The sequence below is a fragment of the Homarus americanus genome, unplaced genomic scaffold, assembly GCF_018991925.1.
Source record: "Homarus americanus isolate GMGI-L3 unplaced genomic scaffold, GMGI_Hamer_2.0 scaffold52512, whole genome shotgun sequence".
NCBI lineage: Eukaryota > Metazoa > Arthropoda > Malacostraca > Decapoda > Nephropidae > Homarus > Homarus americanus.
The window spans coordinates 16878622-17022800 of record NW_024735442.1 but is presented as its reverse complement, the minus strand read 5'-3'; the positions used below and the strand labels follow the sequence as shown (position 1 = coordinate 17022800).

The 144179-nt window shown below is 41.6% G+C and overlaps 1 protein-coding gene across 4 annotated transcripts; it reads left to right on the top strand.

The window, feature by feature from the left end:
* Positions 1-29108: 29108 nt before the first annotated feature.
* On the top strand, positions 29109-140555 carry LOC121871085 (adenylate cyclase type 1-like). 4 transcript variants are annotated; one of them, XM_042373215.1, is made up of 23 exons: positions 29109-29727; positions 59688-59837; positions 69162-69280; positions 74442-74553; positions 74834-74961; positions 83500-83658; positions 84637-84781; positions 91203-91364; positions 92984-93034; positions 101923-102111; positions 102367-102542; positions 105438-105540; positions 105760-106034; positions 106668-106788; positions 109568-109687; positions 110140-110286; positions 110503-110722; positions 111337-111461; positions 112551-112737; positions 127957-130213; positions 137189-137513; positions 138601-138769; positions 138920-140555. In XM_042373215.1, the coding sequence occupies exons 1-23, from the start codon at positions 29152-29154 to the stop codon at positions 139252-139254; spliced, it is 6351 nt and encodes a 2116-aa protein (XP_042229149.1). In that variant the 5' UTR covers positions 29109-29151; the 3' UTR covers positions 139255-140555. The 4 variants fall into 4 exon arrangements, with proteins under 4 accessions (XP_042229149.1, XP_042229151.1, XP_042229148.1 ...); XM_042373217.1 differs by having other exon boundaries at positions 91179-91364; positions 127957-129676; XM_042373214.1 differs by having other exon boundaries at positions 91179-91364.
* Positions 140556-144179: the final 3624 nt, after the last annotated feature.

Below are 144179 nucleotides of genomic sequence, written 5' to 3'. Positions count from 1 at the left end.
CACCTGTACACACACACACACACCTGTGGCCGACTCTCTATACTGATGGTACACTAGTGAAGGTGGCGAGAGGTGGGAAAGGAGTCAAGGTGATGTAGAGCTCAAGTGAGAGATGAATAGAAGGCTGTCAGTGAACACCTCAATTACGTGTGTGTGTGTGTGTGTGTGTGTGTGTGTGTGTGTGTGTGTGTGTGTGTGTGTGTGTGTGTGTGTGTGTGTGTGTGTAACAGGAGAACTTTTTTCTATACTGGTGTAAGCTCCTCCCATCATCATCATTTCTCTCCTCTCTCTCTCTCTCTCTCTCTCTCTCTCTCTCTCTCTCTCTCTCTCTCTCTCTCTCTCTCTCCGTTATCTCCAATCCTTGCTTCTTCTCCTCTGTTTTGTTCTCGGTCACTTATGCCCCCCCTGGAGGCCGGCCGGGTTTTGTCATCCACCGCGGGTTACACAGGCTGGATGTTGTGACGTCATCCACCGCGGGTTACACAGGCTGGGTGTTGTGACGTCATCCACCGCGGGTTACACAGGCTGGGTGTTGTGACGTCATCCACCGCGGGTTACACAGGCTGGGTGTTGTTGTTACCTGTGTCATCGCCACCCCGCCAGCCCTCAGGTGTAGAAAGTCGCCCCGACAACAGAGAACTAATGGGTATATTTAAGTTATCTCTTCCTTGTGATCACTTGACGTGTGTGTGTGTGTGTGTGTGTGTGTGGGCGCACGTGAGCTACCTTGACAAGAGTCGATCAAATGGTCTTGAGACTTGAGTGTGACTGACAAATCCCACTTGAGGCGCCTCGTGTGCTGGGGTAGAGACGTTGTGATGTGACAGGTCCTGCGGGAGTGTTTCAGGTCCTGGGGAGAGGCGCCGTGATGTGACAGGTCCTGCAGGAGTGTTTCAGGTCCTGGGGTGCCGGCGCCGTGATGTGACAGGTCCTGCAGGAGTGTTTCAGGTCCTGGGGTGCCGGCGCCGTGATGTGACAGGTCCTGCAGGAGTGTTTCAGGTTCCTGGGGTGCCGGCGCCGTGATGTGACAGGTCCTGCAGGAGTGTTTCAGGTCCTGGGGTGCCGGTGCCGTGATGTACCAGGTGCTGTGACAGGTCCTGCAGGAGTGTTTCAGGTCCTGGGTTGCCAGCGCCTGTGATGGACAGGTCTCTGCAGTGACAGGTCCTGCAGGAGTGTTTCAGGCCCTGGGGTAGAGGCGCCGTGATTTAACAGGTCCCAGTGGGTTTTTCAGGTCCTGGGGGGTAGAGGCGCTGTGATGTGACAGGTCCTGCAGGAGTGTTTCAGGTCCCTGTGGAAGTTAAGAGTGTCGTGGGTGTGAGGGCGCCGTATGGAGACAGAGTGGTGGTGGGTGGGTGGTGGTGGCAGGTGTGGGGCAGAGGGTGGGGTGGCAGGGTGGGGTGGTGCTGGGGTGGTGTCAGAGGTGGTGGTGGCAGGGTGGTGGTGGCAGGTGGTGTGTGGTGGTGGCAGGGTGGTGGTGGCAGGTGGTGGTGGTGCAGGGTGGTGGTGGGTGGTGGGGTGGGTGGTGGTGGTGGCGTGGTGGCAGCAGTCCGGTGGCATCGTGGTGGTGGTAACACATAACAGTTCTATAAAGTAATCTAGATACTGAAGCAGAGGTGTCATGGTGGTGTGAGGCGTAGAGAGTTAAGGCTAGATGCTGGTGCTGCTGACGTAGTGCTGTGAGTCCTGAGTAGTGCTGCTACATGAGTGGGTGGGTGCTATGCCCACTTCAGCACCACAGCGTAAGAAAGACAGATAACTTGACCCTATTTTCACCCTGGTCCATTACTCCCTCTAGTGGACAATTGTCATCCTATCGTGTTCTCTTAACTTTATTTCCCTACGTCTTTATCATCGTCATCTTCTCCTTACTAATTCATCTTTATTCGACATTTCTCTTCTTCTTTCTTACGTTATCAGTGATTTGTAAAAGGAGTTTGTGTTTTGAAGAAGACTTGGTATATAGGGAGCCTTTGTGTAAATATCTGAAATTGTTTTGATGTATCGGTTTCCATAGTAACTCGTTTTAAGGTCAAATTAACGCTTCTATATATTTTCATATGTAAATACTTTCTTTTTTTAGAGAGCTTCTGCATTTAGCTTTCTCTTGATGTTTATTATTATTATTATTATTATTATTATTATTATTATTATTATTATTATTATTATTATTATTATTATTATTATTATTATTATTATCTTGTCTTCTTTGTTAACTAACTCATTACTTTCTCTTCGTCTCCTTTCTTTTCCTTCTCGTTATACCTAAATATACGTAACGAAGGTATTGGAAGCAAACACTATAATAGTTTCTCTTCTCAATAAACAAGAGGCGAGAGAAAACAAACAAACAAACAAATAACTCAAACATACACTACAAAACTTTCTCTACTCAATAAAGATAAACAAGAAATCGAAAGAAAGCAAACAACCAAGAAAGAAAGCAAGCAAGCAAGCAAGCAAACCTATATATAATGTTTCCACCATATTAGTACACCTGACCACCTCTTCAACCAAACCCTGAAATAATTCGAGACTCGCTGCAGATGGCCTCCTTGGCTTGCTCTCTCTCTCTCTCCGGGTCGACAGGAGGCCCCGGCACGCAAGAATGGGGAGCTGTTACAGTGTCTTGAAGCTGGGAGACGGGGTGGTGGAGGAGGGATGGGGGTAGGGGGTGGGAAGGGGAGGAGTTGGCAGGAGGGATGGGGAGGAAAGAGGTTGACGGGAGGGATGTGAAGGGGTTGGCAGGTGTAGGGGAAGGGTTGTCAAGGGTTAGTGGTGGTGGAGGACAGGTGTTTCAGAGGCCAGGTGTGTTGGTGAGGGAGTGGTTGTGGTGGAGGACAAGTGTTTCAGAGGCCAGGTGTGTTGGTGAAGGAGTGGTGGTGGTGGACAGGTGTTTCAGAGGCCAGGTGTAGAGAAAGCTACCCGACCCCTGACAAGCCCTAGGGGAAACACACACACACACACACACACACACACACACACACACACACACACACACACAGTATCTCGTGTGTATGTATGTATGTGTCTGTGTGTTATTCTCCATCTTGCCTCTCATGTTTATGTAAATATTGACCTGATTTGGGTAATTTTGTTGTAAATGAAGTTTAATATTATTTCACCTAGTAATTAATACACCTTAATGCTGCCAAGAGGGTTAGGTTAGGTTAGCGTTAGAGGGGGTTAATCTTAAGGTGAGATAAGCTGGGAGGGCTAAGCTTGTTATTGATAAGAAATGGCATCACGTTAGCGAAGAATAAATACCATTGTTTGTTTACTTAATTTGTTATTTATCTTTTTCCAGGTAAGCTGATGAGGACTCTGTGTCGGTCTGGCCAGGTGGGTCACGAGTGTTGTCTTAGGTGAGTGTTACAGTAGAGTGTCACAGTTATACGTGAGTCAGGTGAGTCACAGGTGAGCCAGGTGGGTGAGAAGTGAGTTAGGTGGATGAGAGGTGAGGTAGGTGGATGAGAGGCGAGCCAGGTGGGTAAGAGGTGAATCAGGTGGGCGTCAGGTGGGTGAGTCAGGTGAGTCGAGAGGGTGAGTCGACGGGGTGAGTCAGGCAGTACACCACCACACCTTTATGGCTGGCTGGACGTTGCCATGTCACCTTCACTTAACTGTTGAATGGAGGAGCAGCTGCCTGAACCTGAGGTATTGATGTGGTAGGGAGATACAAGACCCTCGCTCCTGTAGACACGACCCCTCACCTGGCTCCTGTACACACCACGACCCCTCATCTGGCTCCTGTACACACCACGACCCCTCACCTGGCTACTGTAAACACCACGACCCCTCACCTGGCTCCTGTACACACCACGACCCTCATCTGGCTCCTGCAACACACCACGATCCCTCACCTGGCTCCTGTACACACCACGACCCCTCATCTGGCTCTTGTACACACCACGACCCCTCACCTGTCTTCTGTACACACCACGACCCCTCCTGGCTCCTGTAAACACCCGACCCTCACCTGGCTCCTGTACACACGACCCCTCATCCTGGCTCCTGTACACACCACGATCCTCACTGGCTCCTGTACACACCACGATCCCTCACCTGGCTCCTGGCACACACCGACCCCTCATCTGGCTTCTGTACACACCACGACCCCTCATCTGGCTCCTGTACACACCACGACCCCTCACCTGGCTTCTGTACACACCACGACCCCTCATCTGGCTCCTGTACACACCACGACCCCTCACCTGGCTTCTGTACACACCACGACCCCTCACCTGGCTCCTGTAGACACCACGACCCCTCACCCCAGAACACACCCCGTCACCTCACCTCACTCATGTCGTGACGCTGACACGCGCTACATAATTACAGGCAGGTGCTCAGTAACGTCAAGTGAATATAGAAGCGGCCTTTTATTAGCGTCATAAAGGTTAAAGCGTTTTAATTTTCATATTTTTTTTTAGATATTTGTTGTTGTGTCAAGGATGTGAGGTGACCGTGGGGGCCTTTTATCGTGACCTACTCTTGATTCGCCTTTATGACCCTGGTGCCTTGACCTAGTTAGTAATTCTGGTCTCGTTTTACACGTTACTGTCACGTCTTGGTGGGGAACAGCGTGAGGATGGTCGGCGGCTCACTGGCGAGGGTGGTGAGAGGTCCAGGCTATAGTGTACATATTAGGTTAACGTCATTGGATTGTTGTGCTGTCCTTCCCTCTCCTTTCCTCTCATCTTTTTCCTCCTCTACTCCTTTATTAACTTCTTTTTCACTCCCCCTTCACTCTCCTTATTCCTTCCACCACTCTTCTTACTCCCTTCCTCCCTCTCCCCCCTTCTTCCTACCCCTTCTCACCATCAGTAACATCCTCCTCCTCCTCCTCCTCATCATCATCACCTTCCTCATCCTATTCCTCCTCCTCATCCACCGTTTATTACCTCTTCTTCGCTACACCATATAACCTTTCAGCCTCCTCTCGCCTCTGTTTACCTTCCGCTGGGATTCCTCTGATCTTTCGGGTCCTCTCCTGAGACCTCCTCCTCGCGTTGTCGCCTCCGTCAGGTACACCGAGAGTGATAAATCCCCTCCCCTCCCTTCCCCTCCCCTCCCCTCCCCTCCCTCCCTCCCCTCCCTCCCCTCCCCTCCCCTCCCTCCCTCCCCTCCTTCCCCTCGTCTCGTCTCGTGGGACCTTCCATCATTTCTCTTAGTTCTTGAGGGACCCCCAGCTCCTTCCTCCTCCTCTTCCGTTAACTACACCTTCCTTCCCTTATTGATGGTTGTGGTGTTAGTGGTGGTAATAGTGGTTGTTGCGATGGTTGTGGTAGTATAGTAGTGATAGCAGGTGTAGTGATGGTAGTAGGTGTAGTGATGGTAGTACTGGTAGTAGGTGTAGTGATGGTAGTAGTGGTAGTAGGTGTAGTAGTGGTGGTATGCGAGGTGAGGGTAGTACCAGCCCGGTAGACCAGGTGCTCTCTCCCTCCTTGTGTATTTGTCTTTAGGTGAACTGGAGGGGTTAAAGGGACACCCTACTCCTAAATCACCTTCAGGCAGTCTCTCTCTCTCTCTCTTCTCTTACATTTTCTTCCTTCCCTTCTTTTCTCCCCTTTTCCTTTCCCTCTAACCCCTCTCCTCCCCTTCCCCTCACCCCCTCACAGCTTACGGCGAGGAGGGGGAGTATTTGGGTCGTGTTATAAAAACTTGTATAAACATGTTTTGGTTGGAGGGGGTCTTAATATATTGTGAGGGTGGCGTCAGCTACACCCTCCCCACCCACACACCCTCTCTTAACCTCCACCTGCTCTTATCTTTTAACCTCCACCCACATACCCTCTCTTAACCTCAACCCATACACCCTCTCTACCTCCACCCACACCTTCTTTTCTCCACCCACATCCTCTCTTACCTCCACCCACACACTCTTACTCCACATTCCGACCTCCTCCTCCTCCTCCTCCTCCCTCGCGATATCTTATGTGGGTAGAACGATATCTTGTGTGGATAGAACGATATCTTGTGTGGGTATACTGATATCTTGTGTGGGTAAAGCGATATCTTGTGTGGATAGAACGATATCTTGTGTGGGTAGAACGATATCTTATGCGGATAAAACGATAACTTAAAGGACGATATACCTTTACGTTAACGTGTAAGCGTCAATAGCCACACCTACTGGAGTTGTATGACCGGTCAGTGTAGCCAGAGTTGGGCCGCTACATGACCTCTGTGTGTGTGTGTGTGTGTGTGTGTGTGTGTGTGTGTGAGGGATTATTACATCATATTCTCCATTCAAGAGTTTGCTTGACTGGGCAGGAGTTGCTGGCTGGCTTGGCTGGCTGTGGTGGTGGTGGTGTGAGGTCTTTGTGTGTATCAGGTTTGAGGAGTAAAGATCTATTACTCAAGTGCTTTTGTTGTTAATTAAATCTTTTGAGGATGGCGGGGATTAGAGTATCGTCCTCGAAGGGTTAAAACGTCGTCCTCGAAAGGTTGAAACGTCGTCCTCGAAGGGTTGAAACGTTGTCCTCGAAAGGTTGAAACGTTGTCCTCGAAGGGTTGAAACGTCGTCCTCGAAGGGTTGAAACGTTGTCCTCGAAGGGTTGAAACGTCGTCCTCGAAGGGTTGAAACGTCGTCCTCGAAGGATTAAAGCCATCTTCCTTTGAGGGTTACTGTACGAAATATGGATGACCCTCACCTCGTCGCTCGTAAAGTAACAACAATAATAACAACGGTAATAACAACGACAACAACAATAATAACAACGATACCACCATAAGTTTGGGGTCCAGGCAGCCAAGACGACTGCCTCCATCTGTGGTAAAATCTGGTCTGTCGGCTTTAGGGAGGAAGTCGGGTACCTGAGAGAGAGAGAGAGAGAGAGAGAGAGAGAGAGAGAGAGAGAGAGACGATGGTTCTTCTTGTATATGAGAAACAGACAGACAGACAGACACACTCACTCACCTCTGTATTCATAACTATCAACTAAAGTACTAACACTCCTACAGCAAATAAAGAGACGAGGAGAAAACAGCCTCCGGGTCTTTCTGCTCAGTTTAAACCTTTATGTTGTATTAATGGAGGCGGTTCATTAGGCAACCTGGAGGTGTGTTGCGCGAAGGTGAACCATTTGTGATCTTGTTGAGTGTTTGGGTCTGAGAAGGATCACGAAGCAGTAAAACACGTGAAGGAACTTGTTGCTGAACCGGAGTGTCTGAGGGAGAGAGCGGGAGTGCGGTGGTGGTGGAGTGGTGGTGGGGTGGTGGTGTGGAGTGGCGGTGGTGGTGTGGAGTGGCGGTGGTGGCGGAGGCGTGGTGGTGGAGGCGTAGTGGTGGTGGTGGAGTGGTTGTGTTGGTGGAGGAGGACCAACAGCTGTGGCCACCAACACACTGGCCGCCTCACCAAGTCAGGGAACGTATGAGGTGTAGGGTAGGGGTATGAGGGGGGCGTCAGGTGCCGTGTGTCAGTGAGCGCACCTGAAAGCTCACTAATTACATCGCCAGTTATTAACCGTGTCCTGGGAAACTCGCCTTCAGCCCCCGCCTCTCTGAAGTTTGTTTACTGAGTGAGTGAGTGACTGAGTGAGGGAGGGAGGGAGTGAGTGAGTGAGTGAGTGAGGTAGGTGGGTAAAGGCGAGACAGATGTTGCGTGTTATGATTGATGTCTCTGCCGGGTCACTCAGCACACACACGTAAATTAATGGACGCGCTTGTGATTAAATTATTATTAATATTTTTTATGTATATGCTTAGAGCCTGTAGAGGTATATATTAACCAATTATATTACACGTTTTGATCACGTGAAGAATGTGTGTGTGTAAATGACGTGTGTGTGTGTGTGTGTGTGTGTGTGTGTGTGTTTGTGTGTGTGCTGTGCGTGCGCGCGCTGTTGAGGTCATAACGGGGTTGTTTTACATGTTGAAGTGAGGTGGTGTGCTGTGTTCCTCAGTGGTGGTAGATTATGGGAGAGGAGGGAGAGGGGAGAGGAAGGGGGGGAACGAACCAAGAGGGGAGGGGAGATAGGGAGCTAGTCATGTAGGGAGTGAGGAGGAGAGGGAGGGTACGAGCCAAGAAGGGAGAAGGAAGGGAAGGAAGGAGGGAACTAAGGAAGGAGAGAGGGAATGAGAAAAATACAAACTAGACCCCAAGGGACCGCCAGTCATCCCGTCCCCATACATTTACTGAGCCAGCAGCAGCCTTGAGACACACTGGCCCGGTGCTACAGTGAGAGAAGGGGACCTCAAGACGTAGTGTGTGTGTGTGTGTATTGGCAACCCTGAGCCTGGCCGCACTGTTTGTAAACTTTGTGGTCAACAGACTCTCACACCCTCTTTAACCACATCCTCATTTGCCCTATGACCTCCCCCTACAGGGGTGGCACCTCTTCCCTCCCTGACCAGATATCCCTCCTCCTAGTGACAGGCCTGGCACTTGACATTATTAGGGACCTGCCACACTTTGCCATAAACAGATAAATTGTACCGGGAATTTTCTCCCCACACACTCATCATTGTCACTTTATGTAACTTGCTGACAAAACCCATGACCCTTCAGGCCTTTTACGCTTCTGCGCTTCACCTTGCACAGGATGTAAGGGGGTGCCCAATAAACTAGCCCCCTCCGGGGCAATCTGTAATCTGTGTGTGTGTGTGTGTGTGTGTGTGTGTGTGTGTGTGTGTGTGTGTGTGTGTGTGTGTGTGTGTGTGTGTGTGTGTGTGTGTACATCCGCTCACCGTGACATGTTGTTGTGTTGGACAGTTATGCCATCTCTTCTGCACTAATGGCTTCATGACGCGTCTCGGTAAACATTGTAAACCTGGCTGGTGATCAGGTGAAGATTAGATACCCATCTCCTAGCTTATTTCACCTGATAATTAAACACCCTCGCGGTACTTCAGGTAGGTAGGTTAGGTTAGAATTAGGGTGAATAGGTTAGGTTAGCATTAAATTAGGTTAAATGAGCGTAAGTTCGATTTGGTTTGCGGAAGGTTAGTGTTAAATCACATTACCTTTAAATTAGTTAGTTTAGGCTCATTACACAGGTATGGCGACACAGGTGGTGGTGACAGATGATAGTGATGATGAGGGCTTTGAAGGTCCAGTGGTGGTGGAGGGGGGGGGGGGCGTTTCGGTCACACAAACCAAAGCTAACCTAACCTGTGTACTGTTTATTAATGAGATACTACAGGTGAGAAAAAGACAGGTGTCAAGAATGTGTTTATCACAGCATTATACTCTTCTCACATCCCTCTAACACACACACTCCCATCATGGCGTGAAGACCTGTAATGTGACGGAGGTATCGTAAGCCAACACTGTTATTATCGTAATGATGTTAGGTCGTATTTGCAAGTCAACGAGGTGGGGGGGGGCAACAAGCTCTCCTCCTGTACAGTGTTTGACAATGTTTCTGTTTATGGTTTATGGTCGTGATGGCGAGTTTGTTGTGTGTGACCTTTGACCTGTGTTTGTGACATTTTGACCTGTGTTTGTGACCTTTAATCTGTGAGTGACCTTTGATCTGTGTTTGTGATCTTTAATCTGTGAGTGACCTTTAACCTCTCTGAAATCGAAACAGTTCCTCCCTCCCCTCCCCTCCATCCCTCCCCTCCCCCCCTCCCTCCCAAGTCCCCCGATACGTCTCATCTACCACAGGTTGAATTCCTTTCTTGTGATTATTTTCTTTAAAGGTCAAGAGGGTCTCAACCTTGACCTCTGACCGATCTTCTTTGCTCACTTAGGTTAGATTAGGTTAGGTTAGGTTAGTGATGCTGATGTTTTGTTTTATGCTCGTAGTGGCGTTATAGTCTCATGGTGTTGCCAATTATCCCACGGTATCATCAATTTAACCACGGTGTCATATATTTTCCCACGGTGTCATATATTTTCCCACGGTGTCATATATTTTCCCACGGTGTCATATATTTTCCCACGGTGTCATCAATTTTCTCACGGTGTCGTCAATTTCCCCTTGGTGTTCAATTTTTTAATGGCCTCTTCAACAAGTATAAAGAACAGCTGTACAAGATAGAGAACAGCTGTACAGGAGAGAACAGCTGTACAGGGAAGAGTACAGCAGTACGGGAGAGAACAGCTGTACAAGGGAGAGAACAGCTGTACAAGGGAGAGAACAGCTGTACAAGGGAGAGAACAGCTGTACGGGAGCATGGAGGGCAGTGAGGTGTGGCTTTAAAGGGGATGGACGGACGGAACACGAGCTACTGGCATGAACACCAGGATAGTGAACACCGAGAGATTGAATACCAGGATAGTGAACACCGAGAGACTGAACACCAGGATAGTGAGCGCCGAGACTGAACACGAGAATAGTGAACACCGAGACTGAACACCAGGATAGTGAACACCGAGAGACTGAACACCAGGATAGTGAACACCGAGAGACTGAACACCAGGATAGTGAGCGCCGAGACTGAACACGAGAATAGTGAACACCGAGACTGAACACCAGGATAGTGAACGCCGAGACTGAACACGAGAATAGTGAACACCAGAACAGTGAAAACCAGGATAGTGAACATTGAGAAACTGAACACCGAGATATTGAACACGAGGATAGTGAACGCCGAGACTGAACTCGAGGATAGTGAACACCGAGAAACTGAATGCCAGGATATTGAACAAGAGGGTAGTGAACCTAACCTGCCAGTGATGTTTCTGAATTTTTCTGGGAAGAGATTTACAGGGTGAGGGGAGGGGACACAGTGACTAGGGGGTGAGGGGTGTATGCTGGGAGGGGGTGTAGGAGGGGGGAAGGATGACCAGGGGAGGGGGGGGGGATAATGTTTTGTAGATGGCTAGAGCCAATCTTCCTGTAATGCTCGACCTCTGAATCAACCCTCCAGCTGTCCTCTGCCTCCTCCTCCTCCTCCCACCCTCCTCCCACCTTCCTCCTCCTCCTCCTCCTCCTCCTCCTCCTCCCTCCACCCTCCCCCCATCCTCCTCCACCTCCTCCTCCACCTCCTCCATCTCCTCCTCCTCCACCTCCACCTCCTCTCCTCCTCCTCCTCCTCCTCCTCCACCTCCTCCTCTCCACCTCCTCCTCTCCATCTCCTCCTCCTCCACCTCCTCCCATCTCTCCTCCTCCTCACCTCCTCCTCCCACCTCCTCCTCCACCTCCACCTCCTCCTCCTCCCACCTCCTCCTCCACCTCCTCTCCACCTCCCTCCCCCCATCTCCTCCTCCTTCCACCTCTTCCACCCTCCTCACACTCCAGATAACCATTAGATAATTATAGTCAACACACCACACAATTGGGCAGCCATTGATAACCTCTCTGCTTCAGTGTTGGAAGGACGACCTTTTGTGGGGGATGTACACGAGGGATGTACACAAGGATACGTACACGAGGATATGTACACGAGGGAGACATGTACATGAGGGGATGCATGATGAGGATTACAATGAGGATACACACGAGGAGATTACACACACGAGGGATATGTACACGAGGGGATAAGCATGAGGATACACACACTAGGGGATACATATCGAGGGGATAATATGTACACGAGGATACAATGAGGGATATGCACACGGCTCATGAGGACAGATCACCCACAAGTGTCTTCTCAGTGGATATGAATACAAAACTCCGGATTGTTTTCCTCGAGCCGAATTCCCGTAGGAGAGAGAGAGGAGAGAGAGAGAGCCCATGTTTATCGCTAAGAAAGATACAAGGCTTACCCAGATACATGGAGTCCGTTATTATGAGCCACGCGACGTCATCCTCTGTTGGGTTACCAGTGGCCGGTGTGTGGGTGGCCCGCTTATTGAACCATCAAGACATTATTTTAATATAGTTACTTGACTCCTGCGCCGTATATAGCCCCTCCAATGGTATCTCTGATGTGATATATTAACTCGTATGATTTTTATATGGTTAGGCTTTGGTTTGGTTAGGTTAGCAACAACAGCCATCAACAACAACCTCCACCAACAACCACAGCAACAACAACAACCTCCACCACCAACAACAGCAACAACAACAGCCACACCACCAACAACAACCGCACCACCAATTACCACCACCACCACCACCAACAACAACTGCCCACCAATTAACAACCGCCACCATCAACAACAACAACAAATTGACCTTTTTTGGTGGCTGTATATCCTTTTTGTTGTTGGGGTCAGACTCCTTGTTATCACCTGCTGGTCTCTCTCTTGGACGTGAAGGTGAAAGTATTTATGGTATAATTAGAAGAAGAGAAGAGAAAAAATAGCATAAACAAACCAACACTTTTATTTATGTATCTGAAGAAATTTGGTTTAAAAATAATATTGACGGGAATAACAAAACATTATTTATACACCCGAGTCATATAAGTCACCTGAGAAAACATAGACGGATAAACAAGTATTAAGATTAGTAAACATTGTGATGATCTGTGAGTGTATAGTCACGAACGAGTTCGTGTACCGCCGTTTTAAGCTCGAACTGCTGAAGAACCTACGAACAGATGGTAGAGGTGTTATCTTGCCTGTGATGGCGTGTGTGTGGCATAGTGTTTGGGTTTACTTACATTTATGTTGTGGTATATGTTTGGCTATTCTTATGATGTGTTGTATAGTGTTTGCTTAATTCAGATGGCGTTGTATAGTGTTGTTTGGCCATCTAGATGGTGTTGTGATAGTGTTTGGTATTTACAGATGGCGTTGTGGTATAGTGTTTGGGTTACCTTAGATGGCGTTGGGATGTTGTTGTTTGCTTACCTATAGATTGTGTTGTGTGTTGTTTGGGGTTTATTCTAGGATGGCGTTGTGCTGTGTTGTTTGGCTTACCATAGATGGCGTTGTGTGTTGTTGGGTTTAACTTGCTAGATGGCGTTGTGGTGTGTTGTTTGGGTATTTTATAGATGGCGTTGTGATGTGTTGTTTGGGTTACCTTATAGATGGCGTTGTGGTGTGTTGTTTGGGTTTACTTCAGATGGCGGTGGTGTGTTGTTTGGGCTTACCTACATTTATGGCTGTGATGCTGTTTGGTCACTCATAGATTATGTTGTGTGTTGCTTACCACAGATGGCGCTGTGGTGTGTTGTTTGGGTTTACTAGATTTGTGGTGGTTGTTTGGTTATTTAGATGGCGCTGTGTGTTGTTTGGGCTTTACTACAGATGGCGTTGTGGTATGTGTTTGCTTTTACCCTGATGGCGTTGTGGTGTTGTTTTGGGTTTACTCCAGATGGCGCTGTGTGTTGTTGTTGGCTTGGCCCAGATGGCGTTGTGGTATAGTTTGGGTTTCACCCCAGATTAGCGCTGTGGTGTGTTGTTTGGGTTTACCCTCAGATGGCGTTGTAGTGTTTGGGCTTATCTAGATTTATGTTGTGGTGTGTTGTTTGGGGCTTACTCACATATGGCGTTGTGTTGTGTATTGTCTGGGCTTACTTACAGATATGCTGTGTGTGTTGTCTGGGTTTCACTACAGATGGCGCTGTGGTGTGTTGTTTGGGCTTAATTATAGAGGGCGTGGATGTTGTTTGGGCTTATCTGTTGTGATTGGGTGCTGTGATGTTGTTTGCTTACTCATAGATGGCGTTGTAGTTAGTGTCTGGGCTTAATTCATAGATGTTGTGGCATAGTGTTTGGGTACCCAGATGGTGTTGTTGTGTTGTGGGCTCACTCATAGATGGCGTTGTGGTATAGTGTTTGGGTTTCTTACTCCCTAGATGGCGTTGTGGTGTGTTGTTGTTTGGTTTACTCTAGATGGAGTTGTGGGTGTTTTGGGTTTGGTATAATTAAGTTTTGGAAGGAAGTAGATAGAAGAATAGGAGGAGGAAAAGTAAGGATAATGAAAGAGAAGTAAAGATATGGAAGAGAGTGTCAGAGATAAAATGGTGTAAGATTGGTGGAAAGATGAAGTGAGGAGGAAAGGAGAGTAGAGGAAGGGAGGTGGAAAGAGGGTGTATGGGAGAGAGATGGTGGAATAGGGAGGGGAGATAGGGGTGGGTGGGGAGGGCGTCCACTTGATCATTATATTAACTTGGGGGGGACGCCTCCTAATATTGCGTTGTGGCTTCCCTATGTGTCCAGTGTGGATCTGCCTTATCGTCTTTATGTACCTGTATCACTGTGCTCTGTGTATGCCTGCGCATACAGTTGAGGGTAGGATCGTTTTCCTGGTTAGTCATAGGATGCATGCACATGTTTATACAGATTGGTGTGGGTGTGTTGGGGGTTAGTTTACTAGAGTGTCGTGATGGTGGGGTGGTGTTGGTGGTGGGGCATGTGAGACGGTGTGGTGTGTGGTGTGCAGGTGGTGTGTGTGGTGAGAATGCAGGTAGAGAATGGTGGTAGGGTAGAGATGGGTGATGGTGTTGGTGGAGGTTTCTGCAGGCAGTTCACACACCACCTGTGGGAAGAGCGGATGTTTCGAATGAATGAGGGTGGGTGACATGGGCCGTTACAGCTCAGTCCATCCAGTTATATATGGTACATTTTACCACTGGATGTTTTTACCACATAGTTATGGCGAGTTACAACACTCACTGAGTTACGTCAGCACTAACCAAGAGTAATCAAAATTCATAGATCTATTTTTACTCGTAGCTGAGGATAAAACAATGTAACATCAAGTCTGTGTGCATTTTTGAGGCTATTTTATCACTCGCTGTGTTGGAGATTGATAGTGGCGTGTAGTAGGAAGGCGTGTAGGTGTAGGTGCGCAGGCAGGTAGGTGCGCAGGTAGGTAGGTGCGCAGGTGGGTAGATAAGGTAGGGACGCTCTGCATATTCCACCTAGGTGAGGAGAGATTGCTGGTAGCATTCACGTACTCTGTTGGACCTCACAACACACACACACACGCCAGCAACACACTGCAGGGAGAATGTATGAACGAGTGTGTAATTTTCCTTCACGTTTTCTTGTGGGTGAACCTCAAGTGTTTGTTAAGTGGTCAGTGGGTGAGTACATAAGTGGTACATGTTGGTGTTTATACATAGTAACTTCAGGTATTATAGTGTTCATATATAAATTAACTATGAACTTGTATTAATGTTTTTTAAATAAACTTTTGTGGTTTTTAATTTGATCTTCTCTTAAATGACTGTTAGTGTTTAGAGGTTTAATTTTTAGCGAATTTTTCAGAACCCATAATTTTTTTCCCGCCAAAACTGAAGTATGTATTGACATTGCTGTAGTTGTGATTATGAGAGAGAGAGAGGAGAGGTAGGAGGACAAAGGAAGGAATGAATAATATAGGAATGAATGAGAGTGTAGAGAGGGTGTATTTAGGGGTGAGTGGAGGACAAGGGATGAATAAGCAGTACCAGTGTGTGTGTGTGTGTGTGTGTGTGTGTTACTAACGTAGCCTTCTGCTTCTCTCTCTCTCTCTCGGTAATCCTGGTGTAGGCCGCAGGGTTTTTGTCCTCTCCTTCCGGGGCCCCGGACGTCCTGCTCCGCCTCGCCCCGGTGTTAGGTCAGGTTAGGTTAGCATGCCATCACGTTAGGTTAAGTTAGCTTTACGTTAGTTTAGATATCCTGAAATATTAACCGTAAACCTAAACATTAAAGACTCGGGTGTTGCAGAAAGGTCAAAGGTCAGTCATAGATCCTGTGTGACCAGACGAGGAGGAGATAATGGTAATAATTATTCCACTCTTTACTCTCCCTATCTCCCTCCTTCCTATCCTCCCTCCCCCCTATCCGTCCTTCCCGCCCTCTCCCTTCTTTCTCTTCTTTTTGTCTCTCTCCCTCCTTCGTGTCTATTTCTATCCCCCACTCGTCCCTCCCTCCCTCCTCCTCCCACCCACCCACCCACCCACCGGCTCCAGTTATTTCACATTGTATCCCTGACGCTGAGAAACTTCCCATCCTCTGGTATTATCTCTCCATGTCTCTTATCATTCTCTCTAATCTCTCTTTTTGTCTCTTATCTCTCTCCCGTCTCCTACTACATCACCCCTCACAATATCTTTACATTGGAACAACTATCTGTCTGTCTGTCTGTCTGTCTGTGTCTGTCTGTCTGTCTTTCTCTCCACACAGTAGCCTGGCACATTCATTATTTTTATTTTCTCCCTCTCTTTCTCCTTCTCTATCCTTCCCTTTCTTGTCTCTCTCTTTCTCTCCTTCTCTGTATCTCTGCTTCTCTTTCTCTCCCGCTCTCTTTCTCCCTCGTCTGCCCCCACACAGTAGCCTGGCGATGGGACAACTTCCTCTCAAGGGATCATGTTACCATTTTTTTTTCTTTCCTCCTACAAGTTGTCTGACTGGCTGGCACTGCAGGGAGGGGTGGTGACCGTGACCCGAGCCTCCCGTGTCTGTGCCATGCCACGGGTATCCTGTGTCGTGGCGTCGTGTCAGTGTTGTTCGTGTTTTCATGTCAGTGGTGTCGTGTACTTGGCGTCGTGTCCATGTTGTTTCCGTGTCGTCGTGTCCGTGTTGTGTCCGTGGCGTCGTGTTCGTGTCGTTACGTACGGCCAGCCACAGAGGGATTTGTTGAGGAAGTATTTATGTCGTGTCATTGGGCTTGGTAATGGTCTTTGTGAAAGCTGTCTAATGTACTGTGTGGGGGATGGGGGGGTAGGGAGGGAGGCGGGGAGAGGCAGTAAGGGAGGGAGGGAGTAAGCTGGACAGGTCTGGTGGGTAGCGACAACGAAGTAAACAAAGTCCTCGTCCGGCTCCTCTCTACACCCTCATCCGGTCTCTCCCTCCTACACTGTCTCTCTATCTCTCCCTCCTACTGTCTCTTTCTGTCTCTCTCCTTACCGTCTCTCCTTATATGTCTCTCCTACCCTGGAACACAACACAGTCATGTTGTTCAGAATATCGAGTAAACTAAACTAACCTAACCTAACCTAACCTAACCTAACCTAACCTTCACATTCATTCCTTTATTAATTTCTATCTTTAAACACTTCTCTCTCCTCCCTTGTTATATTATCATTTATTTTCTCAACGTCTTTCTCTGTCCTTCTGTTCCCATAATAGATTTCTTTTGTCTTCATTGTTTACATCCGTTTGTTTATTTCTCCTTCGACTGACTCACCAGAAAAAAGATGTCTACTTATCTCTCTCTTCAAGGATTTTACTCTGTGATTATTTTATCTCGCGAGTATATTATTCCTGGTCTCTCGTGTACTCCCCCAGCAGGCAGGTCCTCGTCGCAGCAGCTCACCACAAACACTCTCCTACAGACAGTAATCACTTGCCCCGGTGCCAACATAAGCCTTATAAATTGCTCGCATCGTTGCTTTGTTAGTTAAGAGATGGTCGGGGGTGATGTGGAGGGGGCAGCGAGCCACACCAAGCGATGCTGCTGGTGCCACTCTAACCTAACTCCCCAGGTAACATTAGAAGGGTTAATCATCAGGTAAAATGGGGGTGTTAAATCTTCAGGTGATCCGTTGTTTTTACAGGTGTACGATGAAGGTATAATCTGTGCTTATAGTGTTGTTAAGAATTAAGTAAACTTGTGTATTATTCTCTTGTTTGTTTGTTTGTTTGTTTGTTTTCCAGGTGTGTGAGAGCAACAGTGGCGGTGTCCAGGTGCTGTGTTCTGTTGTGTCCAGGTGCTGTGTTCTGTTGTGTCCAGGTGCTGTGTTCTGTTGTGTCCAGGTGCTGTGTTCTGTTGTGTCCAGGTGCTGTGTTCTGTTGTGTCCAGGTGCTGTGTTCTGTTGTACTTGACGACCATACAACTATTTACTCTCTCCCTCCAACATTTTTTTTTCTTCTTTTCTTCTCTCTTTCGCAATTATCTTTCTCCCCTCCCTCGATCAATTCTCCTTTACCTAACTCTTTTGTATTTCTCTCTCTCTCTCACCCTCTCCTCCCACTTGAGAAACTCTCTCTTGTCTCCGCCCGCCTCTCTACCATCTCTCCCCCTCTTTCATCTCACTCCCATTCCTCGCTTCTTCCTCCGCTTGTTATCGTGTGTCATCATCCCACAACACACACACACACACACACACACACACACACACACACACACACACACACACACACACACACACACACACAGTAGCCTCTTAGCTGTGGTAGTGACTGTATACAAGCGTCTTTATAGGCTGTAGAGAGGAACATCTGCTGGTGGCGAGGTTATGTTCCTCCTGCAGTACTCCCATCACCCGGGAGTGGCCGTCGTGCAGGTGGTCGCTTATAATGCTAATGTTGTGTTGGTCCAGAGGAGATGGTTCGATGTACCTTGACGATGAGCACTTTCCCTGGCAGTACTTTGGTGGCTGACACTCCCAGCAGTGTTTTGTGACAGTAATATGGCAACACTGGTGACGAGGACCCACGTCTTGAGAGCTAATAATATCAGGGTTTCATTTTCCGAGGATGACATCTTAACTATCTTCAAGACAAGGTTTAAGAATCGAGTTTTCGTTTATATTAAGGCTGGGATGATCCACGACCCGCCATGTCGTTACAGCTCCGCCTCCTGGTGCCTGGAGGTTACACTGTGAGGGTAAGGAACAGCGTCAGTAAGTCGTCCCCAACACAGCATCACCGTCGGGCTCGGGGGAGGTGATTCACGTCTTCGTCGCCACACAACGATGTAAGATATGAGACACCGCGGGTAGGTCGTCCTCACAGCCCTTGCTCATTGATTGGAGGGTCTTGGGGCGGCCGCAGATCTCTCCGCCCCCCTCGCCTCCTGGGCTATACCCGCATGTCCGTGTGTCTGTCCTGACGGTGGTCGTAGAGAATCAACCGGTGCGGTAAATCCTGGCGTTATCAGACAGGAGGAGCGGCACTGTGGCATCTGCCTGGACCCGCCGCCGTTCTGGTATACAATAGTTGCACATCACAAACTGTTCCCTTACTGGACGAGCTGTCGGTCGGAATTTTTAAGTAAATTGGGCCAAAAAGTGTCAAAAAATAAGGGTTAATCCTTTCATCGCGTGTCAAGCACTTGCCATTTTATTCTGGGTATCACCAGGCCATTTTATTCAGATTAGGATAACCTCCCGCTGTGAAAGGGAGGTTTAAAATGCTTCATAGCTGGATGGCGGAGTTCTTGATAATACTCTACAATCATAAACACATCTACTTTGGGTAAATTTCTTTCATCTGCCTTGATGAACCCTGGAAGTAGTTGTCCAACCTTCTCCGCAGATCGGCTTTGTAAATAAATATTATTAGATAATTAACTGTGCTCTACTGTGCAACACAGTAATGCCATGTTGAATATATAAATATTACTAAGCACATTAACTAATTCAATGGATATTAGCTGGCCCTACGACAAATTTCATAGGGTAAACATTACAAACAATATTGGTATTATTTTGAATTTGGTCATCTGGGGAACCTTAAGATTCTAACTTTGGGATTAAGTCCTTTAAACAATAAGACACATTATCTCTACGGGATTTCTGACGCAAAACATTTTTGATCGCATAAGAAAATACTGATCAAAGCTTAGGTTACGATGACTTATGAGTTATAAGGTGAGCTTAACATACACCGGTAGGGGGGGGGGGGTAGTAACTCAAAGCCAGTGATTTCCGATAATTGACTCGTATCTCCATCTAGTACTGATATACTCTGTAAATGCACTAGAAAAAAAAAGAGAAAGTCTACCAGGTAAGAGAACATGACAGCTGAGCTGGTGTGAACAGGGGAGTTTTTTATGTCCATAAGCTGCTCTTCACAGCTCATTTCTTCCCTTATGAAATGTCCATGACTTAGACCATAAAAAACACCTTTAAAACTTGCCTGAACGTGGCATTTGGGGTCAGACGAGGCCATCCTTGCACTACCTCCGACTGCAGGGAAACTGGTGACGTCATTGCAAATGGCGGCCCTGTTTCTAGAGAAATAAACTTATCTCGACTATTATAGCAGGACTTGAAACTTTTATTACAAATTATATATACCATATCACTCTAAGAACGTGGCAGAGTGTATTTCTTGTGTTTACTCAGAACCATCAACTCGTCCATTGTTGGCTCCTTCGTTCATGATGTGTGTGTGTGTGTGTGTGTGTGTGTGTGTGTGTGTGTGTGTGTGTGTGTGTGTGTGTGTGTGTGTGTGTGCTGTTTGCCTGCCTTTCTGTCTCTGTCTATGTTTTTCCCACAAGTTACTGAGATCTTGTGCAGGAGGGAGGAATCAGGGGAAGAGTGGACGCAGAGAGAGAGAGAGAGAGAGAGAGAGAGAGAGAGGAGGTGAAGTGTACGAGGGACTGGAATGAGAAAAGGAGGGGGAGGGAAAGGAAATACGGAGAGGAGAGGTTTTGGAAGGATTAAAAGGAAGGAGGAAGGGATTGTACAGGTAGGAGTCTTGAGGAGGGATTAGAGGGAGGGAGGGGAGGCAGGAGGCACCAGAGAGTAAGAGGAGGTAAGTTAAGAGGGAGAGGGGGGGAGGGGATGAGTTAAGAGGGAGGGAGAGGGGGGGAGGGGATCAGTTAAGAGGGAGGGGGGATAATTTTAGAGGGAGGGAGGGACGAAGGGGGATAAGGTAAGAGGGAAAGGAGGTAGGTAAGTTAAGGGGAGGGAGTGGGTATAAGAGGGGGAGGTAAATTAAAAGGGAGAGAAGAAGGCAGTGAGGTGAGGGGAAGGAATATCGCTTCCGGCTTTACTCGCTACTAAAAAACTCAGCTTAAGGAGTTTGTGTGAAGTAACGACTGTTTAAACCGCCAGTAAAAGTTATTGGCGTGTGTGTGTAGAGAGAGAGACGCTAGGTTAGTAGTGATTTTGGACGTTAGAGGGAGAGTGGTGGTGGTGGAGGTAGCCGGGTGCACCACAATATCCGGCTCACTAACGAGGACAACCCAAAACACATTACATCATATCACTGGCTTAATATCCAGCCCTGAGCCAGACACAGCCGGATGGTGGGACGAGGCTGGGACACACACACACGCTTCAATATCCACCGTACAGTGTCTTATGTTGGCCAGAGTAGACATATACAGTAGCCTGATGGAGGTGACACGGGAGCAGAGGGCGCTGTGGTGTAGTGAAGTTGTCAGACACGACCGAACAAGTGACGTGGCCGTGTGTACAAGAAGACGCCGCCCGCGCCTGGTGGCTAACTGGTGGTGGTGGCGCCGAGGATCACACACACACACACACACACGAGTCCTACCTTGTACACTCACGGTCCTGTTGTTGTGTTAAATGTTTACTTCCTCCTGACGTGGCCTTCCTGTCTCACTTAGTTCTCCCTTACCTCCTTCCTCTTCCTCTCCCTCTTCCTCTGTCTCACAACTCGTTCTCAGTTGCCTCCTCATTTCACCTTCCCTATTCCTTCTACCTCCCCCCCCCCTGCCTTCCCTCCCTGTCCTTCCCTCCACCCCTGCCCCCTCATCTCTCCCTCCTCCACACCTGCACCCCCTCACCTCCCAGAACTAATTAAGATACCTAATAAATATATACGCGAGATTAGACAGTGACCAGGTGACAGGACTCCTGACCCCGAGACCCAGATCACCTTTCAGTAGAACACGAGTGGTGCCTGGCTCCCGTCACCACCCGTGTTTTGTGAGTGGTGACAGACTCCGTGCCTCAGCCTGGTGTGTGTGTGTGTGTGTCTGATAGATAGATAGATAGATAGATAGATAGATAGGTAGGTGTGAACGCTAGTGGCAGGGGTAACTCTAAGCAGGTATTCAACGTTAATCTGTACGAATTGTTACCTGGCTATAATTTCACCAGGTTAAATATGTAACCTAACCTAACCTAATCCAAGACGAGCCAGAGCGTTTACACCATCGATAAAGCGTCATTGTTTTGTAAGGGAGTTTGTGGTGTTTATTTCTGAAGGTGTGATGGCATCTTCGGGGCGACGCGGCAGTGCTACTGTTGTGTTGTCCGACGTAATCTTTTATCCGGATTGTTGACATTCTTGAGGGAGTCTCTCTCTCTCTCTCTCTCTCTCTCTCTCTCTCTCTCTCTCTCTCTCTCTCTCTCTCTCTCTCTCTCTCTCTCTCTCTCTCTCTCTCTCTCTCTCTCTCTCTCTCTCTCTTCGTTTGTTGTGGTGGTGGTTATTGGTGTGGTTGTTTCCTTCAGTCTCCCATAGTAAAGAGAGCATTTGGAATGTTGTGTGTTATCGTTTTCTATGGATCACGAACATTAGTCCCTAGTTTATTTTACTTTTAAGATTAACTTAACCTAACCTAATTCTACCTGAGGGGTTAGATTAGGTTAGGTCAGGTTATGTTAAATTAGGGTATATTAAGTTAGATCAGGTGAGGTTAGGTTTAAGTCATTTATAATCATTAGGTGAAATAAGCTGGAGCGTTAATCCTCAGGTGAATTGTATAAGTATTTTTAACCCCTCGAGTACTATGACAACCTCCTGAGTACAAGGTAGTAGTCATCTGGGCAAGATATCTTAACCTTCTGAGTACGAAGTTGTAGGTTGAGGACAAGCTTGTTATAGAGGTTGTGGGTGAGCTTATCACTGAGGCTGGAGGGTAACCTTATACGAGGGTGACCATGTAGGCCACCACCCCCCAGGACCTGTTTGAGGAATACGACTCTCCCTCGACCTCCTGATTAAATTGTCAACACTATTACGTCTGGGGTGGTGGTGGTGATGGTGCAAGAATGGTGTTGATGTTTAGTAGGGGTGATTGTTAATGGTGGTGGTGTGGTAGAGGCGCGACAAGTGAGGGAGCGAGGGTAAGGGAGGCAGTCGTGAGGTGGAGCACCAAGTGAGGAGGGGGGAAGGGAGGGGGTGAGGCAGTATTGAGGTGGAGGGGCAGCAAGTGGGAGGGGGAGGGAGGGGGGTGAGGGAAAGTTAGGGTGAGACAGTAGTATGGTAAGGGAGCAACAAGTGAGGAAGGGAAGGAGGGTAAGGGAGGGTGAGGGCGAGACAGTAGTATGGTAAGGGAGCAACAAGTGAGGAAGGGGAAGGAGGAGTGGGGAGGCCGGACAGCAAAGACTTCAGGAGGTCTCCCGGCACCTTCCTCCTCGATCTTCTTCTTCTTCTTCTTTCGCCACGGCAGGGTAAGGGGGAGAGCGAGGCGACAGGGGAGGTGATAAAGAAGGAGAGGAGAGATGGATTTATGACTAAGGGACGAAAGAACGAGGAATAAGAAGTATAAAAGAGATATATGGAGTGATAGAAGGAGATGAAAGTTAGTGAACGAGAAGAGAGCAAGATAAAAGGAGATGAATGAGGAAATAAGGCGAAAGGAAATGAATGGAAAGAATATTGGATAAATAGGTATAATAAGTGAAGGCAGAAGATAAGTGACGGAAAAGAGTGATTATTAAAACTCTGAAGAGCCACAAAAGCTTAGTTGTGACTCTTTTTATACTGGCAGGTAAATGGACACGATCCGAGCCAATCAAATTCTGCTGCGTGAATGAGCTACCTGAGAGAGAGAGAGAAATACCAAAGTACACACACACACACACACCATCAACAATAAGACTCACATTTAACTGGTTTACAAGACTTTGTGATCAGCGTAATGGCGTCAGTATACCTCTGAGACTCGACCCGTCAACAAAGATGTGATCAAATTCTCACTCGACGAAACCTTTACGAGAGACTGACCTTCAATACCATAGATACACTTCACCTTCACCGTGACGCCCGCAGATGGTGGACCTGAGGGTAGACTAGTGAGTGGCTCTCCGTGATGGTGTTGTGACGTGGAGGCCGACCAGTACCGAGGTGCCCCCCGGGTCAGCATATCTGCCGCCCTCCTGCACACAACACAGAACTCAGCAAGATTTTCTCAATAGCTCCATTAAACGACGGAAATTGAATTGTGCATTAGAGTAAATCTGCTCGCTTTCCCCCTCCTTCTTATTGACAATGGAAGTGGTTATTGGAATTCAATCCCAGGCAGCAGCGGTTGCGGCCCCAGGGAGGCAATGGAGTGGCCCGAGGTCCCATGGGAGTGGCTATGGTGGCCTTGGGGGAGGCTATGGTGGCCTCCTCGGGGCTTCTGGGGGAGACTACAGAGGCCACCACCACTCTTCGGCCGCAAGCGTCTGCCGTTAGCGTCTGCCGTTAGTGTCTGCCGTTAGCGTCTGCCGTTAGCGTCTGCTCCGCCTGTTTACTGTTATGACGGAGCCTGTACACAACATGGTCTTCTCACAATAAACTTTACTCAACAAGACTCTTCATATAAACCACACGATATAAACCCAAGTCCTAGTACATTAAACCAGCCAAATTAAAACCTGGTGTTCTCTATTGTTTTTAGTAAAGGTTCTGCATATACTAACAGGGTTCAGAGTTTTCAAAGGTTCTTACTATGAATTATTCCTCGTAAATAAAGGTCGAAAAATTTATTTTAAATGGTGGACGTAACCCACAACAAAATGGCGTCAGAATGTACCGAGACTCTGCCTTCCTTAGATACGTTCATTTAGAGGCGTCACACTGATGACACAAACGTCACATAAGCGTTACAAACTCCACACAAGCGTTACAAACTCCACACAAACGTCACACAAGCGTTACAAACTCCACACAAGCGTCACAAACTCCATACAAGCGTCACAAACTGCACAAGCGTCACACAAGCGTCACAAACTGCACACCAGCAAGTACTCCTCCACCTGTAGTTAAGACTCGGGCAGGTAAGATCTTTTGTCGGTGTAAAAGTTTCTGGGTAAAATATTATTCAGAGTTATATGTGAATTAAGCGTATTTGTCTTGTGAACATTAATCTCAAGAGTAAATATTTCATTTTTTTTGTCAAGAGTTACGAGTTAATTTTGGGGGATTGCTTTAGTTAACAATATGAACGTCTGACTGATTAAACTGGCTGGCTGGCCGGCCGAATGACTGACTGACTAAAGTTACTGACTGACTGATTAAACTGACTGACTAAAATTACTGACTGACTAATTGATTGACTAAAATTGACTCAGCTACGACACTAACTTACTGACTGAGAGAGTAGATATGTAGAGGTGTGTGTGTGTGTGTGTGTGTGTGTGTGTGTGTGTGTGTGTGTGTGTGTGTGTGTGTGTGTGTGTGTGTCCTAACAGCTGCGGACGGGACAAGGAAGACCCTCAGGGTTATTAAGGCAGGAACAAGATTAGGAGAGAATAGGATTGTGTGTTCAGGTAAATGGTTGAAAGACACAGTTGGGTTGTGGTGAGGGAGTCGAGTGAAGTGGTATCGAAACTCCCTCACCCGCTCCCTCTCTCCCTCCTCCAGGTGTGACAATTACCACCTGCATGAGTATACCTGTACGTGTGTTGGCACTAAGGGAGGTGGAGGAGGTGTAAGTTACTGATTGTTCTTGTTCTGCTCAAGGTGAAGTGTTGGGAGCTGTATTCTTTTCCCTCAGTTTCCCCCTCCTCCCTCTCCTTCTGTCACGACTCTCCTTCACCTCCTTATCCTCCTCCTTTCTCTCCTCCCCCCTTCTTCCCTCATCCTCTTATTATTCTTACACCTTCTACCCCTCCTCCTCCTCCTCCCCTCCGTCAGTAGACTGCGAGCCAACCTTCTTGTTTCCGGCGTAAATGTGGAAGTTGTCGGGGTGTTTGACTTGGGTGTGTGGCCACTGAAACGTCTTTAAACAATGAGGGAAAGACGAGACTGTTTTGTGACCTTTTGTTGAGTGCGACGACCCATGGCGACACGATCTATACCTGTTCACTGTTTAGGAAATTACAGCGACGCGGATTACCTGTAGATTAGTCCCCCTCGCCTCACCTGAGCTTATTTCACCTGAAGATTAACCACCCTTGAGCTACCTGGGGTGATGGGTTAAGTAACTGGGAACATTTTCAGACTAATGTACATAGAGAATAAATGAAAAATATATGATGAATAAAGAAAACATGAGAGGCCATTATTACCTGTACTCTCCCAGGTGTGAGTCTAACCCTAGTGAATAATGAAGAGAGATGTGAATAATTAGTGGTGTAATAAGTGTGTTTTGGTGTGTTTGATTTAATTAAAAAAAATAAAGGTGTTAGCGGTGTTATTCCTGGAGTGAGTTTTACAGTAGTTGGTGGGAGGTGGAAGGGCAAGTGTGTGGTGGAGGAGGCGGTGATGATGGAGGAGTGGTGATGATGGAGGAGTGGTGGTGGAAGATGTGGTGGTGATGGAGGAGGAGTGGTGGAAGAGGTGGTGGTGATGGAGGAGTGGTGGTGGAAGAGGTGGTGGTGATGGAGGAGGAGTGGTGGAAGAGGTGGTGGTGATGGAGGAGGAGTGGTGGAAGAGGTGGTGGTGATGGAGGAGGAGTGGTGGAGGTACTCAGGGACACAGGGATCAAGAGTGTTTATGTGGGTGACAGGTGGACGCGGCTCATTAACCTGTCCTTCCGCTACCTGCACCCCCCCCTTCTGCTGACGTCACCGACTCATGATAACAACAAACCTTATACACACTAACACGAAGAGAGAGAGAGATGTATTATTATTATACTTGGATTAATAGATAAATATGTTTAAAGGGAATAGTTTATCTTCCGCTCCTTCTCTTTCCTTCATTTTCTCTGCTACCTACTTATTCTTCCTCCTTTTCTTTCTCTTCCTCCTCTTTCGCTTCTTCCTCCCCCTTCTCCTCTTCTTCTCCTGCCGGCGGCCCTAACATCTAATGAACGGGGGAATTGAACCCATCTATGGCGGCTCGAGGGCCACTTAACTGAGGGGTTGGGGAAGAGGTGAGATGATGGGGAGGAGGGGGGAGGGAGGAGGAGAGGTGATGGGGAAGAGGTGAGATGATGGGGAGGAGGGGGGAGGGAGGAGGAGAGGTGATGGGGAAGAGGTGAGATGATGGGGAGGAGGGGAGAGGGAGGAAGAGCGATTAGGTTGATGGAGCACAGGGAAGGAGAGAGAGAAGGGGATGGGGTGATGAGAGGAGAAGAGGCAGGATGAAGACGAAGAAGAGGAGAGATGAGGGAAGGAGGGAGGGTGGGGGAGAGGGAGGAAGGGAGGAGGGGGTGAGGGGGAGAGGGAAGGAGGGAGGGGTGAGGGAGAGGGAAGGAGGGAGGGGGTGAGGGAGAGGAAGGAGGGGGAGGGGTGGGGAGAGGAGGGAGGGAGGGGTGAGGGGGGGGGAGGCAGGGAGGGAGGGGTGAGGGGGAGAGGGGCAAGGAGGGGGAGGGGTGGGGAGGCAAGGAGGAGGGAAGGAGGGAGGGTGAGGGAGAGGAAGGAGGGAGGGGTGAGGGAGAGGAAGGAGGGAGGGGTGAGGAAGAGGCAGGAGGGAGGGAGAGGGACGCTGCGAGCTCGAGATAAGGACCTGTTCACGCCACAGAATGCTAGGCAAGGAAGCAGGAAAGACCGACAGGAAGCGATAATTGAGAAGAAAGAAAAAGAAGAAGAATTATTAAGGGTAAGGTAAGTTGGAGACCTTATGTGGGAGATAACATCACCTGAGGAGAATAAATTACAGGTATTTTAAGATCACATCCACCTGGAAAATATTATTCTCCCTGCATGAGTAACCTGCCTTACAGACACCGTGCAGGGGTGACTATGGCGCCTCACCAAGCGATAACTAGGGAAGAATAAGTCGGGAGGAAAATAGTCTTATGTAAAGTAAGACAAGGGAAAAAAGTCTTAAATAAAGAAAATAAGTCGGAGGAAAATTAGTCTTATATAAGGAAAATAAGTCAAGGAAATTAGTCATAAATAAGTCGGGGGGAGGGAAATAGTCTTAAATAAGGAAACGTAAGTCAGGGGAAAATAGTCACCTGGAAAATTAGGCGACTTAAGGTGGGCCATTTACCTCATGAAACGCCTCGCCAAGGTGTAATGACCCAATTTACCCGTGAGGAGCTGACAGTCGCTGCTTCCTGGGGGTGTCAACTAGCCAGTGATCAGCATGACGTGTGAGGTGAGGTGCTGACAGCTTCTGGTGGTGGTGTGTGTGTGTGTGTGTGTGTGTGTGTGTGTGTGTGTGTGTGTGTGTGTGTGTGTGTGTGCACTTTCTTTTCCGCCAATACCGGATATTCATGTTTATAACTTGTGTGTATTAGTAGTGTGGTCAAAATACGCCTTCCCTCATACACATTATTCCTGTATACAACGAGTGTATTTCCTGCGTGTTTTTACCGGTAAACGTGACACATGATGACAGGTATTTTGGCCGGTATAAACGGGTAGAAGCACCGGGTGTGTTTTAACCGGCAGCCAGCACGGCAGAGCCTGAGGGAGTCTGCCGGAAGTGCATTACGGTGTGGGGGATAGTGTAATGTGTTATGGAGTTCATGATGGTGTGGTGGTGCATGGTGTGGTGGGGGGGAGGTGCATGGTGTAGTGGTGCATGGTGTGGTGGGGGGGGAGGTGCATGGTGTAGTGGTGCATGGTGTGGTGGGGGAGTGCATGGTGTGGTGGGGAGGTGCATGGTGTGTGGTGGGGGGGTGCATGGTGTGTGGGGAGGTGCATGGTGTAGTGGTGCATGGTGTGGTGGGGGGTCATGGTGTGGTGGGGGAGGTGCATGGTGTGGTGGGGGGTGCATGGTGTGAAGTGGTGCATGGTGTGGTGGTGTGCATGGTGTGGTGGGGGGAGGTGCATGGTGTGGTGGTGCATGGTGTGGGGTGCATGGTGTGGTGGGGGGTGCATGGTGTGGTGGGGGAGGTGCATGGTGTGAGTGGTGCATGTGGTGGGGGAGGTGCATGGTGTGTGTGGGGTGCATGGTGTGGTGGGGAAGGTGCATGGTGTAGTGGTGCATGGTGTGGTGGGGGGAGGTGCATGTTGTGGTGGAGGGGGAAGGTACAAGGTGTGGAACCAGGTAAATCCTCCCACCTGAGTATTACCTGGCTTCTAGCACACACCTTTGAAGGCTTGAGTTCCAACATGCACTTTACTCTCCCTCCACCTCAGTACCTACCGCCTGAGGTGCGCTATGTAGGTGCCTCACGTACGGGCTGGTGTAAAGGCGCTGTCCTCTAGTTATTTATAATGGCGTGTGTGATGTTCTTTTGGTTCAGGAGAAAAATATTAATGTTTCGGATGTTTTTACCAGTTGAGTGAAACATGACGTGTGTGTGTGATGGTGAGATGTTTACTTGTAGGATAAATGTTTGTGTTTTATAAACTTGTTTTATTGATATTGTTATTGTTAGTGCCTCTGTTGTTGCTGCCAACCTTGTGTGTTCATCTTCCTCTTTATTATTGTCGTGTGTTTCGTCCCATTAGTATTGTGCCTTAGGCTGTAGGAGAACATGACCATCATCCAGGATGTACTGTAGGTGTATATCTTGTGAAATGACATTTGTCTCTCTGTTTCAGGTGATGTGTGGGCGCGTGGTGGGCGGGCGGGGCGCTGGTCGGTGGGCGTGGGCGTGGTGAGGTGCGGCCGGCAGGATGGACCACAGCGTGAAGGCCATGACCCCACACCGGAAGGTGGCCTTTTCACGGCTCTGCCACAAACACCGCTTTGAAAATGACGAGCTGGAGGAGCTCTACCGCCGCTACACGCTCAAGCTGCAGCAGGCCAGCGTGGCGGCCGCCTCCGCCCTCCTGCTCCTGCTGTCGCTGCTGCTGGCCGCCCTACATGTAACTTACGCCCAGGTGGCGGCGCCGGCGCCCATCACCCTGCTGGTGCTGTCAGTGGTGCTGGCCGTGCTCCTGGTGGTGCTACACTCGCGGCTCATGCGACACTCATATCTTATGCCCGCCTGTTACCTGATACTGGCCCTCGGGGCCATTCTGGTTGCCCTGGCCCTACCCCTACCCTCCAGTTGGAGCTGGGTCGGCTGGCAGACGCTGCCTACTGCTGGACAAGGTGTCTGGCATGCCACCTTCGTCGCCTTCCTCGTTTACGCGTTGACTCCCGTGTCGACTCCACTGGCACTGACCTACGGCGTGGCACTGCCGGCGGGCCAGGCGGCCCTCGCCGCCACACTGGCCACGCCCTTCAAGCAACTCCACTGGCAGCAGGTACGTCCTCCACTATCTTAACTTTTAACTTTTGTTTCTTAGAATAATTGTATTAGACACTGATGATGAAGCTGTGTACTGTAGATCCTCCTCACCCTCACCACCACCTCAGGTTGCCTCACCCTCACCACCACCTCAGGTTGCCTCACTCTCACCACCACCTCCTCAGGTTGCCTCACCCTCACCACCTCCTCCTCAGGTTGCCTCACCCCTCCACCACCACCTCCTCCAGGTTGCCTCACCCTCACCACCACCTCCCTCAGGTTGCCCCTCACCCTCACCACCACCTCCTCCAGGCACCTCACCCCCTCACCACCACCTCCTCAGGTTGCCTCACCTCTACACCTCCTCCCTCAGGTTGCCTCACCTCACCACCACCTCCTCCAGGTTACCTCCCCTCACCACCTCCTCCTCAGGTTGCCTCACCCCTCACCACCACCTCCTCAGGTTACCTCCACCCCTCCCCACCACCTCCCTCCAGGTTGCCTCACCCTCCCACCACCACCTCCTCAGGTGCCTCACTCTCACCACCTCCCTCCTCAGGTTGCCTCACCCACCCACCCACCTCCCAGGTTACCTCCCCTCCCACCCTCCTCTCAGGTTACTCACCTCCACCACCTCCTCCTCAGGTTGCCTCACCCTTACCACCACACCTCCTCAGGTTGCCTCACCCTCCCACCACCTCCTCCTCAGGTGCCTCACCCTCACCACCACCTCCTCAGGTTGCCTCACCCTCACCACCTCCTCCTCCAAGTTGCCCTCCCTCCCCTCCCCCGCCACCTCCTGCCCCTCCCACCCTCCCACCTCCCTCCCTCAGGTTGCCTCACCTCACCACCACCTCCTCAGGTTGCCTCACTCTCACCACCTCCTCCTCAGGTTGCCTCACCCTCACCGCCACCTCCTCAGGTAGCCAGAACATAAAAGTGAGAGCCGGAGGCAGAAGTTACCTTGCAACGAGAGGTCATATAATGTTTTGTGATAGGAAACGATCATAAGTTGGGTACAAACAACGTTTACTATAAAAATCTACCTTGGGAGTTGTTCCTTGTGTACGGGTTCCTCTCTGAGCTGAATAAAATAGTCTGGCGTTAACCAATTTAAATAATAACAGTGGTAGTCCCTGTAGTGAAGGTGTTAAGACCTCCCCCGGGGCTCAGAGGACACTGTCCCGCGGTCACGGGTCATAGTAGAGACAAGTAACAATTTATCTAAAGTCAACACATATAATCATATGAAAAAAAAAAATTATGGAAATCCTTTAAAAAATCCCAGCATCTGTATGTAGAGTGAGAGACAAGAGCTACTGTACGTGTTACAATGCAGCTTAGGGTTAACACTGTACTTGATAACACATAGTACATAGCGAGTGTATACATAGGCGGTACAGAGTAAAGGCTTAACACCGCCTTAAGTCCGTGTTTGTGGAGGCTGGCAGCGTCCACACCATCATCTCTGAGACCCGATTATATGAGAGAGTTTTTGGGAGTCGACCAACCAGGAACAATTATTAGCATTAGGTGGAAATTGGGCAGCCTTCCGGGACGACCTTAGGATTCCGGCCGGCGCGCTGACTATGTTAATTAAACTGGCGGGTCCCTGTGTTACCTGCTGGCCCGCCTCTTGTGTTGGGACGGGAAGGGAGGACTTTTACGCTTCCTCCCCCATTTACCTGTTTCATCTTCCCTCTTCCCCCTTTCTTCCCTCTACCTGTTTCATTCTCCCTCCCCTCCCTCCTTCCCTTTCCTCTTTCCTTTTCCCTATACCTGCTTTCTTCTTCCCTCTCCTCCCTCCTATCTGCTTTCTCCTTTCCTCTTTTCCCTTTTCCTCCTCCCTCTTTCCCCTTCCCTTTCCTCTCTCCTCCCTATATCTGCGTTCTCCTTTCCTCTCCTTCCTCTACCCAAACTTAACTTACCATAACCTAACCTAACCTAACAGCTATAGACAGGGCTGATGATACACGGGAGGTAACAGCTGCCGCCACACCACCACAGCGCTCTTGAGTTTGTATCCACCTGACAGCGACATCTTCCCGTGTTCCTCTCGAGTGAATTAATCTAGAGGGAATAATCTCTTAAGGTCAGACCATGAACATCACATAACCGTTTTTACGTCTCTTGGTATAATACAGACCCGAGTTTTGTATTTGATTTTGTATTTTTTTCCATTGTATTTTTTGTAGTTTATTTATTTACAAAGGGTATATAGTAGGCAAGGGCTTGGAGGATTTAGCTTTTTTTGATGATGATGTTCTGTAATGCTTCTTGTTTTTTGTTTTTGTTTTGAGGGCCTTATTTCATATTCCGCCGACCCTACTGGCGGATGTTGGTCTAGGGAGGTTGTCTATTGCCTGGCCGTATAGATTGGGGGTGGTAATGGACCTTTTGAGATTTGGTAACTTTTTGGGAACCATGTATGGTTGTTGTCGTTGTCTGGTGGGAGTCTTTGAAGGAGTTCTTGCTCTGATCGTTCTATCTTTTGTCAGACTCTGCTGGCCGGGGTGTGCAGCTGCTGGTTGATGGGTTTTATTCTCAGGTCTCTATGTATCTCGGCTGTGGTTCTGGTGAAGGGGTATCTCACCTGTGACGAATCTTAGGGCTTCACGACCTTCACACACACCCTGGTGACCTCCCGACCTCCACACACACCCTAGTAGCCTCCACGACCTTCACACACACACCCTGGTGACCTCCACGACCTCCACACACACCTAGTGACCTCCACGACCTTCACACACACACCCTGGTGACCTCCACGACCTCCACACACACTCTAGTGACCTCCCGACCTTCACACACCCTAGTGACCTCCGACCTCCACACACACACACCCTGGTGACCTCCCGACACACACACTAGTGACCTCCACGACCTCCACACACACTCTAGTGACCTCCACGACCTTCACACACACACCCTGGTGACCTCCACGACCTCCACACACACTCTAGTGACCTCCACGACCTTCACACACACCCTAGTGACCTCCACAACTTCCACACATACTCTGGTGACCTCCACAGACCGGCAGATCATGGGTGACCTATTGAACCACGATTCTCATTGTCATTCAGAGGTGGCACCCTGACGCCTTTAACCCTCCTTCAGTATTGACGAAAACACCTAAAGTGCCTGGGGGTGCCACCAGTGCCAGCCTGCCCCTGTTGGTGGTAGGGGTGGTGGTGGTGATAGTAATGGTGATAGGGATATTATTAGTTATGATAGGGTTGGTGGTGATAGCTGTAGGTGGTAATGGTGGTGGTGATAGCTGTAGTGATGGTGGTAATGGTGGTGGTGATAGCTGTAGTGATGGTGGTGGGGATAGTTGTAATGATGGTGGTAATGGTGGTGGTGATAGCTGTAGTGATGGTGGTGGGGATAGTTGTAATGATGGTGGTAATGGTGGTGGTGATAGCTGTAGTGATGGTGGTGGGGATAGTTGTAGTGGTGATAATGCTGCACCACTCTCCTCCTCCTCCTCCTCCTCCTCCTCCTCCTCCTCCTCCTCCTCCTCCTCCTCCTCCTCCTCCTCCTCCTCCTCCTCCTCCTCCTCCTCCTCCTCCTCTTCCTCCTCCTCCTGGTACTGGGGTTTAGTGGCACTCAGGGTACGGCACTAAGTATTATGATGAGGGCCCTTGCTGGACACAGTGAGGGAGTGTGTGTGGGGTGGTGATGGTGATGATGATGATGATGATGATGATGATGATGATGATGATGATGATGATGATGAGGACTCTTACTCTTAATAATTATAAGAAGAATACAGGTAATAGTAGTAATTAACATGGGAGAGGCGGGCAGGTGGTCACAGGTGCCAACAGTCGAACGTAAACAACAATAGTGATGATTTAGCGCCACCAGGTAGATCCACCTCATTAATCAACACCTTTGTGACGCCATTACCCTCCCCCCGCCATAAAGATTGTACCAAGTGTGTATATATATCACTCCCTTGATCATTGTCTGTTTGTTTATGAAGGCACTGGCTTATGGTGACGAGGAGGGGAGGCGGGGAGGTGAGGGAGGCGGGGAGGTGAGGGAGGCGGGGAGGTGAGGGAGGCGGGGAGGGTGAGGGAGGCGGGGAGATGAGGGAGGAAGGATAGTATGGGAGGGATGGGGGCTGGAAGGATAGTGTGGTGAGGAGGGTGGGTGGTGAGGGAGGGTGGATGGTGAGGGAGGCGGGGAGGTGAGGGAGGCAGTCTCCGATAAGTATAATCCCCATTAAAGTTGCAGTTTGCCTCGGTTTTAGTAGGCGGAGCTCAGCGGGAGGCCACCACTACCACAACACCACCACCGCCACACCTTTACTACCACCACCACCACCTCCTCCACCACCACCACCACCACCACCTCTTCCACCACAATACCACCTACACCACACCACATCACCACCTCCACCACATGACCACCTCCACCACAACACCACCTCCACCACAACACCACCTCCATCACCTGTGTACTGTGGGAGGTGAGTGTGTGTACCACGTTCAGGTGTTTAATCATTAGGTGAAATAAACTGGGGGACTAATAATCAGGTCATCCAATATTAATTTTGTAATACTACATAAACGTTATGCCAGTGTACAGTACAGTGTGTGGCGCGTAGTGTACAGTGTTACAATGTGTGACGCTTAGTGTACAGTGTTACAATGTGTGACGCTTAGTGTACAGTGTTACAATGTGCTAATATATACAAACACGTAAATTAGTTTATTCTTTCTTGTATAAAAAGTTTTGTTTTATAAGTTGGAGATTTTCAAACTCTACTGCCGGTCGTCCGTCATTACGTCTGGCGTTTGTTTGTTGTTCCGGAACTTTTGACCCAAAGTTATAAAGAAAATGGAAAAATTCTTAAACCTTTGACTCTATTTCATACTTTATATATATACGGTAACTACTTTGGGGAAAATGATGATCAGGTATTCCAGACGAGGGAAATGTATTTATAAACTGACTGTGTTTACTTTTGACGCACGAGGGTGAGCTTGATACAGGTTATGACTCACTCAGTACATGTGTATCGCAGCCCAGTGTCTGTATGTGCACCACGCAGTAGAGACGTTGTGTGTGTGTGTGTGTGTGTGTGTGTGTGTGTGTGTGTGTGTGTGTGTGTGTGTGTGTGTGTGTTGGAGGGTCGGTCGTGAAGGCAGGACACCCAGCATCATGTCCCCACAAGATAAACATTTTCTACCGCTGTGTTATGATTTACTAGACGAGAGTGAAGGAGCTCTGGAGTACAACAAGTTGACAAAAAAAACCTGTTGTGTGAGGTACTCCAGTGAGGGAAAACTTGGCTGAGAAGAATGGTGAAATAGGGTGAGGAGAGGAGAGGGTCTGGCGGGGGTGGCGTGTGACAGCGAGGACCTCAGGCTGTGTGGAGGGGGGGCGCTCAGGACGACGCCGTAGAGAAGTTTGCTAGGAACTTTTTAGGCCCTAAGGAGGAGGAGGAGGAGGAGGAGGGGGAGGAGGAGGAGGGCCACAGTTACTGGTATGGCTCTCGCTCGGCTCTGGTCAAGGACGTGTCAACAATTTCTTCAACCATAGCTAGTTGGTATAGCTGTTGGCTTCGGTGAATCCTTTTACGTAACATTAATTAGTAAACATTAAAGACAACTATCAAATCATAATAATTCTCGAATGTTTTTGATAATTACAAGTTTTAATATATTAGTTATTTTATATTTTTTTATTAATTTTTTTAATTAATATTTTTGTTTAGTTAATTGGTGTGGTCGAACTGTAGCCGTGTTAATGAAGGCGAGTTGAGTGTTTGGGGGAGTGTCGGAGCGGGCTGGAGGGTGCTTTCATTAGTGAGGGCAGGAGATGGTAGGGGCAGGGTAGAGGAGGGCCGGGGAGGGTAGAGCAGGGAGGGAGGGAGGGTAGAGCAGGGGAGAGGAGGGCCGGGGAGGGTAGAGCAGGGGAGAGGAGGGCGGGGAGGGTAGAGCAGGGGAGAGGAGGGCCGGGGAGGGTAGAGCAGGGAAGAGGAGGGGCAAGGTAGAGGAGCGCCGGTGAGGGTAGGGCAGGGTAGAGGAGGGCCGGGGAGGGCAGGGCAGGGTAGAGGAGGGCCGGGGAAGGCAGCCGCTGCTTGATTACATATACTGACGGCGGTGTAGTGGACGAGGAGCTGTTAGTGGAGGAAATACTGGAATTAATGATGTTCACTCTACCAAGTCGTGTTCTTATAACGACCTTGTGAGGCGAGGTGACTGACTGAGTGTACGTGACGGACACATTACTCTAAATTCCCTCAGAGAGTCGGGGGGTGGAGGTCCTGCTGTGGTCTGTCGAATGTTGGTGTTGGCGGTGTTGTTACGTTCCGAGAAGTTGTACAGTGAAGGAAACTTTGGCAGAGAAACAGAGGAAAAAAAGTTTTGGGTGTAGGGGTGTAGAGGGCGATGGGGTGTAGAGGGGGGGTGTGGGGTGTGGTGTGGCGGTGTGTGGGGGGGGTGTAGGGGGTGGGTAGAGGGGGGTGTGGGGTGTAGAGGGCGGGTGTGGGGTGTAGAGGGTGGGTGTGGGGTGTAGAGGGCGGGTGGGGTGTAGAGGTGTGGGTGGGGGTGGATGGGTGGAGTTGCATCATGTACAGTAGCCCTCCACGCTGAGGATGGAGAGGGCGTGGATCAGGGGGAGGAGCTAGTGGAGGAGGCGGCGCTGGCATGTGAGAAGATGTAGGATTATATCTGAAGGAAAAATGCCTCCTGATGATGTTCTCACGCGAGGGTCCACTCAGGGGTGAGGGGCGGGCGCGGGACCTGGGAAGTGGTTGGCCAGAGGGAGGAGAGAGGTGGGGGAGGGTTGATGCTGAGGGTCGTTTAGGGAGGAGGTTGGGGAGGGGGAAGCAGGGGAAGGGAAGGGGTTGAGGATGCTGTGAGGGTCGGAGAGGGAGAGGAAGGAGGTTGATGCTTGAGGGAGGAAGGGGGAGTAGCAGAGACTCAGAGTGGAGGTGGATGGCTCGGGGCGGCCTCTCAGACATTCACTCCCCCAAACACCCCCCCCCTCCCCCTTCCTTAAAAGTGAGAGGAAGAATGTATGAGTCTGTAGTTACCAGCCGGGAGCGGTGAAGGGGAGGGAAGGGGAGTGGTAAAGGGCGCGGGGAGGGGAACGGTGAAGGGCCCGATGGAGGGGAGGAAAGGGGAGTGGTGAAGGGCCCGAGGGAGGGGAACGGTGAAGGGCCCGATGGAGGGGAGGAAAGGGGAGCGGGGAAAGATCCGAAGGAGGAGGAGGAAGGCCTAGATATAAATTACCGAGGGGAAGTATTCGCTGGCTGCTGGAAAATGTTGGGTTAATATCGGAGAAGTTTTGGGCGAGAGGCGGCGAGCGTTCGTCTGATACTGTGGTGGTTTATGGGGTACTGGGGAGGTGCTGGGAGGTGAGGTACTGGTGAGGTGCTGGGAGGTGAGGTGCTGGTGAGGTGAGGTACTGGTGAGGTGAGGTACTGGTGAGGTGAGGTGCTGGTGAGGTGAGGTGCTGCTGAGGTGAGGTGCTGCTGAGGTGAGGTGCTGGTTACTCGCTTAAAGACCTTGATCGTTGAAGTGCAGTAATAACATTATAACATCAACAGCAGGGGAAATCATGAATAGTGTGTTAAGCGACGTTAACACTTACTTCATGGCTTCATGGCTGACAACATCTTGTAGGTCACGTGGAGAATAGATCAGAGGTCATCCATGAAGTGAAGTAGGAGGAGAGAAGCGCCGGGTCACGTTTTTAACTATGGGATATAAATTTGTTTCACCTGGCTGTGTGACAACTATCGTGACGGACACCAGGCAGTCAACAGCATCTTACTCAGTGCATCTCAGAGCTTCACTACTGACCCATGTCCTAACCTAACCTAAGCCTGGTGGGGAGACTACACCTGCACGTCCATACTTACATACCACAACTGCGTCCCCTGATAATGTAGACTGAGTGAGAGACATTAGGTTGACGGGTATAAAAGATGGAGGAGATTGTGTAGGAGGAGAGGAGGAAGACGACACGGTAACAAGAAAAATCGATTTATTTTCCTTTCATTTTTCTTTTTATGAGAGCGTTGAATAAAGATAAGAAGAGGGAGGCGACGATGAGAGGGTTAAGGGAGTGAAGGGGAGGAGGAGGGTGGCTGAGGGTCTTACAGGGAGAGGAGAGGTAGCTGAGGGTCTCGTGGGGGGAGGGTGGTGGATCACAGTGAGGGGCGGGGAGAAGTTGAATGTGTCGGTGGGGTTGCAGGATGAACAGTGTGGAGGGAGAAAAGGACAGAAGAGGTGGTGGGGAGGGGATGTGGTGGGGGGTTGAAGGAAGGGAGAGTATCGAGGACATAGAGCACTTTCAGAATCTGTTGATCAATAGTGAAGCGGAGACAGTCACTAATACTTGGAGCTGTAATGGGACTCTGGGCGACCTACACTCATATACCTGACACAGAGAGACGCGAGATTTTCTACAGGAGGTAATGGAGGCACTTGGTGGTGTGGTGATGGTAAAGATGATAGTAGTGATGGTGGAAAGTGTAGTGATAGTGATGGTGAGTGTAATTGGTGGTGGTGGTGGTGGTGGTGGTGGTGGTAATTGTGGTGGTCGTATGGTGGTGATGGTGGTGGTGGTGTGAAGTTGTGGTGGTCGTGGTGGTGATGATGGTGGTGGTGGTGATGATGGTGGTGGTGGTGGTGATGATGGTGGTGGTGGTAGTTGTGGTGGTCGTGGTGGTGATGATGGTGGTGGTAACAAACACATCGTCCACTAAATCGTTTTTAATCATCATCACGGCCAAAAAAAAGGTCAAATAAATGATGATGGCACTAACAGCCTCATCACCGGAGAGAGAGAGAGAGAGAGTCAAAAGATAAATTACCATACATGGAAATGGAGAGTAAAACTAATTAAACTGGAGGCTGTATATCGTTCACTGTGTTACTTGGGTCGTGGGGGATAATGGTGAGGGAGGATCACCGGCTTCCTCCTAACGTGGCTGCGACAAATGTGTGGTCTGATGGGGAGAAATGAGTCTTCCCTCCGTCAGGCAGTTGACTGAGTGGTCATTTGGGGAGTTACTTTGTCGAGTGGAGGGGAGAAGGTAGTGTGTTTGGGAGGAGTGTTTTAAGGTGTGTGTGAGAGAGAGAGAGAGACCAGCAGGTGTAGGCGACCACTGGCAGGTGAGATATAAGGTAAGCTCACTCGTTAGATACGACGTAAAGAGGCAATTAGACCACATTAAGCTAATCATTATCACCTATTAGGGAATTATAATTGACGTCGAGTATCGTATGAGAATTGATTATAGTATTTGGTGAGATGGAGGAAGACCTGAGGAGGGCAGAGGGGGTCGATAATGAGAGGGAGGGGGAGGAGGGGGTGAGGCTGGAATAGATCTATGATGATTATGCAGGGAGGGTCGTTGGGTGTTGAGGGGGCACTGCAGAGAGTAATGGTGAAGGAAAGGACAAGAGGAGTAGCGGGTGGTTGGGGGGTGGGGGGATGTACTCACAGGGGAGTAGGGAGTGCAAGATGGGGGTGAGACGAGAGGAACTTCAGTTGCGAGGTTGAGAGTTGAGCCGAAAGACCACTTGAACCACCCAACTGAGAGAAGGATAATAGAGACAGTGGTGGGTGGGAGGGGAGCAGGTGAGGGGTGCAAGAGCGTTTGAGGGTTTGGTTGAGTGAGGGGGTGTTGAGGGTGCGGGGGCTGGTGAGGGTTGAGGGTGCGGGGGGAAGGTGAGGAAGCGGATGAGGGAGCAAAGAATCCATTACAGTGATGGGTTTTTACTTTCCATTGTCTTAAGAGATGCCTTGTGGGAGGAGCTGAGGGGAGGCTGAGTGAGGGAGGAGAGGAGGATATATTGGGTCTACCATGACGAGACGATGAATTGAGGAGGAGGAGGAAGAATAGGGGGAGGAGGAAGAGGGGGAAGAAGAAGAAGAAGGCGGACACAGAGGAGGAGAGGGGGGAGGGGGGAGGCACAGACATAACAGGAGGCAAACATATCAAAGGCAGGTTGAACTCTTTAAGACGACACCCTGGGAGGAATGGTTGATTCTGGTGCAAGTTGAGGTGTTATCATGAAAGGTTGGCTACTCTCTCTCTCTCTCTCTCTCTCTCTCTCTCTCTCTCTCTCCTCTCCTCTCTCTCTCTCTCTCTCTCTCTCTCTCTCTCTCTCTCTGTTTGGGTTAGTATCTTGTCTGTGGGTATATCTTATTTCCTTCACTTAATGTATGTTATTGCCTTTTGTTGCCTCTTATCGTCCCTGTTCTCTCCTCGTCTATTTTCTCTCCTCCCTTAGCTCTCCTCACCCCCTTTACTGCCTCCTCACCCCTGTTCTCTCACCTGCCTCCTCACCCCTGTTCTCTCACCTGCCTCCTCACCCCTGTTCTCTCACCTGCCTCCTCACCCCTGTTCTCTCACCTGCCTCCTCACCCCTGTTCTCTCACCTGCCTCCTCACCCTTGTTCTCTCACCTGCCTCCTCACCCCTGTTCTCTCACCTGCCTCCTCACCCCTGTTCTCTCACCTGCCTCCTCACCCCTACTCTCCATGTCATCCATATTCACAAACTTTAGTGATTTTTCTTCCTTACTTTTTACATAACGTTTAACTTTTACCTAACCTGTTTCTCCACCAATGTGTAGGCTGATGGTGTAGGTTAGGTGTAGGCTGGTGGTGTAGGCTAGGGGTGTAGGTTAGTGGTGTAGGTTGGGGGTGTAGGTTAGTGGTGTAGGTTGGGGGTGTAGGCTGATGGTTAGGTTAGGTTAGTCAAACTTGGGTTGATGTGGCCGTAGACTCACCCTCCACCACACCACCTCACTCATTCACTCGAGGGGGATGGGAAGAGGATAGGATGGATGGATAGGAAGGAAATGGGAGGGGAATGTGGATAGGAAGGAGGGAGGGAAAGAAAAAGAGGTAGCAAAGGAGTGAGAGGGAGGGAGGGGGGTAGGGTAGGAGGGAGGGACGAAGGAAATGAAAGAGGTGTAGGGTAGGAGGGAGGGAGGGAGGGAAGGCAGGAGGGAGTAGTACATGAAAGGACTAATAACAATCCCGAGGGTAAATAGACTTTATTTCTCTTCGATTTCCATTCTTTAGCGTCGTCTGAAGAAGAGGGAGAGGGAGTGAAGAGAGAGGAAAGGGGGGAAGAGGGGGAGAGAGAATAAAGAGTGAGGGAGGGTTAAGGAGGGAGGAGAGGCAGGGAGACGTGAAAGGAACCGGAAAAATATATTAGACTCAAGGCACGACTTATCATGGCCTCGCTAGACCTTTGTTGTTGTTATTATTTTTTCTTCTTGTCTAATATATCAGGCTCAACTTTCCCCCCTTCCCCTCCTCATCTCCTTCCCCCTCATCCCCCCCCCTTGCCCCTCCCTTTACTTCTTTCTCCTTGGTCCTCCACTTTACCTCTTCCCTTTCTTCCTCTCCTCCCCTCCCCCCCTCATTTAGCCAGCCACCCGTCGGGAGTTGAGGGGAGAGGAGAAGAAGGAGGACACGGGAGGAGAATGAGTGAGGAGAGGGGAACTGGTGTACTGAGCGTAGATGATGGAGGGTGCAAGAGGGGAGAGAGAGAGGGACACACACTCCTACTACTACTACTACTACTACTACTATTTTTTTACCTACTACTACTACTACTACTACTACTTTTATTTTTATTTTATTTTTTTTTCATGGCCTCCATCCTCCCCAATAGCCACACTACCCCCCCAACCACCACACTACCCCCAACCACCACACTCCCCACCAGCTACCACACTCCCCTCCCCCAACCACCCTCCCCCTCCCCCGACCACACTCCCCTCCCCAACCACAACACCTGCCCCTCCCCTGATCACCACCTCCCCCCTCCCCAACCACCACCTCCCCCTCCCCAACACCTCCCCCTCCCCAGCTCCACCACCCTCCCCTCCCCCAACCACCACCTCCCCCTCCCCTGCCACAACACTGCCCCTCCCTGACACCACCTCCCCCTCCCCAGCCACCACCTCCCCTCCCCAACCACCACACTCCCCCCTCCCGTCCACCACATTACCCCTCACCATAATAAATAAATAAATAAATAAGAATGACCGCGAATGTGTGTGTGTTTTTGTGGGCGGTGCGGCCAAGGGTGAGCGGTAGGGCGAGACAGGCAAATGGGTGACCTTCACTAATGCGTACCGCTTTCTGCTCCGTTAAGCGCGAGGAGATATGGCACTGGATATGGGAAGGGTGCCTAGAGTGCCTACTGGAGAGAGAGAGAGAGAGAGAGAGAGAGAGAGAGGTTGGCCGACTCTCGGGGCACCTGTCGATCTTACACTAAAATCATATTAACTAAGCACTTATACCCCGCCCCTCTGAACGTGATTGGTCGACGATGGCCAACACATGACTCATTTTAACCAATCAGGGATGAGTGTGAGGAGGGGGCGGGGCAGAGCTAATGAGTATAATTAATATAAAGAGGTCTATCATAGGGCCCCCCACTTAGGCCTATTGTAGGGGCCCCCATCACCCAACTAGGCCTACTATAGGGGTCCCGACCTCTTCTCACTGTGTAAATAATCACTGACCATATTTTACGTATTGTACATGTTTTGTTTTCTCTTTGTTATCCAGTTGACCCCCATGACATTTGAGTCTGGTGGAGGTCACCGCCTGGTCAGGGCTAATATAATCCTCTTACACTTTTTGTTTCTGAATTAGTAACGGAGTCTTCCTAACTTATACGACTTTGATTATTCCCTTGGTTAGCTTTTGGGGGGGATATTAGTAGACAGACAGACAGACAGACAGACAGAGAGACAGACAGAGACACAGACAGACAGACAGAGAGACAGACAGACAGGCGCCACCCAGCTCTTAGCCTCTCTCGTTAGGTTAGGCCTTGTGTGTGTGTGTGGGGGGGGTGGGTCGTCAACCATTGTGGTGACCTTTATGGCTCTACCACACTACAACCACGCCGCAATCACAGTACAACCACGCCACAATCACACCATAATCACGTCAGCCAGGAGGGGGAGTGGTGTAGGCCTGATCTTTGTTGATTGACCCGAGAGAGAGAGAGAGAGAGAGAGAGAGAGAGAGAGAGAGCTGAATAATACAGTATGTGTCTACCTCATCATAACCCAGACCTCGCTATGCCTCTTGTCACAGCTCCTCCAACACCTCACCTCTCTCTCTCCCACCACCTATCCCACCACCTCTCTCCCACCACCACCTCTCTCCCACCAACACCTCTCTCCCACCACCACCTCTCTCCCACCAACACCTCTCTCCCACCAACACCTCACCTGACCACCGTATACATACCTGGTGTGTGTCATTACTCAGGTATACATACACATGTTTACAGTTTGTTTTCATGAATTTTCACTAAAACGAATGTGTGTGAATATTGTGAAACCTCGATATAACAGACTTTATGGAGAGGCAAGTCCGTTATATCGAGGGTCCGTTGGATGTAAGATGTGAAACCCCCCCAATCTAACTGGAGACATCACTCCGCTATATGGAGGGAAGTCCGCTATATGAAGGTATCACTGTACGGGAGACATCGCTTGGGGAGGTCTTGGAATGTGATTGGGTAGTTTGTGGAGGTCCTTAGTTAGTCAGGCTATGATCCGTCCGTCCGTCCGTCCGTCTGTCCTTGTCCGCCGACGGCTGTGTGCTTTCTGCCACGCCCTCACACAAGCAGCACATTTGGCACTCTGAGAGATTGCTTGCGGTGTAATCTACTTATTGGAGGGAGTTGATACAAGGAGGGGGGAATAGAGCAGCAACCTCCTACCATCACCCCCACCCTCCACCATCACCCCCACCCTCCACCATCACCCTTCCCACACTCCCCACCCCCACCATCACCCCCCCAGGGAGTAGTCAGATGGTTGGGGGTGTTTGTGTCTACGTAACCTTTGTGGAGGGGAGGTGGGGGTGAGGGAGGTGTGGTGGGGGTGAGGGAGGTGTGGTGGTGGTGAGGGAGGAGGGGGGGGTGAGTATGGTGGTGGTGAGGGAGGAGGGAGGTGGTGGTGGTGGTGAGGAGGGTGGTATGGTGGTGGTGAGAGGAGTGTGGTGGTGGTGAGGAGGGAGGGGGTATGAGTGTGGTGGTGAGGGAGAAAGGAGGGAGGTAGGGGGATGAGGAAGGGGAGGTGAGGAGCTAGGGAACTTGGCAGCCTCACCTCGGGAATTACCTCGCTGGCAGCTACTCACATATTTCCTCCCCCTAGCCTACCATATTCTCTCTCTCTCTCTCTCTCTCTCTCTCTCTTTTATTTATTTCTTTTTTCTATCATTTGTTGTTTGTTATGGTGTGGCCGTAATGGTTAGAAGGAAGGTGTTATTATTTTGTTTATTTTATGTTTCCTTCTCTTATTTCCTGTTCACTGTTCTTCCCTCTTCCTTCTTCCATGTCCTTTTGATTCTTCTTTCTCCTCCTCTTCCCTGCTGCTGTTTTTTTCACCTACTCCTCCTGCTTCTTCCCTACTCCCTTCTTCCACCCTTTGCCCCCCCCTTCCTATCCCCTTTCTATACTTCCTTCTCCTTCCCCTCTATTCCTTCTTTTATTTCATAATTACCCCCTTTCCTCCATCTCTCCTTTCCCTTGTGTCATCTCCTCCACCTCCTTTTCTCCCTTCACTTCTTCTCCCAACTCCTCCACCTTTCCCCCTTTCCTTCCATTCCACTCCCCTCTCCCTCCTCCCTTTTTCAATCCCTCTCCTCCTTCATCTTTCTTCCTTCCCCCCTCTCCTCATCCTCCTCCCTATCCCCATCCACTCCCTCCACTTTCTCCTCTCCTCCACCCTTTAATCGATTTGTGGGGGATCTCTCCTCCCAGGTAGGTTACTCACTTTGCATGTCAGTTTGGTTCACTTTTGTCGTCCTTATCATATTAATCCGCCTCTGATCACTTAATGTAAATATTCACCGTCTTGTGTATTGAGTTATGGCTGTCACCTGTTCTTTCCACGTTAACGAGGGTTACTAATTGCCTGCCACACCTGAGCTGAGGGAGGAGTGTTTGTTTTGGCGGTTTTCCTCGTGTTTGGATCTTGTCTTTGATGATTTTCTTGTTTTTTGTGTCTTGTTTTGGCCTTTTTCTTCCTGTCTGTCTTTTGTGTTTGGTGTTTATTATTTTTCTCTCTTGTTGTAGTGTTTATTCGTCTTGATATTCATTTGTTTTGTCAATTATTTCTTTTTCTATCTTCTATTCACTCTCTCTCTCTAATCTTTATTATCGTGTTGTGTCTTCTGTTATTATCGTGTGTTTTTATGTCTTGGGTTTATTATCGCGTGTTTTGTATCTCCTCCTTTATTATGATGTGTTGTATCTACTATCATCGCCTCGGGGTCTTATCTACAGCGACCCCGTCAGGTAGTCCGAGGGCCGGTGTTAATTAGACCTCTGTGTCGTGAACGGTTCTGTCATGAGGTGAGAGGCCGGGGGGTGAGAAGTGGGAATAGATAGAGAAGGAGGTAGCGGAATGAGTGGTGAGGAGAGGTGATGAGAGAGAGAGAGAGAGAGAGAGAGAGAGAGAGAGAGAGAGAGAGAGAGAGGAAGAAGAAGAATAAATTGAGGTAAAGATAGACGAGAGGGAGAGGAAGAAGGTTAGTGAGGGATGAGAGAGATCAGCAAGTAAAGGGAGAAGAGATTGTTGACAGGTGATAGGTAGGGAGGGAGGGAGAAGAGTCTTGTCATAACACTAAGCATTATATTCCTCCCTTTACTCCCTCAGGCATAAAAGAAATAATTATTTTCTCCGACTTCAAAACCACCACCAACGAGACAACGTGTGTGTGTGTGTGTGTGTGTGTTTTGTTGTCACACACGGGGGGGGGGTGGGGGTGTGGGGGTGCCAAGAGAGAGGGCCGCCACTGGCTCTGTCAAGACGTAATTGAAAATGTTCTCGCCAGATTAGATCAGTTTTTGCCGCTCCAGCCTCATTGTGGGCGGGAATTACCTGTCCTCTGATGCCCCTGGACCTCCTGATACCTTGAACCTTATACTTTGAACCTCCTGATACCTTGAACCTTATACTTTGAACCTCCTGATACTTTGAACACCTTGAAACACCTGATGTATTGAACTTTCAGTTTTATTTCCTTTCGGGTCGTTTGAGCGTTGCGTCATTGAAACCCAGAGACAAGCCTTAATGTTCCTGGCATATTCTTAGACGTGTGTTAGTGTCATCTGCCTGTGTCGTTAAGCAAGAGGCATGCCATCCCCCTCCCCCCCCCCATCACTCTTGACTGGCACTTGAGGGTCATCTACAGGCGTCATAATGGTGTTCCTGCTGGCACTGGTTCCTGGCACTATCAATCAACCTCATGATAGTGGTGGTCGTGTACCTAGAAAACGATAGTGAGGAATTAAAATGTTTCGCATTATTGTGTTTCGTATGTATGTTGTGTTGCTCCACCCCGGGATACTGACGAGAGGTTGGTGGTGGTGGTGTTGGAGGTGATGGTGTTGTGGAGGTGGTGGTGTTGGAGGAGGAGGTGGTATTGGGAGAGGTGGTATTGGGAGAGGTGGTGGTGTTGGAGGCGGGGTGGTGATGGGGGAGGTGGTGTTCATAAGGACTTAAGACGGACATATACTAATCGTTTGTTTGTTTCTTCACAGGTGAGCGTCAACAGGTGCTTGTGCGGCTCACGTGAGTGTGTGTGTGTAAAAATAATAATAATAATAATAATAATTGACGGTTTATTGAAAAGTTCTGCAGCCCGAAGGCTGAAAATATACATTGGACATAAACGACTTATTACATACATTGGTGGTTTGACAAAAGTCTTCATTAGAGAAAGGTAAAGGAACAAACAGTGAACATACAGATTAATGTTTACAGTAGAGGTCCCGTAGATCATGTGAGCTGAGGTGTTGAACAGCAGACACGTAGTGTAGTAACTCCCTCACAGATGGTGTTATGAGGGGCCTGGCATGGTGAAGTAACTCCCTCATAGATGGTGTTATATGAGTGAGGTTTGGTCCCAGGCCTTCCTATCGTAGACGGATTAACACATTGCTGGTTGTTGTTGGGTCTCACGGGCAGTTATCACTAGGTACCTGGGACCTCACTGTGTGAAGGTTTACTTGGGTACGACTCGGCTGTTATTGTTGAGTTGTTTTTCACTGACTTAAGCACTGTTCACCTCTGTTCAACACTGGTTCCATTCCTTTCTTAAATGAAATTTTAACTTCTGGCGAGAACTTGTTGATATTCCAGTGGGGAGGAGGGTTCAGGGGAGGGAGTTGGTATGGGCCAACATAACAGTTGACCTGGCTGCTGCCAGAGGAGCGCCAGGTACGTCTTGACCCTTCGGTGGTCAAGGATGTGTGTGTGTGTGTGTGTGTGAAGGTTAAACTGTAAGTGTTCGTATGTTCAGACCATCACTATATTTAAAGTAATAATATATTCCACTAAAACACTCAGGTAATTGTTCCTAAGTGTTTGTACTTACCTGAGATGAAGTCTATAGTGCAAAGTTTGAGACAGGTAATGGATCGTGTGTGTGTGTGTGTGTGTGTGTGTTTTTCAGATGGTAGATGATGCATTACATTATATAGAAAGTGCGGTAACGATAACTGCAGCAACCATAACTGCGGCCATCGTACACAACACACTATTATCATGGTGACAGTTAACTAGCAGTAGTGATGGCGTTGTCCCAGGCTCACAGCTCACATGCTCCTGGGCTGTAAAACTTAGTAACTACCCCACAGTAAAACGGATATAGCCTCCAGCCACAACAACACGTCAGGCGTCTGCATCACCTCTACCGCTACCACCCGTTATAATGTAAAATTAGCCGCCATAACCTGCACGCGCGGGTATATTACGTCACTTCCGCTGTTGGGAGATGTAGACGTCGTTCCCACATACATGGTCTGATGTGTAGATGGCGATGACGGGCGGCCGGGGAGTGGTGGTGTGGTTATGTTGAAAGCGTCGTGTTGGCTGGCTGGGTCGCTGGCTGGCTGTCGCTGGGCTGGGCTGCCTGGGCTGGCTGGGCTGGCTGGCTGGGTCAGTTGGGCTGGCTACTGCTGGCTGGCTGGGCTGCTGGCTGGCTGGCTGGGCTGGCTGGCTGGGTCGCTGGCTGGCTGGGCCGCTGGCTGGGCTGGCCGCTGGGCTGGCTGGGCTGCTGGCCAGGCTGGCTGGCTGGGCCGCTGGCTGGCTGGGTCGCTGGCTGGCTGGGTCGCTGGCTGGCTGGGAGGCTACAACATGGAGGTAGAATTAAGCGTAAACTAAAATAACTCTTACCACACTTTCTTGTCACATGAAACAAGATTAAATATATAATTGGTGAATAATAAGGTTATTAAATGATTAAAAGTTTCATGACCCATTTGTATTGATTCAGTCAGGATGGTAAACTACTGAAGTCTTCACCCCTTGAGTACGATGTTTAACCCTTTGATTACGATGTCTTGACCCCTTGAGTTCGGTGACAACAGCTTGAGTACGGTGATTTAATTTCTTGGGTACTTAAGGAGTTAAATCATTATTTAAGAGGTTAAGTCTTCAATCATAGGAGTTATACCTCTGAACCTTAATCCTGAACTATTCTCCAGAATGATAATTAAATAGAGTTTGAGTAAGGTGTGTGTATGTGTGTGTGTAATAATAATAATAATAATAATAATAATAATAATAATAATAATAATAATAATAATAATAATAATAATAATAATAATAATAATAATAATTATCGGTTTATTGGAAAACTTCTGCAACCCGAAGACTGAAAATATACATTGGACATAAACGACTTATTACATACATTGGTGGTTTAACAAAAGTCTTCATTAGAGAAAGGTAAAGGAACATACAGTGAACATACAGATTAATGTTTACAGTGGAGGGCACGTAGATCATGTGACCTGTGTTGAACAGCAGACACGTAGTGTAGTAACTCCCTCACAGATGGTGTTATGAGGGGCTTGGCGTGGTGTAGTAATTCCCTCTCAGATGGTGTTATGAGGGGCTTGACATGGTGTAGTAATTGCCTCACAGATGGTGTTATGAGGGGCCTGGCGTGGTGTAGTAATTGCCTCACAGATGGTGTAATGAGGGGCATCACGTGGTGTAATTGCCTCACAGATGATGCTATGAGGGCCCTAATGTGGTGGGGTAATTCTCTCACAGATGGTGTTATGAGGAACCTCACATGATGCTGTAGCAACTCATTCACTACGTGATGTCTTGTGTCACAGGACCTCACTCACTCAAGTGAGTGAGGTGTGGTCCCAGGCCTCCCTATCGTGGACGGATTAACACATAGCTGGTGTTGTTGAGTCTCAGGGACAGTTATCACTGGGTACCTGGGACCTCACTGTGTGAAGGTTAGCTTGGGTACGACTTCGCTGTTACTGTTGAGTTGTTTTTCACTGACTTAAGCACTGTTCACCACTATTCAACACTGGTTCCATTCCTTTCCTAAATGAAATAGTAACTTCTGGCGAGAACTTGTTGATATTCCGGTGGGGAGGAGGGTTCAGGGGAGGGAGTTGGTATGGGCCAACATAGCAGTTGACCTGGCTGCTGCCAGAGGAGCGCCAGGTACGTCTTGACCCTTGGGGGGGGGGGGGTTGTATGTGTGTGTTGGGGGAGAGGGTAAGCTCCAGGATTGCCAACTTGTGTAAATATTGACAGAGGGAGAGTGTTGGTAGCGCTTATCATAGTGGGCGACCTTCCTCTCCTTCTCTCAATTCCCTCCTCCCTCTCTCACTTCCCTCCTCCCTCTCTCACTTCCCTCCTCCTTCTCTCAATTCTCTCTTCCCTCTCACTTCCCTCCTCCCTCTCTCTTCCCTCTCACTTCCCTCCTCCCTCTCTCTTCCCTCTTCCTTCCCTCTTCCCTCTCACTTCCCTCCTATCTCCTTTGGTGTTGGTGGCAGCCGGGTTAGAGTCATCTTACTGTCCCGTCACTTATCTTCGTGGCCATTTTGTGTGTTTCTTTGTTTTTCCGTTTTTTTCTTTCTCCTCTTTCGTTTTGTTATTTTTCATTTCCTACTTTCCTCTTTATTATCCCATTTGTTATTCCCTTTTCTAATACTTTTTCGATCTTTTGTTTTTATCACTGTTTTTACCTTTTCTTCTTTTCTTATTCTCTTCGTATTATGGACCCGTGGTGCAACAGGTGTGAGGCTGCCTGCTAGGGAAGTTGCCTGCTGGGGGTGCTGCCTGCTAAGGGTGTTGCCTGCTGAGGGGTGTTTCTTGCTGGAGGTGTTGCCTGCTAGGGAAGTTGCCTGCTGGGGGTGTTGCCTGGTGGGGGTGCCTGCTAAGGGGTGTTGCCTGCTGAGGGGTGTTTCTTGCTGGAGTGTGCTCAGGGAAGGCTCGTTGGGGGGTGTTGCCTGGTGGTGCTGCCTGCCAAGGTGTTGCCTGCTGAGGGTGTTTCGGAGGTGCTGCCTGCCAGGGTACTGCCTGCTGAGGGCACTGCCCTGCTTGGGATGTTGCCTGCTAGTACTGCCTGCCGAGGGTACTGCCTGCTGAGGGTACTGCCTGCTTGATGTTGCCTGTTAGGGGTACTGCCTGCTGAGGGTACTGCTGCTTGGGATGTTGCCTGCTAGGGGTGCTGCCTGCCGGAGGTGATCAGACAGTGCACATGCCCATCAGCTGTGAGGGACTCCTTGCTCGGAGACAAAACACCACATTTGTTAAGGTTCCTCAGGCCTGCAGGAAGGTCGTTCCACCACATCTCCACCACCACACCACCTCCACCACCACACCACCTCCACCACCACACACCACCTCCACCACCACATTCACCTCCACTACAACTCCACCTCCACCACACCACCTCTCCACCACGCCTCCACCTCTCCACCACCACCACACCACACCACCACCTCCACCACACCACCTCCACACAACCTTCACCTCTCCACCACCACCACATCTCCTCCACCACCACACCTCCACCTATCCATCGTCTTATGTTTTTTCCCGCGCTAAATTATGTAAACATGAGCCTCCTCCGACCAGCTGTTCATGTTCATTTCATCATCCCTGAGTCTCGTCTCCCCGCCACGCCGCCCCGATACTTAGGTGATGCCACATTAATGAGTGTTGGATCAAGTTCTGGTAAAGTCAAAAAGGAAATTGCAGGTTTGTTGTCGTTTTTGAGCGTGACCTGATACTCTACCTCCGCCCATCTTTACTCTGTGTTTCTCGACCCTGGTGGATGATGGGTGTGGGGTGGTGTAGGGTGGTGTAGGGTGTGGGGTGGCGTTGGGTGTGGGGAGGCGTTGGGTGTGGGAAGGCGTTGGGTGTGGGGAGGTGTTGGGTGTGGGGAGGTGTTGAGTGTGGGGAGGTGTTGAGTGTAGGGTAATATTGGGTGTATAAATGAATGTCCTCTTGGGTGTGTAGATGGATATTTACCTGGTGGACTTGGGTGGGTGTACAACAGTGTATTTTTAGAACGCCCTCGTTGTGGTGTAATTAAAGTTTTCTCAGGTATATCACCATCACCAGGGGGCGCAACCACCTCTTCGTCCCGGTGTTGAATGATTCATCAAAACCTTAGCGTGAGGCAGCGTCTGTTAACACCTCTTTGACACCTCCCCTTAGCACCTTCCCTCACGTAGCTCCCCTCTCTCCCTCTCTCTCTGTCTCTCCTCCTCTCTCACACCTCTCCTCAACTCCTACCCTCATCTCCTGTCTTCACTATCTCCCTCATCTCATCTCCTCACTATCTCCCTCATCCCTTCCTCTCTCTCTTACCCCTCCTCTCTCCCTTACTCCTCTCCCCTCCCTTACCTCTCCCTCACCCCTCCTACTCTCCCTCCCTCCCTCCGTCCCTCCCTTCCTCATCCTACTTCTTAGTCCTCGTGCCCTCCCTCACCCCTCCCTCATCCACTCCCTCATCACCACCTAGTAAGAGGAGACCCCTAGTGGGCAAATTAACGTATGGTGGCCCCCCCCCCTTCATCTCCGCCACACTGTTTCCAATTTGTTATCACAGCTTGAACCTTCTAGATTATTACCACTGTTACTCCTTTCATCATCCCATCTCCTCTACCCTCCCTCCCTCCTCCTTTCTCTCCTCCGTCTCTCCTTTGTTTCCTCCCTCCCTCCATTCTTTCCTCCATCCTTCCTTTCTCTCCTCGGTCCCTCCTTTGTTTCCTCCCTCCCTCCTTTCTTCCCTCCGTTCCTCCTTTCTTTCCTCCATCCCTCCTTTCTTTCCTCCTCGAATAACATCAAAGAAAGAGGAAACGAAGGATAAGGAAGAAAGAAGATTATAAAGACCAAATAGAAGATGACAGGGGGAGAGAAGGAGTGTTAAGAGAGGTATTATTGAATGATGCGTGAGAAACAAAAAGAGGCGACGAAGAGAAATTAAGAGAAAGCGAGAGACTAAGTGAAATGTGGCGCGTTCACACCGTAGAGTTATGCGCCTGAACCCGCGTGTGTGTGCCCATGGTGTGTTGTGTGTGTGCCCATGGTGTGTTGTGTGTGTGCCCATGGTGTGTTGTGTGCGTGCCCATGGTGTGTTGTGTGTGTGCCCATGGTGTGTTGTGTGTGTGCCCATGGTGTGTTGTGTGTGTGCCCATGATGTGTTGTGGTTGAATATTTTACTTTATTATTTTCTTGTTAGGAAGGAAGGCATATATTTTTTACGGGAAAACCTGTGTAATTGATATTTGTAGGTTAATTTGGATGAACAGGTAAAAACGCAGGTGCAATTAAGAGTGTAAGACTGAATGAGTGTCGGGAACTAATTAAATAAGTAATTAAAATGAGAAATTTGAAGACCTGTTTATCTTTCATAAATGGGGCTAATTATACAGGTTATTTAGCATAGAGAGATGTGTATAATTTGAGTAATTAGGAATATTACTGTTGGTTAGGTTATTACTATGGGTTATAGACTGTGCCTGCGGCCTGACGTGTGAGGAGGGCGGTGAGGCAAGCCAAGGTTGGTGGTGACACACTGTATAAACGAGGCCCCGGTGACAGCTGGCTAAGTGACAGTGAGGTAATGTTGGTTGTGGTGGTTCAGGAGGTGATCACATACGTATATCCGAACACAGTTTTTATACCCGAACACAGCATCTATAGTACACCCGAACACTTTCTAAATCCGAACGTCATCTTCAATAAAAAAAATAAATCTTAAAAATGATGGTATAAGAACATAAGAATGGAGGAAACTGCAGCTGGCCTATTGGCCCACACTGGGTTGTCCCATTTACACCTAACCTCTATCGTTCATATATCCATCCAACCTAAGGATGAAGCTATCCAGCATATTCGAGTTAATGATGATGTTTGGTAACTTGTTCCATTCATCCACTACTCTATTTCCAAACCAGTGTTTACCTATTTCGCGCCTAAATCTAAATTTGTCTAATTTAAAACCATTGTTACGAGTTCGCTCCTGGTTGGATAGTTTGAGTACCTTTGTAATGTCCCCTTTGTTTAGCCCTGACTTCCATTTATATACTTCTATCATATCACCCCTCACTCTACGTCTCTCGAGGGAGTGCAAATTAAGATGCTTTAACCTGTCTCTGTACTCGAGGTTCCTAATGCCCGGGATTAGTCTTGTCATTCTCCTCTGAATTCTTTCTAGGGATTCTATATCCATTCTGTAATACTGCGTAATCCAAGTGAGGTCTCACAAGCGCAAGATATAGTTTTAAGATGACCTCGCTAGTCTTGTAACTAACACTCCTTTGTATGAACCCAAGTACTTTATTAGCCTTGTTTCGAGCAAATACACATTGTTCACTTGGCTTAAGGTTCCTACTTATCATTACTCCTAAATCTTTCTCACATTCGGATTTCTCTATAACATCGTTGTTCATCTGGTATCTGGTTTCCCTGTTTACATCTCCTAGGACCTAGGCTAAGTACTTTACATTTTCCACATTGAATTTCATCTGCCATTTTTCAGACCATTCGAAAAATTTGTTTAGATCTGTAGTTTTGTGGAGTCCTCGTCAGATTTAATTACACGCCCCATTTTAGTGTCATCAGCAAATTTACTTATGCTGCTGTCGACGCCGATATCTATGTCGTTTATGCATATAATAAATAATAGTGGTCCAAGTACTGAGCCTTGAGGTACTCCACTAGTGACGTTACCCCAATCGGATTTAGTGCCGTTAATGCTCACTCGCTGTTTTCTGTCCTGTAACCACGCCCTAATCCATTTTAGAATATCTCCTCCAATACCATGAGCCTCCACTTTTCTTATTAGTCTTTCGTGGTGGGACTCTGTCGAAGGCTTTACTAAAGTCGAGATATACCACATCATAGTCGTGCTCCTCGTCCACTGATTCGAAAACAGCTGAAAAGAATGTTGATAGATTAGTTAGACATGAACGCCCGCTTGTGAAGCCATGTTAGGAATCATTGATCAACTTGTGCTTCTCCAGGTGATTTGGAATAGAGTTTGAAATTATTGTTTCCAGTAATTTGTCTCCAATTGATGTTAAGCTGATTGGACGGTAGTTAGAGGATAGTGAACTATCTCCCTTCTTGAAAATCGGTATTACATTCGCTATCCTCCAGGATTCTGGTACTGCGCCCGTTTTTAAGGACATGTTAAACAATTTTGCCAAGGGCATACTAAGCTCTTCCTTACATTCCTTTAATACTCTGGGGTTATTAAATTAAATAGCCGATAATTACAGTAATGATGGTGATAATAATAATTAGTCAGGTAATATATACTGATGAGCTTGGCGCGTCCGTGTGGTGTGTAGGAACCATGGTCCAGTATTACTTCACTCTCCACCCAGTACCTTTAGGTTTACTTTGAAGTGTTCCAGTCTGCCACCGTTTTCCATAGTCTTCCCTTTACCTGCCGTCGTTTACTTTGAAGTCTTTCCCTTCTGGTCCGCCATCACTTTGAAGTTTTCTCGTCGTCTGTCTTTGTCCTTTATAGGCTGAAGTATATATAAAAAAGGGGTAAGCTATTTTTTCCATCCTAAACACTTTAATATTTGGAAATTAACACATCTTACAGTATACCACGTTCAGGCCTATAAATATTTTTTTTTATTATTTTATAAGGGTGGGTAATATATAAGTGAATTAATTATATATATATATTTATATATATATATATATATATATATATATATATATATATATATATATATATATATATATATATATATATATATATATATATATAAAACTCTTCCTAAACGATAATATGGCTTCTTGAACGACACCCAGCCGCTCACTGCATCTATGACGTCACATCCCGCTGTCAGGGTATGACGTCACCCACCCCGCTGTCAGGGTATGACGTCACACACCCCGCTGCCAGGGTAGGACGTCACATACCCCGCTGCCAGGGTAGGACGTCACATACCCCGCTGCCAGGGTAGGACGTCACACACCCCGCTGCCAGGGTAGGACGTCACCCACCGAGGGAAGCGTTGTGTCGGTTAAGTTAGGTTGGGTTAAGTGTTTTGAATTTAGTTGATAGTTTTCCCGTTGTGTTTTACGGGTACTTGAAGGGCGGAAATGTGTGCGTGTGTTGTCTGTTGTGAGGAGTGTTGGGGGCAGTGTGGGCGCTGTTGTGAGGGGTGTTGGGGGCCGTGTGGGCGCAAGGAGGGAGGTCTTTGTTCCTCATCCAGAATAAATTAAAAAAGGGACTCACCCGGTTGACTCGCATCTCTCCTTTCCACCCACCCCACCCCACCCCACCCCACCCCAGGTAACGATAGGCTATTTAATCATCATTTGCAATAAACTGGAGTGCCTAATCTTCATGTGACCCGAGTATATTTTAAATTATCACCACGTTTGATGTAAGAACGAGTCACACACACATAGATTGTTTTAATGTTTCTGATGTAGCTATTTGGTGTCAGAAGTATGTGGGTCTGTTGGTTAAAGATTATCATTATTATTATATTATTAAGATATTTCCCCCGTTAGGCATGAAGGCAGGTGTTTCTCGACTTGGCAGATGACACCTGAGAGCTAGAACAGGTAATATATAATGAAGGTGAGACAGGCAGCCACGGGGGGGTGGGTGTTGGGGTGTTGGGGTGATCGGCCAAGACTCGTGCGAACTATTTCCTGTGGGGGGCAACAGTCTCTCACTATCCTGCCAACAAGATTTAAGAAGAGACCCGCCAACAAACACCACCTCACACCTTGTATCTCTCAGTCAGGAATGGCGATTAAAATACCTGGGTTTTTACCTGTGGTACAATGTTGTGACACGGGTAAACGGCTGCTGCAAGATCATGTTTCACTCAGCGGGCTTGTTGGTGGAGCTAGGCGGCAGGTGGTGTTGTCTTACACACACACACACACACACACACACACTCAACATTTCCTCAAGTGCATCTCTTTATACGCTACATTCTCATAAACAAGTGAAGTGTAGTGTTTGCTTGTGTGTGATCAAGGCACGGCGGTCTGTTTACGACGACTAACTTAACCCCTGAATCTTTATGTTACAACTACTGTTTCGTCGTTTATAAGTAAAGTAAAGTAGCGACTGTTTGTGGTCACATTCTCTACTTTATTGCTGTGCTTCAGTAAAACATGGAGCGTTGTGTGTGGCAGGACTTGAACCTAACCTAACCTGACCTGAAGTATATGTGATAGAAGTTTCCCTCAGATCAAGTGTCGAGAGGTTACGACTCAGACATGATTGTGAGGAGATTAGGGTGAGTGAGAGGTGAGGAGACACTAGGGTGAGTGACAGGTGAGGAGACAGGCCGGGCTTGACACCTGCTGGGTCGGCTCGAGTGTACGGTAGAGGGTAATGCAGTAGTGGAAGTAGTTATAGGTAGAGGTCAAGGTCTTCCCCCGGGTTGTTCTCAGGTCAGGAACCCTTCGTCAGGAGCCGTCGTCAGGAGTTGTGTTTATGTATATACTCCGCCCTTACATCTCCCCTCTCCATGACAATATGGGAGCAGGGTTACCATGTTCAAGGCTTCTCTCCTCCAAAGACAACGGGAGAGTTTTAAACCCATTTCCGAGAAGCCATTAACGGAGCCATTCATTGTGTAGGACAGCGTGAGTAATGAGGGAGGTGCCGTGAGTGCCTTTGTGTGTGTGTCTGCTGCTGCTCTCACTCTCTTACCTCCAGCCTCTTCTACCCTCTTACCTCCAGCCTCTTCTACCCTCTTACCTCCAGCCTCTTCTACCCTCTTACCTTCAGCCTCTTCTACCCTCTTACCTCCAGCCTCTTCTACCCTCTTACCTCCACCCTCTTGCCTCCACCCTCTTACCTCCAGCCTCTTCTACCCTCTTACCTCCACCCTCTTGCCTCCACCCTCTTACCTCCAGCCTTTTCCACCCTCTTACCTCCAGTCTCTTCCACATTGTCTGCCATTACTGCTGTGTATCGTGGAGGAGACAACAACAACAAAATTAAGCTCGTAGACCCTCGTACCTGGGCACAAATGTCACGGAATTGCGGCGCGAATTTCCGAGAATGTGGAGTTGGCGAGACAGGGGCGTCGTTACTTAGTGCGGGGCTGAGTCTGACGCGGGGTGTTGATGTGCTGCCAACACCAACCCTCCTCAACCCCCTCCCCTCCTCTTCCCTCCCTCCTCCAGCCCCTCACTCCTCCACCCCTCCCTCCTCAACCCCCTCCTCCTCAACCCTCCTCACTCAACCCCTCACTCACTCAACCCCCCTCCTCAACCCCCTCCTCACTCAACCCCCCTCCTCCTCCAACCCCTTCACTCAACCCTCCTCACTCAACCCCCTCCCTCACTCCGCCCCTCCCTCACTCCAACCCCTCCGCTCCCACCTTCCTCCCTCCTCCCTCAACCCCTCCTCCTCCAACCCCCTACCCCTTCCCCCTCCGTCTTCTACCTCCCGGTGTGTTCTTGTAGTTAATATTGTAAACAGTCTGCAGGCCAGCTGTTGTCCGTGATATATTGCACACTTAATAGAACCTGAGAGCTGGGTGGATGGATGGGTGTGTGGAGCAGCAGGTGGAGTGTGTGGAGTAATGGAGGGCTGTGTATTAACGCTAGGAGGAAGAACTGTGGCCATAAGTTACTCTCGTCAACCCACATTGTTTGCTCTCATTACCTACTGTGTCATTCTGGTCGATATATTACTCAGTACTCCCACTTTTACCAACCCTCCCAGTCCTCCATCTTCATCCTCCCAGCCCTCCATCTTCATCCTCCCAGTCCTCCATCCCTATCCTTCAGCCCTTTATCTCCATCCTCATACTCCTATCCCCCCCCCCATCTCCACCCTTCCAGACCCATCCTCCCAGCCCGTTGCCCTCACATCACTCCAACACCCCCTAACCACCACACCTACCCCTCACCCCCTAACCACCACACCTACCCCTCACCCTCTAACCACCACACCTACCCCTCACCCCGTAACCACACACCTACACACTTCTAAAGGATCATAACACTCTCCTTTACTACAACTCATCACTGTAGACACCATATCTACATCAACTCATTCGCGTCACCATACCATTCATCTTCCTTCACACACACACCAAGATAACACACACATTCTATCGTAAAAAAATCCAGAATGTGGCTTTTCCGAGGATTATTATCATTTTTATTATCAATTTTTGGGAGTTATATTCAAGGAGTGTAGCCCCAGCATGGGACCTTCAACACAGGGGGTTATGTGTAGACCCAACACCTTAGATAAAAACAAACTTGTGGTGTAAACATGACTTAGGAATGTCAACGGGATACGAACGCACCCCCTCCTCCCCTCCCCTCCCCTCCTCTCCTCTCCTGTGTGGGGGGGGGGGGTGGAGGGGGGTGTCAGTCCACGTCAGGAGTTTCAACCACCTCAGCCTAGGTCAGGGTACATATCCAGTCAGGTCAGGTCAGAGTGCGTATTAAACTAGTCCAGATGAGGAGTTTGCATGGTCAAGTCCAGGTCAGAAATCGGCATCAGGTCACCAAAACGTAACTAATATTGACCTGACCTGACCTGTTGTCTCATTGATCTCGGTCCAGCTAATCTGTCATAGTGTTTGTCCTCTCATGCTGGCGGCCGTGATTGTTTGCCTTGTACTAATGATTGTTTATACTGTGCTAATGGTTGTTTGTTGTCTTAATGATTGTCTGTAGTCATTCAGGTTGTTTGTTGTTTAAATGGTTGTTTGTCCAGCTCTAATGGTTGTTTTACAAGCTCTAATGGTTGTTTGTCGTCATTGGGAACCTGCATTGGCCATAAGGGGTTGTTTGTAGGTTTTGTTTGTAGGTTTTGTTTGTTTGTTTGTTTGTTTGATGGTAGGACCCAGGTTGAGTTAGGAGTCTCCCACTTATTGACTTACAGGTGACGTTAATTGTATAATATTGCAGGTAATTATTGCAGTGCCGTGTATGGTGGGATGGTGTGGTAATGTTGAACACGGAAGGCAGTGGCACGGTGCCGTGTGTGTGGGGGGGGGAGGCTGTTAATAACGTACAGTGTGTGTGTGTGTACGGGGTGTGATTGACGTACAGTGTGTGTGTGTGTGTACGGGGTGTGATTGACGTACTGTGTATGTGTGTGTACGGGGTGTGATTGACGTACAGTGTGTGTGTGTGTGCAGGTGTGATTGACGTACGGTGTGTGTGTGTGTGCAGGTGTGATTGACTGTACAGTGTGTGTGTGTATACGGGGTGTGATTGACGTACAGTGTGTGTGTGTGTACGGGGTGTGATTGACGTACAGTGTGTGTGTGTGTACGGGGTGTGATTGACGTACAGTGTGTGTGTGTACGGGGTGTGATTGACGTACAGTGTGTGTGTGTGTACGGGGTGTGATTGACGTACAGTGTGTGTGTGTGTACGGGGTGTGATTGACGTACTGTGTATGTGGGGATGGCTTTAATTTCTGTATGTGTGTGTCTCTGGGTAGTCTTATGGTGTATTATATTTTATTTATAACAATACTCTTAAATAAAATCAACAATAGAGTCATTTTATTTAGATTAAACTTTTTTTTTAACACAAACTAGTCAAATAAAATATTCAAATTTTAGTATAAAATCCATTCCTTTATCAGTAACCCCGTCTCTCTCTCTCTCTCTCTCCCTCACTCTCACTCTCTCTCTCCCTCACAGTTGGTGGCGAATAGTGTGGTGGCGGCGGCGGTGAACGTGGCGGGGGTGTGGCTCCAGCAGTTGATGCAGGCGGCGCAGAGGAAGGCCTTTCTCGACACCCGGAACTGTATCGCCGCCAGACTGCAGATGGAGGATGAGAACGACAAGCTGGTGAGTGTGTGTGTGGGTCTTCCTCCTTCTGCCTCTTCTTCCAGGTGCCAGGGACGAGGTCTTAGGCTCTCTCTCTCTCTCTCTCTCTCTCTCTCTCTCTCTCTCTCTCTCTCTCTCTCTCTCTCTCTCATCGTTCTGGAGAGGTTCAATTTTTCCATCATATTTTTGTCTTGGTGTCGCGAGATCGTAGGTAAAAGTGAGGCTCCGTCCGATATAATTGAGAGATAGTGAGGGAGGAGGGAGAGAGGGAAGGATATGGAAGAAGAGAGGGGAGGAGGAGGGAGGGGAGAGGGAAAGAATGAAGTAAAGAAAAGGAGGAAGAAGAGAGGAAGGAAGGATTGGGAGAGAGAGAGAGAGAAAGACGTGAACACTCACACCTAATCAACCATTGTACCAAAAATAAATAAATAAAAATAGGGAAAGAGGAACAAGCAAAATAATAACTTAAGGAGTAGATGGAGAGTGACGGATGATGATGGTACAGGGGGAAGTGTAGATGATGATGATGTGTAGGTGTAGATGATGATAATGAGAGGAAGGGAAGGTGTGTGTTGATGGGTTGGGTGAGTGAGTGTGTTAGAGAAGTAAATGAGAGAGGTGATGTGTATAGGACCTTAAATGTACACACACACACACACACACACACACACACACACACACACACACACACACACACACACACACACACACACACACTCGCTCTCTCTCTGAGGTAAGTTTAGAAGAAGTTATAGAGGAGGTAGACTGGTAGAGGGCGGTAGTGTTTTAAAGGAGAGAACCCCAGGGCTGGTAGGAGGGGGCTTGGGGCGGGGCACAGCGTGGGACGACACCAGCAGCGCCGCCGGCAGGAGACTACCAGCTGTGGCTCTCATAGTGGGTCGTATCCCGCCAGCAGTAGCCTCCTCAAGTACTGCTTTAGGGCTGACGGGAGGAGAGATTGAGGGATGGGGAGATGATGGGAGGGGTTAGAAGCAGCCTGGGTGAGGGAGAGGTGAGTGAGGGAGATGGGCAGGGTGAAGGAGAAGAGAAGGAAAGATAGAGAAAGGAGAAGGGCAGGTGAGGGAGAACGGATGTAGGGAGAGGTGAGGTACAAGTGGCAGTAGCAGTCAGTGCAGTTTTATACCATTAGTAACGTTTTGTGGATTTTAGTAGTAGTATTGAGGGACCAGGAGGAGCAGCAGCAGTAGTAGTAGTAGCAGAAGTAGTAGTAATAGTCGTAGTAGTAGTCCTTATGTGTGGGCTAGCAGTAGGAGCCGCCCCTTGTGAAGGGACCATCGCAATATTGACTACATCCCAGCGGTGGAGTATGTCACTGTGGGCACTGATGGCCACACCTAATGGTCAGGATCCCCTCTGATGGCCCAAGACCCGTGCAGTAACGGGAGAGAGGGTGCTGAGGATTATCATTTACTAGATGGTGAGAACTTAGCCAGGAGAGGACCACACTACCCTCCTCCGCCTCCTGCAGCCACTCCCTCAGATACGCCCTGTGTAAAAACCACCTCACTCTGGGAAGGAACAAGTGACGCCCCCCTCCTGATCACCACTCTACGTCCATTACCCTTCAAGTGGTGATATATATTCACCAGAAGATCTAGACAAACACTTCTGCCTCGGGGGAGTGATGGAGGAAAAAGGTGTATTGAATTTGGCTCTTGTGACCGAGTTGGTGTTTGTCGTCTTCAGTGGATCAAATACTCGGTTGTTAGCTGCCCTTGGGTGATGTTATGGCAGCCGTGTGTTGTGGTGGTGAGTGGCGGGAAACGGACAACACTAGTTAGAAAGGTCATGTTAAGGGGATTATGTGAGAGAGAGAGATGGGGGGGGGACGTAACTCACAGCTAGTGTAGGTCTCCCAAACAACCATACAGCTGCCTTCTGGGACGTCCTGAAGAGTGGTTGTATTCCTTTCTTTAGTATTAAGCTAAAATTAAAGTTATTACCACCAGTACAAAGTCATTCACTGATGTTTTTCTTCCATATTTTGTCAAAGATAACGTTTATCAATACGTTGTTACGAATTGAATTGAGTAAATTTATTATTCATGTAGGTAAATGATACGATACGTTATCAGGCGGTAAATAAATTAGTTCGAGTGTGTTGGTGATCAGAGAAGCTTGGTTTTGTGTGTGTGTGTGTGTGTGTGTGTGTGTGTGTGTGTGTGTGTGTGTGTGTGTGTGTGTGTGTGTCAGATGTCGTCAGGCCTCACAGTGTTCACCAACACATCAAATACGTCTCAGGTAATCTCATCCAGGTGTGTGGTGAGGGCTGCTATACGTGTAAAAGCATTATAAACAAACCCAGAATGTGTTGTTGGGTGTGGCATCACATTACCACACCCAGACAGACATTCTTACTGCAACACGTCCCTATTTCACCTGTCCTACTGTACACCTGTCCCACCGTCCTACCTCCCTTGATCCCCACCTGGCAACTTCCAGCCCAGCCATGCTGCTGGCACCAGCAGGAGGTGGCAGTAATAAATGTGGCAGCTGCAGGTCCAGCTGGCCCCCTCAGTGCAGGGGGAACCTGACCTATGGATGGTGAGATAATTTGAGATGATATGAGGTCAATATTTACTGTGGGTTTGGGGACATACCGCCATCCTCCTTGTGTGTGTTCTTGAATTGCAGTCGGTAATGTGAGAGAGAGAGAGAGAGAGAGAGAGGTGATGTTGACTCCCTCCACTGGAACATCAAAGGACGAGACCAAGACAAAGGGAGAAGTTGTGAATGACCCGGGGAAGAGGAGGGGAAGGGAAGGATAGAGGGAGAGAGAAGGAGGGGGATGGGTGAGGGAAGGGCTGAGGAGGGTGTAAAGGATGGTGAGAAGGTGTGTGAGGGAGGATATGTGACCCAGAATACTGAATGATGTGTTGTAATTATATTTCATGTCTACTTTCTTGATGTCGAAAGGGAAGAAAAATAACCTGGTTGGACACGTCATGTATGTTGTTCACTCTGAGTGTGTGTGTGTGTGTGTGTGTGTGTGTGTGTGTGTGTGTGTGTGTGTGTGTGTCCCGTCACGTGTCTTCCTGCTGGTGATTATGTGACGGGTAAATGGGTAGGGAGTGGCGTCCGCTGATCTGGCCACGCCGAAGTATGGGTCTGGAGTGTGGGTAAAAATGGGTATAAGTGGGTTTATGTGATGGGCTGTGTTAGGGTATGTGTTGATGGGGAGGAAGAGGGTGTGACGTGAACTGATGTGGGTTAGTGGCCCAGGTGGTGTTAAGTGTGTGGGGAAGTGTATGTGGAACGTGTTGTGTACTCTTAGGTTAGGTTAGGTTGCCACTCTTCACCCTTCAGTGTCTCGTCCTGACTGTGGGCATCAGACACTAGGGGGGGGGGGTATGCTGGTGGAAGCCCTCTTGGGTGTTGTGTTGGAGCAAAACACACAACCTCATGACCTCCTCACCCCTCTCACGCTTCCTCATATTACCCCCTCACCCACCTTTTTCTTTTTGTAGTTCTAATTCCTTTCTCTTGTCCCCTCTATTTGCTCCCTTGCCGCTGTGTGTTTAGTCTCTCTCCTTTCTTCTTTTTCAAATTCCCTTACCACTTGCATGCCTCTATTTCTGTTCCCTCTACTCTCCTCCTTCTTGATGTCTCTTGCCCTGCCTTACCCTCTCCCCCCTCTACACCCTCTCCCCCTCCACACTCTCTCCCCCTCAACACCCGCTCCCTTTCTGCACCCCCTCCCCCTCTTCTAATCACAGCTGGCACACTCGCCACGCCCCAAGAGACGTCCTTGAGAAACTATGTTGAGAATAACTTCTTATCAGCTGATGCACTTTTCCCTCGCCCTCCGCTGGTGAGGAGGACGTGGTGAGTCGCGCGACGCCCCACCACTCACAGGAGGCCGCCGCCCTTGTGAGCACCGAGGTCGAGCAGTGTTTTGATATTATTGTTCCTTCATTTACTACTTCAGCAGACGTCTTCTTTAAGCAATCGAGAACTTTTCTTTAATGTACGAAGTTTAAGCCAGAAAAGATTAAACGTAATGTAGTGGAGTCTGTAATGAAGCGAGGCGTCCACTACACCACCTACAGCAGCTCCTCACAAAGTGTGAGGCCAGACACACTGCCTCACACTCCTGTACTCACGCAGTTGTGAATAAGTTACCCTTTATGTATAGAACTAAACATATAATGTATTTGAAATACTGTGTAACATTCAGTGCCATAATATCCTGACCACGGGGACTAATTATTATGACCCTTTGTAAACCATACTCTGTAATCCTTTTGCGCTACCGCTTACAGGATGAGTATGAGGTGCACAATAAACTAGCCGCTGTAAGCGGCAAAATTAAAAATATCAAATTCCCTCCCTCCTCCTCCTCATGTCATCCCGCTGTAAAGTTACGGCAGACACAGACAACAATTAACGTGATCACAAAGATTTATCAAGTCTTCCTATGGTTAGTAAGGTGTTGTCTACCGCCAGTCGAGCCTTAAATATCACCCAAATTTTTTTTATAAAGTTATCTTATTATCCTCTAATGATGTGTCGGATTTTAATAAATAATTGCCAAGTAAATCCTGACAGCTCTGTCCTCTTGTTCAACCTTAATACTGTACAACCCATGTTGTACTGCTCCCCCTTTATACTTATGTTTTCAATTCCACTGTAATTTAGGTATATATATATATATATATATATATATATATATATATATATATATATATATATATATATATATATATATATATATATATATATATATATATATATATATATATATATATATATATATATATATATATATATATATATAATAAATAAATAAAATTTATAAATATTGAAGTGATAACCGTGGTAACATGTTTTTATTACCACCATTCTATTGTACTATTCCAGATGTTACTAAATGTTACATAATACTTCCTTGAGATAAATGTATAGTATATATCAATTTTTAGAAAGGAAGCTGGGATTTGACTGGCTGTATTTTCTTAGCAACTGTTTTTATGGCTAAATAAACTGTTTCAATTCAATTCAACAGAAAACTAAGGTCAAACAGACAGACGCATGAACAGACAGACAGATCTCACTCTCACAGGGACTAATAACAGGTCTGTGTTAGGTGCGCCTCTCCTCTTTTACGGAAGCGGGAAAACGTCCAGATAAGAAGCACAATTATTCATGAGCCTTACATCTCCACACCGTGTGTTGAGTCTCACACGCAGTGGTGGATGGTATGAGAACCAGTGACCACCTCCCGCTGTTAGTGGTAGGGGGGGTGGGGTGACGGTGGGGTGGTGAGGGCGAGCAGCCAAGAGCACCCTACTGACTGTTGCCTCACTCGGTAGCACCTCATTACCCTGCCTGACATGGCCGTGTATAGCACTACTTGTAAACAACAGCTACATGTAAACACAAATATTTCCTGCTCCTGCCCCCCTCCTCCCACTCCTGGCCCCCCTCCCTCCACTCCTGACCCCTCCCCCTCCCACTCACCCCTTGTCTGGACACTCTCCCTCCCAGCTTACTACAACAGCCCTCATAAAACATCATCTTCCTATCTTGTGTGGAAGAACTGTTGACACTTGAAAGCCGATGTCGTTCCCACCACCACCGGGAAACTCTCACACCTGGCCTAGATAAAGTCCCAGGTAACTTGTTTGTTTACATTTACCTGTGAACGACCTGACTTGTCCTTAGGTTGTCTCTCTATATATTGGTTTTTCTTACTCTCTTCTCCCTTCTCCTCTCGATCCTTCCCCTTCCTTCCCCTTCCCTTCACCCCCCTTCCCCCTCCCCATGTGCCACTAAGCTCTCAGTCTCCACCTGCCTACTGACACTGGCTTGCCTCCCCTGCTGGAATTATCAGGAGGGGGAAGCCATCATAGTGATATAAGAATTACCGATAAAGGCTTTGACAGGTGAGGGTGTTGCTCGCCTCACTTCCTCTCCTCCCCCTCTCTCTCGCCTCACTTCCCACCCCCTATCCCCCACCTCACTTCATTTACACACCTTCAACTCACCAATATTATTATTATTATTATTATTATTATTATTATTATTATTATTATTATTATTATTATTATTATTATTATTATTATTATTAGCTTTTGTTCCATTTGTCCGTGTGAAAATAATCCAGGTCACTAGACACCAGTTACGCCCAGCTGGCTCAGGTGGACATTTAAGGCAGTTAAGATTTTTTTATTGCCCCGGAGGGGGGTAGTTTATTGGGCACCCCCTTACATCCTGTGCAAGGTGAAGCGCAGAAGCGTTTACAGCGCCCATCTGGGAAGCATGCGGAGTTCATGCTTGCCTTTATGACTCATGCATTAAGGGCGTAAAAGCCTGAAGAGTCATAAGTTTTGTCAGCAAGTTACATAAAGTGACAGAATGATGAGTGTGTGGGGGGAAATTTCCCGATACAATTTATCTGTTTATGGCAAAGCGTGGCAGGTCCCTAATAATGTCAAGTGCCAGGCCATAGCCTTAGGCATTGACAACATTGAGGGACATACCTTTTAGTGTGATTGTGATGGCGTGTACGTCGGTAGTGTCGGCTTCAAGGGGGACGTCGAGAGGTTGGTAGGGGACATCCTTCTTGGCGTAGATTCGTAGTCCACTGGCATGTCCTCATGGTGGTCAATTGATGTGGAGAACTGGAGTGGATGGGCCCCAGGAGCCGGGGGTGGTGTCCTCGGGTTAAGGCCAGTCATCATTAGTAGCCCCTGACCCCATGACCCGAGATGACCTACAATACCGGGTACAAATTTGCAGTGTCTGTCCTTTTATGGGAGTCTGCGGAAGTGTTATAGGTCAACTGGCCTGGGTTGACCTCGAAGAATAGGTCAAAGGTCATTCGCCTCTGCAAGGCTTCTGGTCAGTGATACGTATTAAGGTGGACAGACGGACGGACGGACGGACGGACACGGATGAAAAGGACCGAATAATGTTGGGAGAGAGAGAGAGAGAGAGAGAGAGAGAGAGAGAGAGAGAGAGAGAGAGAGAGAGAGAGAGAGAGAGAGATGACCACCCATACCTAAAGGAAGCGGAGGAGAGAGAGAACATAGGGTAGGGGGGGAGGAGGAATAATGTGGAGACTGGTGGGGTAGGGGAGTGGAGAGGATGAGTGATGAAGATGGTAGGGGAGGAGAGAGAGAGAGAACATAGGGTAGGGGGGAGGGAGGGAATAATGTGGAGACTGGTGGGGGTAGGGAGTGGAGAGGGATGAGTGGTGTGAGGGAAGGGAGTGGAGAGGGGATTGGAGTCACCTTGGTTATGGATAAAGGTTTAGAGCCAAGGGCCAGATACCTTCATACTGTATAATATAAAAGGCCAGGTTCATATTTGGTTAGGTCAGGTCAGTTCATTTTGGTTAGGTTAGGTCAAATAAGGTTATATTTAGTGAGGTTAAAAGCTGTTGCTCCCATTCTGACACTTTTACTCAATAAATTATCTTGCTAACTTTGGTTACTGATGAAAATACCTCTCCTCTTCCCCCCTTCCTCCTCTTCCCCCCTTCCTCCTCCTCTTACACACCTCTCCTTCTCCACCACACCTCTCCTTCTCCACCACCCCACTCCTTCTCCACCACCCCACTCCTTCTACCTCTACACCAAATACTCCACATCTATTTAACAAAGTGTTCTTGATAGGGAAAACATGGCGGACCAGTTGGGGAGACTTTTATGATGGAAATCGTCGTGGTGAGGGAGGGTGGGGGGGGATCCCAGGGATATGGGGGGCTCAGCAGCAGATCCTTCCTAGGTTCTCTGTCCTTCTCAGTGTTTCTGCTCCGCTGGCCTCCATCCGCTGCAAGGGGGGAGGGGGTGTAGGATGGTAAGACACGATGGGTGAGGAAAAGGGGCAGGATGGGTTATGGGGTAGGGTGACGAGATGGGGCACGATGGGTTATGGGGTGGGGTGACGAGATGGGGCACGATGGGTTATGGGGTGGGGTTAGGAAACGGTAGGATGGGTTATGGGGTGTTGAGGTTAGATGGTAGGATGGGTTATGGGGTGGGTTGAAGAGATGGGACAGGGTCAGTTAAGGGGCAATGGGTTAGGAAGTCGGTTAAGAAAAAGGGGGAGAAGTGTAGGGTGGGGGTCAATATGGGAGTAGAGAGAACCAAGGAATGGGGCGATGGCTGGTGGGTGAGTTCTCGTTCCGTTGACACACACAGCAGCGTTCAGTTCTTTCTACCTGTCGCTTTTTGTTTCATTAGTACCTGTGGGTGGCGTGTCAACATGACCACCCTTCAAGATTTCGTAGAATTCGCTTCCTTTTTATGATGGGAATGTGGCAGCGGCAGTAAGGTATTGTGTAGCCCAGAGGATGATGTCCCGAGTATTGTGTAGCCCAGAGGATGATGTCCCGAGTATTGTGTAGCCCAGAGGATGATGTCCCGAGTATTGTGTAGCCCAGAGGATGATGTCCCGAGTATTGTGTTCAGCCCTGGCGCTACGGATGATACAGTGGCGTCTACACCGCTTTGATGGAACACTGGGCGGAAGCTGCGAGTATTGATGCTGTCTCCTCTACTACCGCCTCCAAAAGCTAGGGTTTAATTACCCTGTACTGTGTATTATAATAGTTATATAAACATTAATCAAAATATATTGTTCGCATATTTTCAAACGGGAACGTTACCACCGTATTAGGAAGAAAAATAATTCTTTAAGGTATTAACTGCATACAGTATTTACATAGTGTTTCATACTTATAAATTGTTAAAAAAGTTGTACAAATCCTCATACGCAGAGTACGTTAAAGATTAAGAGCAGAGGGAGATTTAGAAAAAATATATATATAGTGGCAGTTTATTTGAAATACACGCAGTGAGTTGTGTGTTAAGCTGGTGACTGACAGACACTGCCTAAAAAATCGAAGAGCCGTCAGTTAAGCCTCTGTTTCAAAGGCTTGTGCCCGGATCCGAATATAAGAATCTTTGATGCGGACTCTTCTGATACCAATAGTTTATTTATTTGCATCACTAAAATAAAACAAAATTTACTACGTAGTTCTTGCTGTTCATATACTGTATACTTGAAGTTTTCTCTTTTCCAGTTTGAGGCGCAAGAGAACTTAAGACACTGTTTATGGACCAACTTTGTATTTTATGTTACGGGGGTGGCTCATGGCGGCTCAGAATAATAACTCGTGTGTTGCGGGACGGGCTTTATCACTAGTTCGAGTAATAGCGTTTTTTCTCATGTACAAGATAATGTGTTTGTTGGAACTGCTCAGAACTAACGATGGATGGGGTTGTGTCAGGACTCAGCTCAGAAGTCATATGTTCACAACGGAGAAGTTCGTTTATATATACACACAGTAACTCCTTCTTGTTTTTGTGTCTGCAGGAGCGGCTTCTGTTGTCGGTGCTACCCCAACATGTGGCCATGGAAATGAAGGCGGACATCATCAAACCGGTGGAGGGACAGTTTCACAAGATCTACATCCAACGACACGAAAACGTCAGGTGAGTTACACGAGTTATCCCAGAGTATGGCCTGTTTACATGAAGAAAAAAAAAGAACAGCAAGCAACGAACCGTCAATTACGAATCTGGAGCTGAAGAGGTTGACCACGAAAGAAAGATGAGATAAGTGAGGACTGTTTGAATCCTATGGTAGTTAAGTATCCATTGGGCATTTTTTTAACATGTAAAAATAGGAGTTGGGAGGAGACATGGATTTAGCGAGAAAATTCCACTATCATTACTTTTCGTTTTGGACTCATATGGATACATTTTTATTTATTCTCATAAATGTAAAGGTAGACTATTGTGCTAAAAAGAGAGCGTTTACCCCAGAGAGGAGTGACCACCCACGTTTGGTTCTGTACTGTACCTCTAGATACACTCCTCGTTTATGCTCACTGTAATGGTTGGTTGTTGTTGTGGATGAAATTCGCAACAAATATAAGAATAGAAAATCTGGTGGTCATCGAGTGAGGTACAATGTCACTGATGTAGAATGGAGTTATATGTTGTTTAATTAAGCAGAAAAGATCACTAGCATGTTAGGTGGACCAATATAGCGTGAAGTCGATATTGAACATCTTCATGGAGGAGTTCGTCACACATTACTTGAAGCAAGAATGAAGTCAAATCTCTCGCCAAGAGGAAGCCTCGTCACATACTCCTTAGCAGAGAAGGGGAGTTAGTTGAGTGATACTTCAACCAAGAACGGCTTGGTCGAGTGCTACTTGAGCCAAGAGGTGAATTTGAACGAGTGAAAATGGTGGTATAGTGGCCAAGATTTTTTCTTATTACTACACTGCAAGCTTGCTGAGGAGTGACTCAGGAGTTGACAATAGTTGGCAGGGAAAATGACCGAGATAAAAGAATAATGACAGTAGCTGTAGTGAAATACAGTGATGTCTTTATATGTGAAGCTGATAGTGACGTGTCGAAGCACCCAGCATAGACTATATATCGACACCATTTTAGTATTTACAAACTCCTGTTATTTCCAGAGTTCGTCCCAAGCATATTATGTATATAAATTAACTTGAAAAGTAAATACTACTGGCAGATTTGCTTTCCCTTGAAAGTGAAGTTGAGTTTAACCACGGCCGTCAGGTATCGGTGAACATGTTTCGATAAATTGAATGTAAACACAAGCGAGACCGGCATACTGTATATCCCGCAAGTCTGGGTAAACACAGTTGTGTGTTGCTGAAGATTCAGAGCTGTGGGCGATGATCCTGGCTGTAGCTGATATTTAAGTAGTACCTGGCCCTGTAGTTGTAGCTGACCCTGTAGTTGTACCTGACCCTGTAGTTGTAGCTGACCCTGTAGTTGTAGCTGACCCTGTAGTTGTAGCTGACCCTGTAGCTGACCCTGTAGTTATAGTTGACCCTGTAGTTATAGTTGACCCTGTAGTTATAGTTGACCCTGTACCTAGCCCTGTAGTTTTAGCAATACTCTAGTCGTTGTTGATTCTATAGCTGAAGCTATTTGTATTGTAGCTGATTCTGTAGTTTTAGCTGAACCTGTAGCAATAGCTGATTCTGTAGTAATTGATCCTTTAGATGTAGCTGTTATTTTGGTTGTAGCTGCTGCTCTTGTTGTAGTTGAAGCTGATCTTACTTCATCGCCAGGTGACCGGAATCAAGAATAAACAGTTTCTCTCACCAGTTACCATGCAGTCATGCAGGTTACTGTAACCATCATGGTCTGGTATGACCTAATAGTTTACACCACCACCATCCTCATAACTATTAGACACTAAACTTTCCCGCCATGAATGCACAGTTGAGTGGCGGAATATGCATATATTTCATCCTTGCCCTTTGATATAGATTTTGATAATTTCTTGTGTCGGCAGTAATTTAGTTGATTTACCCTAATAATATAAATTATTATTTAACTGGTAATTTCAGTATGGTAAATGGAAAGTGCCTGAGCCAGGCAGGTGGGGGAGTGGTGGTAGCTGCAGCCTCTTGTTTGCCAAGGGGTTTCATAGATCACCTTCATGTTGGCTCTTTATCCCTCCCAACTTTTATTTATTAGCCTTTGAAGGTTGCTGAGTTATATTTAGGGATGATTCTCAAGCTGGTGTTTTTATTGGGCATGTGACACGAGCCATTAACAGGCACAGCCATTAGCGACCATCACTAGGCAGATTGGAAGACCTCGAGGCCAGCCAGCATCATGGGTGTGGGCTGCCTGCCAGATCGTTCACCCGCCACAGACATCTTGTATGCTACACCCATTAAATCCCATCAGACAATTTCTTACTGATTAGAGTCCAACAGGAGATCAGTGAAGTATACAAAAAAAGTTGTCTCAGACTTCTTTGATCTGAATTCCGTGATTGGTTAGGCTATACATCGTACAGCTATCTTCCATGGGTCAGTGTTTTTTCGTTCATTGATATTGTTGAGGAAAATTTTACAGTTTAGTCTAGTTTTATTTATTTCTTATCCTAGGAAAGTATGTAGTGTTCCTCCTTAAATTATAGTTGTAAATAAGAAGCTCATGGCATCATTTCTTTATTATGGGCGGTCCTTACTTTTTGCCTCTTTTACTTTTATCCTCTTCACCACTGATCGGCTCGTTAGCCGCTTGGGCGATCGGTCACGTCTCTGTTACGCACTGTTGGCAAGTACTGGACATGTACCGGCTCCTGAATGTACCTGAACCTGCTCCAGTGTTGGTCAAGTCTTCTCTTGAAAGAGCTCACACTCGGTGCCGTCACAACACTTTCTGGTAGATTGTTCCAAGAGTTTACAACCCTCACTCCGAAAAAGTTTGCCCTCACAGTTTTCTGGACTTGCGGCTTCTTCAATCTTGAGCTGTGACCCCTTGTGGGGCGAGCGTCCGTCCAGCTCCAAGGAAGGACACTCGACTGAGTAGTGCCCTTTGAGATGCTTATACACCTCAATTAGGTCGCCCCTTGCCCGTCTGTAGTATAAGCTAGGCAAGTTCAGGCGCTCCAATCTCTCAGGGTAGTTGAGGTGCCGAAGTGCAGGCACCATGGTGGCCCTCCTTTGAACATTTTCAACTAACTGACAGTCCCTAGCATATCTCGGGGACCAGTACTCCAGATGGGGAAGCACTTCACTCTTGAAGATCGTTACGAGGGACGGACCGTCTAGATATCTGAGCGACCTTCTTATAAGACCCAATAATTTATTTGCCTGATTTACCTTTCTTCTCGCAATGGCCCGAGAACTTCAGGTCATTTTCAACATACACACCCAGGTCCTTCTCGCATTCAGTCTCAAATAGTGCAGTTTCTTCATCCCGTTGGGACATAATTATGATACGCCTCTTTACCGTTGGCACGTCCCAGGTGCATCCTCTTACACTTCGTGACATTGAATCTCAGCAACTATTTCTTCGACCATTCTTCTGCAGCTCTTCACAGTCCGCTTGGTTCTTGATTTCCCGAAATAACTCGGCGTCATCCGCAAACATTTGTATGGAGGTGTGTACAACGTCAGGCATGTCATTTATGAAACAAACAAACAACAGCGGGCCCAATACACTGCCCTGTGGTACCCCGCTTGTGACAGGTATGGATGATGATTTCTTGCCATTAATCACCACACACTGCTTGCGGTCATGTAGAAAGTCTTCTATCCACGCTAGGACATTTCCCCGAATTCCGTACCCTTTCAGTTTGATTTTCAGCCTTTCGTGGGGTACACTGTCGAAGGCCTTAGCAAAATCTAGGTATATATTGTCGATATTACCAACCTGTTCCAGAATATGGGTCCAAATATCCAATACCTTGAGCAATTGTGCTAAGCAGGAACGCCCCAGCATAAAACCGTGTTGGCAATCCTTTACAAGGTTGTTTCGTAGTAGATGTTCCATCGCGGCATCTCTGATAATACTCTCAAGTACTTTACATATTATGCTGGTCAGGCTCACTGGTCTATAGTTGTTCGTGGAGTGACGATCGCCCTTCTTAAAGATAGGACTCACATAAGCCATTTTCCATTCACTGGGGACCATTTGTTCATCCAGGCATTTACAAAACAGGATCTTCAGGGGCTCTGCAAGCTTGTTGCACAACTCTCTTAGCACCCTGGGATGCTCCATGTCAGGGCCGGGACTCTTATAGACCTTTAGCTTTGACAGTTTATTTCTAGTGACCTCTTCTGTGAACACAATGTGGGTCAGTGCTGTGTAAAACCGTCTGTCCTCAAATGCAGGAAGGTTAATCGCATCCTCTCTTGTAAACACAAGGGAAAAGAAGCTGTTCAATGCCTCAGCTTTATCCTGGTCAGAATCTGCATAAGTACCATCTTCAAGCCTCGGGCCTGATACTCTTACTCGCGTTTTTAATTTTGACTTTGCATAGCGGTAAAACGCCTTTGGGTTTGACTTGTCCTCGCTTGCAACCAGCCTCTGGAACTCCTTTTCAGCCTTTCTACACTCTATCTTTGCTTGGTTTCTGGCTCTTGCATACATCCATCCTCCTGTCCTGCTCATCGTTTGACCCAACCCACGTCTTGAATTTCTGGGTTTTTCCCAACTTTGTCGACCGCCGCATGGTTCATGTGTAGGGATCCCCTCGTATTCCTAGAGGCACTGGGTTTGGTCTTGGGTATATATTTATCGATCAAATGGGTCACTTTACTAGTTATGATATTCAGCGTAGTGTCTGCGTTCTTGTGCCTTAATGAGTCAGGCCAGTGGATACCCCTCATCTCTTCTCTCATCCCGTTGTAATTTCCCTTGTAATATTTGCACCTTGGCCTGGCCTTATCTTGAACTAGGTAACAGTTAAATCTGAATGACAACACTATATAGTGACTGGTGCCAATTGGGGCAAGGTGTTCCAGTTTGGCCACCATACCCTTCCTGTTTGTTATGATGAGGTCTAGTGGCTTGGGTGTTTGCTCCCCTCTGTAATATGTCGGGTCTCTAACATGTTGCAACAGAAAATTATCACTCAGAGTTTCTACAAAAAGCAGGGTTATTCAAGTCATTTGGGGTGAACTCGTTTCTCCTCGGAATGGCTCGTTAACTGGTTCGACGGTCGGTTGCATTAATTATTGTACAGTAATTGTAAATAAAACTATTATATAATTACAGGAAAACACACACACACACACACACACACACAATGCATTTGATATTTTGTGTGGCTACCGACTAAAGCACTGTACATGTCTTCCAGCATGGTGTTCGCAGACATCGTGGGGTTCACAGTGCTGGCCTCACAGTGCACTGCCCAGGAACTCATCCGCCTCCTCAACGAACTGTTTGGCCGCTTTGACCAGCTGGCTGATGTAAGTGATCACACACACACACACATGTATTGTGCACACAGTGTGATATCACATGTAGTTGACATCCAAGTGGTGTGCTTGTGTCACTATATTTATGTTAATGATGCATATTTTTTTATGAAATTTGTGATGCTTTGTACTGTATTTTAGAGCATTGTTTAAGTTACAGTATCTTACAGTTGTTGTATCATATAATGTTGGATGATATAGATACAGTAATATGACTGTCACCACGGGATACAGGTAACAGGTAAAATGACAACTTTACTTATGTTAACAGGATAACCATTGTTTGCGTATCAAAATCCTTGGCGACTGTTATTACTGTGTGTCCGGCCTACCAGAAGCCCGGAGTGACCATGCCAGATGTGCTGTTGAGATGGGACTAGACATGATAGATGCCATAGCGTAAGTTACAGCTGTTGCTCTTTTGTTGTTTATTCCTCTATGTTCACCTGTGTACACACTTTGTTTACTTTTCAGTGTTTGTTATTTGCATATTTTCATTGTTTGTTAGTTCACATCATTATGGTTTAAGACATTTTATACCCTACAAGAATGTAATGTTTTCGCCTGATATATTTTATTTATAGCTCCAGGAATGAAAATTTGTTAGAATGTATGTTATAAGAGACTAAGAGACTTTTGGACAAGGTTAAATAATACAAATATGCTTGCTGGTATAATTCATACAGTACACTATCATTAATAACAGTTTTCAAAATGCATAGTTGTATCAAGTTACAGTATAGGTTAATAATATTCGTCTATTGGCTGTCCACAGGTTTCTATTTTTCAATATTACAGACACAATTTCTAGAAAAAATGAAACATACGACTTCATAATATATATTGTGCAAATAAAAATTAATGGAGCACTTTATCTCACAAATTTCTAAGCGTATATTTCTGTTCCCGACATGTTTATCTGAGGCTATACTCATCACTTGGAGTATAGTCTAACCTAGGTTAGGTTAAGCTCATTTTTTGCAAAACCTGCTAATTTACACAGGAAATGAAGATAAGATTTGAGTAAAACACACCCAAAATCAGCCCAAAACCTCTTCTTGTACCAAAACCTGAGGACAGCCAATGAACGAATATTTACCCAGTGAAGTTATGCAACGTTGGTTCTGGTTAGTAATGGATGAGCGGTCCGACTAATTATCCAAATGTATCTAAATGTAGCCGCAATGAAGTCAAATAATGGTCCTACATGAATAAATCGGACTGCCAATCACTTCTCGACTGGTATTTTGTGTCACAAAGTAAAAAAAAATTGGAAAACGTAATTTAATCTGAGTTAATAGATCGCGTGCATGTACCGAGGGAGCGAGTAATTACCCAAATGTAGGCGCAATGAAGTCAAACGATGGTCCAACAAGCGTAAATCGGGCTGTGAATCACTTCTCGATTATTATTTGGTGTCATAAAGTCACAAAAAATTGGTAAACTTAATTTAATCTGAGTTGTGTTAGGTTAGGTACATGCACTCGATCTATTAACTCAGATTAAATTAAGTTTACCAATTTTTTGTGACTTCGTGACACCAAATACCAGTCGAGAAGTGATTGGCAGTCCGATTTATTCTTGTGGGACCATTATTTGACTTCATTGCGGCTACATTTGGGTACATTTGGGTAATTAGTCGGACCCTGGATGAGTGATCGCTTGGCCCTAAGAACACCAGATGCTGCTGGCATAAGGACTACTGGAAACAAGCCTCTCATGGCTTTGTTTGCTGTCCTTGGTCAAATTGACTGAATATGTTATCAATTATTATTATGTAAAGTATGGTAGAAACACAATTAACTAATTACAGTGTACTGTATTTTTATAAATGATGTAGACTTGGTATGTGAGTAAGGAGAGGATAAACATGCCTTGGAAAAGAATGTGTACAGGATTTGTGGTAAATCTGGTGGTGATCTATCTTAGTTTTGTGAAGATTAATAGCTGAGGATTTGGGGAAAACCAAATGGAAGAGCTGTTCATACAAGTACAGTACAGTATTTTTAAAGTCAACTCTAGTTAATGATATAAATAGACGTCTATAAATAGACGTGGTTGGTGGGGTGTGACTTATTACATTCAGTGATTTGGCCATTAGCTTCATTTATGCCCTGGGCTGAAAAAATCAACAACTTTTCTTGAGGATTGCCATCTCACAGATTATGGGTAATGGTGCAGAGGGTGGAGGACTTAGGTAATGTTTAATTTTAAGGTTAGAGAAGGAAGCAGTCTTGTTTGCTTGGGATCACTGTTGGGTAAAGAAATTTTGGCCTGAATATTTGAGGAGATATTTTATTCAACTGATACAATAAGTAAATGGCATATATGTTGAGCTCATAATATGGTCTGAATGGGAGAATGTTAGTTAAATAATGACTGGTTGCAAGTCTTGAGTTATATTGGTTCTTTGGTTCTTTCTGCAATATGTGTGTCTTCAGCCACTATATATTGAACAACATTCAGTATTAAAAATACAGTTTCTCCCAAAACATACAGTACAGTACAATACAATGCAACACAGTACAGTACAGTATAACAATCAAAATACTGTAATGGATATGGCTGTGGAAAAACATTGTGTAGTGCCCAATTCAGTTTTACTTGAGTAGAATGTAGTAATTCAGTAGCTATATGCAAGATGTGAGAAGTTTATTGTTATTATTGTACTATATGATATTACAAAATTTAATTGTATCTCGTCAACAAAAAGAATATCAGACGCATGTTATTATGATAAGCTTGTTGGAAAATATATATATATATACAGGTACATTGATTGTTGTACTCGTCAACGAAAAAAAGTGGCGCCACCAGCGTCAGCGTAAACGGCCGCGAAATTGGATGCCGTCGGCGTAAACGATTTAAAAAATTGACACCGTTAGCATCAGCGTCAACGCGTTTTCAGTGACGTACAAATGCAGCCCCGAAACGCGTATTCTCCTGTGTATGGGAGTAGCATATGCAAAATAAAAAAAATTTCATTAAATTTTATTCATTTATTATGATTTATATTATATAATTTTAATTATTCATTTGTTCCCCCGCAAGAATACTAGCATCTCATAATGCTTGTCGCTCATTCTGCTGCGCTTGGGCCTCAAGACATCCTTGCCCATGAAGAACATGCGCTCCATGGCAGCACTAGAGGGGATGGGGGTGTTGTATTTGATGAACAACTCCCTCATGGCCTTGTCGGTCGTCTTTATAACAAGATAATTGAAAACGAACTTGGAAAAATAAAGAAAATTAGAAGTTGATGAACAAATTGACGCTTGACGCTCTGTTCGGGTGAAAAGTTGACTGCATCACCTGTAGTGTCACCTGCCCAAAACATTGATGGCGACAGCATCAGCAAAAAGTTGCCTCCATCCATTGACGGCGTTAAATTTTATTTATGCATGAATGTATAAAGATTATTGTATTTTTAAGTAATGGTAGTGTATACATGTAAAGAAATGTTCTAGTGCTTCCCCAAATTTTAAAGTACAAATTTCATTATTAAAATGCTGCATGGTCTACCTCAGTATTTTCAGGATCCTCAATGTCAAAATACAGCATGTTATTAATTTATCATTGTTGAGACTTAAGTGTGTTTATATTTTGTATTTGTTGAACTGTAGAAGTATGTAACTGGGTGGTGGCACCTTTACTCGCACACAGATCTCATCTTTTTGGCGGAAGCAAGAAACCCTGGAAAGAGGGAAGGTAAAGATACCTCAACAATGCTACCATAATTATGCCTTTAGCTGCTCTACTGCTCTACTAGTTGTGTCAGAATGGGAGGCATTCATGGTAGCATATTATCTCTTGCAAATACATATCCTTTCGAGGATGTTGTGACATAGCTAATGAGCATTTATATTTACATTTTTATTTTGATAAAGTATTGTATACCTAAACTAATTGACAGGGTGGTCACTAAATTTCCATTGTACCCTGACAGTGTTACTTGGCTCACACAATCTGGCCCTCGTAGTGGTTTTTACTTCAGCCAGACGGTACCACATGACCTTGACTGTTGCGACACTAAGATAGTATTCATAATAATACTTCAGCCTGTCTTGAGCACACAAACATGGTTCCTCAAGGGACTTCATAGAGATTACAGTACAGGACACACTACTAAATGTATCTTCAGCATCTCAAAATTGTTTAGCCCTTGTCTGATCCTCAAAGTGATAAAGAGCTTTGTCTTTATAATAATACTGTATGCAGGGCTTAGGTCAAACTGTTAAGTGCTATTTTCTTATACATGCATATATAAAAATTCATGTGGGGTCTGTAAACTTACTGGGACATTTATCAGGTAAATTCGTTAGATTTGTTTTTGTGTTAATGTTATTTGTCTTTAAATGTTGAACTTTCAGAAGTTCCTCAACCTTTACACTTGTGTTTAGTGACTACCCTGTTTTAAGTCATTTACTATGTAAATATTGCTGCAGTTTGGACATGCATTTCAGACATTTGTAGTTATGACTTTCAGAAAGATGGTTTTCAGTTATGCATGTATTGGCTAATGGATATTATGCTTGAATTTGCCATATTTAAATTATTTAGAGAGTATAATTAATACAGTACTATGATAAACATTACTATAGCCTTATAATTATATTAATGACTTGTGATGACTAAAATTTTTACAAAATTTATATTATGAGTCAAAAGTAACTCTGAGAAGTGAAGAAGCTAAACAGGGAGACCAAGGCAGTCTTTGATAACTTAATGGTGTTATTTTATTCTCTAAGATAATGCTATTACAGTACAATTATACCAGTCATTAAAAGAATTAATAAAACAATTATTTTTTATGTTTTTGCTTTCACTCTGAATAAAATACAATACTATACCTGTACATATTAATGTAAGAAGAATCTCATAAAAAAATTTAAATGTAGGATTCTTATGTTGATACATAAGTGTTTTATGAATAGAGACACTTTTAGATGCCTAATCTTAACTCTTGGCAGAATTTACTAAACAGAGCCATAATGTCAGTCAATTAATTATCTAAGATGAAAAGATAATACCAATATTGTTTCTTTGTGAAAGCATGACTTTGATAAGGATACATATGCAGGGGCCCCCCAAGTTAGCTGATTTTTTTCTTCGCGGTTCTCGGTTATTTGCTGATGACACCCTGGATGTACCCAAGAATGTCTGTGGGTAGTCTTAAAGTTGCCGGCATTTTCGCGGCTGGGACAGAGAGCCATTCGTTCTAAGAGACAGTAATTTCCTTTACCTGTATTGTAAATGTGTGTGTGTGTGTAGACACACACACACAAAACACATAAAAATAAATAATAATGGGAAATACTCTCACAAATAATCAGAAACAAATTTATTACAAATGTGACAGTCTACCCTCAAGTCCGTGATCTAATAATAAAGTACTGTACTGTTATAGAGAACGGACCTGAGGGTGGACTCATATTTTTAATAAATTTGTTTCTGATAATTTGTAAGAGTATTTTCCCATTATTATTTATTTGTACAGTATGTGCTTTGTGTGTGTGTGTGTGTGGGAATATACATTTCTTTGTACACAAGTAAAAATTAACCCCCCTTCCCCCGTCCGCAAATGTTATTCTTGGCCATTTTGAGAATCTAACCCCCACGAATTTGGGGGGCCCCTGTACTGTATAATGTCACTGTGGCTATTTAGTATATAGATGGGGTAGCGAGATAGGTGAAATCATGAGTGGTGGCGAGAGATGCAAGTTTAGTGGAGTTTGATACAGGATGTAATGTATATAGGAGGTGAGTCATCTGTTGTGTGGAGATGACACTGTTTTAGTGAGTGATTTGGAAGATGATTTACAGATGTTTATGAAGTGTGTGTATTAAGAGAGTGTTGATAGTTAATGTGATCAAAAGTAAAGTGATTAAAATAGTAGGACAGTGTTAGAGGAGGTAATTATTGTATTGTAATGTACAGGAGCCTCATTGAGTCAACATCATTGTGTAGATGTGAAGTCTGGATGCAGGAAGATGTAAGAAATTAAAGTACCCAAAATTACATACTTGAGAGCAATGTGTTGAGTAAATAGAATGCAGAGAAGAAGGAATTCAGAAATAAGGAGATGTAGAAGTGGTCTAAGTGTTGACCCCCAGAGCAGATCCAGGTCTGTTCATGTGGTATTGGTGGTATTAAGAGAATGTTAGTGAAAGATTGCTACAGTAAAGAGAATGTGCAAGTCAGAGTTGGATCGTGGGAAGGAGAAAGGAAGACTAATAACTAGAAGGAAGGGGAGGATGAAAAAGACATTGAAAATACAGAGATTAGCCATCCTGGAAGCAGCAATATGTGTAAATGAGCAGGGAGGTGATGTCGTGATGAGAAATACAGGCTGCTGCTGGTTTATGCTAGGTTATGAGAAGCGGCTGGGGTAGACCAGATTTAAGGCTTTCTTGTGGAAAGGGAGTACCATAGCAGAACCCATCTCTTACTCCTTTTCACCTTAAGGAATTGACTTAGTGAGTCTGTACAGTGAATTCTGTCTAACAAAATATATGCAAGTTTTTAAGATTAGGGTTCTATAACTCACTAAATTTGTAAAGTATCTAACTTAATACCATATTGTTGTAAATATAACATTTTCATGTTTAGTGTTTGTTTGGAGTACTTTTGTAGTATATACAGTAATTAAAATTTTAAGGAAAAAGAGTACTGCCTCTTGAGTGTATTGCCTTCATACACTTGAGGAAGTCTTCTAATGGCTAGCATATTTACTGCTTGTTCTTAATTTGATTTTTTAATTTTTTCCCATTTTATCGTGACACACATGCTGTACTTGTGGCCAAAATGATCAGCTTTGTATATTTTTATATGATAAAATAAAACACAAACCTATATACTGTATATCCAGTTAACATAGAAAATGACAAGCCAGGGGAGGAGCATTCATGGCACCCATACTTTGGGCCAGTTGTTTAGAAATATTGTAATAATAATAATAATAATAATAATAATTAACGGTTTATTGAAAGAGCTTGGCAGCCAGAAGGCTGAAAATATACAGTTATATATTTGGGGAATGGGTTTCGAATTACAAATAATATACAAGTAACATAAGTGACACAAATAAGACATATAATAACTAGATGGGGAAAAGCTCAAACTACAGTGTTGATTTTTGTGTGTTCAACTACAGATTAAGTAATAATTACAATATTGTATATATATATTTCTATATTTATATATATTTTGGTTAAAGGGCTCCAAGATATAGATAGGAAAACTTTCCTCATAATTCAGAACGATTGTGAGCCAATTCAGAACTGTGAATGTGTTTCATTGTTTGAATATTATGCTCAATTTGTCACTCAACCTATGGCCTTAATAATAATCCACTACAAGCATCTGTGATCAGGATAGCACATTGGTGAGAAAAAGGTGTTTTAAGCATAAGAGCTATTTTCTCCCACGTAGTGACCCTGAACACAGATTATATCTTTGGCAGACACAGAAAAAGATAATCTGATATTACAGCAACTGTAAGGGTAGATTCCTCATGGCCTATAACTAATGACTCTCTTGGCTTTTCATACTCCCTGTCACCAAGACATTTACATATAACAGTTTTGACTACGTATTTATATATACTCGGCTAGCTGTACCTAGGACACAAGAAAGTATCTTTGATCAAGAGTGCTCATGTGGGGGAAGTCTCTCTTTCTTCATAACTTTTTCTTTTTCAACTTTATTGTAATATTAAATATCATAATGCCCTTGAAGCTCATAGCCTCTGGGCTCTTAATGTAGATTATATTTAAGTTTGTGATGAAGGATACAGGTTGAGGCAAAGTGACTGTTTTTCTTTGCTTAAATAATAGTTACTACTAGATCATCTATCACTTAGCTCAAGGGATGCCTGGGTCATATTATTCTGGCCAAAATAAGAACTAAAGCCAGGCATCTTCTCCCTCCTTTCTTCCCATTGTTATTATGTTTCTTTGATAACCAGCACATGAGGCTTACTTCAGTCAGGTTGGTATACCTATATCACTTGTTTTATATCAAAATGAACTGAATAAGCTTCAGTTTATTCATACCTTAGCAAGCACTTTATGTGGATCAGCTATTTTTGCAGTTCACAGTGCTTTCGAATTATATTATTACCACTGCCTGATGTTGCTATAATGAAGGAAGACCTTTTTTAGTCCTCTTTTGTCTCCGCTTCCTCAGTGGACTCAGTGCAGTGCTCACATTCTGTATCTTGGGAAGTATTATGACTTCATCTCTCAAATCTTCAAATTCATAAGGCAGAGATGCAATGTGTTCTCAGATCAGCAATTTCTGAAGTCTGTTGGGAAAGATCTTCTTTGGTATGCAGTAGTACAGTACTTCAAATTACTGAAAAAAAAAAATTATTCTCAGTAATCTGAAGTACTGTACTACTGTATACCAAAGTTGATTATCAATTTTTTCTTTTCTATTGGGTTGGTTAGTCACATTTTCTGAGGTTGGAGTAGTCAGATTTTACTATTTAAACATCTTTGGTTGTCATGAACACAAATTCGTAGTACAGAAATACAGTACACCCCTGTATATACACTTTAACCCTTATTCCCTTGATGGTGTATCATCAGGCAAGACAATGAAAGGAGTGGGAGGGGGAAAGCATGGTGGTTATTGTAGCTTTGAATAGATAGGAAAGATGCCTGGCTGTTAGTTTTGTATTTTTGTGGTGAGAAATACAGTATAGTCCAGACATGGCAGTGACGTCTTTTTATTAATGGAGACAGTAACTTCTGTGCTAAAGCGTTTTTATTATGCTTTCAATTCCCTCTACTGTATACTGTATTGTACAGTGTATTTACTTTGTGTATGAAATATGAGATTATATACTACAGTATTGTGTTACTGCAAGAAATTAAATAGAGAACAAAATTATTAAAAAGGGTATTTTGTGATTACATGGGGAAATATTACAGGTCTGTAGTGGATGCAACAGATGTACAACTGAACATGCGGGTCGGCATCCACACGGGGCGAGTGCTGTGTGGTGTTCTGGGCCTCCGCAAGTGGCAGTATGATGTGTGGTCTAATGATGTCACTCTGGCCAATATGATGGAAGCTGGAGGAGAACCTGGGTAAGTGGTCTCATGCCAGGTTTTAATAATATTTGTTATTACTTTATCTTATCTCCTTGAAATGGAAATCCAGACTACTTTTCCTAAGGGAGAAATATACAGTATAAGTTTCAGTGTGTTTATACTTTTTGAATTACCCTCCACAGTATGAGCAGAAGGACTCACTACTTGAAATTCAATTAACCATAACTAAATTTTGTAACCATTAAAATGTATTCCCAACCAGGACTCTCGCATCCCTTTCATGCTGGAAAATATTAATATTTAACCTTTTCCCTCCGTTGATTTTACATACGGTATGTGAAAAGTTGATTTCTCGTATTTATTGTACAATTATTGACTTAAAACTATAACTCACACTGACTACTGACTATGTATTGGTTCCTGAGGTCTAATTAGTGAAGTGTTGGTGGGAGTTTCTACATTCATTGTTTTACTCTCAAAGTTAGAAATAAAACATGACTCGCATATCTTATCAACTACAGTATTGCTCAATTCCCAAATAGTTTGCCAAAACTGGCATATTTTGCTTATGTATTATAAAATTAATACAGTACAGTATACAATACTGTAGTACTGTACTGTATAGTAATTCATTTAAAAAAATTAATTCATTGGGAAAGGTCATTTAACTCAAAACAGCTAATTTTTCAGCAAAAAATCAGTTATTAAACATGCTCATTATTTTGCATTTGCATAAGTTATAAGTTCCATTGACAATTTTTGTTTTCAGATTGTCGCACATTTCCTCCAAAAATATTATTTAGATATGGGAATTTACCTCATCAGTGTAATCTTTCAGCATTCTTACTCGTAAAACCTATAAGTTTACTCTTTATCAGTTTTTTTTTATTTGCAAGTTAAGAAAAATTAAACCAATTATCTTTCTCCCTCCTTGATGTGTTTAGTTGTGTTATAGGCTCTTAGATAACACTGGTGTAAATTACTTAATAAATTCATAGAGTAGGTTTTCCACAGGCGTGTGCATATAACACAAGCTACTCTAGATTGTCTGGGTGGAGAGTACGAGGTGGAGCTGGCTGATGGGTACTTACGTTCACAGTATTTAAGGGACCATAATGTAACCTCTTACTTCATTATCCCGCCACCACGGAGACGCAAGGTATGTTATTTTGTGCCTGGCTAGAAAATGGAGACAATTATATACGTACTCGTTAAACTTGGGTTTGCCTGAGGGTGAAGGAATGATATTTTGATGCTTTGATGTCTTGAATAAATTTAGTTGCCAGTATACTATTATTTCATTGGTTTACTGCTTAGATTTTTAATTTTCAGTTATTAGTCTTGGATTTTATTTATTTCCTCCCCCTTTTTTTACATGCAGTATTAGTAGAGAACTAGAAACTTGTTCTACAACCTAAACATGAGAACTCAATTTTGCTTATAAACATAACTGAGAAAATGTGTGGGTATCACTTTTAATTCACTATGTTAACTTTGATGATATTCAGTAATTACCTTTGATAAAATTAACAAATATTCTTTAATAAGGTTTATTAATATAATATACTTGGCAGCCTTCTCTGTACATTAATATACTAAACTACTGTGTTAGAAGTAGTACAGTACATGCAGCTTTAAGCCCTTAACATAATTCAGTATTGTGAGTGAGTGTCTTCAGGAGGCTCAGCATAACTTAAATTTTCATGCTGTTACTTGGAAGCCTCAACTCTAATAACTTACTCATTAAAATTAATCCATATAAATTTTTCCTGCTTATATATAATATATCTAAGCCAAGTGATGGTGTAAACATAAAAAAATGGTAAAGTTAGGGTTATAATGGTAGTGTTGAGTGTAGTGTAGTGGTAGGATTAACAGAGTGCATTACTAGAGTCACTTCAGAGCAGAGTTGTAGGGCGAGACCTGTAGAGCCAAATCAGGATGTCTTCATAAAAGTAGAAACAAGATGTACTGTATGTAGAGTTACAGATATAGCATTGTAGTAGACTAGAATGTGACGATAAAAAATATATTAATGTGATAATAGTAGAAGTGGGGTTTGGTTGTTGTATAGTGTTGAGGCATTATAAGTTTGGGAGATAATTAAATCAGGATAATTAACAAATTATCACAATCATGTTTTTTATTTTGATTGATTGATTTATTTTATTTCATTCATAGTTATATCAGTTGAGCTTATGATATCTAATATTTTTGCTAACGCACATGTTGATGTTACGTGCGGTGTAAATATTTCAAATTGGCATTTCATATTCACATTTGAAGTTCTTTAGCATGATAGGAGTTTGTTAGTAAATGTTTCCAGAATTTATCAGTTATTCTGTACTAATAACGGAGAAGATATCCAGTTTGCCAGTTGGGCTCAGATCACCTTATGTAGTACAGTACAGGACCAGGTGTTGAGGAGTGTGTCTGTGGTGTACTGTATTTACTGGGTACTTAGAGGAGAAGCTAGTTATTGAGATGATGATACTGTAGTGTTAAAGATGATGGACCAAAGTTTAAGAAACATGGCTTAATTTTTCATATAATTTATTATGTACTGTATAGTGATAATAAGAATCTTAGTGAACTTGATGATCTACAATTTTGGCTGCATTCATAAGGAAGTCAGATTAACACTCTTCCATAATTTTGGTTGCATTTATAGTAATACCAATTATGATGGTATTCCAAACTACATAGGACTCTACAGTATTCCATTTCAGTGGGTGTTTTGCTCCATTTGTCAATCTTTTTGTTACTTTGTTCATGCCATATTTCTTTCTTCCATTGTATCGCCTTTTTGAGAAAACTTTGTTATTTCTCATTTCTTATTTCCTTGCACTAGCAAGTGGCAGCTGCAACACACATTTAAGTCACTCTACTACTTCTTTATCTTTAACACTGCTACCCCCAGGACGTGAGTGATGGCGGTCACATATACAACTTTCCTAAGATGCTTGAGCTAAGGACCATCTCCACACATTTCAAGTGTTAAAGACTAAAACAGTACAAGTATTAGAAATATTTGTTGGAAGATTCTTCCTGCTATCTTGGCTAACATTCTGAATACCTCAGCAAATAAAGTACTACAGGACTGGCATCAGATCCTTAACCCATGAATGTATGGTGATGATGATAGTCAACATTTTTAGGGAAGGATCATAATGTGTCGCCCTGCTTTGACTGTGGGAAAAGATGATGGCATGTTGTAGAATTTCATATCTAGCATTAACAGTTCTTGAAATATAGTGCAGTCTTCTGTGGGAATTAGGCAGATATTAATCCATTGCAGAATTTATAAGGTGAGTGTATGGGAAGCCTTTTAAAGGAATCATTTAAATAGGTTAAAGAGCAAGGTACAGTGCAATAAATTTATGGAATTTATACATTTTGGTGGGAATATTAGACAGATTTAACCATTATTGTCAGGAACATAAAGGTTGTTGTGGATTCATAGGACAAAACTCTCAGTTGAATTCTTGGTTTACAGTACAGTAGTATATGAGTTAGTCTATTAATTTATCAGTCTTCTAAATTTCCTCTTAGTTTCTATGTTGTGTGTAGAAAAGTTTTAGATGATAAAAAGAAGCATGAGTTTTATCTTGTTTTATGTTGTATGATGTGCAAGTGTGCCTCTGAGACTTGGTCTATATTGGCAGTACAGAACTATGAAGTACATTGGTTTAAACAGCAAGGGAAGTGATTTTTTCAGGGACGTCAGTGTTGCAGAAAAAGGTACGGTGTAAATGGAAATTAAGAGTTTATTCAACAGAAACATACAGTTTGATTACTATGAGAATTCTATTTTATTATGATGTGTGAATTTACATGAGGTAAAAATGTTTGTAGATGTTATAGATGAGGTTGGCCGAAGATATAGTATGTTTGATATAGAAGAAGAAATCTTTGTCTTGCATCTTCATTAGTTATTATATTAGGGAAATTTCTTGTTTCTGCTTCTTGTTTATGACAAACTGAGAACATAAATACAATACTATACAGTTTTCCACAAGTTAAAAGTTTGGTCAGAGTTGCTACTGTTAGTGGTAGAGTTGCATCTAACACACCAGCAGCTCAGTGGGTCACGTCCTTGCAGACTATGAACTGATGTAAAGTTTATTGGTTGCAAATTTTTCCATGGCTTCAAGATTCTCGATCTGACTCTTGTAATTTTTCTCCCCTCCACAAGTTGACAACCATCAAAGAGAAAACTTATGAAATCTTGAAAATAAATTTTCTACATTATTTATACACTAATATTATAGTCCTGTAATTAAAACAGCTGCAGTTATTTATGTACATCATTTTTATTTTTTATTTTTAATCCACTGAACGTGAAATATAATTTATTTTAAATAGTACAGTTTTCTTCTTAACTGAATAATAAAACTAACGCATCTTTTCAAACATAGATCATGAATTAATTTATTTTATCAACAATGCCAATTTTAACTATGAAGAGTCAAATATATGCATAATGTCTCTTACACTAAACCTAAAATTTTTGAGTTTTACTATTAACATTTTTAAAGTGAATCATTTCTTATAATTTTCTTTTTTATTTTATCTTTAATTCTTGTTAGGTACAGTAATTTGTTTTTCATATTACACTGATGACATCCAAGCTTGCTGGGTACTTGAAAATTTTCTTTACGTAATTACTCGTTGGTGGCTGTGCTGGTTCCTGTCGGTTTGTATTTTATTTTAACTTTTTTCTGTACAGTATATTCTAAAATTTTCCAGCTTTCTGTGCTTTTGAATTTTCTTTATCATGTGCATTGCTTCCCCCATTCCTCAGGGAAACCTTCCTCACAACAATAATACTAACAGCTTGCTCATATTTTGTAATTAATATAAATGAAAAAGAAGTCATTAGTAACATTTAGAGATAAGAGAATTAAAATAATCTTAGTTACAAAATGCAAGCTGGTTGTAAACTTAAAATCCATAAAATGTTTATCTACGAACATACAATATATGTAACATGATCAATTGATTTCATTCCTGTAACTCTTGTTGCTCTCATCATAATTCTAAGGTTCTCCCAGCTGTATAACAATGACAGCTCACTCAGGGAACCTGCAGGAATGCAAGAAATCTTTCTGGGTTCTATATTTTGATTCTGGTTACTTGGTACTTTTTCTTCACTGTTGCCACTGCATTACATACATTTTGACAAGATATGAACTTAGAACAGTATATCAGTTAGCATGGCACTTAGAAGTAATTGCATGTAAGCATTGTTTTATTATAGATATTTATATAGATAGTGACATGTTAGTTTGCATGTATGATGTGTATCCAATCACAGAAAACAGCGGTTCAGTGATTACTACTCCGTAGTAGATGTTAGAAGTACTGTACAGTTATTAATGATGCTTGGACAAATGTACAAAACTGTAATTGTTAAGTACAGCATCTACTTAGAAATCCATGTATTAAGTTTCCCAGACACCCTTGAAATGCTACAATTGACCAAATTCTCCTTAATCAGTTTCCACATGTACAATACAGTATAATTCAGCAAATTTATATCCCAGAGGACTGAGCGTTGTAAAAAAAAATAATAGCCGTTGAACTTACTGAACGTACAGGGTATTTGCATTTTATAAAGAATTAAGAATAACCATTTCATGTGTTTCAAGACAAATACAAAAGAAATTTTTTTTGGATTACAGTTCTTTCTATAGCTGTGTGTCACATAATGCTTAAGTGTGAACCTAAAGTAGGTGTGTGTTAAACTCACTTATTATACTGTAAGCATTTCATATTTTCATTTAACAAAGGGTCTTTGTAAATTATCTGTTCTTTACTAATAATGAAAAATTAAGTAGATACCTGGAATAAAAATCAAATTGAAATCTGCACTGCAACTTACCTTGAATAATGATAATACTGTATACATTCACTATACATACTGTAATTACAGGTACACAATTTTTATATATAGTAAGTCAAACAGTGCTTTCTTTATACAGTACAGTAATTAGCTATATGAAACATCAAGTTAATCATAATTTTAAGAATTTAATGATAACAAGATATTTTAGTAATTTTACACAATACTGTACAGTAGTCATAAATCAGGTAAAATATAATACATGAGTAGTACAGATAATAATTCCTTGGGACTCATAACCTAAGAAACACAAGTTTTATTTTGTGGCAGGGTCGATGAAGTTTAATTTAGTTGGGTGGGTCTCTTCATTTCAGGGACTCATTATTGAGCACACTTTTCTCACCTGGGAGTCATTACCCTTTAAAACTGTGGGGGACAATGCAGGTACTGTATATTCAATTTCCAATGTACCTAGTCAGTGTGGGTATATAAACACTGGTAAACATTAAGACAATTCCACCAAGGATAGCCAGCAAAGCCATCAAATACTTATTTCCAGTTGGGTAAAAGGTGAAAGATGGGAGTTCGGCCGAGCGCAAATCCGGGTCTGCTCAGGCATTCTGGTATTAAGAGAATGGGACTGAATTTTTTTATAAAGTGTGTTTGTTCCAAAAGTACATCATTGGAAGGAGAAAGGAAGACCAAGGAGATGGAAGGATGGGATGAAGGAGACATTGAGGAAGTGACATGAAGCATGTATGAATGAGTGGAAAACATATGTATGACTGAATTGGGGGGAAGGAAATGCTAGTGGTTGATAATGTTGGTGTGTGTGAAGCAGCAGGTAACCCAGATTTAGCATCTTATTGTGGAAGGGAAGCAGCATGAAACAACACAATTATTACAACAGTAAAAATGAATGAAGGGAGAATGTTTTTATTCGCTCATGATATCAAGAGTATGAATTTTGTTTACACAAAAGTGTCATAATGAAATTAATATACTATTGATATTGATAAATAGGAACACATGAAAAGGTAACTTCTTTTTAAAACTTTCACAAGTGAGAAAAGATGTACAAAGCGTCACTCAACACAAACAGTTTTTAATCATGTCTTGGAAACATATTATTATGAAATATTGGCTGATTTAATGAAACTGTTCAATCCAAAATGTCTTAAGATTTAATTAAGAATAACCACATCTAAATAATTACTTCAGCTCAGTCCAGTCAAATATATCCTCGGGTAATGGTACAGGTCATGCAGGAATATTTTAAAACTATAAGTCATAGCTTTTGTTGACATATGTGTAGCTGGGTGCATATGTAGAATGTAGATTGAGTAATTAAAAGTACTTGCTTGTAGAGCTTCTGTATCTATTCAGTAACTAACTTTTCTTCTTGTTTCTGTGGTGATGGTGGGCATATTGGAGGGGGAGGGGGTGGTGTGAAGGGTAGTGGAGGTTGGATCTCCCACTCCACCTCTCCCTCCCTCCCTCCTCTTGTGGCCCTTCCATCTCCACGTCTCTTTCTTCCTGAACACATCCATCAACTTGGCCAACCTGTGGTGTGATCTGCACTGATCTCCACTGCCTCGACTCCTGTTTTGGTGACAATAATTGGGTCTCCAACACCACCATGTGACCCATGTATTTGCCACTGTGTGGTGCGACAACAACTTCATCACTACCACCATCTCCATCACTGCAGCCCTTCCTGTTCAACACTCTTCAGGTTCGGTCCGCCTTAGGGTCCACACACCGCAGAAAATTATCGTTCAAGAATGTGAGCAACGTGGTGGTACAGCTTCTACACTCTATAAAGTACTCGATGGAGGTTCCCTTCTCCAACATGGCAATACCTCCCCAGGACAAATCTACATCCATCACCAAGAAGGTAAATTTCTACCACTTTGTACATATATATATATATATATATATATATATATATATATATATATATATATATACTATATATATATATATATATATATATATATATATATATATATATATATATATATATATATATATATATATATATATATATATAATATATATATATATATATATACACACAGTATCTTCATAAGTTGACTAGTTGCTATACCGTTCCTCATATTTTTTTATTTCCATTATCTGAGGTGAATCAATATTTCACCATCAAGCAAATAACTGCAGATCTGTCTCCCAGAGTTGATAAGCATCATGTGTAGTTTTGCTCAAGCCATCTGTGTTTTACACTTGGTTATGAAGTGTTTACATTGAATCAAGATAGTTATTCATGTGAGTTATTCATGTGTTGACATTAAGGAAAGTCTTTATATCTTAGTCATCCACATGTGAATAGAAATGACAAAATTTATAAATTAATATCTGAGAATAACTACAGCTAATTGCTTGAAATAATTGCCTAGTTCCTGTTAGTATCTACCTCAGTTTGCTTGATCCATTGCCTTTTCATATGTACTGTGATTGATTTTATTTTGTTACAGATCTTTTTAATTTCATTATACCAGAACACTTGTATGTTATCACTTATGGTTCTTTAGGCTCCTTGATTATCTTGTGTTGTTGTAGACCACAGTGGATAGTGTACAGTAGACTATGGACCATAGTATAAGAACAGTGTAAATTACTTTAGATACATTTAAATATATAAAGAACTGTTGAGTAGGTGGCTTTTGTATAATCACTTAGTTCCACATACAGTGATCAAGGAATTTACAATTTATTTTTTAATTATTTTTTATTAAATATCTTAAATGTCAGAAGGTCCATCAGCTCTATCCAGTAATTGTATTAATACAAATTTGATAATCCTTAAAGTTCTTCATATACAGTAGTATATATATTCTAAAGTTGAAGTCCATCTTGAACATCATAATAACAGTATTTTGTCTGGTTTAATTGCATACATATTTATACTGAAGCAACAACACAAGTCTAGATGATTTACCCTAAAAGATCATTATATTATCCTCCTGCAACTGATTTATATCTGAGAATCACTTTTACTTTTCCCATCTTTTCTTGAAACCTGGACAGTTATTTAATTAAAAATGAAGTTAAGACTGTAGTTATTTATTTAGTGTTGCATCATTTAAGTTAAAAAGAATTAGTGTATTTGTGCCTGTTATGCTAATTTAGAGTTTACTGTTCAGTAATATTCCTTAGATATATATTTTGAAGTTTGATACCTTTGTTATCTATCAAGCTTAATTGTCTTACTTTAAACAAATGATTTACTTCTCATTATTTATCTGTGCAGTCCTTTACGTAGGCTGGTCAAGGATGAGTTTGTAAAAATAAGAATATGATTAGAAAGTCCCTCACTTTCTGTATCAGTGCTCACTGGTGCCAACAATGGCACTGTAAGTGCATCAGTTCTTACTTTTAAAACTTGTCCCACTTTAGTGCTGCTAGTGGTTATAACTGACTAACAGTGACCCATCATTCGTATGTCTTGTGTCACAGGCAACTAACACACTAACAGTCCCCCATTTCAATTTTCAGAGGAATATATTCTTTCACGAATACTACGAAATAGAGCGAACGTGCCCACAAGTGAGTGAATCGTAATGATCTGTGTATGGCTGTTTGTGACCCTCCCTGGGCTCAGCTCAGTTTTAGGCCCTGAAGCCTCTTACCCTTGTTGTGGTTATCACTCACCTCACGATCACTTTTATAACATTTTAATATTCTGTTGAAGACTTAAAAATTGTGGAAACAAGTTGCATGACAGATAATATATAAACCATTACATGTACAGCCCTGGGACTAATCTGTCTGTATTCAAAGGGTTATTGTTATCCATAATTCAATAGTCTGAAATGAGTATTAAATGTCATTAAAGTCAACGCCTGACATTTTAATCGTCTCACTCTCCTGCCACCCTGACACACCCTGTAATGACTTTTAGAAGCCATCATTGTTATGGACATTGGACAGCTAGTGTCATTTGCTGGCTTTCTCCAAATCACTTGGTATTTTGATCAAAGTTCAGTGCATATGTAGATTCTCAGAAGATCTAGAATTTATTTATGACACTTTTGATTTTATCAAAATACTTTGTACTTGCAGCCCTCCACTTGCAGATAGTCTTGTCCAGTACCATGGATGGCTTGTAGCATCCTTTAACAGTAACAGCAGTTATGTAGAGTTGGGGGATATTTAAGCCTGTACATGGCTGTTTTGCATCTGGAAATGTATTTGCTCCCTACCTTCTTGTTTTTAAAGTGTTTTAATCCTTTGTAAGAGTAATTTTAAGTACAGTATATTGGATATTATTTAACCCATCCTTATTTTCTTTTTGCTTTATTTTCATACTTTAACATATAATTATTTACTAATTAAATGTTTAAGCTCTCATCATAAGTGGGTAGCAGTGTCCTTGTACAGTGACAATACCGTGTAATCATAGATGTCATTTGCATCCTTCAACAGTGTCTTAAAGTGAATCTCCTCCCAGATATCCTATCCTGTATGCCCCATTTTTATGTCTGTTGTTGGGATTCTTAGATTTTGCGTTACCAACAGCTATGTACTGTACTGCAGTTTTTAGAATGTAGTAATATACAGAGTTGTCTCCCATAGCCTGCAACCAAGCACCACAGCAACTCGTAGAAAACTGTAATGACTTACACAATTTTGTGGCACTGTACACAATCTAATGATATTGTGATGCCCCATCTCCACCTCTCGTCACCCCTATGCTCCCACCCCACTATCGTTGGCTGGTATATTTCTACTGTTGCGTGTGGACTCTGGCAGAATATGCCAGCTGTGTGTGTGTGTGTTGTTCCAATGCACGTTTCAGCCAGTATGTACATAAAGAGGCTGTCCTATCAATTGCCTGTTTCAGTTGCTTTAGTTGAAAGAATTATCAGATATTTATTGATAATAACCTTTCTACTGATATTTCACATAAAGATCAACTCCAGACTTTTTTTTAATTATTGTTGCAGTTATTGTTCAGTAAATGGATACAAATTTTTTCTAAAGAAAGGACATGCAAAACTTTTCCCATAATTGAGTCTTAGAAGTTAGACTCAGGCTTTCTGCCCAATGCTGTACTTGTGAATGATAACAAGGAGGCTCAAGCCCTTAGAATTCATTTAGCACTGTACTAAAATATTTGAGCAGCTGTGAAACTAGACCATTGAAGGAACATTGTTACAAAATTTCAGCAATGTGGAACCATGTGTTTCAGACGAGAAATAAGTAAATTTTTTGTTTCTGATTTTTGTAACAGCAGCTATATTGGATGTTATACACTGATATCTGAAACAGTTTGAAAGAGAACCTTCCAAGGAACATTTGAGAAAAGTTCCATTAAATCTGAGTCATTAGGTTTTGAGAAGTCAAAATTGTGAAAAGGTTATGGATGGACGGATGGCTTGTGAACAGCAGTTATACCAGATGGGCTAAAAGGACAGTGAGTTAGACAGTGCAGCAGTGCAGTTGAGTATCCACAGTGCTTACCTCCTGTCCTAAGGGTTGATGGTTTGATACTGGGGCACTCTCAGCCCACCCAGCTGTAAATGGGTATCTAACTTTTACAAGTTGGAGAAGTGAAGGTGGTGAGTCCAGTGCCAGCCATGCTGCCTCCTTGTGTACCAAAGGCTTAGTATAATACAGTGTGTGCTGAAACCACACTGTCCCTAATTGACAGTCATGCCTATGGGACCCAATTTCACTTTCAGTCATTGTAGTTAATGGTGAACAACGCAATGATCATAATAACGTACTCATGTGGTTCACCACCTCTGAGTTTACTTTAATATCAATTGATTATTAAAAAGAATCCTACAAACTGTTATAAGTGAAAGTGAAAGATAATAAAAATAATAATAATAATAAAAATAATAAAAGTGAGTGATACAGTAGCAGATAATTTTATACAGCGTAGTCACTAGTACTGGACCTGTTAAGTGTTGTATATGTACATGCTATGAGGATTTTTTATATACTGTAGTTGCCAAACCTTGTGATGAAGAAAGGTAAAGAACATACTGTAATTTGGTCGATGCTTTCTTTACATTATATTAATTGTTCTTTATTTTAATATGTTTATTCTTTATATCTTGTCTCACTCATATTTTTTGTAATCATATTAAAGCATGGTGATACTGCTGCACAAAATATTCCTTTGCACAGATTGGCTCTTGTATATTTTTGCCATTCTGGGGTGAAACAAGCATGTACAGTACTGTATTGGCAAAATGAAGTCGAGTTTGCACGATAAAACCAACCAATTAATAGAAGTCAGCATTATAAGCCATTTGCCTTGACATGGAGAGTTACCATCGGGTAATCATGGCTAACTCACACAAGTGTGGAAAACGGACTTCAGCATTAATGCTTATTGTCACATTATCAGCCTCTGGCAATTCTCAAATGCTTATGGGTTACCATATATTTTTTTATTTAATTTTGAAAAAAGTAGTTGTGCATTTCATATTTTTTTCCTTGTGTAATTACACCATTAATATCCGACATAAAACTTGTTGACATCAATTAGAATAATACAGTACTGTACTTTCCCCCTGGGGTTGCCCTTTACAGTTGAAATTCAAGAAGAATTTAAACTGAACATAAACACACTGACAAGGCTGTGACTGCTGAACAAGGCAGATGATCCTGGAGCTAGATATACTTTGCAGGGTGTTACTGTGCCACAAAGGCTTGGTCACTTTTTTTTCATACTCGGACATATATAAAATATTTTAGGTCTTTTATTTTTTAGGGGTGAGATCGTTCAGTGGATACAGAGTTTTCCTTCTGTCCTAATATTTGCTGGTTTGATCCTGGGGCACTCCCAGTTCACCCAACTGTAAATGAGTAAATAACTTTACAATTAGGGAAGTTAAGGAAGTCAAGTGTAGGATGCTGTGGCCAAAGGGTTTATGCTGTATATTAGCACTTGCATTCTGACCCAATGGCTGCCAGCTCAAGTCCTGTCGCCAGCTACTGAGTGAGGTGGTCCCAGCTGCAGAGTGGGTACCTAACTTTACAATTAGCGAAGTGAGAGGTGGTTGAGTGCAGTACAGTATTGGCTATGCTGCCTTGTACCAGAGGCATAGTTTTCAAACTGCTGTATCCTCACTCTCCCCAATGGGCCATCAGGTCAATGGGACTCGTCTTCATCTTACTACGTATTAATAATTTTTATGAACGAGCAAAACTTTTCTAAAATTTAGTTTTTACATTGTGGAATTTATATATGTATAAGAGAATTGCTCTCATTAATGCCCAGGATTGCTTTCCTATAAAGGGTCGGCATAAGAAAAACAACCATAAACAAATACAGGTTTCAATAATAAGAGAGGATTATGTTTCCAGTCACAGCTAAAGTCCCTCTTTTGAGGATATATCTGTACTTTTATTACAGGTTGAACTTCTTTGATCCAGATTTATATGAACCAAAAACTTCTTTTTTGGAATTATGCATAAGAATTGCACATTGGTTGCATCAGAAACACAGGCATGCAAGTTTGGTGTTCTGAAAATTTTGTAAATCACTATAAACTTACCTGGCACACTTTAAGAGTAATAAATGCATAGAATTTAAGAAAACCGTTATCATTGTGACAAAATTGGGAAATATATATTAAAAAAAACAAATTTTAAAGCCGATACTAAATTTAAGCAGGTACTTTATATCTCGGAGACACATTATCTACTTCATTTGAAAATTATCGTATTTTGAATTATTTATTTCTTAATGAACAGTCCCTGTCATTATACAGTACAGTACAGTAGAGTATTGAGAAACAATAAAAATTTGATTGTTACATAAAGCACTTTGCCACCGCTAATCTGGTTCTCTTAGTAATATTTACCCAGTACTGTATCTTATATGTGAACTCCATTAAAGAAGAAAATTCTATATTCTGGCCTAGTTCAGGTTCCAAGGTTGTTGGTATTAGGGAGGTTCAACCTGTAGTTACTTTATAATAATACCTACTCATACAGTATTGTTAAATTAACATTATAAATGAGTACAGGTACAGTACTGTACTCATCAACACATTCAGCACTTTTTACAAATAATGACTTAGCTCTGCTGTACCAATAATTTAGAAGTGCCATTTCGTAAAGTACTGAACCTCATACCTACTGTAATGAATAACATCCTGCCAAACCTACCTAGCCAAAGGATGGAAATTGTATTTAGAGGATACTAGATGCAGAATATCATCCTAGCACAGATGTCAGTTCTATTAATTGAAAATTTTAAGGAAATACGTGAGCTCTGCTCTAAAGTATAAGTTTAATGTAGACTTTTGCTCGGACAACCTAACAACATTAGATTATGTTTTGTACTTTACCCCACTTATGTTTTATGCACTGAACTGAAAAATAATTTTTATTTGTTTTTATTTTTATTGTTTAGATTTATATATCCAATGTAGAACACATTTATCAGACAATTTTTCTGAAGGGTTTTACAGCAAAAGACTTCTGCATGATTGATTGGACCTTTAGGCAATTCTCCATATGTACAGGCAGTTGAAGTAAAGTTGTATATAGTGTACAGTAGAAGCTTGATATATGGTAGCTAGTTAGATGCTGTTTTTCAGGAATGTTATTTAAAGATTCCTTAAGCTTAGATATGATAAAAATGCTTCTTTATTTGGTAGGTTGATGATCCAGCAGAGTTTATTTGTTCATGTCTTAAATTGGCCTTTGAGGCATGATATTCTTCATATGCTTAATTTGTTTTTTACTAGTTAGGAGGTTAAAAGTTAACTAATTTAACTTAAGCATCTTCCTCTCCTGTTGGGTGGCCTTCAACTTCCCACAAAGGGGTACTAAAGTCTGGGATCATAACAGGAAAAAGTAACCAGCTTTGTGCAAAATTAAATGATTATTGCACATTACAGTACAGTACTTGTACAGGAACAGTACAAATCTGTTTCCTTGGCCTTCAGTTCCCCGTAGTAGTTGGATCCCTATACTTAGTGAAACTATTGAGACATTGAGATGGGCATGGAGATGATGCAAATCATTATTTGGTAGCTGTTCATGCTAGGAGCAACTGAATTATCAAGCCCATGAAGACTGCCTTGCCTGGGGTAGTTCTTCAGATCATTCAGCCAGGGCATTTATATGATATATTTTTTTTAATTAAACATACTGTAGCCAGCCTAGCTTGATTTCAGAATTTAAATTGATCGATTGAACTATAATTTCAGTGTTACCTTTGTCAAACATTAACCAGATGACATGCATGACTATTGGGATTAAAGACGAGAAAAGCTAATTATATGTGCATTATTATAGTACAGTATACACAGATCTACACAGCTACATCCAAAATTCAGTTGTTTTAAAGTGTTATATGGTACTAAAGTTATGTTCAGCAATAAAGATGTGTTTAGCATTAAACAGTAAATCGAAATATAGAAAATACATACATACTGTATACCTGTACTGTAGTATAAATTGTTCTGCCAAATAGGGATAATTGTAAAGAATTTTGGTAATATACAATACTATATATGCTCTTCTGAATATCTATATATATATATATATATATAATATATGAATATATACTCTATAGGGAAAATCAAGTAGATAATCAAAGAACAGACTTTAAATAAACATTGCCAATACTAACTTAACAAACGTAGCTATGTTAGGTACTGCGTAGCTTGGTAAGGTCATGATAGTAAACAACTTCTTACATGAGATGGAGGAAATTTTACTATCTGAATTATTTTCCATTATTTTATGGCAGTAAACACAAAATTTCATCCTGTTATTGCAGAAATAACATTTGTACTTTAAGGATTAATTGGATGATTATTCCTATTTCGTGTGATTTTTACATGACAGTAAACTGTTTATAAAAGATACAAGTCTTGGGCCTTCTCCCTGCCTGGATGTTGAAGCAGTGTAGTACCAACATGCTTTGATTCTTTGCCCTTCGCCCTGTCCAACCCCCTTTTTTTTTTATTACAGATGCACTTCTTTCCCAACACATTTGAAAATGTGTTAGTTTATTGCGTTCAGAAACATTAAAATTGTAGTTAACGGTCATTAAAATTAAATGTCGGTATCGCTCTTAAGATGTATATTATGTATCAAACATAAAATACACACAAGTTTCTTCAAGAAAACTGCAGCACATATATGAGGTATTTTTATTATAAAGTATTAAATAGAAATACAAAATTTTTTGTAAAACTATATAATAAGACGTGAGTGTTTTACAACTTGAACAATATTGTGGATGAGAAAACTGTGTACAGTACAGGCTCAGTGTAATTTACAGTAGAGTACTGTACTACTGTATTTGTTAAATCCTGAACCATTAAACACAATATCCTCCTCCACAACATTGAGATTCTGTATAATATTTTGTAGTGAATATAACTCTTAAAGTATTGCAGTATTCCTTAAAAGACTGCAAGACTACTTCTGTTGGGCACATGGTAATTTTAAGAAGGATTCAGACATGTACAGTAATTCTAACAGCTGACGACATTAATATTAAGAATTAAAAGTACCTGGTATTCTTCTACTCCCAAAACTCCACCCCAGGAATTTTGTAAAAGGACCAACATTTATAATTTATTTAGAAACAATATACTGTATTAAAAAACGTTGAATATTTACATGGCCTTTCATTACAAAATGATATCAGACATAATGAAAGCCATTTGAAAATAAATATTTAAGTGTACCTGTACAGATATTATCAAGGAAATTTTACCGATTAATCAGCTTAATCCAGGTGAATTATTTGTTATTGTTTTGTTGTACATACAGGAAGTTATGAGATAGTAATAAAAAAAAACTGAAATGTTAGCAGATAAACTAAACCTTTAAGGCTCATTTGATCTATATTTGCCCACTCTTTAAGACTAATTTAGTCAGAAATATTTCTTAGTTATCTTTAGCTAAACATCACAACATAGATTTACTATATTCACTTGTTAGAGTCGTAGGGGCTTTTGATATATTGTTCTGTACAATATAGTATGGGGAGCATGCCACAGTCTTACCTGTGTGTCACTGTAGAAGTAACTACACTGAACCACTTGGAGGAAGGGAAAGTCTCTTCACCTTATGTTTGTGTTGGCTTCAGGTGTGCTGCTGCCTGATTTGTATTAGAGAAGGGACTTGACTTTGTTGATAATTTCTTTAGTGCAAGAAGCTGTGGCACAGACATTCTGAAACTTGTTTAAATGCAATTAATAAGGAATTACAGGGGGCCCCCCAAATTCGCAAGGGTTAGGTTCTCAAAATGGCCGCGAATAACATTTGCGGGCCGGGTGGGGGGTTGGTATATACCCTTTATGTGTTTGCCCTGAGGATAATTATTTCTTTTACCTGTAGTATTGTATGTGTGTGTGTGTGTGTGTGTGTAGACACACACACACAATACACATGCAAATAAATAATAATGGGGAAATACTCTCACAAATAATCAGAAACAAATTTATTAAAAATGTGAGTCTACCCTCAAGTCCGTTCTCTATTACAGTACTATATTAACAGAGCACGGACTTGAGGGTAGGCTGTCACATTTAAAAAAAAAAAAATTCTGATTTTTGTCAGAGGATTTTCCAATTATTTATTTGTATGTGTTTTGTGTGTCTGTGTCTACACACACACACATATTTACAATACAGGTAAAGGAAATTACTGTCTCCAGAGCGAATGGCTCCCTGTCCCAGCCGCGAAAATGCCGACAACTTTAAAACTACCCACAGACATTCTTGGGTACATCCAGGGTGTCATCCACGAATAACCGAGAACCGCGAAATAAAAATCCGTGAACTTGGGGGGGCATTCTGTATTGCTGTCCCTATTATCTTGAAAATATTTATAACATTTATAATGGTATTACCTGTATCTAATTTCACATATATTGTACATATTTTGTATATTTTACATAGGTTAAGGTATCTTGAACTTGTTGATGGAACCTGGGTACAGCATCTGATTTAATAGCTTTTGCTTTAGACCATTATACTTGTCTTATATTTAGGGTCATAAGGTTTTTGGCACCCAAGAATGAATATTTATGCTTGTAACTCTTTTTGCCTTGAAGTGTACTGTATTTTAGCTTGTTTTCAAATATAACATTTTCTATCTTTGTTTTTAATATTTTTCTTGTCACAGCAGCTTCAGCTCATTTAGCTCATACATTTTCATGTATGCACCAGTTATTATGATGCTTCATGTTTCTATGAGTTAAACATAATGAATAACTCATATTTTTTAGTTAACCTGAATTTTTACAGTTATAAAATTTTCATAAAATACAATAATTTATGGATTTTATTGTTTTTGTCTCAGGAAAAACAAATGTAGTTTATAGAGAATAGTGTAAATTGAAATAGACTTTTGAAGTTTTAGAACTAAGAGGGTCCTTCAACTTGTTTGTTAACATTAGAATTGTGATAATGTAATAGATAATATATATTCTTTATTTACAGTCTAGCCTGCTGTCAGACAAATTCAAACGGCCATTTAAGAAGAGACACTCCTCACTCCCACATGCACCTTCCAATCGCGTTAACAAATATTTGGCCCAGGCCATCGAAGCCAGATCTGTAGACCGGGAAAAGTCTACTCATGTTTCACTAATCACCTTGTGCTTTAGGGACAGAGAAAAAGAGAGAGATGTAAGTTGAGTTACCTGGTAAGCCACCCTAATTGTACTTAGATTCAGTTTTTTAGTACAGCATTATTCACTAGATGTAGCAGGGAGGATGGAAATATCATTGGATATGTGAAGGCCACAGAATTAAGACCTGTTTATATCATAATAAGTACTTAACAGCCACCTCTAGTAGCATCAAGCAAGAATCTTTAACTTCTACATCATGTACAGGTATTTAGTTTGTGTTGTATACATTGTAATTTATCTTCTCTTTCAGTACCACGAAGAGTTAGATGTGGGTTTCGGCAACTCTTTACTCTGTTCTCTGTTTTTACTGCTGTTTGTGGCTTCAGTGCAGGCGCTGGTGTTGCCGCGTACACTGCTCTTCCTTTTCCTGTTCTTGGCAGCATTTGTAACAATATCTGTAATGTTGATTGTTCTGCTGGCATCCAGGTAAGTTTCTCTCTGAAGTTTTTGTATTCTTCAGTTTTACTCTGTTTTGAAGTACTAATTGTATTTGGAGGAAATTTAAAAATTATATACCTTACAATATCATGAATTATAATAAATAAAGTGTATACATCTATCTTTTGTTTACTTGATGTGTCTCAAGTACTACTCTCTAACTTGACCAGTTTCAAAACATGTCTACTACTTTCTTTATGTAGAATTTACCCTATTGTCACTGTTAATCCCTTATAGGGTATTAGTCATACACTAAACCATTAAACACAAAAAAGTTGTACTGTTCAATCAATCAATGATACATAAACATCTTTTGAAGACGATGGATCATAAATGATGCCCCCTCAATTACATACTTCCTGCTGCTCTCAACACTTTTCCCTGCTTCACTGACTATTGTGCACAGTGGTGTATAATATATACAAAACAAAGGTATCTCACTTTCACACCATCCAAGGTGAGGGTGTAAGTTTGGCTGACAGTTTGCCTTGCATAAAACTATCTTTCCACAATTAATGATTTCCTATTCATCCCATGTAGTCCTTTATTATTGGGTATTTTTAAGTGGTCCCTCGATCAACGAACACAATTGGTTCCACAGAGTCGGTTGTTAACCGAAAATTTCGTTAACTGAATCTATTATTTCAATGGGATGTTGGGTAATTGGTTCCAACTCACAGAAAAAGTATACATACAAAGTACTGTATACCGGTAATAGAATTAACAAAACATTAAATGTACAATAAACTAAATACAGTACTGTACTGTACAGTATACTGTACAATAATAAACAAAAAACAATAGAATACGCTATTTTAACTTACTTTGAGCTGATTGTAGAGGCAGTCGATGATGACATGCCATATTCTTTACAGAGTGCATTGGTTCTAATGCCTTCTTCATGTTTCATAATAATTTCTGCACTGTATATTATCAATATGTTAACTAAATTTCAGAATGACCAATAATTTTAATGTAAAAATGCAAAAATATTCGAGACCAACAAACTCGATGTTCACTCCACTGTAAACAAAATTAAACTGAAAAGCGTTGGTGGGTAATTCGATCAGCTGAAGGGCGCACAAAAACTGTTCCCTGTACTCTATATATTATCAATATGTTAACAAAATTTTAGAATGACCAATAATTTTAATATAAAAAATGCAAAAATATTCAAGAGCACAACTTTCTTGACATTTACTCCACTGGAAACGAATGTAAACATAGAACAGATTACTGAATTGACGGACTAGCCGATCAGCTGATGCGCACAACAAAGCATGTTTCTCGTAAGGCTGTCGTTAATGGAACTGAAAATCCTTATGGGAGCTAATTCATTAATCAAAATTTCGTTAATTGAACCGTTCGTTAATCGAGGGATCACCGTACAGTAAAATCTGTGGTGTACTGTGCACAAGACTATCAAGAACAATGGAGGGACTCTACACAAACCACTGGCGACCTCTAGTTGGAGCGGCCATTGAGTAAATTAGATTAGGTTGTAATTATGATGGAAGATAACAATTTTGGGCTTAAACTATGAAGCATTGGAGCAAACATGACAAAATGAAAAGTCCTGTATATCTTCATCTCATTGATATCAAGTCAAATTTTAAGTACAGTACAGTAGGCTCTCATATTTGGACACCTATTTAGACCGTAAAAACCTCACGAAATTCAAATCGTCCAAATTTAAATACAACTTCCTATGGAGAAAATTAATTTGAGTTTGGTATTTTCGTTGTTTGGTTAAATTTTGCCTTATTTACCCTACTTTTTTGGCTAATTACTACCTGTAATAAAGCAGCATCCTAATAAACCAACGGAAATAACACAGATAAAGTTAAATAAAACCTAAAAACAACACAGAAAAAGTTTTTATGTTCTACAGCTTCAGCTAGAGTTGAACCTGACGACTTGGCAACTTCGTCATCCGAGTAAAAACACACACAACAACATTGGCTTTCCTTATGTTTTCAACTTTACCACCACTGGTGGGTAGAATTTTTGTTTTAAATTCAGAAACATTAATTAAAATATATATGAAAAGAAAATAAGTGTTGCTTTCATATTCTTATGTAGAGTAATGACGATATGTTTTCACATGTGCGCACTTGCATACGCTATCTCACTTTTTTTCTTTACCATTAATGGTTAGCTACTTCTATTGTTCCATTTATTAACATTAAATAACATGCTTAAAACAACCATATTAATTTTTTTACATTATTTTTACTACAGCTACAACCAGGGTCTTATTTTCTTCGGTTTTATATGTAGAACCAATCGGTCATTGGTTTTGTAAACAATGCCATCTCGCCTCCTCGTGTGTGTTAATATTCCACGTATTATTAATGAATTGTATTGTTCATTTTGCACACACAAACATTTATTCAATCAAAAAGACATTCAGTAATAAATAATAATGAATCTTTTGTATATAAATGAAATGACGCTGTTTACACGATTGTGCACGTCTGAACGTTGGCGGGCCTCTCATACCCGTCTAAATTCGAGTTTCCGCCGTCGAAATTTGAAATTGTGTAGTGTTTTTTTTTTTTTTTTTTTTTTTCCAAATAAAAAATGTCGAAGTAAAAACTCGTGAAATTTGAGAACCTACTGTACTGTACAGTACGTATTTGAAAAAAACTGGTACATATATTTTCATGTATAAGATATTTTTATTTCTAGGTTTGAAATTAAATCAATAGAATTAGTTCAAAATTGAAGGAGAAAATTAGAAATCTATAAATTGTGTTTATTCGTCTTACAGAAAATTTGATGATGTAGATATTTGGGAATACATTTAATATAGTGTACACTACAGTATTTCATTTCTATAACTCACACACTGTATTATCTGTTTTTATCATTTATAAAAAGGTTAAAGGTTACATCTTGGGATCCAGCAAGAAGATTTGTCCTTCGTTTGATTTTAACCATAGTAGCAGTAACCGTCATATATATCATGGCTCAGGTGAACTCAGTAAGTTTAGCACCTTCCTTCATATAGTATTATATTACATTTTTGTTAAATACTTATGTGATGTTATTTATAATTTTGAAGGCATTGTGCCTCTTATGACTCATATTTGTGAACATTTATGTTTTACATGACCAAATTACAGTATTAAAGTTTTTTTTTATCCTTTTGTTCTAAATACAAAAGAAAGAATAATGATGGCTTGTATTTTCTCTGTTTCAGTTTACATGCGAGCTGCCTCAAATTCCATGCAAAGCCAATGTAACAGACCTAACATCAAGCCGCCCAGGACCCCAAGAGTTTGTGCGCAACTTGTGGTGCCCACTGCCTGAATATATTCCTCTCTCTTGTGTTGTTGGGTTCATGGCTATAGCAGTGTTCCTCCGGCTGCCAGTGTTGGTCAAAACACTTCTCCTCGTGTCAATGGCTACTGTGTACTCGTTACTTATATTCATCACACATCTCCCGCTTTTCGCCTGTTATGACAGACGTGTTGGGTAAAACATTAAATTTTTGTAATTATTGTAAAGTTAATAGTTGGTATGCCTCATTTTGCTGTAGGTGCTTCTTTTCTTCAAACTGGTTCATGTCTCTGGTAACATTAACTCTACAGTATCTCGCTATGGTGTGTGTCTCTTTCTTAAAGTTATTAGTAACTGTATTGTTTCTTTGCACTTCTTTAATTCCATCATCATTTTATATCATTTATTTTTTGCATAAGCCTAGGTTCTTTGCACACAAACCAGCCTGTAATATTATATGCAAATATTTCAAATATTCTTGTAAAAGTCTGTAAACAGTTGACAAGCCATCCTATTATTAAAGTTCTAAGATTGAAAATGAGATGATGATATTATATACTGTAAGTAAAGAGATATTGTGTGTTTGAAACTTACTTACTTAGAATTCATAATATTTTGTTGGTGTTGCTGTGGTCACAATTTATTACAGGTTTCCACTTATAAGTAACAGTGTTCCAGATACTTACCCAATACTTGTAAATGTTTGTCAGTACAGATAATGACATAGAATACATACAATATATCAAGAGAGATTTTGCTATACTATACTTAAGTGAGTGTTATTTTGTCATTCAGTTACAGAACTCATTCTTAATTTTTTTTTTTCAGGGCTGTGGTTCCAACAGAAGTCCTAGGGGTAGTGTATATCCTGCTGTTCTTATTAGCAGTTATTGCTCATGGTCGCCAAGTGGAGTGGACAGCACGACTCGACTTTTTATGGCAGTGTCAGGTAATTATTGGTGACCAGATGTGTGTTGATATTACAGCTTTCAATACCTTATGATTAATGGTGACATAGTACTTGACTTATTTTTTTTTAAAGGAAGTTTTATTGTTGGCTAAACAGTGCAGGTGTCTGGTAATTCAACATACTGTGCTACTATACAGTACCTGTATTTCCTGGTAATGTTGTCATCAGTTTATTCCACCATGTTTCTTTGAAGGTAAATATTATAAACAGATTAGTGAATACACTAAATAGGTACAAGACAATGCATATTTATTGAAAAATTTGTTTTTTTTAGAGTTAGTGAGACCATGAATACTGTTCATTATAACAATAACCAGGGCTGTGGAGTCGAAGACAAAACCTTCGACTCCGACTCCTCAAATTTTTATGCTTCCGACTCCGACTCCGACTCCTTGGCCTATTTGTAACAACTATTTCTACCATCCTAATTGTAATTTGTATGTTGTAACCTGCATAGGTAAAAAGTAAAACACCGTGGCTATACTGCCACAGCTTTATTAATGATCTGGACGATATTTAAGAACTACAAAAAGATGATAGGCTTGACTTTCAAAGTTTCAATCAAAAGAAAAATAAATTTATTAAGAATTCAAGATATTAACTAGAAAACACCATTTACATGTATATCTAAAAGTTCGATCTCAGCATATGAATTTTGTTTAAGCTCATAATCTGATGTGGATCTAAATGATGATCCTACAATTCCTTTTAAAGTAAAGTTATATATTTATGTACATTAAAGAAATGAATACCTTATTAAGGAAAATGGATAAACCTTACATGATTAAGTTATTAAATTAAATTTGCCTTAATCTCACCAAAAACAGGTTGTAGCTAATTGTTTTGTAGCTGAGAGCCTCTGTGCAGTTTTCAACGAAACAAAATTTGATATAATTCAAAATTTCAAATGGTAAAGAAGAGACTATCGTCCAAAATTATAGTGCTATACTGTGCCTGCTACAATAAATTCATAATAATGCTTATAAAATGGAAATAAATTCTTTTAATAATTTAAGAAAATTAGTGGGATCAGTGGAATCACTGCAATGAATATGCCTGAGTTCATATATTTGTTCTTAGGAACAGAATAGCTTCAGTCGGAGTCGGAGTCTGGACAATTTTACCGACTCCGACTCCACAAGCCGAAATTTCCTCCGACTCCTCGACTCCGACTCCGACTCCACAGCCCTGATAGGTACTCCTGAATGTGCTGCTTAAGGATCTGTTAACCAAAATTTGATATCTTGATTATAACTTGTTCAAATGGCTTTTAGAAAATGTTCAAATGATTTTTAGAATATTTTAATTACTTTTGCAATGCTAATTACTCGCCACTTATGGGTTTTCGAGGTCATTTCTTGGTGCTTGTGTATTATTCTGGATGTACTTAAATAGTTAGGCACATTAAATTTTAGTTCAGAGAGAAAACGTATTTTTGGCCAAAAATCCTTTAAGGCTTTAGACTTACAATTTTTGTCATTTTCGGCCAAAAAATGGATTTTGTTCAAAATTTCAGTATAGGTACCAGGGCTGTGGAGTCGAAGACAAAACCTTCGACTCCGACTCCTCAAATTTTTATGCTTCCGACTCCGACTCCGACTCCTTGGCCTATTTGTAACAACTATTTCTACCATCCTAATTGTAATTTGTATGTTGTAACCTGCATAGGTAAAAAGTAAAACACCGTGGCTATACTGCTACAGCTTTATTAATGATCTGGACGATATTTAAGAACTACAAAAAGATGATAGGCTTGACTTTCAAAGTTTCAATCAAAAGAAAAATAAATTTATTAAGAATTCAAGATATTAACTAGAAAACACCATTTACATGTATATCTAAAAGTTTGATCTCAGCATATGAATTTTGTTTAAGCTCATAATCTGATGTGGATCTAAATGATGATCCTACAATTCCTTTTAAAGTAAAGTTATATATTTATGTACATTAAAGAAATGAATACCTTATTAAGGAAAATGGATAAACCTTACATGATTAAGTTATTAAATTAAATTTGCCTTAATCTCACCAAAAACAGGTTGTAGCTAATTGTTTTGAAGCTGAGAGCCTCTGTGCAGTTTTCAACGAAACAAAATTTGATATAATTCAAAATTTCAAATGGTAAAGAAGAGACTATCGTCCAAAATTATAGTGCTATACTGTGCCTGCTACAATAATTTCATAATAATGCTTATAAAATGGAAATAAATTCTTTTAATAATTTAAGAAAATTAGTGGGATCAGTGGAATCACTGCAATGAATATGCCTGAGTTCATATATTTGTTCTTAGGAACAGAATAGCTTCAGTCGGAGTCTGGACAATTTTACCGACTCCGACTCCACAAGCCGAAATTTCCTCCGACTCCACAGCCCTGACAATAACTGTGATTACATATTTGTATAATGACAGAAAATAAATCATTCCTCTCACACTGTTATAATTATCTTCATTGCCACTCATAGTTGGACACTTGTTTATTATGTTTAGATTTAATTTTAGTGGTATTCTCATCACTAGGTGTATTATATCCATATACATCCTGCCTGTGCTGCCATCACCCAGTACTTTTCCTTATGTTTATCATTATCCCTTATCTGCTCCCTTATCTATTTTTCTCTCTATCTTCCTCCTTTAAATCCCTGCATAAAAATCATATAGCCTTATTGCAGTGTCTAAGAATTTTTATACCCCATATACCTGTGCAGAGGTAATAAGATAACTGTATTTACAATAGGAAAAATCTTCTTTACTTGCAGGCTTCAGAAGAAAAACAAGAAATGGATGCATTACAGGAAAGCAACCGCCGAATCCTGTTTAATTTGCTTCCAGCCCATGTTGCCACCCATTTCCTGGATAATCAGTTCAGAAACAATATGGTAAGTTGTTTTAGGTTTCTGCACAACTATCTGTAACATAAAATATTTTGGATGAAGCGTTGGTCTGGTCTGCTGCCATCTTGTTTTTGCCCTTTCCTGACATTTTCTACACCTGTCTTGCATCACTCCTCTAGTTATACCTCCCCACCCCCATCTTTCTTTGAGACTTCTGTAGCCCTTTATATAACTCACAGATAATTCAGAGGCTGGTAGGATGGAAAGTTAGTTCTATTGTGTAAAATAGAGATTAAGGGAATAAGATGATATATATAGTGGCCTAGGTTATAGTCATGATAGCCAAGGTGATAGTCACAGTCGAATGTCAAAGAGCATTGTTGAGAATTCTGTGAGCAGTTATAGTTCGTATAATCACACAATATTTCTTATACTAGAGGTGTGACTATAATTATTATTTTTTTTTATGAGGTTACAATTATTCCTTCAATTTACAGGATCTCTACCATCAGAGTTATAGTCGTGTGGGTGTTGTGTTCGCTTCCATCCCAAACTTTCACGAGTTTTATATGGAGTTGGCTGTAAATAATCAGGGCACAGAGTGTCTAAGACTCCTTAATGAAATAATTGCTGACTTTGATGAGGTAAGTTTTGAGGACTGTACTGATTCACCATCGAGTTGTTAATGATTTATTGGCGGGAAATTTGTTGTTGTACAGTATCATGAAAAATAAACTTTACATTCTTTCAGTATACTGTACTGTAAGTTTAGCTGTTTTTCCATACCCATGTTTTATTCATTAAGATAATGTGTGTCATAACTACTTCAATATGCCAAACTAACTCTGGTTATTTTGTAGCTGTTGGACGATGAGAGATTTAAGTCTGTGGATAAAATCAAAACAGTTGGATCGACATTCATGGCAGCGGTGGGACTCATGCCAGACATGAGGATATTAGATCATAAAGAAGAATCTGCCGGTCACTATATGTCAGTGCTCACAGAACTTGTGTTTGCATTCAGAGAAAAACTTTCGAACATCAACGAAAACTCTTACAACAGTTTTACGTTAAGAGTCGGTGAGTTGGGGCTGGCATTGATTATACTATTTTAATTGTGTTGTTACCTTGGCTGAAATAATGCAATAGATATAAAAACAAAACTTGAAGAATAAATACTTTGGACATAGTCAAAGAATATAATTTTTATCTTTGTATGCAAACAGTTTGAAGAACTTGTTTTCTCTGTGCTTGGTACTTAAAGATATATTTTCCCTCTATTTGCTAGATTATGAAGAATATATTTTTTCTATCCCAAAATATTGAAAAATGTCAATTAAAAAAATAGATTGTGGAATAGTGAACCCATACAGTTAGTGTAGCAGTGACGGTGAGGCTCTGGGGGTGACTGATGTGATATATGGTGGTTATATATGGTAATTGGAAACTCATTGAATCAAACCAGGGAAGGAAAAGTAAGTTTCATAATATGATATATACTTGTATATAAATTGTCTGAGTTGGACAAAGACAGACGTCCATACACAGTTACGATGTAAAAGGTTAATAAACACTGAATTATTACTGCATCATTGTGCATGTTGCTATTAATTCTTACCCTTGTTACCATCTCAAAATAAAATTAGTTTCAATCAAAGTACAGTTTGGTGAATATAATTAAATACCTATTTCAGGCATGAACATAGGTCCAGTTGTGGCTGGAGTCATTGGTGCAAGAAAACCCCAGTATGATATATGGGGTAACACTGTTAATGTTGCTAGTCGAATGGACTCCACTGGTCTCCCAAACCATACTCAGGTACAGTACTTACCCACATTTTTCTTTCACTTACAGTACAGTGTTTTCTACTCACAGTACACAAATTTTTATTCGATCTTATGAGTGTTATTAACCTTACAAGGTGTTCATAAAAAATAAAGAAAACTAGTTATGTTAACTTAATAATACAGTAACTCGCTTCTTGTCTTTAGGCTTTCACAGATTTGAGGCAAGGGAGCCCACTGGAAATCAATGTGTGTACTAATATTGATTATGTGTGTGTGCTCTCTCTCTCTCGTTTTGTTTTTTTTCCTAACCTCAGTAGTTGATGCAGATGTTTATGTCTTTGGGCTAATTTCCATTTTCTATGATTTTTATAATGCATTAACAGTCTGTTTTTCAGCCTTGCCTACAGTCCCCTTATGGATTAATTCCTCCATCAAGTTTTCAGGAGTTAGATCCTTCTAATTCTTATAAGACAAAATCCCTTCTGGGAAAGGCCGTTGTAGGTCTGCACTCTTTATCTCTTCATTTATGTGGCATCATTTCCCTAGACAGTTTCAAGTTCAGTCTTTCAATATCATTCAAAAAGCTCTTAAGAATTTGCTAACGTTCCTGACTTTTATTTATTGTTTGGATTTCTTTTCTGATATTTTGTTGTCCTTCCTTCTCTGTAATTTATTTATTTTCATTTAATTTTTTTAAATATATCACTTCACTTCTTCATGTAGCTCACATCTAAGGGGATAGTCATGACAGAGGAGCCTTCAAGACACCCTATCTCCTATTCTGTTTCTAATATGGTTATCCTATTCTCTTAATGTATTTTTTCACCTTTGCTTCCCACAATGTAATATTTTTTAAAAATAAATGATAAAACAGAATGTGGTAATGTCACACTGTTGTGTAGCTATAATTTACTAGATAAAGTTATATGTTACAGTACTGTTATTAGATTATACATTGTCTTCATATCACTGTAATTAGATGATACAGTACTATATAATTTTCACTGCTGTAAGTTTTGGTGATTAAGAGAATTTCTAGTTAACAAAGCTTTTAGGTCTTTGGAAATTGTGTTGAAGAAAATTTTCTCTTTGTGACTGAAATTTCTTTAATATTTCCTAGGTAACAGAGGAGGTCTACCAGGTTCTGAAGAACAGGCCTTATCAGTTTCAATGTCGTGGAAAAGTCAAAGTCAAAGGTAAAGGAGAAATGACTACATACTTCTTAATTGACCGTAAAGAACCCCCCACTATGAAGGCAGAGGATGGGTCACGACCACCAAAGGTACCGCCACATCTGCAGAGCTATGGTGAGTCTGATGATATGCAATTTTGTGGGTTTGAGGAAAGTAGTTAAAACAGGTTGTAGTAGGAATATCATATTGCATATATAATGTAAAGGAAGAAAATGGTAAGGTTTAGTGTATAAGTTTTGAATAATAACTGTTGTAGATGTAATGCTTGATGATTAAAAGAAATGTTATGCAAAGGGAACCAGGGGGTTTAGGAAAGTGAAAATGTTCAATAATATTCTGGAGTATAATGTAAATGCTTAATGATATGGGACAATATGTGTACCTATTTGTAATGTTACTGAATTACTTCGATTACTCTACTTGGTTTTGTAAAACAATCACATTTTCACTTTCTTATCATAATTTTTACTTCATTGTAATATTACAGAGGTATCCTGATGTGTGCTATCTTTGAGAAGTGTTCAATTGTCAGTTTGTTAGATATGCGTGCACTTGAATTACTTAAGCTGAAGAGTAGTTACTGACCCACTGCAGTGTTCAACTTATTTTATTGTGCCTTCAGTATCAGGTTCATAGACTTAAAACTTTGTATATTACCCAAGTCTAAAGCACAAATACTATTTATAATTGTTTTAATTAGGAAATAAACACAGTTCCATGCTGGACAAATCAAAATTCAGTAACTGAAATGAAAACTTGATATTGGCCAAAATTACATTGATGCACTATGTGCTGAGCTGGTCATTTTCCATTAGGCTTAAATTAGCTAATCAATTGTAATACCATTATTGCTGTGGGTGTCACTACCTCGCCCAGGCAAGAAAACTGTTCCTATATGTGTTGGTTATTGCTGTGCATGGTTTGTGTCATAATTATTAATATTGCTAGCTTTGGGTTTTGGGAAATGACGCAATTATATGCTGGGTCACGGACTATATAATGATTTCTTGTGTGGAAGTTAATGTTTAGAAATTTTTAGGTGGACTCCATGTTAACAAAAAGGATTTTCCTTGATTTATGAGATTTTGATAGACTTCAGCACCTGACAAAAAGACAAATGGCAGCAGATGTAAATGGTTTAAATGGAAATGGTGTGATTGTAATTCAGAGATGTAATAATCTGGTTATTTTTATAGACATACAGACAAAATAAATCACAATTCATTAATTATAGAATAGTATACAAATACCAAAGTGAAAGATGAAATTTATAGTCTGATGTTTGGCTCAGGTGGCACATGTATAATCAGACAACTTTAAATTTAGAGCTCGGAGTTCCCAGGACCTAACTAGTGACTGGAACTAACCTAATTAAGTTATACCTTCCCATCTTACTTGGGTCTTTAAAAAAGTGAAGTGAAGGATACAAAAGTTACCACTGAAGTGTCTCACGCCCGTATTATTAAACAACATCTTCCCTCTCTGACGAAGAGTCTTCTTGAAGGGATTGTTCTTTCAAGCGGTATTTTTAATAGGTCGAACCTCTTCCCCTTCGTGTGGGACCAAGTAGGGTAGGTCTGGTAATACTGTCCACGCCGCTGGTGCATTATGGGTCATCTTTTCGCTGATGTATTATGGGTCGTCTTGCTGGTGTGTTTTTGTTTACCTTCGTTGGCATTAAAATTAAGAGTATTGTACTGCGCTTTCATCATGGACATTTTTTTCCTCCCAATCATCAAGGGCAAGTCCTATATTGCAGAGATAATGCGATTTATTAGTCCATTAGATTGAGGAGGAAAAGATTTTACAAAATCAAAATACTTGTGGAAAGCTTGTTTCTTTAAAGAAGCAAGCATGGTTGAGAATAGCAACAAGTTTCATTGCTGAGGGATATGGGCCTCAGCGATCAGAAGAACAATTAAAGAAGATTTGGGAACTCATTAAAATAAAGTAAGTTAAAAGTAATTATTTTGTTGTGAAGTAGGTTACATTAAAGAGGGTGCAGATGACTACAATCTCTGAGACAACTAACTTAATTCGGTTATATGGGAGGTAGAGACTTCTCATTTGGCTCCCAGACAGAAACTCAATTAAAAAACTGCTAAAAAGTTGCATTCAGTAACTTAAATGTACTTACTTTATTAATATATGCCGCAAAAAGTTTTGTGACGATTTTCTCCCAGTGAAATTTGCCTCTATCCATTTTAATATTTCTAGGCAAGAATCTTGCCAGTTTATATTTTCCAGACAGTAACTCGCTTATAAAACTGCATTTTTTTTTTAATGAATTACCTTAAATGTGCTTATCTGATTAGTACCAACATTTGCAAGATGAGATAACTCCAGCAGCTTGCATTTGGCTATGACAAGAAGGACAGCTTTTGCAAATGTCATAATATGGGCCATAAAACCAATAATGTAAAAAAAAAAATAGATTTATGAAATTTCCAATATGTGTTTCTTTTTACAGTCTCGTTCAAGATTCTTGGAATACTGCTGGAGACAGCTGGCACACTCAAGGCCATTTGTTTACTATAGTACGTAGTATAATATAATACAAAATAACAAAGCCCGACCATTAATTAAGCAACGGGGAACTCGGTAACCAATCACAGATCACTTTTACATTCATTCATAATTTTTACTACGTACTACTGTATAGTAAACAAACTGCCTTGAGTTGTCAGCTGTCTCTAGCAGTGTTCGAAGAATCTTGAACGAGACTGTACATTAATCATATTGACTTAAATATTCAATAAAACTAACAAAATAAATATGAAGAGGGTGACGAAAAGCAGCTACTAGCTACCTCTTCAAATTTCAGTAATATTAGTTCGTTTTTCCGCCACTACACTCCGTGTGCTGCAGTAAAAGGTCCTTCGCATTTAAAAATACGGTTTTCGACATGATGATCCTCTTCAAGGGAAGATGTTGTTTAATAATATGGGCGTCAATCTTTGTCACTTCTCTCTGTGCTTCCTGATCCTCTTTTGACTCTGCTGCAAAGCATCATTTCTGGGCCAACCATCAGTTCTGTTCACCCAAGAATAGAGAGCAGATACTCTGTGCTTACCTTTACTCCTGCGTGAAGTTTTATTGTTCATGATTGCATTCTCAAGCAAGTGTGTTGCCATTTGCTTAGCGACTCCATTTGACAGTGATTGGTGAATTATTATGCAGGACCTTCACAACCCAACACTATGCCTAACTCCATAATGCATATCTCAGCTTCCTTTCCCTGCTGTTTAGCAATAATTTGAAATCTTTCTTCTTTAAATGTTTCCTTAGGGAGCATGGAAGTAAGATAGCCTCTGGGGGTTCCTGGATTCTTTATTAAATTTTGTTTTGGGGGAATTGAAGATGGCTTTGTTGAGGTCATCAGCTCAAACCTTTATAAGCCAATTCCTGGATGAACAAGTTATTCTTCAGGAGTGTATAGCCATGTGGAGTTTGTAAGGTTAGTTCCTTTTCGTCCACTCGTCCTTTTGATATGATGCTCTTCATTAAGTTGCCTTTGGAGCCAGACATCAGGCTATAATAAATTAAATTATGAATCTCATTTCATTGATGAGCCTCGTTCATGCAACTTAGGTATTCCCTTCTCTCTGGGGGTTGCTGAGGTCAATTGAAACTAAAAGAAATTGACCCAGAAATGAAACTTTGTTGTTCAAAACCTTTATCCTTCAGTGGTGAGTTGTATTCAACAGTACCCAGGTATGAAGGAATTAATTCCAGTCAATAGTTAGGGTGCTATGAACCCTGGGTTTTGATGGTCTGTTTGCACAAGTTGCCTAGTCCAGACAGAGCGATAAAACAGGATTTCAGCGGCAATTCCTAATTTTTAGGGGAGACTGAGCAATGAATCAGGTGGAGCAGATCATAGAAATACTGTAAAAGCAAAAAGACAAGTATGAGTTTGGATAATTAGGAGATTGGTAGGATAGGAGGAAATTTTGCTTATCTCCCTTAGTACACAATGAGGTGCCACATTGTGTAAATGGAAAAATGTAGTTCGTGTTTTGCTTCTTTGGAATAGACATTTATTGGAGATCTTTGAATACATTTTTAGATTATATGAATTTCAAGTATAATATTTGTTTTTGTAGATTTTGAAGTAAGAAATGCAGACAGGCAATAAAAAATGATTGCTTTAAAGAGGAAAGTTAGTTGTTGGTGTATCACACTCATGCTTATTTTGTTGTTACTTTAGATTAGTACAATAGTTGGTGGTGCATAACAATCACTTTATTTGACCTTTATTGTAGATAAGTTCAGTATGGCTAAAATTAACTTGAGATTAGTTCAGGCCAGTCTCACATAAGGTGGAATGTCTTTCATGTGTTGCATTGTACCTGATGCACACATGTTGTTCTTTCAGTGCTTTGAGTGTACTTGTGCTTATATACATTCCCACTCATTTGTTTACATGCATCCATAGATGCATTATTCATGCATTTATACATACTTTTAGAAATACATACATAAATATATATTGTACTTACATAAGCATGAACAAACTGAATATAAGCATGTGCTATATCAACCTGGATGAAATAGAAGAACTTTCTTGAAATCGGTTATTACTAAAAGAAAAGAGCATAAAGTAGTACAGTATTGGTAATTGAACTAAAGCTATATGGTGTTTCATGCCTTGGATAAATTATCGTTCCAAAATTTGTTATAGTACTGAATGTATTGTTCTTCCATTATTAAAATTTTTATTTTTTGTATTATTTTTTTTAACAAGTATGTGTCACTCACTCACTCTCTCTTATTTCATCCTTGATATTTTATACCAATAATGCCATAACATATCACAATCTAAACTTCTTTAAATATAATCAATCTTTGCATAAGTTAATATAAATTGTATTATTTGTGAATGTGGGTGATTGACAGCTTTTAGAGAATACAGTAGAAAAACAGAGTTAGCAATAATATAGTGTTAATTGATTAATAACTTGATAATAACTAACAAATGTTAACAAAAAGTGGAGATATTTCATTTTTAGTGCATTGTACACCATTTTTTGTTGAGCGAGGTGGTGCCTCTGATTGCGAGAAGAATTAGCTGACCAAGAGTGAGTGACCAGCTCTGCATTTACCTATAGAAAGTCTGAATCTGTCTCTCACAAGAGAATTAATCTGAGGTAAAATGTGTGGCTATGACACAGTCGGGTCACAATTTGTTACTGATACAATATACCACCTATAAGTAATTAGATGAGAATTATTTAATGGCCTAGATTTCTTGAGCACAGTAGTGGTTTAGGCCCAGAACAAGCTGCTGTAGTTCCTGCACTGTTTCAGCACATACACGGATCCATCTTGCCAAAATATCTCCCACATTTTTTAGCATTATGTTGTACAAATATTTGTGAAAAATAGAGAAAAATTTGAGACATGGAAACAAATTAATAACACAAAATAGATAGTGTAACAAATTTAATATAATTTGAGAAATTCTGAAATGAAGAAGTTAGTTTGAACCATATAATGGATAAGTAAGAAGGATATACTGTATAAGAGAACAAGTTTGTTCATTGAAATTGTGCCCAGGCCAGTAATAAGTATAATTTATACTAACAACAAAAATACACATAGAAGCCAGTCATCAAAGTAAATACTGTACTGTATGGTCAACATTGTCATATATTGATTTTGGGAGTAAAGCTTCCTTTTGTAGACATTCAGATTAATGAGTAAGGAACGTGCTGTAATACAACATTTTTAATACTTTTGAAATACAAAGAAAGTAACTGACCTTAAGTATGCATTTTGTTCTCTTTACCAGTGTCACATGTACAGTGTTAGTTCTCTTCTTTACAAAAGGACATATTAAACCTGATTATCTGTACATACTTGTGTAGAAATTTTTCAAAGGAGTAATATATAAATCTTTAGGACAACACGAAAGTATGGAAGACCCGACATTCTTTGGTGCTACAAGTATAAAAGTTGTCAAGGAAAATATAATCTTGCTTAATATCATGTGACAACTTTACACTGTATTTACTGCTGTCTCACATTATTGACTTTATGCTTATTTTATTGTATGTGTTCAAAGTTACACAGGGAGTAAGGCAAGGCTGTGCTGTGTCTCCATCATTGTATAATACATATTCATAATTCTTAATTAAAGTTCTAAGTAACAATAAAGGAATAAAAGTTAATGGTGAAGTAATGGCAAAAATATGCTCTGCAGATGATATTGCTCTCATCACAGATAGTGAAGAAGCATAACAGAAACTGGTTAACAGATTAGTGGAAAAAGGGGAAGAATATGATTGAGAGTTACTGCTGTAAAGAGAAAAGAAATAGGTGTTTCCAAATTGGAAATAAATCCTAAAATAAAATTATGGAAGGCAACGAGGAACTTAAACAAGTAGAATTTTTTTGTGTAATTTGGGAAGTAACATTAACTGTGATGATAGATTTGCAAAAGAAATCATAAAAATAATAGGTCAAGAATAAACAGCATTTAATAACTTCAAATTGAGAAAGAGGCTGCTGAAATCCTATTTATGGTCAGTACTGTTGTATGTATCGGAAGCATTAATACTTTCAGCAGACACCAGAAGGAGGTTAGCGACCTTTGAAATGTGTTTTAGGAGAATTTATAAAAGGCTACACTGACAACCCAAAAACGTTTTGAAGGGACTGTGGTCACCTAACCCTCAGACATGAGGAGGATGCTTTGATTGATTGATTTGTAAGGTAATCAAATACAGGTACATATTGAAAACTTAGATGGATGGTGTTGAAATATAACTTGACATTGAAAAGATAACTCCTTTGTCTGGCATGAAATTAGGTCTATATACCATTGTTATACATGAAAGTTTCTCTTAACAGTAGAAAGTCTTCTTTTGATAAGACAGAAGTCAGGGATTCATGACATTCTGCCCTTAGGGGATGACTAATAGCAGAGGTTTCAAGTAATGTATATTTTAGTAGGTGTTTAAAGAACAGAAATCAAGTAACTACTACTGTATAGCTAAAGTGCCATAAGGACAAATTAATTCTATTTTTGTGTCAACTTAGAAGCTTTCCTAGTTCCTTTATGGTTGTTTATGTTGTTTTTGTATATACAGTACTTTATACAGTATATGCTAACTCATTGTTGATTAATGTTATGGCATGGAAGTTGGTTGAAGCATTAAGGAGTGTTGCTGGCTCCTAGAGTAGTTGGTTACTTTAATTTATGCTTTAAAACTTTTTTCATTTTGAAAGTAAGATTTACTTAATGAAGCTGATGAGTAATTTACAAATTTCTACAAATTGATGTACTATTGTGTATAAATATTGTAAGGAATTACTTATTCCAGTTATTATTATATAATGGAATAGGCCTTAAATGACATGGTTTTAAATTCATTTTATTTCATATTTCATAATACACAGGAAATCCTGCACCCATATAGCAAAAGTTTTGATATTAGAAAAGCTAGAAATCCTGGGATGTAATCCCTTGTGGGTAAGGCATGCAATGCCTATATCCTCTCAGAAGTGTTCATACTTTAAACTAGTAATCTTGATCCTCACACTTCATCTAAGAAAGTTTTTTACATTACTCATATTAGATGGTGGATAAGGTTTACTGTTAAAAAATGTCTTCCAATCTTTATTAAAAACAATCCCATAAATTATTTTTAAATGTAATAGGTAGACCTAACTTAATAAAAGCCTTTTCATGAAATTAGTAAGTTTTTATGATGAATAACATTTGCATACACATATCAATATAGAGTAGTTACTTATGGTGGTGGGTTAGTTCAAGTCAGTGTCTCTTTTTTCTGTGTTATGACTCACATTTTGATTCCTGAAATTAAAAATCAAGACTTTTTGTTGTGTGGTAATGAAGAGAAACTTATAGAACAGAAGAGTACAGTATATAAATTTTGAATGATTAAGCAAAGCATTTGATGTACAAGAGAGATTTGTACATCAGGTGTATTTTGTTTTTTAAAGTAATATACAGTAAAGGACAGGTATAATAAGATGAGAAGTGAAAGCTTATAAAATACCTACACTTGCAGTACTATTGGATATAGTATTAGGGAACAGTATATTGATGTCATTGACCTGGGCTCTTGCATCAGTATTATTCCTTCTTAATGACAGTCAACCAAAAAAGCATTGTAATGTCGGAAGTTAAGTAGTTACGTACAATGATAGACGAGTGAAAACAAAATTATTATTAAATTTACAATGTTAATCATTCTTGGCATTACTTGTAGACTGTAAAATAACTTTAAAAATATTTGAACAGGATTAACTGAATGCTTTAATGTTATCTTTTATTATTATCTCGAATATACACAAACATATAGTTAGATGAAAAAAATTAGCTAGCCTAAATTATGGCAAAAAGAGCATTGTTTTTATCATCGTGGACCAACTCTTCTCTGTAATAACTGCCAATGATTACAGTGACTAGGATGAGGATCTGTGATTTCCTTATTTATGTGTGATCATTTTTATTTGTTGTATGCATTTACTTAAACTCATTGTGAATTTTAAAGCTACAAATAAATACTATTAGATTTATGATACATTTCATCTTCCCTGAGTTTATGGAAATACTGTAACTTGAATTCTTTTTACCACCATTTAAACTGTAAAAGATTGAAATCTTTCCTTTTAAATGTTGTGACTAAACTTGAAGACAATCTAAACGAAATCAGTCTTAACAGCAAATTGTGAAATATGAGTGTTATTATGTTTTATTTAATCAATATATAATAATGTAGAATATAATTTAATTTAAAAATGTTTTAATATTTGCAAATATGCATATACAATAATAAGAATTAACTTGATAACATTAAAGGTAAAGTTGTTCTCTTTATATCTAGCATGGTATGGTTTATCTTTTCTCTTATCCTTGTTGATGTATATGCTGAAGAACACCTGTAATGTACATGCACTCACTCAGACACATACTTACACTGTGACACAACAAGAGGAAACCATAAACCAAGGAAGACATTAAGTTCCTCGACACACAAACATACTCCTCAAACTAAATAACTCAAGCACAAGTTCTGGTTATTTACACAAAATTGTTTGTATGATAGATTTAATAATGATGACTATTCTAAGAAATAGAAAAGGGAATATTTCAAAACAACTTAGCCATCCTTAGAACAAGGATAGCTATTATTGTTGTTGGAAATCTTTCCCTTTCTTAACTGGAGAATCAAATTTCCCTTGGTTTTTGAGGAAGCTTTCTACGTATTTATGTGCTGGAGTGTGTCTCCAAAATATTCAGATGACTTCATAGTTACCATGACCAGTGTCATGAGATGTTTAGACATTCCACCATCTGTGGCGGCGGGCCTGGTGAGATAAGACGTGCATGACTATGACTGGTGAGGTAAGACTGTAGAATCAGGATCTTTATAGTCAGTGACTAAGCCTGCCTCCTGTTTGTGCTGCTTTCCAGTAGTACAGTAGATATTGTAAATAGGCTAGATATTAACATTCCATAGATGTAGTGAGGAATTTTGTAGAACAAATACTTTTTACTATGTATTTGATGCATATTTCCAGTCCATCTTCATAGACAATTTTTACTGCTATTTAAAGAGAAAAGGTTGATCTAGAATTACCATAAGTAGTATATTTCCAAACTTATACTTTTACAAGTTGATTGTCCCTAAAAACTGGAAAGTAATTCATGACAGGTTTAAGTATGCCTTTTCTAATGAACCCAACATCATTTAGTTGTTAAACCTAACCAAAACTATTTAGCCCAGTCCCTCCTTAACTCAGTGCAAGTTCTTTGTTTCCACAACTAGCTGCAATCTTACTGGACCTTTGTTTGGTCCTTCTAGTTGATATACATGACTCCCCATCTCCCTTGTCCCTGAGTAACCCCCCCGCCCCCTGGCATGTCCCCTACTAGCCCCGGATCATGGGTGTGGTTGGCCCATGTGGCCAGCGTATTGTGTGGTTGGGCGGTGTGGCGGGACACTGCATCCCCCCCACTCCTCCCTAGGCCCACGCCACCGCCACTACCACACCCACAATGGTAAGATGTTACCACAATGTGCATGCTTGCAACCATCCTCATGTCATCTGTGTAGGATTTGTTATTGCATTTATTTTATTCTAAAACCTATATTTTAGGAATCTTCCTTACTGTGGTTGTTTTGATTGATTTTTGGTTAGTTGCTGAACAAGAAAAATATTCTTAAATATCTTGAGATTTATTCTTTGTTAAAGAATAAGGTTTGCTGGTTGCATTTATTCTGTGTTTGTAATGTATCCAATTGCTTCTTTTTTCTGGTAATTTGATTTAGTTTCAGAGTGAGAGTAAGAGTAAGCACACAAGTAAGCAAGCATGCATGCATACATATATGCGTGTATGTATGTTTTTTCATGAGTGTCCGTATGTTTGTGTGTGTGTGGGGGGTGAGGGTGTGTGTGGGGGGAGGGTTGTGTACGTGCGTGCGTGTGTATGAGTGTGTAATAATAATAATAATAGTAATAATAATAATAATAATAAACGGTTTATTGAAAAAGTTTGCAGCCCTAAGGCTGAAAATATACATTGGACATAAATGACTTATTACATACATTGGTGGTTTAACAAAAGCCTTCATTAGAGAAAGGTGAAGGAACATACAGTGAACATACAGATTAATGTTTACACACGTATATCATGTGAGCTGAGGTGTTGAACAGCAGACACGTAGTGTAGTAATTCCCTCACAGATGGCGTTATGAGGGGCCTGATGATGTAGTAGTTCCCTCACAGATGGTGTATGAGGGGCCTGATGTGGTGTAGTAATTCCCTCACAGATGGTGTTATGAGGGGCTTCACATGGCGTAGTAATTCCCTCACAGATGGTATTATGAGGGGCATCACATGGCGTAGTAATTCCCTCACAGATGGAGTTATGAGGGGGCATGCATGTGTGTGTGTGTGTGTATTCATGTATGTGTGTGTGTGTGCATTCATGCATGCATGTATGTGTGTGTGTGTGTGTGTGTGTGCATATATGTGTGTGCATATATGTGTGTGCTTACATTTTGATTATGTATAAATAGATCACTAGGTTAATAGGAAGGTAATTCATAGGTTTTTATTTGTATGTTAACTCATGCATGCACTGTGAGATAGTAAAGAGTTCATGTTTTTATCTTCAAGTCCAAATATGTTTCCAATGTTTTATAATCAGATATACTTATTGTTTTACCCACTCTAATGGAGGTAGACAGTGTTGATCTCAGATGAGGAAAATCATAGGCATTTGTGTATAATTTTGATCATGATAATTTTTTACCATTAAAAAAATTGATATTTTATAATTAAATTACTTATATTCTACGTATAATGATTTTTGTGATCATATTTCCTTTTTTATGCTGCATCAGGTGATGTAACAAGTGTTGACTGTATTTACAAAGTAATTCTTGCCTTTTGTAAGAAACAAACTGTAAGGCAATACAGTAATACAGCTTATAATTTTGCTTTACAAAAGACTATATCCTGACAGATTGCAAATATTATTAGCTCTTATGGCCATTGGGTCTTCACAAGTGACCTTCAAGATAGATCTCACTTCCAAATACCTTTCTGTGCCCAGGAAGTTAACAGTGCTTGGCACCAGAATGGCACCATCCATGTGATCACTGTTTTCTTATAAGCGTCTAGCTTACATCAAATAATTACTGTATTCCACTTGGAAAGTGTTCCCCTGGTCCCAAATTTGCTCATTTCCAGGCAGTGGTACAGTAGGCACCACGTGGTGGTGGGTTCATCTTGCCAGTCACTTGTGTCACCCCTTTGGCCATAAAGGGGATTTTATTCCTCAATCCTTCATTTTTATTCCCAATTATTAACACAAGCTTTTCTGAAATGAAACAATTAAAAGCTCAGATCCATGACTATGAGGGTCTGTATTGAAAAGTTACTTGTAAAGTTAAATTTTTTAAAGATTTTTAAAATATGGAAGGAATTTAAATAATGATAAAGGAAAATCATAATGTTTGTAACTAACTGTTTAATATAGGTGCAGTATTATTGGGAAAAAATAGTTACGTATACTGGTATGCTTGTATGATTTGTATTATAGATGTAAGAGCTTTTTATGAGCTTAAATGCAGATTACAAAGAAATTGAGCAGCTGTTACAAATAAATCACAATTAGTAAGGAACATTTCAGTAATTCATTTGAAACAAATTAATGATTTTGAGAAGTAGTGTTTCATTATCAGTAGACTGCATTGAACTTCTCAAATTTTTTTATAGTGAATGCAGTAGGAGCAACAGCATCTTCAACCCAATATGTAACCAAGGCCTGGCACTCGATTAAAAAATATGATAGATTTATTTATGTATTAATGCAAAGTAAACATACTGTCTTAGGAAGACTGCACAAATCACTCTGGTCTTTGTGCAAGAAAAGGCAACAGGGTAGTACACAATCTACTGAGTCGAAAACCCATGTCTCTTGATCCCCGACAGGTGTGACTGTTGATTAAAGCAAGTCTAGGTTAGCTAATACAGAAAATATTCAATTTTTTTTTAACCATTCCTGACTATGGCCATATGCCTGGAGAGTCTAACCATTGCTCTATCACATAAACTCCACATTCATTATACCTTGGTATTACTGCAATAGTCTTGGGTCACCTATTTCACTTCCCTGTCTCATAAGTTCCTGGACCTCTATTTCTGGTGGAGTATAAATCCTACCCTAGAATAAATTACACAGTTTAGTGGCATTAGCATAGTATATATTATGTTATTAATGGCATTACGAGAATACTTACATCAGCTAATGGGACACTTTGAGGATTGTAACAGATCATCACAAAACTCAGCAACATGCCCTCGTGTGCAGGTCTCACATTACGTAGCTCAGTAAATCAGTTAATTTCCAGATTGGGGTGTTGCTGGGGGTTATTAGTACTCAGGTGAAGTCATTCTTAGTTTTCAGGGTAATTTAATTTTGCACAAAATAATCCTTCCTTGGTAATAATGGATTTATGCTTAATATTCTGTTGAGAGTTTACTGTGTCTTGTCTAGTGATTATTAAGGGAATACTGTACTGTACTTAGGAACTTCATAGGGGCCTATCTGGGGATTTTTCTGTTTGGTTATTCAATGAGTTACCCTCAAATATAACAGTCCTTCCAGTTCACCATGGACTCTCTAGTGCCAATATCCCAGGTTTATGTTCGGAAGAAATTTTTAAGCATTCTACCCTTTTTTCTTTTTTTTTTCTTTTTCCAGCTCTAAGATGTGTCTCCTTTTCATATCATTGTTTCATATAACACATAAATGAACTTAGATGTGTTGGGGTCTGCAATTGTTAGTGTTCAGATGAGCTGTCAGGTTAAGGTGTATACTATATATACTGTGACAAGTTATGGACTACTATATACTCATGATAGATATTGTATAGAAAGTCTTGTTTACTTTGACTCTTGCTCTCTTAACCACATGGCTGTAAAGAACATTTAAGGTTGGATTGTACAGCTCTCTCTAAATGATGTGGGATGCGGCAGGATTTTGAACTTAATGTTACCCCCAACCTCACATTCCTAGCTGGCTTTAGAAAACCTGAGTTGCCCAGGATGTGCAAAGTACAGACAATAGATGAGGGATTGATCCTAAAATTTTATTTTATAGCTGAGCACAGATCAGGCAACTCATAAAACTTCCCTTGTACCTGGAGAATGGTAAATGGAAACTTAACTAACACATGAATAGGGAGCATGTGTACCACTGCAGTGCTTAGATTCTCTAGTTTTCTGTCTTGTGGTGACTAAAGCTTCACAAAGTGCCCTTTTAGGGTTTATGGTTGCCATGAAGAAGGACTAACTAATTTGGGAATATTTTATGAATTATCTATTTTGTAGTTATTCTAATTTGAATACAAGTCATAAATGCCAGGGATCTTGTGGTCTGGGTTTTCACCTTCATAGATTGTTTACTGTAACATGAGTCACCTGATCTCTGCTCAGCTATAAAATGGATTGCAGGATCAGTCTCTCATTTGTTTATCAATATACTTACAGTAGACCTTAGATATGCCTCAATTTATTTCCATTCTCTTTCAAATATTATATAGTCATTACAAGACTATCAGAATAAGTTACACTACTTTATTTAATATTATACAGAGATTATAGGGAACAGCGGTGTGGTCTATTGAGTGAAGTACATATCAATCAAGCTCATAAATTCATTTACCTTGTATATGAAATTTGCATACAGTCAGGAAACTCTTTACCTTGAACAGTTCTCTCGTAAAATGGTTTCTGCTTCGGCACCCTGGACTTAATTTTCAAGGGGCAGTCGAGCATACATTAATAGTACAGTACTGTACCTGAAAATTTTTATATTTATTGTCACTCGAAAATGAAATGTTAATAATTATTTTTAACCCAATTATATTTAATCTTCAAGGAAATGAAGAGCACTGTGTTGTATATTGGAGATGTGTAAGTAATTCAGGATGGCTGTAGGGAGAGTAGGTGCTTTACTTTAGAAGTCATATTTTTGGATTCTATAAGACACAAAGAAAACATTGAATGGCCTTACTGATGATACTGAAGGGAGTATGACATAAATGCTAAAAATTTCCAATAAGATCTACAGCAATAATTTTCTAGACACATAACGGTGATATGAAAATTTGGCTATGGAAAATAGTTACAATGCCATTTTGTAATTAATATGATTGGATGAAAATTAAAAATGTTTATTTTGGTAGAAATGTTTAATCAGCTGCCAATGCATTATTACGCTCCCTCTAAAATATTGCAAGACAAGAATTTTTCTTTCTGAAACAATTCTAATGATATGGTAACATTGATTATGGTTTATATATGTCTGATAATAAAAAATCTACTTATTTCTTAATAGATGATGAGGTAATTTTCTAACACAGACTTATAAGTATTACAAATACGGTATGTGTTACAGGATTTTCATATTGGTAATATTCATCAAGTTTAAGGCTTTCAGTTACTTTTGGATAACATTAACATAATTTTTACATAAGTTAATTTATTGTCTAGGATGTACTGTATCTATGTTAAGTTGTAGTCTTTTAGAAATATAATTATAAATGCAAGAAGTGTTTTGTAGATGATTATTGCACTTCATAGTAAATTAGATCATCATTTTAGATCAAGCTTGTATAATTTATGATATACTGTAGCATGTGATGCCTGAGCTATTAAAAAAAGGTATATAGCTATGTGGATTTTATTTTCTTATTGTATATTATTGCCAAAAAATATAAGTAATTAATTTGATAATTTTATTCATCATTAGTTCAAATATTAATACACTCCCATGTTAACAGGAGGGCTGTTTGGAGGAGTAGCTACACCATTGGCGATGGTGCCCCCCAAGATACCCCCTCATGGTCGTAGTCTCTCTCAAGGCCTCACAGGACATGGGGGACATGGACAGTCTGGAGGGACTCCACGCTCACGCCGCAACCGAGACTCTTTCTGTGAGGATATCCAGGCAACGAACATGAATCTCAACCAGTGTGGACCAAAGATGGGCGGTCGGCAGCAAGGAGGGGATTGTCAGAGGTGTGAAGAGGAACCATTACTTACCAGAGCTCCTCCAGCACCGCTAAATGCACATGTTTTACCACCTAGATTCTCAGTAGCGCAAATGCGTGCTTGTAATAAATCTCAAACACCAACCCGTGCAGCAATGCAGCAGATGAAGCCCCAAAGTTCAGTCACCACACCCAAGACCTATTCACAGTCCCGTCCTCGTACATACCGCCCAGATGAATACAATCTTCCACAAAATTCTTATGTTCCAACCTGGGCCCGCTCTCAAAGTGGCGGTCAAGGAGGGCAACAGGGAAACAGTGGAGGGAAAAAATCATCTGGGCGCAGCCGTACGTCTCCAAGGAAAGAGAGTGATGATGGCCAGTTGCGACCTATTGATGCTAGTAGGGGTGCTCTCAGTGGCGGACTTATTCTCCCACCAATGCCCCGTCATCATCATGTTGAGGAAGCCGGAGTACGTCATAAGTTACGCTCCTTTGGTAGGCATTACAGTGATGACAGTCTTCATGGATCTTCTCACAGAGATCTCCATTCTACTCGCATCCATTCCTCAGCTGATGAAATAAGTTCTCTGAATCGTTCACCAAGCTTGAGCTCTTCCGATGAAAGTTTCTCTCGTACTGATTTTTCTCGCACAGATGCTGATTCACCATCACCACAGCATGCACCTTCCTTAAGTGATGAACGTTTTAAATATATGTTTGGTGGTATGAATCTTGAAGGAGCAATGGCACCAGGTTTTAGGGAACTTTCTCCTCAAATATACTCAGATTATTTGTCTAGTGTAAAAGCCTCAAGTGATGAAAGCTCTCTGCGATTAAACAGTCTTTCACGTGACTCTACAACCTATTCCTACCCCAATGTACCTGGGCTGTGGAGGGAAACTGACATAGCTAGTCCTACTCAAGATGAAAGGATGCGAAGGGATGATTTAGTGATACCAAAGTTGACTGCTGAATTCTCGAGTGACAAGATGAAACGTAGTAAGCACAGTGATAAAGTGGATGTGGAAGTACCCTCCCATGTTGATAATTGTGTGAGTCACAGTGCTTCCCCATCTAGTGAAAAGGTTAGACCAGGGTGCAGATTGAGCTATGTTGATTGTGATTTAAATTCCCCCTCAAGAACTAGTGCCTCTGGTAGCACAAGTCGCATGCGTAGTTTGGAAAAAAGTCCACGAGAAAGTACAGCTATGACTCCAGACAGTGTTGTTATGATGCCTAAAAAGCGTTCCCTCTCAAGAGAAGAAGGAATGAAGATGAGCAACCATATTGCAGTAGAACAAGACCAGTCTCGAAAGCGGAGTTCAGAACGTCAGAAGAGAGATGGAGAGTGCCAGACAGACCCCAGAAGTCATCACCATAAGAACAGTGGAGGAGGAAGCAAGGCAGGAGACAAGAACAAGGTTGAGAGGAAGTTAGAAAAATCAGCAACATTTGAGGGCATACCAGAGGACCCAAAGTCTACACAACATAACAGTGAAGGAGGAAGGTATGGTAATAGTGGTCCTGGTAGAAAAGATGAAGGGGAAGGGGGGGCACAGCAACATCTTAGTTCTGATATCAGCAACAATAATTCAAGTAGCGACATTATGGAGATTTATACAGGTAACACTCTAGAAGGTTACTCAGCTCTTCAGAAGGCAGCCCGATTACAGGAGGATGAGCTCAACAATGTGCTTGCCTCCCCTGATCATTTCAGATTGGAGCCACTCTGTCTTGAACCACAAGCCCTCAACCCACTCATATCTGAGCCAGTGAGCCTTGACCCAGTAATGCTTGGCCTCCATTTTGACCCTTGTGTTAATCAGACTGTGCTGCAGCTCACCTCTGCTTCTGTAGATGGGGACATACAGCCCCACCTACCGGCCAAATCCCAGCCGGCCAAGCGTTCTCTGGCTGACCCATTGCCGCTAGACCACAGAGCCAAGGCTTCACGTGGCCCTCTAGGCCACAAGTTTCCTCTGGAGATCCCAGCCCCAGAGAAATTCACTCCACACCAGAGTGTGCGGAGATATGCTGGCTCCAGGTAACCACTGCGCTCTTGCTGTTGTTGCTGCTTCTCCACTAACATTGTCTACGTTGATGAATTATACAATGTCTGCATTTTCTGAGCTACTTGTATTACCTTTCATTTCACAGATTATCAGTTATCAGATAGAATTTAAATTCTTTATTGCTAAATTTTCTTTACGTTGTAATCTGACTACAATGCTGTGGACATTGTATCATTTAAGAATGTAGCTATTTTGATATATCCCTTGTGTATGGTGCCACCAAGTCCAAACTCATTTGAGGCTTCTGCATACTTTCCTTCATTTCATACCCACTCACAAGCACTTGCCTGTGCCATCTAATGACTTGAGGAACATTAATGTAATAGATTAATCTCATTCTTTGCAGTTTTAACCAACATCATTCATAGTACTGGGCTGTGTAGTGCAAAGTTACTCTTGCATTGATAAGTTAGAAAATAATATTTAATATGGCCTTGTTGCTCAGTATGTAAGGAACTCCTGGTTGTGAGTTGCCTGCCTGCCTGCCTCTAATCCTCACATGTATTCAACAAAACTTCTCAAACCCTTTCTGTGCCTACTAACAGATGACAGTAAAATTCTAGTATTGTACCAAAGTATACTGTATTAGTTCACTGTACTGAAACAGTAACTTAAGTAATTTTAATTTGCATTTAAAAAGATACAACAGATTCACCAGAAGTTAAAGTGTAATCAGTCTACCTATGCCACAAGGGGCAGAAAATACAAGAAATTCCCAATTCCAAGCAGTAGGATTTTTAAAATTCTTTTACCACTGTAGAGGATCCCTCGTATTATTCTTAGCTAATTTTATATCCACAGTCAGTCTGAGTCCGTATAAATTATTGAATTATGAAAGGTATTAGGATGATTGGATGGGGAGGCAGTCAGATCACTGATTGGTAGAGGAGTGTATATATGTCACAGGGTGAAGAGATGTCATGTAGAGTAAATAACCAGGTAACATTAGCCAAGGTCAGTGACTTTTATGTGCAGATACTTCACTGTATGTTCTGAGGGTGGGTGATGGTGCCAAGGCTGGGTTTTAAGACTTTAAGTCAGGTCTGTAGAGGTGACCTGGTGGTAGAGGAGAGTGTTATCAATGTAACTACAGAAAAAAAAATTATCCATTGGCAAAAACAATACAGTTGTACCTCTCTAGTCCGGCAACCTCGGGATCTGACCGGTGCCGGACCATGGAAATTTCCGGACCAAGGAAATTCACCCTTTTCCTGGATAGATAGTGACTTGTGCTTACGCTTGGAAGCACTAGCACCACTTTCACTGCTTCGTGGTCTCTTTGAAAGCGTGTTGAAGGGTTAAATGTTGTACAGTAGGTTCTCAAATTTTGCAAGTTTTTAATTCAACGTTTTTTATTTGGAAAAAAAAAACTACACAATTTAAAATTTTGACGGCGGAAACTCGAATTTTGACGGGTTTGAGCGGCCCGCCAACGTTTAGACGTGCATAATTGTGTAAACAGCGTCATTTCTCTTATGTACAAGAGACTCATTATTGTTTATTACTGAATGTCTTTTTGATTGAATTAATATTTATGTGTGCAAAATGAACAATACAATTCATTAATAATACGTAGAATATTAAAATACACGAGGAGACGAGACGGCATTGTTTTCGTTGTTTACAAAACCAGTGACTGACTGGTTCTACATATAAAACTGAAGAAAATAAGACCCTGGTTGTAGCTGTAGTAAAAGCAATGTAAAAAAATTATTAGGGTTGTTTTAAGTAATGTTATTTAATGTTAATAAATGGAACAATAGAAATAGCTAACCATTAATGGTAAAGAAAAAAAGTGAGATCGCATATGTAAGTGCGCACATGTGAAAACATATCGTCATTACTCTACATAAGAATATGAAGCAACACTTATTTACTGTTCATATATATTTTAATTCATGTTTCTGAATTTAAAACATAAATTCTACCCACCAGTGGTGGTAAAGTTGAAAACAAAAGGACAGCCAATGTTGTTGTGTGTGTTTTTACTCGGATGACGAAATTGCCAAGTCGTCAGGTTCAACTCTAGCTGAAGCTGTAGAACATAAAAACTTTTTCTGTGTTGTTTTTAGTTTTTATTTAACTTTATCTGCGTTATTTTTGTTATTAGGATGTTGCTTTATTACAGGTAGTAATTTGCCAACAAAGTACCGGGTAGGGTAAATAAGGCAAAATTTAGCCGAACATCAAAAGTACCAGACTCAAATTAATTTTCTCCATGGGCAAACTAAAATCATTCGGACCACAGCATGTTTAGATTTTTTTTATGCCCATAAAAACTGTTTGTGACATCCCTGAGTAATTTCTAGGAGAGTTGTATACCATATTTCTCAGCTGTGTGTGTGTGTGTGTCATTCAGTGCAGTTACTCCCTCTTCTTAAGGAGTTGGAGGTCCAGAAGTAGGATTAATCATCTGAACTTGAGTATTGCAGCTTTTATTGGAGGAAGTTCATTCATTGTACTTCTCATCAGTTGCTTCTGAGTATTGTTGACATGCTTTTGGCTGCAGACACAGTCATGCAAGAGCATATAAAAGCATACCAGTGTCTACAGTCAGTCCTCTAGAGGCCCATGGATAGCAGTCAGATCATTAAATACTTGTGTTCAAATACTGCATCCAGCTCCTTTTATACCACGGTCCCCAAAGGAAAACATCAGGTCATACTATTGAGCTGGGCAAAGCTTAAATCCTGTGTGGACCCGGTGCTCAAGTCATCTCACAAACTGCTTACAACCTGAAGTTATTTTCTATAAGAAAGGCAACTCACAATTTAATCTTGTTGAGTTCCTGGACTGATTTCACGGCTAGAATTACTACATCAGTGTCAGCTTTGCATATCAATAGTGTGTGTGTGTCTCTCTCTCTTACTACCGTTACATGAAGCAGGGTGTGTTTGTCTGTTTCCTTGTTTGCATGGAGCAAAATCTGTGACTTCTCTTAGTCAAGTACAGAGTACGTCTTAGTGATTTGTGTTGGTTTTTGGTTCAGGTGTTGTTACTTTGGTGCTGAAGAAGACCACCTCTCACGTCTCATAAATTCTGAGATAGTTCTGCTAGCTTCCAGAGAAAAGCTTTGTAGCTGTTTGTTTCTGCAAATTTTCTTTCTCCTCTTGCTCAGTTTATGTGTCTTTAAACTATCTGGGATATACTTATCACATACAAAGTCTATCTTGTTTTGAGTACTGCAGATGAGATGTGATACAGTACATATATGGAAGGAACACATAGTGATGCAAAATCTTCATCTGTCAGTCACTCTCAGAGGAGCATGGTTTAGACAGAAGGATTGTGTGTTCTGAACTTTGACTGGTGATTTCTTGAGGATGTTGATATATATTTTCACAATGTTTTCTTCTTTTCCGCCCACTGGAACTTGAATTTGTTGAATAATGCCATTTGGTGTTGGGTCTTTGAAAGTTGCCTCAGTGTCATTATTATTATTATCCACAGCAAAAAATTCAGTGTGGTTATCTTGGAACTTAGTCCATTGAACCCAGGCTGCTCCCTATGTACCATACCTTGAATCAGACTTGAAATACATCTGATGTATCCCACTGACATGATGCTTTTATCCCAGTCTGAGTAACCACTGACTAGTACACTTTTGTCATCATTATTCAATGAAAACAGCTTGCTCATAACACTGCAGCAACCACCAAGCAAGTCTTGCCAATACCCCAAAGTGAACCTCAAAGGATAACCCTATAGAATCACAGCCAGGTTATCATCTAAAAGTACAGCTGTAGAATGATATAACTATAGAGCCTGTATACAAGTAGGGAAATTCACCCTGTACCCTGTCAAAGCTGTAGCTGTTAATGTGAGGTTTGATATGATATAGCATGCAATTTGGATTAATGCAATATAATGCAGAAAGTTGCCCGGTACCACTGTTATTGATGCTTATAGAAAATCAAATGCTAAATTTTTTTATTTGTTTATTAAACTATTTATTCCGTATTTAATCTCCTTCAAATCTATAAGATTACTTATCTTTTTCCATATCACCCTCCCAAGAAAAACCCTCAGCATTGAGTGGAACTTTATAAGCAATGATGATTGAGAGGCTGTAATTCAATGAAATGTTGGTTTACGAGGATAACGTTTTTATCGGTGGCCCATGACTTACCTTAATAATGTACGTATTTAAATGTTTGGGGACTATTACGCCTTCGCATTTATTGTGTTATGATCTGTAGATATCTTGTAGTTGTAAAGTGTCCTTTTTGTGTAAAAATTGTCTGAGTTTAGTGACAAAATATGACTTGATGACACCAGCATTTGTCTGCTCAAACACTGCACAAATTCTCACATAGACTTGGCCTGTTGGATGAAACAGCATTATTATGTGTAAAGATCACTTCCCAAGACCTGGTGCACCCTCTACTAATCTTAAAGTATATTTTTGATCCATTCACAGTTAATACAGTATTTAAGTTTAAAATATTGTACCCTGGACAACAAGCTTGAACACTGCACTTACAACAGTAACTATGTTCAAGTGTTGCTTGTAAGCAGATTTCCAAATCTAGACATGCCCTGATTAACTCCTGATTGCTGAGTTAGTGGCTGTTGATTGGTGGTCCTGTGTCGAGATGAAATAGAAGGTGGCTGTTCACTGGTACTTTTAGCTGTGGTATACAAATATGACTGCTGGTTGGTGTTCTCACTCTGCTTGGCACTTGGAAGCCTTCTGCTGTTGCTCTTGATGCCTCTAGTTATGCTGTGAATGTTCCCAATGAAATAATCATAACAAAGCTGATCATGGTGTAGAAAGTTACTCTTCAACCAGTTTCCACTTTACATATTTAATGACAAGGATATACAGTACAGGTATAAAAAACCTTAAAGTATTTTGCTTCTCTCTCTCATATATATATATATATATATACTATATATATATATATATATATATATATATATATATTTATTTATTTATTTATTTATTATTATGATTATGATTATGATTATGATTATGATTATGATTATTATTATTATTATTATTATTATTATTATTATTATTATTATTATTATTATTTAAGGGGAAAATGAAAAATTACATAAATAGAAAATTGACTTATAAACTTCTATGTAGCTTAGTGAACTATAAATTTTATAAACTCAGATCTCTACATTTGAAGAAAGACAGAAGAAATTACTGCACTTTTGTCTTTGTTTTGAAGACATTCACAGAAAATAGAATTCTGTATCGTAATTAATTAGCTCCGTACATGATGTTATTTATAGATGGTTGGTATGGAAAACTGTTTGGTTTTGAGAGTTTGGAAATTTACTGTTTTTCATTAAATGTAGTTCTAGTGCTATAAGAATTGGCTTCTAACATCATTTAAGCTTTCCTACCAAAGAGATATGTGTGTGGAGCATTTTGTGGCAGGATAGTGAGTGGCAAGGCTTGGTGGTGATCTGGTGGCGGCAGCAACGCAATAGTCACAGTGGTGTTGTTATGGACCAAGTGGTCTACCACAGAATTTTGCATCATCTACTTTCATAATTATACTATATGATTCTTAATGACGGGCATCTTGCTTTAGTAACAGAATGATTAAAATGCAAAATCCTGTTGGTATGGGTTGGTCAGGGTAATGATTTTGCTGTGTATTGTTATGCATGGACAGTGCACAGTAGAGTAATGGATAAGATATTGTTGTATACTGTACATGCCTTTTATCTACAAACAATAGTGTAACCTCCCAGGAGATCAAATATAGTGAATATGGAAATGTAACCTGAAATAACCGACTTAATATTAAAGAAAATTAGGTGGGAGATGTCAGTTGTTAATGTTTTGTCTTTAAAGTATTTTAATTGATCAATTGATAAATATAACTGTGAAGGTTACAATATGACATGTAGAATAAATTGCACTTGTAGCTCTTTGCAGCTTTGAAGGTAAGAATTGATACACTGCTTCTGTTTACCACTCTTGCATGATGTTTGATGTGCAACAAAACTCACCTTATGTGAAGTTTTGTATTTTATGATAAGGTTGTGGAGCTTCACTGAGAGACCACTAATGACCCCTCTCATTAACCTTTTATCAGCTTAATATTAACATCCAAGATGACCTTACTTATAAGTCAAATCAATTTTTTTTATATACAGTAGTGTCTCAATATTAGTCCATATTTTTTTATATTAATATGTAATGTATAGTTTACCATTATTGTTTTGTAATTTTGATCTACTATATACAGTATGTGTAAACATTTCTTAACAATACAAATTTTGTATTAACATATTGTTGTCATAACACAAGTGAAGCAGTTGCTTTGATACTTACACAAAGTGAAATTAATTTGTACAGTACAGTATAATACACAAAGAAAGTTGATTTTTCTCACATGTATAACATAATCCAGAGAGATAATAGAAAGCTATTTGAAAGAAGTTTGGAGAAAATAGTGATTCAGATAATTTTGAGTTAGAGAATACATCAGTATACTAACTCAGTGTTCATTATACTGTACGTACTTTGTTTTACTGGTCTCCTGTAGCTCTCTCTTATTTTCTCTATGTACTTTGGCTACTTCACTATCTAGAGACTCCTTCAGATACTTCACATTCTAACTTAGCATAAAATGTAAGTAAGGGGAAGACAACTATTTCATTTTTGCATTAGCTAAACCAACACTCCATAGGTCTTCAGCTGACATTTTATTAGTTGGTACAGTACAGTATTATATCTCTGAATATATAGATATATAATGCTATCAAAATGCTTGAAGATGATCTATAATTAAAACTGCTTTAAACATAAACAAATCATAAATAATCTTGGTAGATAGACTGATATAAACTGTGTGCCATTCCCCTGAACTAAACCATAACACACTAGATGGTGTAAGTGTACATCATAGTTTGTTGTGGGCATGTCTGTGGGGTGTGGGAGGCTAACAGGAGGGTGTTGTGTTGTTATCATTGAGCAGGACTGCAGCTGGGTGTGGCCACAGTGAATATGAAAATATGGAATCGGATGTCCCAGATGCATCTACAGATGATGAACGATTAAGCAACGTTCGAGGAGAAAACCTAGACGGAAAACATGTAGCCCGTGGTGATGGCAGAGTTGAAGGGAGGAGAGATGGTCATGTACAGAGCCAGAGTATTGGTAGATCAAGCCACAAAGGAATTGAACATCCAACTGATGATGAAGATGATATAAGGTCCTTTGAAGAGGAAGAGAGGAGGATGGCTCAAGAACTCGGTGCACCAGAGGGAGAGAGAACAGACAAGCCTTCAGGTCCATTACCAGTAAGTTTTTTTTTTCTCCTGTACTAGTTGTACCTACACATTCATAACTACGGGTAGCTCCTAGACTAACAAGTGTAAGAAACTCGGTCCATCCTTTGGAATAGTATTTTGTTAATCAAATGGGTATCTGGCCTGTGAGGTGAGAACATCCAGCTTGAGGCCAAACACTGCATTGAAGAAGACTCAGTTAAGGATGTTGGTTAGTAGGCTGACTGTAATTCTTCTCACAGGAACACAGACCTACACATAATAATTGCAGCTCAGTGGTTCAAGTATTTTCTTCTTTTCGCAATGGAGTGTACAGAAGTCTTCAAGGGGTCTGTGATATGATTGTAAAAGAGTAAGCAATTTTATGAGCATAATAAGTTATGGATTTGTTTATGGATATGCAAATCCTGTAACAATCTTTGTATAGTGTATAAGCTATAAAACTAAATTACTGTAGACCTTCCAATGAAAATGTTGTAACCAGCTGGTTGATAACATTTAAGGTTCTTTCATCAGGCGGATACCTCTGAGAAAATGTAAAGGTTTACGCTACTCTATGGACCTGCTTTCTCCAAAGTTAAATCATATTGTTCTCGGTAATTCATTAGATCACTAGCAACCTTAAGTGACTTAACTAAATTTGAGATGAATCATAGGGACAAGGTTTGTATAGCTTACATTTAGGGCAACCACATTAGGTGCCCAGTTTGTGATTTAGAAAATCTTTATACAGTAGTATGCTTTACAGATCCAAAACTTATACTTTATCACTTTTAAAGAGATTAACAGCTTTATTATCAAGTGATTGTGTGTGGATTATGACCCATAAGTCACAGAAGTTGCTGCATTACTCAGGAATTAGGAGGTAAAGAAACACAGTACAGGTACTCCTCGACTTACGACATACTCAACTTACGACAACCCGGACATACGACCGCCGTGGCAGTCCCCGTCGTAAGTCGGGGACTGCCTGTACTGTACTGTACATTGGTTTAGATGGAAAAATGGAGGACAGTTATTGGATAACATTTCTAATACAGTATTAAACCTTGGAAGAGAGAAAGGTATATTGTTCATCCTTTTGTTTCATCAATTTCAGGGTGGAGGTGGTGATGGGGGTGAAACAAGTCAGTCAGAATGGAGTGAAGATGATGACGGAGCTGCATCTGAGCCATTGTTAGATCAAGAGAGTACCGGGTACACCACAGATGACCCAGCGCTGGAACAAGTGTCTATGATGAATGATGCTGGACTTACTGATGCTGAGGGTTAGTACTTGGAATAGTGACAGTAATCTGTAGTTTTACATTTATGAATTACAGGGGATCTGCATAACTAGGAATTTCACATAACCCCGAAAATGTTCAGGGAATCTGTGTATTTATGGGTTTTTTTATAAATCAAATATTATTTTCTAGGTGCCTTGAGTGATGTGAATTCCATCTATAATGACCCTCAGCAGTACGACGGTGACATGGATGATACGAGCATGTCCTCTCGTGCTTCATCAAGAATTTTTGATTCTGATGCAATTATCTCATTTGATCAGATTAATGCATATTATGAATCTGAATATGACAATTATCGTCCAAGTGCAATAGCCTCTGATGGCTTTGATACAGAACCATTATCTGATGTAGATTTGGATGGTATTGATGGAATTAATTTACAAAATATTAGATCCATGTCTGAAAGCATCACCAGAAACTTTGGACAGCCAAGAAGTGAGACTGATGTGGACAGTGATGTATGATATTGGGTAAAGTCTTTAATGGAAGACTATTGTATCGAAACTACAGTATAAATATAAAACTCTGTGGATCTATTGATGGTCAACTTTCATCTTGACTAATGACTGACATACGTAATACAGGACAAAATAGTGTGGAACCCTCGCACAAGGATGGCTTGTCATAACCACATGAAGAAAATCTCTGGATGATCCACATATTTACAATAAGAAAATATGTTACATATTTCATGTACATGGAAGTTTTGTGCTCTTGTGCAGAAATTGATGCACATCATTTATACATTTTATACTGTCTTTGTAGCAAGACAGATTTAATGATCCACAAACCCAGATGGGTGCTGTATGGGGTTTTATAATTGGTATTTATTGTGATGAGGAAATGCATTGTATTAGTGAGCTGAGTAGAAAAATGACTGATTTAGCTGAGTGTTACCAATTAAACCTGGGAATGTATTATATGTTTAATGTTTCAAGTTATATTAGTGTGCCAGCCAGAGCCTGAGGTTGTTAGAATATACATTAATTTGTGAAAACATAAATGTATTAGATGCCTGTAAGCTTCAGTTTGATAGAGGGGTAATATAATACCTATATTTGTTATATGTAAGGATGTAATATATGAATTACAGTTGATGATGAATATCCTGAGAGGCAATCAAATGATAATGCATTGACAGACTGGAAATGGTACACAGTAACACTCACATTATTATCCCTGCTGCAGAACTATGCCTATATTCATGTGGTACATATTCATTCTATTTTTTTTCTTGTCTACCAAAGATGTTAATGAATCTGATCTTATCTTTCTCACTTTTAAAGTGATTATCAAAGTTAATGAAAAATTCTGAGTCAAGTTTATATTGAAACAGCACTTTAATCTTTAGGATTATTTCCTTAACTGTTTGTTATCAACATTTTATGAGAAACTAGATGAAAATTTCATAAATGTAATCTGCTACTGTGCAGTGATTCTAGGTACCTGGTATTAAGATGATTTTGAATATTATTCCCAAAATCTTCAGAACTGTATTACTAAAACTTTTTAACACATCAGAAGTAGGCTGAAAATTTTGATGATAAATCTTAAATAATTATGTTGATAAAAATTACAGTGTCAATGGTAACTGATGATAATGACAGATGTATTTCACAAAAAGTGTTTTGCCATTTGGGGAATATTTCTAGAGTATTTCCCAACCTTTTATTTGGCTTTGAAAAGAGTTATCAGATGTTTCCTACTCTTATATTTGATTCTTCAAATAATGGCACAGTATTCTGCAGGTCAGGTACAGTCAGCCAAAGATAAATCTATTCACAAATTTCCAAAATGATATTAATGAATTGGCAGTGCAACTACAACCACAGCTGCCACAAGATTCTCACATCAGATTTTCTTCACTATTTAAGGAAATATACGAACATTTGGAAACTTCTCGTTATCTAAAATAATGATGAATAGTTTATTATTATAAAAATGTTACCTTTGGTTTGTTTATTTATCCTGACAGTGATACAGCCAAAAATAGATCCACCAATCACAATCACCTTTACTTACAGCCTTACTTTACTAAGCATTGCCATGTAAAATTGTGAGTACGAAACCCAGGTTGGGGTTGCTGGATCTTTGGCTGACTGTACAGTACACGGTTCCATAAAATTACATGGATTAAAAGATCATCATGAGTGAGTCTGAGACGAGCAACCAGTAGACATTATTGTGCAGTGATGATATGAGACAGACACTTGAATATGCATACAGGATGAGTATAAGTAGTAAATTCTACATTTGTTATGATTGAAACAGTTATTCATTCTTAGTAAAATGTTTCAGCTAAGCATAATCCCTCAAGAGTGGAGTTTTGAATATTACTCTGCAGATAACATTTTGAAGGATTATTATCTTGAATATCTCATTCTTGAAAGTTGTATAAATGTCATACATTTATGGGTAGGTGTGTATTGTTTATACTTTAGAGCATTATAAAAGTTACATTTAACATACAAGAATCTTAAATTATTTATTTTATGAAATTGAGTTTACACTAAAGCCTTGAAATTAAACAAGTACTCAGGAACATATAGATTTTAAATATAAAGATATAATTTGTGAAAACTTTTGTTAGAATGTAGGCTGTGGGGTTGTCTAATGGCAAATGTCTCTTCAGAATAGCTGATAATTCAAATTATAGATAATCTATATTAAATTATTGTCTTATGTTCTACTTGATAAAAGAATGCAGCAATAAAGGGGAAGGAGGAAAGGCAAGTGGAACCCAAGATATAGAAAGTTCCATTATTGTGTGTAGGCAGTGTGGCTGTACAGTACTGGAGAAGGTAATGTACATGTACATTTGCTGTCTTCTTAAAACTGTCTTGTATAAAAATCCTATTAGAGTAACTAGATTTACACTGCTGCCTTTATGTCAACATTGTATGTTATGCAGTTGTTTATCAAACATTGTATTTTCAATACTCAGCCTTCCCTTACCATCTGTTTTTACATCCATTTTCAATTGGTCTTGTATTGTAGATAAATAATAATTCAACTTGTATTAGCAAGATGATATGTTTATATTTCCAATTCAATTGGAAACCAATTTGTTGAAAAATCATATGATACTATATCACTCAAGCCATCCATATTACTGTGGACAAGTTAGAAGTCACTTTTTTCATATATATTTGGTACAGTAGCTTCTAAATGTAATGCAAACTGTTTATATAAATTTTTGGGGTACCCTAGTCTGTCAGTCTTTTTAAATTGTTGGTATAAGGATGTTTAAAGCTAGAATAAAGCTGCATATTCTTGAATGCTACATAAACATACTGACAGCTAATTTCTGAAATTAATTGAAGTATGCATTCCAAAGAGTAGTTTTTTGGGTAGTTAGAGAAAAATTTTCCCTAGTTGTTTGAACTTGAGAACATTTGAGATAGTTCTTCCTTACAATTGGTCTAACAAGTATAAGTACCAAGTGTATCCCTGAACAGGTTGTTAATAAGCTAAACACATCTTCTGAACAAAAACTGAAGGGTTAGGAAAAGGATACAATCATGAACTAAAAGGGTACTGCTCATGTGGTACTACTGTATATGTGCTTCTCTATGTTAAGTGGCTGAGTACAGACTCAGGGGCTAACAACTCGACAAAAACTCAGAGGTGATTATGAAAAATAGTCTCAGAGTTGAAACAAAATATATGTTTGTGTGCAGGCAGTTTAGTGACCTAGAATATTATTATAATTTTAAGTGGTCACATTGGTGATCAAAACTTTTATACACTTTCTCATTTGATTTTGTTCCATTGCTGGTGGATTTTACTCTTAAAGTGATCAGAGCTATAAATGGCACATAAACATCAAATTTTCTTCCCTCTCTGTTTTTTTGCTCATAAAATTTTCTTCCTTTTATGGTGCAAGGTGGCTGGGCAGGTGCTGATCTGGTGCTTAACATTCAACTTCTAGTGGGCTGCCCCACCATTGGCAAGAGATGATGGTGTATATACGCATTTATAGTTGAGTGCACATATTGTACAAGAGGGATTCATATCCTGTCTGCTGATTGGAATTTAATCAATTACTCATAAAGTGAACAGTCTATCAACTAGGCCATTATTTCCATTGCAGGTACAGTAAAATTTAATGTAATCTTTTTTTTTTTTTTTTTCTTGTACACTTCTTACCAAACTCAGTTATGTTGGTGCTCCACATTATGTTAGTTTTATTTTACCATGTGCATTTCAAAGACAAGGATAATGTGTAAAAGTCATTCACATATACAGACAACTGTATGGATGTATGAAGTATTTCACATAATGATTTAGAGGTGCAGGAAGTACACACAGGTGACAGTCAAATTCCAACCAATCCACAACACTATATAATGGAATTCAAGTAAAACCAATTAATTTAATTTGATGGTTTAATTAGTAATTTTTTAATAATTGTAAATGGGTGAAATTACAATAATATGCCTAATTTTCCTTGATTGGTCATCACTGCCTTATTTTCTGTGTCGTTTTCAACTGCAGTAGCTATATTTCTCATCCTATTCATCATATACAGTATTTCTCTCTCTCTACTCACTCACTTCTAAAAACCAGTATAAATCACTGATATTGAATTTGGTTCCTTTAAATTGTTGAAAATAAATTTGTTGAGCATTTTCTACTTTTAAAATTTAATCACTTCCTAGTTATCCTCTTAAAACATTCTTTGGCTTCCCTAAAACAGTCCTCTAAATTTTTGCTTGAAACTGAATTGATATTTCTCATCCTTGGAATAGTCTTTGTCTACTGTTATTAGTGTTGTAAGAGATGCACCTGATATTTGTGCCTTAGCCAGAGAATTTGCCAACTTTTTAGAACAGCTCAATTCAGTTCAATTTTATTGAGTAATATCATCTTACAAGATACACATTGATTCAATATGTGTATAGATAATGCAGGTATGCAATTCATAATGTATGTAGACAATTAATATACACAGTTTGTAAAATTTTATAATAGTATGGTAATCATTAATTAAAAAGAAGGAATTTTCCTCCTCAGTTTACTCAAAGTCTTCCTACGTAGCTCTGACACCAAGATATGTTAATGTAAGGGGTGAGGCTGTGGGATACAAGCTGTGTATAGATTCCCTCCATATTCAGACATAATAATAATCATAACATTAAATAATTACTGCTAAGATTTACTGGTACTTTTGTTACAAGCTGATTTCTTCCTCTTTATATCCTCCAAATGTAACTGTCTCTCTTCCTCACTTGATGCACCACTGCTGATTAATTAATTTTGAAACAAGATCCTTAACCAGCATGTAAAGGAATACCTTTATATAAAATTTGAACATAATCTAAGGTATGACTTCAAGTGCTGTAATGCAAGGTAATACTGTAGGTCAGGTGTCTTCGGTGTGATATAC

What these genes read in the sequence shown, in the direction of transcription:
- LOC121871085 (XM_042373214.1), top strand. Translation starts at nt 29,152, where the DNA reads ATGGACCACAGCGTGAAGGCCATGACCCCACACCGGAAGGTGGCCTTT. An exon ending in GAAGCTGGAGGAGAACCTGG is followed by an intron (nt 83,659 to 84,636) that starts GTAAGTGGTCTC and finishes GGTTTTCCACAG; the next exon opens with GCGTGTGCATATAACACAAG. An exon ending in CGCCACCACGGAGACGCAAG is followed by an intron (nt 84,782 to 91,178) that starts GTATGTTATTTT and finishes CCATCACTGCAG; the next exon opens with CCCTTCCTGTTCAACACTCT.